Here is a 139,841-nt window from a genome sequence, read left to right as displayed (position 1 = left end):
AATGCTCTAAATCCAGGCTTGAAATCGATTCAGACCCTCTTCTGTTTCAGCTGTCAGACAGTGAAGCTGTCAAGTGCTCCAGCCTGCTCCATCAGGGCAGAATATTACCCACATACACACTCCAGGGAAGTACTTGTAAGAGTGATGCTGTGTTTGTTCAGTTAAGTGAAGTCCCTCAAACACCCAAAATAATTCATACAGGAAACAAAAAAAAGAAACTCGTTACTTGGGAGGTTGCAGAAGTTATTGCTAGCTGAAAAGGAAGCAACAGGAATGGCTAAAACCAGCTGGAGTGATTGAATTTAGTGAGGCTGGAGTGAAAATCCTAGCTGCAACCGTGCGGGGAGGAGGCAGGAGAAAAAGCTGAGTCTGCAAATAGAGTTTGTCCACTCAGGGTTTGGTTTCCACCTCTACTCAGCAAGGTCCCGTGGTGTCTCTTAAAGGTGCCCAGGGCTTTGGTAGTGCCTGGGCGATGCTGTGAGCAGGGCTGTTGTCCGGGACAGAGGTGGGGAGGGCAGCAGGAGCCCAGGAGCCCTGACAGCAGCTGGGCTCTGCTCAAGGGTTTCCCTGCACCAGGGAATTCCCCAGCCAGGCTGTGCACACACCCCCTGCAACCTACAGCAGGGTCTCGTCATTTACCTTCTCCTTCTCTTACCAACCAAGAGTCAACCCCGGATTTCTGCACATAAAGACCCAAGGATCAGTGTCTTTTTAGCACGTGTCACGACAGGGCTGTCTCTGGGTGTCAGGGAGCGTGGGTTTGCCATCAACCCCTTGCATACCCTTCTTCAAGTCTCATGCAAATACGTTTTCTGAGCTCTTCCTTTCAGCATGTCTCTGAGGTCTTGGCCCGTCACCTCGCGACATTTCAAAACCGGAGTGAGTTTCAAAGCACTTCCCAGCAGCACGGGCTTCACTGGAAACCTGAAGTGTCGCTCCGGGTTTCTGGGTTCTCACACTGCTGAGGGAAAAAAGTGCTGTTGGAGGCAGTGTGGGGTTGATGACAGTGTGATCCTTCCTGTCTCTCTCTGTGGCTCATCTCGTTTTCTTCCTTTTTCTCAAGGTTGCGCTGCAACCTCGTTGTGAAACCCCTGTGGTTTATTAGAGGAGTTCAATGGCCTCACCAGAGCTTTAGCACTGCATCAATATGAGTGAAGAGGTTCACAGTGTGCCTTTGGTATGTTGGGAGTAATGAAATACGTTACCCCAATCTTTTATCCTAAAAATGTGGCCAAAGAATGGGCATCAGAGAGGATACTCCTCTGCATAGTTATTGCAGGTTGATACAGGTTGAATAAATACATTTATCATATCAGTGCACAGCTACCTAGAGCTCTGGGGGTTCCTCACATAGTCACAGTGTCAGACACAGCAATGGTGACAGTGGCAAGAGCTCTTGTGAAAGGCGGTATTATGATCTGACAGCAAAACGCATCCTAAGGTATTCATTAAATTGTTCCAGGCGCCGGGAGCCTATGATTATGTCAAAGAGGGGAGCAAATTGTACGCTCTGCTTTCCTGCTATACATGAACTTAATCTGAAAGTCTGCCTAGGAATGTTAAACACAGACAGCTTTGCTCAAGAGAACTCCAAACTGGCAGAGCCCATTGCCCTGGAGGGTCGCTCGGGGGAAGACTGCCCGTGCCAACCGTCCGTGTCAGTGTGAGAATGATTTCCATGGCTGCAGGTTGCAGCTGGGCTTATCCGAGGGGTTCCCTCAGACATCAGAGCATTTGGATGTTCCCAGCAGATGCAATGTTCTCTGTAGCTCAGGCTCAGACCTGTACTTCTGGGAAGTGACGGTCCCCAAAACGGAAGCTGGAGTTCCCCAGGAAGCGGCTGTGTGGGGAACCCTGGGCAGCAGCTCCTGCTGTGGGAGAAACCATGCTCCAGGAAGTGTGTTTAGTGCTGGGTTTTGACACCGAGAAGCACACTTCTACCATGAAAAGCGAGTCTCGTGAAGGTTCTTCACCTAATACAGAAATTACCAGCCAGGGTATTCATTAACCCTGTCTAGAAGAGGTGCTGTTAAGACTCACGTTTGAGAACAACCTTTGTGGTCATATCAGGTAGAGCGGGATGTCTTCTACGAGCAAGTGCTCCTGATGGCTCAGGAACGAGCCAAGTACTGGGAGCAGGACAGAGCGCAGAGCCAAAGGAGCCGTGTTCAGGCTGCAGAGCTGAATGCCACGGCGCCTGGATTGCAGCTTCTGCAAGAGACGCTGTCGGTGTCCACTTTTGCTCTTGCTGCCAAGTTTTGTGACTTTACTGGCAGTCTTTTGATATTTTTTATGCAGTTTGTAAAAAGCATTGTCTGGGGCAAAAAAAAAGAGCTTTCATCTAAAAATAAGTCTGTAGTCCTTGCAGTTAAAACAAAACAAAACAAAAAAAACAGCTGATACAAAAACAAGACCTGGATGTATTATAATAGTTCAGAAATCAGATAAGAATGTCCAAAATTTAAGTATTTTGCAATCACTTCATGGGCAGGTCCACCTCCTGTTTTGGCCTGAGGCACAGGGATGAAGAGAGGCTGAGATGATTTTTCAGCAGTTGGGACTGACCATGCTGCTTGTCTCTGCTGCTGCTCTGATTTATCAGCTTTGTTTGAAGAACTGGGGGCATTTATTATAAATAAGTTCAAGTAGGAAACAGTCTGACTTCTTGCACGCTTATTTTCCCTGTTAATGAGAAGAATGACCTAACCTAAAATTATTGTCACTTGTTATAAAAATTCAAAGTGGAGAAATCATTTAGTCTCTTTGCAAGTAGAAAAACAGTTCACAAATGGATGTGGTGGCTGCAGAATCAAGGTCTGCCAATAAGAAATCCAACTTGGCTGATTTGGCAAAATTAATAGTCCACTTAGCTGAAAAAAAAAAAAAAAAAAAAAAAGCTATGCCAGCACAGCAGATTCAGAGAACCCTAGAAGATTCATGATCTCAGCTCAGAGAAGGAACCAGCAATGAGCAGCTGTTTGATGGCTATGAACCATGAATGAAGTGAACCTGGGTATTTGGCCAGCTCAGAGCATATGGACAGACATGATCAATGGTGGGGATTAGGGACCTGGGAAAACTGCCAGGAGAAGAAATTCCAAGGAGCAGTGGGTCCCAGCTTGAAAGACGGCTGCTTGGGTGAGAAATAAGAAGAACCTGAATGTATACATCACAGTTTATAGGTATCCAGTCTTGCAGAAAGTTCATGAGTTTTAAGAGAGAGAAAAAGCAGATTGTGGTGCCTGGGCTGGCGCAGGTGTTGGAGGGAATGCCTGGGAGCAGACCTGGATTACTGCACAGGTTTGCTGATGCTAAAGATGCTGCTGCCTTGCACAGCAGGACCATTGTGAGCAAAGATGACTGGCAAAATCCATGGCAATGGCACAATAACTTAGATAAAGGGATATTAAGAAAAGATCAAATTCCTGCTGGTGTCCAGGTTGTGTTAAGCAAACAGCGTCTTCCTTTCCTCTCTTCGCCTGCAATATGAGTTTGGTATTGCCTTTCAGGCCATGCAGGGAACTTTAGTTTTCATTTACATGAGAAGAGTGATCAAATGACCTTGCTGACAGGTGTCAAGTCATGTTTTTGAGACTACACACCGAGCGGCAAAGCTAGGATCTCCACCAGCACTATAATTTTCCACAGCTTATCGCAGAGGAAGTAAACACACGAGCAGCTCCGTGCTGGCCACAGCGGGACTCCCAAGCGCTGTAGCACAGCAGGCAAACTGCGTTTTAGAGAAAAATACCACAGATGCTTCAGCTGGTAGGCCTGGGAGCCAGCTGTCCTGTGCTGGGGGTAAAGAATAACTGGCCAACGTGACCCAACTAGGCAGAAGGGTGGTACCAGGTACCCTCTTCACAGCATCTGAAACACTTCACGCTCCCCGTGGGTCTCTGAAGAAAGCCGGGGGGAGGAGGCAGTGCAACCGGCGGCCAGCTCCCATCTATGAGGGCTAGCACCTGCGCTGTCCTTTCCTGGTTAGTTTTTCATTAAAAACAGGTCAAAATGAGTCAGTGGCCTGAGGCGGCAACACTTAGCTGCCGAGGTGTAATAACTGTTAGTTTTCTGGTCATAAGAGAAAACAGCACTGCTGCAGTTTGCTGCTTGCACTATAAAATGTATTTGCTGAGACTGTTGGGGGTTAACACAAAGAGCTGTGAATAAACAATATATGTAAGAGTATACAGTAGAAGTTTTGAAGTCATGACTCCTTGCTGATGCCTGGTGATTCTAGCTGGACCCTTACTTGGTACCGTGAATGGTATGAGCACCAAATCCCTTCCTTGTAGCCAAAGACAGATTCTCAGGTTTCTCTGTCATGTTGCCTTCCTACCACAGCAGCCCAGATTCCAATCCCAAATTCAATGTCCGGACATGCAGGAGAGGTTACTACAGCTAGGTCCACATCGGCAATGCAGCACCCTAGGAAGGGAGCTACAGAGGAAAACAGCCGGTGCAGAGGCTCCATGCAGCGCACGTCGCTGGGCTGTTATCACAGAGCAGCTCTAATCTCATCCTGTGGGCTGAGTGTGCATTGGTGGTCAAAGCGATCTTCTGGCTACATTTCCCCCGGCAGGAATGCAGCTTGCATGCTCCAAGACTATGCTGAAATGTGAGCCAAAGTAAGGGGAGCATCCACAAAATTAATTTTAAAAATGTGTTCTTGATCCAAATTAAACTACCAGTCTAGAGATCCTGGGTGCCTTACCCAGGAACTGAACCCCGACTCAGCATCCCCGTGCTCTCTAGCTGGAAGAACTGGAGGGCAAACTGGAGATAAAAAAAATAAAAAAAATCACTGCTAGCCATCTGTTCTTCTTATTTCTGTGTGTCTGTCTCTACAGACAGCAACTGAACGCTTCTACTTTGCATGTCAATAAAATTTCACTTTGCCTTCGCTTAAAATGCATTTCAGTTTGAGCTGAGTGATTTCAGGCTTGCTGGCAAACTACCAGTATCGCATTCTCTAGGGAGCAGCAGTCCCAGCTGGGACTGTGAAAGCAGTGCCCGCCAGCTGCAGGCAAGGTCCCTGTGAACGTGGGGCACACAGGGCTGCTCCTCCACCCAGCCGTGAGGGCTGGTTTGAAGCAGCGGAAGGCAGCGGGGAACTGGAGTGTCACTGGCATAGCACAGGACAGGGAACACTCAAATCCTGGTTGCCTCTCCAAAATTATCGTTCTTTCCCTTCCATGGCATTTTCTATGGTTTAAAGCTATATGTCACCTCATGTGAGAGCTGCAGACATGCACCACCCTTACAAGTGTTGGCTCAGAGATTAATTTAATCATGAATATTATTGTGTTAATTATATATCTACCGTGGGTTTTCCTAAAATATCAGATGCTGCTATGTAAACACCACAGTTATCTAGATAGGTTATCTCACACACTACCTCCACCTCTTTCCCATTTGTCTTGATCTCGTGAGGCACGGAGTGCACACGGATGCTGGCCATCCTTCCGTCCGTGGGTGCTCAGGACAGAGCAGCGCTGGAGCCGTGATGCTCCAGCCATGGAGCTCTTGGGTGCAACTCAGAAAAGATATGATGCAACTCGGTCTAAGAAATTAATGAAGTGGTAGCAAGTAGGGCAAGACTGTTTTGAAATAAGAATAAATTATTATTGTATACTAAGCTGATTATGCATCCAGGTTGAGATGTACAGAATGGGTGGGCTACGCTATAGCTGGGAGAAGCCAGGCACACAGCCAGCCCCATACAATGTGTGTGTTTGTGCGGCTGGTGGCAAGCAAATCCGTCACCCTCTTCAGAGAGTACTGTAAATGTGAGTGGGGTCTGCCAGATGGCAGACATCCGGAAAGACACAAGGAGAGAGCAAAAGCGTAACCGCATTGTGCATGGCAGTAAGCAGGCTGGGGCTGTCCACAGATGGAAACTTGCAAATCACAGCCCTGGTGCGAGCTCACAGGAAAACGCTGAAAAAGTCAGACCCCAATTCCCCAGCCTTCTCTGTGTAACCGAAAAATCAGAGCATGGGTCCGAATCGATCTCATCTTCTAAGGTTGCACAAATCTGGAGGAAATGGCCAGCCTGGATGTGGCTGAGCTGCTCTTGGTGGAGGGCACACAGAAGGGCTGTAGGAAGACAAACTGACTTATAGTGCTCTTGCAGCTCATTAGCTCTGGGGCTAATTAGAGACTGGATCATCATATCATGTAGATTATATCAAATGAAAATTCCAAAATCAGAAAGTACAAGGAATGCAAATATGTTCCCTCTTCCTTCTCCCGCTTCCTTTGCTTGTTGCTCTCCATGGGCAGCCACAGGATAAGGTATCCTAGAGCTGCCAATGTGGAATAGGGAACAGGAATTTTTATGTAGCTGTTTTCTCAGTTGCGTTATGCTATGACTTCCAAAAATTGAATTCCATGAAATGAAGACAAGAATGGCTGGAAGAAAAGAAAGCTTTTTTTTCTGCTTTTTTTCTTTTTTTTCCCTTTTTTTTTTTTTTCTCCTACTGCATCCAATCTGCATTTGACTAGGCTTCTTGCTTCTTTGCAAAACTTTTTGTCTTTTTTCTATTTCAAGGCAGCCTGAGGAAACAGAGAGCAACATGGGACTTGTGCTCATGTCCTCCTGCCTCTCCTCACCTGCCTCTGCTCAGGACACTGATGGGCAAGGATGACCTGCAGCTCCCTGAGGAGAGGGTGCTTACCTGAGATTTCTGACTCAAGCGATGAGTCTCTGTGCAGCACACTTTCTGAATTGCTCCTCTGTGTGATAAATAGGGCCAGTCTTTCAGCTTCTGGTGTCCTTAAGTTTTATTCTTATCCCATATGAGCCCAAATAAGAGAAATCTGAGATGCCCGTCTGGGTCCAAGTGAAAACAGGTAACTCAGAAAAGTTAATTTGATGTACACCAAGGGACAAACATGTTTGGACAAACCAGTATGTCTTTTTGAAGCCAGCTACTGATACACTTTTTTGAGTTCCACCTTACTCCAGTAACAAAAAGACCTGGCAGAAACACCACAATTTGGGTGTTGGGCTGTGACATATTCTAATGTCTTCTGTGCAGCAGCTCTTTAGACCACGTTGGGGGGTGTATATTTGTCAAGGATTGACAGAAGGGTGCTTTGTAAAGATACGAGGCTCTTTCACACTGCTGTGATATAATGGGTTGTTAGTGACTTGTCAGTTCATGTTTTCAATTACTGTTATTACTATTATTTTAAAACTGTGGGTGTTTCTAAAATTGCTTTATATCTGATAATAAGTATACTCATTCTTCAGTTACAGTAATTAGCATTCTGAGTTTGATTCTGCCACCTCGATGGCACCAAGAGCTGGGACTGGTTACCACATACACAAAGCTCGTAGCTCTTTTCCATAAATAGATTACAGCTTCCCAGTTTTAACTCTTGATGCCCCAAATACCATCCTTCCTGCCTCTGGCTTTTCCACGGCTCATTCCTGCCATTTCTTCAAGAGCTTCTCTCCTACCAAATGATGTATCTTGCAAAGGAGCGCCTCTTTTTCACCAAAATAAAAAAGCAGTCCCTAAGCAATTCCCGTCCCCTGGCATGTTGCTGTAGAACATTTACTCAAAGCGTCTCTAATGAACAGCTTCCGTATTAGCCTCTCCTGGGTCGCTCTTACATTTCCTACCAATTGTGCACGCATTCCCCAGCCCCGGGAAGGAACACTTCTGACCATTGCCAGGCTACAGCCTGGAGCAGCCTGGAAACACCGTGCCTGCCCATCTAGCTGGAAACAAAGCTGGTGAGCAGTGGGTAGGGCAGAGAAAAATCTTGCTTTTAAAAACTGCCTTAAAAAAAAAATCTGAGTCTGACCTAAAAAGAATCATAGAACCATACAATGGTTTGAGTTGGAAGGGACCTCAAAGATCATCTAGTTCCAACCCCCCTGCCATGGGCAGGGACACTCTCCACTAGACCAGGTTGCCCAAAGCCCCATCCAACCTGGCCTTGAACACTTCCAGGGATGGGGCATCCACAACCTCTCTGGGCAACCTGTTCCAGTGCCTCACCACCCTCACAGGGAAGAATTTCTTTCTAACATCTACTCTAAATCGACCCTCCTTCAGCTTAAAGCCATTACCCTTTGTCCTGTCACCACATGCCCTTGTAAACAGTCCCTCTCTCGAGCTTTCTTCTAGGCCCTCTTCAGGGACTGGAAGGCCACAATTAGATCTCCCCAGAGCCTTCTTTTCTCCAGGCTGAACAAGCCCAACTCTCTCAGCCTGTCCTCATAGGAGAGGTGCTCCAGCCCTCCCATCAGCTTCATGGCCCTCCTCTGGACTCATTCCAACAGCTCCATGTCTCTCCTGTACTGGGGCCCCCAGAGCTGGACGCAGTACTCCAGGTGGGGTCTCACAAGAGCGGAGCAGAGGGGCAGGATCACCTCCCTTGACCTGCTGGTCACACTTCTTTTGATGCAGCCCAGGACACAGTTGGCTTTCTGGGCTGCAAGCTCACACTGCCGGCTCGTGTTGAGCTTCTCATCAATCAATACACCCAAGTCCTTCTCCTCAGGGCTGCTTTCAATCCATTCTCCACCTAGCCTGTAGTTGTGCTTGGGATTGCAAGGAAGCAAAGTAGCAGAGCAAGTCAATAAAAGTAAAGAGAGGGGAGGATTCAATAGTTTGGCACTGCTGGATGTAACAACAACTTAAGGTATGCTATTAAACCAGAAAAATATTTTCCTGAAAAACTTACAGTATTTCACTGGACAAAGCTCTAAAGGGGCATTTCAAAGGAAGAACAAGCCAAAGAAAGAAAGAAAGAAAAAAATCTAGACCAGATGAAACCTTGGAAGATGGTCCACAAGGACTTGCGTTACACAAAGGAAAAGAGACTGGATTATCTAACTGAAGTGACTGAATTTTTTTAAAGCCTTGTTAGGAGGGTGCGTATGCATTTTATGGTCCACTCCCTGTCTGGGGAATATAATTTCCTCAGAGAGAATCAAAATCTGCCTTTTTAATGACTGAAAGATACCTAGAGCCCTGAAACTGTGGCACAGCCAGCTCTATTTAATCAGGTAAACTGTTGTCCTCCTCACTGGACTACACTTGCACATCATTCAGAAGCCCATTTACCTTGTTACCCAGAAGTTTGCTGCTGTCCTATTGCCAGATGCAGCATCTCAGCTGCTTTTCTTACAGAATGAAAGTAAAGGAGCTGCTGGCAAATATTCATTATGACAAGTCATCAGGTCTGAAACTCACTTGACACCCTGGGTTTGCCATCAACCAAGTCCCTTCACCTTCCAGGCCCACTACAAAGCCTGTGTTCTTTTTTTTTTTTTTCACAGCTGATATGAGGTTTTCTGTCTGTGCAATAGCTCAAAGTGCTTAAATAGGAAACGCATTCTCCATTTAACAGCCAACGCTGGGAGAGATGAAATGGCCATATTAGAGCTGAGGACAGAACCAGGTCTGTTGATCGCTGCCTGGGTGTGTTTGCACACAGGACATCTCACTCTGACTGCAAGATGAAGCTGTGAACTGGTACGTGGTTTTACTGAAGGTGCAGAAAGAGCCAAACTGACTTTTATTAAATGTTACAAGGTTAAAACATACTGGGTTTATTTTTAAGGAAAAAAAAAATACAAATGCCCCTATTCCTAGCACATTTATTTGATTTCTAGCAGGTCTATTTGTAGCTAGTGTTTCCACCAACACTAGGAGACAGGTCCCTAACCTAACTTACCAATGGTCCACTTACTGCGTACATCCAACACATCCTCCTTCCTGTGGGAATTGTGTGTATTAACAAAGCAAAGAACAACCAAATAATAAAGATGAGTTCAAAACCCTGCTCCTGGCTTGGCTGCTGCCAGGGGCCACATTGTACAGGTGCCAAATTCACTCGTTTTTATGTGCTGGGGACACCTGTCTTGGGGTGCCAGAAATGCCACGGAGCCATTTCACTCTTTCCTGAAGGCTTCATCCCAAAATAAACCCCCTATCTTCAGGACAACAGCGCCAACCTGATACACACTGCTGTTGAGGGAGATTGTAGCTCATTAAGATGCAATGAGTAATATGTTTGAAAATGTAATTAAAATGTTTGTCAATCATTCGGGAAAACTCTTTTAATGCAGTATAAAACTTGATAATGTCTGTGGTTGTACTTTGACCTGATGAAAGCTCTTAGTGGAAACTTAGTAGGTAATATTTACTCTGGCAGCGTGTCAGTAGGCACTGTCTACTGCTTTTATTGCTCTGTGTAATAAAAGTTTTGAATTTTGCTCTGTACTGAACCATTTATTGTCTTGAAATTGGCAGCAGTAGCACCCAGCTGGATGCCGGTATGTTTTCTGTTTGCGAACAGGCTGATCCATGGGAAACAATCTAGCAGACAAATCAACTTCTTTATGAATTAAACAAAATCTTTACTTGGGTATGAGGCATTTGAGCCTGAGGGAGCTATTATTTTGGAAAAGGCCCATAAAAGGACTTTTTAAGACATGGACTTTGTGCTTTTTAAGTATGATATTCTTAGACTGCCTTTAGTTATGCCTTGCTTTGCATAACCCAGTGGACTTTTATAAAGCAATATCTTCTGTGTAAATGGTGCTGAGGTCCAAAGCTCTGAGTTGAAAGTCAGAAAAGAGCTCAGTGTCTGGCCAAGCTGTTGAGCTGCTTAAATTCTTCTTCTTCTGCCTCCCACCTTTTTTTTCTGCCTTGTCCCTGGGACAGGAACTGCCATTTCCTATCTGTTTCTCTATTGCATAGCACTGAAAAATTCCTTCTTATAAGCAAAAGAAAGAGGTAGAAAGTTTACCCAGGAATAGATGACCGCTCAATACCAAAAATAAGCATAGCATGTAGAGATAATTCTGTGTGCTTAGAGCCAGTCCTATCAACTCTCAGAATCTCATGAATGTCATGGGATCTGATGTTTTCTTAATTCTCTGGCTGATAGTAACCGAGGAACCACATGATAATCTTGACTTCATTAACACAATGAAAAAAATCACATGTAAATTTCTTTCTTTGTAGTTGCTGAGCAAATATGAAGCAAGACAGTCTTAAATCCTGAAGGTAAATAAAATCATCTGATGGTCATTCTGACCCTTTATTTGCTCCTTCTGGATTAACACGCCTAATGTTTCTTGGCTGCTTCTTAAACATGACCACACAAAAAATTGGTTCCCAGTGAAATATCCTACAAAAGTCTTTGCTCTCATCCCAAACCAGCCACCTTTATGATTTTTTTTTCCCTTTACAGGTCCAAAAGTGTATGCCAATAGTCAGCCTACAGCAGTGTGTTGGATGTTCTCACAACTTACACACAGCTTGTTCTCTCTGCAGCTTTAATAAAGGGCTCATATGCTCTTCTTTAAACACTGCGTGCTCAGGCTGTTACAGCAGTACTCAATGGAAATGGGCTCCATTCTCACAGACTTCCCACATGACTTTGGGAAAGTCACCGTATCAGTTCCTCATTTTTTTTCTGTATGAAAAGAGGATAATTGTATTTCCTTTCCTGGTCTGTTTTGGACTGCAGACTCTTTTGGATAGATGGTTTCTTAGCACAGGTATGTACAGGGCCATGCACAACCAGGCTTCATAACCAATCTCTGTTTGCTTTATAGGGCCCTTGGAGCAGGGACTGGGATTCCCCCCTCCCAGGCTGGTCCAGAAGAGATGTGACAAAGGGAGGAAGCAGACATCAAGCATCCCCACAGCTGTGCACAGGCCATGAGCCAGCGATCTACAGCCTGGAACTCAAAGGTGAGTAATCTTGCACCAGCTTCCATAAAACACGAGCTGGGAACACTTTAAGGTTAATAATGGTGTGAATTGTGCTTGGCATGACTACCATTCATGGACATCTCTTTATTTAAAAAAAAAAAAATCAGAATAATAAACTCAGTACATAATCCATGTCAGAGAATATGTTCTGGGCAGGATTTTTTCCAGTGAGCCACTTGCTTTCTTGTAGCACAGCTCACAGAGATGTGTAGACAAATTTTTGTCACGTGATTTTTTTCTGGACTGTGATAAGCTTTCAAAGACAGGCTTAGTTTCCTTATTCTTTCCTTGAATTCATATAGCTTTAAGATGTCGCCGTTAACCATGTTTCAGAGTTTGCATGCTTGATATTTTCAGGAAGAAATGTGAGAAAGAAAGAAAAACATAATAGTTTCCGATCATCAAATATTTTGGGTGAGTCATTCGCCTGCATCGCTAGATAAATGCAACAGGACATCCTGTAACTGTTGTGCAGTTTCTTCTACTTTTTTTTTCCCTACAACATAAATAGTGAAGTAGGGAAGAAAGTGGCAGTGGAGTCCTGTCCAGGCACTCCTTTATGCTTGGATCCCCTCTCGCATCAGGGGAGGGAACCCAGTCATCTCTTGGGGTGACTACCCACCTCGGTACTGAGATATGTGGACAGATTGTGGTCTCCTGGACAGCAGCAGGGAATTCAAAGGCAAAGCCTCCTGAGGGAGGTCAGAGAAGCTGATGTTATTTTTCTGAGCCTTTTGCCTCATGGAGGAGTTTCAGGAGTTACTAACATCAGAGGGAGAGTGTAGCTATGAGTCTTCTATGATGGCATGACTGGCTGGGTAGATGAGGGGAGAGCAGCGGATGTTGTCTACCTCAACTTCGGTAAGGCTTTTGACACTGTCTCCCATAACATCCTCCTAAGCAAGCTTAGGAAATGTGGGTTAGATGAGTGGACAGTGAGGTGGACTGAGAACTGGCTGAATGGCAGAGCTCAGAGGATTGTGATAAGTGGCGCAGAGTCTAGTTGGAGGCCTGTAGCAAGAGGTGTGCCCCAGGGGTCAGCACTGGGTCCAGTCTTATTCAATGTATTCATCAATGATCTGGACGAGGGGACAGAGTGTACCCTCAGCAAGTTTGCTGATGATACAAAACCGGGAGGAGTGGCTGACACACCAGAAGGCTGCGCTGCCATTCAGCGAGATCTTGACAGGCTAGAGAATTGGGTGAAGAGGAACCAAATGAAATTAAAGAAGGGCAAGTGTAGGGTCCTGCACCTAGGGAGGAATAACCCCAAGCACCAGTACAGGTTAGGGGCTGACCTGCTGGGAAGCAGTGCTGTGGAGAAGAACCTGGGAGTCCTGGTCAACAAGAAGCTCTCCATGAGCCAGCAATGTGCTCTTGTGGCCCAGAAGGCCAATGGTATCCTGGGGTGCATTCAGAAGACCATGGACAGCAGGTTGAGGGAGGTTATCCTCCCCCTCTACTCTGCCCTGGTGAGGCCACATCTGGAGTTCTGTGTCCATTTCTGGGCTCCCCAGTTCAAGAAAAACAGGGAACTACTGGAGAGAGCGCAGTGGAGGGCTACGATGATGATGAGGGGACTGCAGCATCTCTCGTATGAGGAAAGGCTGAGAGAGCTGGGGCTGTTTAGCCTGGAGAAGAGAAGACTGAGAGGGGATCTGACCAAGGCTTTAAAATAGCTAAAGGGTGGATGTCTAGAAGATGGAGCCAGATTCTTTTCAGTGGTGCCCAGTGACAGGACAAGGGACAATGGGCACCAACTGGAACACAGAAAGTTCCTTCTCAATATGAGGAAAAACTTCTTTACTCTGAGGGTGACCGAGCACTGGCACAGGCTGCCCAGAGAGGTTGTGGAGTCTCCTTCTCTGGAGATATTTAGAACCCACCTGGACACGATCCTGTGCAACCTCCTCTAGGTGATCCTGCTTTAGTGGGGGAGTTGGACTAGATGATCTCCAGAGGTCCCTTCCAACCCCTACCGTTCAGTGATTCTGTGATTCACTGGAGTTTCCTGGGAAAGACCTGTATGGCACAGTGGTCTGTGCCAGCAGTCCTTTCTCTCACCCACAGTCTCAAGACTAATCTCCCCCCAACAACTTTTTTAGCTCTTGCAAGCCAGTAGAAGAATTTTGAGGCGATTTCTCTTATCTTTTTTTTTTTTTTGGATGCTGATAGAGGGATACAGCTGACCATAATACCAGTAAGAGTGGCATAACTGAAGTCCAACAAAAGAAAACAAAAAGTCAGGACATAATAATTCTGGTCATAGGGTTGGCATATTTAAAAGGTAACAGAGAAAGAAGGAAAAGTTGAAAAACTGGCAAAAAATTTATGCTTTCCTCTTTCTACTCTATCTGCAAGTACAAACAAAGTTTTGAGCCTTAGATGTATCAAAAGTCAATCTGGACTTGGAAAAAAAAAAATCTGATATGAGGTAGATAAAGATCAAGTCAGAAATCCTAGAGTAAGCCTGAAAGACAGCTTGTGTTTGTGTGTGTGTATACATATATAAACACCAAAAATTAAACAGACAGCTTTATAATGACAGACCAAGTGAAAGGGAACTAGTGGAGAGATAACAAAGGATTAAAGCCTAACTTTCAGTAATAATTCCTGACTGAATTTCGGAGGCATGACTTCACATGAAATAACCGGAATTTCCTGAAATTCATCTTCCTCCTCAATCCCTTTTCAAGACTTGCCCCTACCGTGAAGCTGATGAAACTAGAATGGTCATGTGTTACTGAGGTACAGAGGATTTTATTTCATTTTTCATTGCCACTTATTATATATTCCCTTTACTTAGTGTCAGGAAATGTCTTTCTGTGTTTACACAGCACGGTTGGGGTGGTGGTTTCAATAATCCGCATTAATAATTACCAGGAACCAAATCTGTCAATTAATATGTCTCATAAGTTCCTGATCTGACAGTGAAATGAGGAAAAGTCAGTGTCTAACTGCTATCATGCATGTTGAATTCTGGCACTGTTCTTCCTCTCTCTCCCATACAGAGCCTCGGGAGGCAGAACAATGAAAAGGAGGCTCCTTGGTTTCCTTTGCTATTTATATCAACATTTTCTCCAGTGTGAGAAGTTCCCTGTAGCTCTTTTGCACACCTCTCATACACACTTTTCCCACTCCCTCATTCTTTGAGTCTTTTCCAGATCTGGTCACAGGCATACTGTCAGCAGGAATTTTGTTCTTTATATTGGCAAACTTTTTTTTCCACTTTTCAATCACTGATTCTCCTGTCCTCTTCCAGTGCCATCTATTTCACAACTGTTTTTGTCAACAAAACATCTTCCACTCCCTATCTGCTTTCCACATCAGGATTCATGCCTTAAGTCTAGACTGGGAAGTCTCTGGGGCAGGGACTGTCTCTGGATTGACATGTATGTATGTTTACTTATCCTCAAAAAGCCCCAGCTCCAAACCTCAAAGTCCTATTACAGTAACTAATGCTGGTGTGGGTGGAAAAGCTTTAACCTATTAATTCCAGGACCCACTGTAAACACTACTTTCTAGCCTTGACCAAAAGGCAGAGGTTACTACCAATTTCTTCATGGCCCTCCTAACCATTGAGCTCTTCCTTCATCCAGCTTCAGGCTCTGCAGCCTCTGTTGAGGCTGTTTGGCACTAGTAGTATAGAGACTTTTCTTTTTCTCCCTTTTAATTGTGACAGCCTTCGTGAATAACTTGATTTTCCCCGCTTTTCTTCAAATATTACCTGAACCTTATCTTCCTCTCCTAATTGTCCTCACACAATTGTTTTCTAAAACCTTTGATTTAGTTGGCTTAGTAAAACATGCTATAAAAAATACCACAGGAAAGAAAGTGTTGCTTTGTCCCAGATGGTGTTTTTATTTCTGTAATAGCTGGGGACTCTTAAGTTTACCTACTAACCTGCTTTCAGTGTTTGTTGGTCGTGATTGGGGTATCAATTTTCTGTTACGTTCTCATCACCTAGTGTGATGTAATCACTGTAATCCTCTCCTTGTACATCAGAGCACACCTAATACACCAGTTTAGGACTGTACTTGTTTATCTTTGACAAAAAATAGTATTTGCTGAGTAATTAATTGAAAAGGTTTTTTTTATTTGTCATAGAAAATAAATAGTGAAGAGTTTGTGTTACGTTGCTGTTAGTTTTTACACTTACCGTGTTTATTTTTGTAAAGCCTGTTTCAACATACTGGATAGTGTCAAGAACTGTGATGATACTCACAAAGCCTACGCAGCAGCGTGTTCAGGAGCGGCATGCTGGTTTTCACATGGAAAAGTGCAAAATGCTCTGCCCACTGTCCATATCTAGCCTGCTTCAGTCTAGCCAAAGCGCGTCACCGGCAGAGAACTCGTGGATGGCTTACACGGAGGTCACCGCTGTCCCCTTCCTTGAATACAGAACAAACCATCCTCAGGGTTTACATTGTTGTTTACAGGCTAAGTAGGAGAATGATAAGGAAACGCGGCTCAGCTTCACCCCAGTCTCCTGGGGCTGCACAGCCCCGGTGAGGGAGCCTGGAGCTGCAGAGCGGCAGCATGTGGGGAGGTGATGCGGTGTTGCCTCCCAGCAGCCGTGGCCTGTGCCCGCGGTTGCATGAGGCTCTGGCAGATGCTGCACGACTCCTCTGCGGAGGAGTTTGATCCCAGCTGATGCGCTCAGCCTCAGAAGGCTGTAGGCAGCTGCTGGCAGAGGTAGGTGCACGCTGTGGCTGTCCTGTGCAGGTGCTTCCTGACCGCCTTGGAGCCGAGGCTGGGTTGAACAGCCCTCCTCTGCATAGCCTTCCCTCCACCCGTACAGCCGGCTGAACGATAATCATCAGACTGTCCTACAGACGTCTTTGTGCCTCATGAACATCTGCCTCTGCCTTTTTTGCCTTCACGTCCTGCCACGGTACAGTGTGGCAGACATACTCCTCCTCATGAGCGTGACACCCAGGAAAGCAGTCGTGGGAACCTGACTGAAGCTTCCCCCCATAGCTGGGGGCTCTGGCTTCTCCCCAGATCTCATCACATTCACGCACTCCGCATCTGAGGGTCCACAAAGTCTTGGGAGCTCCTTGTCAGCTGCCTCCTGGCACATGCCACCAAAGTGTGGCTGCTCAGTGGAGAAGTCTTCTACAGCACTGGCTCCCTCTTTCCTCTGGCTGTCTCATTCAACATAACAGGGGTTTTGAGCAGTGGGAGTCCCGTGGGATTCCTTCACAGAGATTTTTGGTGTTTCTCTTTTTAAAGAAGTACCCCACGCTGGTTCCTGTTTAACTTCATTTGTATTCCCCGCAGCATAGATGAGAGGGAAGCCACGAGGTCAAAAATAAACAGGCTACTTAGTCCTTGAAGACTTTATGTGCCATGTCCAAGGGATCTGTCTGGCCAAAGACATTTCTAAGTGCTATAATTTAATATTTTTGTCGTTCTAAGGTTAATCTGGGTTAATTATTTCAGGAAGCATCAGCTTTTTAGGTTTCTCTGTGTGCTTACAATCAGCAAGCAGCCTTAATTTTGCCCCGCATGCTGTAACAGCAAGTTAATATCATTGTTGGTAGCCAAAACAAGACTCTTGCCAAAACTGCTATTCATAACTCGCCTTTCAAGAAACAATGTGCTACTGACTACAGCTACCACGCAGTTGTCAGAAATCTACTACTTTGATCTTTAAATGCCATTCAGTCTTTAAGTGGAGCACAGAAGCTTTGCTTTGGCAGACAAGGTTAAACCTATAAAATTAATAGGCTGTTTTTTCGTACATTTTGCCTTAGTGATATACTTGGATGAGAACAAATGTGTCTTAATATCTTTGTTATGTTTTTATATTTTTTCATCATCATTCTGCTGTGCTTGTCATTATACTAAATTGGATGTTAAAAGCCATATTTCTAAATCTGGCTTTCAAATATCAAGCAGTGAAATAGCTGCACAGAGTGTAAGACAGTGCTGTCCTAAGCAAACACTGGATACAGCATCTGGATGCAATTGGGATGAGTGGGCTCAACCTCATACGCAACAAGCTGGGTGTGACTCTCAGATTTCCTATTGTTCACCAGCTGCTACCTGCAGAGCAGCTGAGAGCTGAAGTAACTTCTTCCAGTCCAAAGACAACTGGGTATGGGAGACCATGACGAAAAATTGCAGAGAGGAAACTGTGCACACGAATCAAAAGCATGGTCTCACTTTAGGGCCAGTGTGGCTGATGGCTGACCAGCTAGGGCAGGAGGCTTGAGTGGCATGCATTAAAGGGAAGCTTATTGGAGAAGAAAGCCTTAAGAAAATGGAGATTAGCAGACCAAAGAGATTTGAAGACAGTATCACAGAATAGTTTATGTTGGAGTTCAACTTCGATTTAAATCAGGGCTAGCTTCAAAGTTAGATCAGGTTGCTGAGGACCCTGTCTAGTAGTTTTGAGTATCTCCAAGCATGGAGATCCTACAGGCTCTCTGGACACCCGTTGCAGGTTTAACCACCATCATGGAGAAAATATGTTTCCTTAGATCCATCTGGAATTCTTATTGCTGTAACTTTGGCCATTGCCTCTTGTCATTTTACTCTGCACTTCCAAGAATCTGTCACCTTCTTCTCTATAACACATCTTTAAGTAGCTGAAGACTATGATTAGACCTTCACTGAGCCATCTCTTCTCCATCATGAACACAGGTTTCAGCTTCTCCTCATATGTCATGCAGTCTAGTTCTCTAATTTTCTTTGTGGCCCTTTGCTGAACCTGCTCCAATTTGCAAATTGATCACTGATGAGGAAGACGTAAAAGATAATAGGATAGGAGAAAACGTAGGGGACAAAAGAGAATGTGGAGTAAAACCTTCAAAAAACAAAGCCCAGAGTAATTTGGACACTGTATCCAAAAGAAAATGGAAGGTGGGAAGGCAGAAAAATAGCATGAGGAAAGTGGCCACATAGTCAGCTGTGCTCTATAGTAGCTGTTACTAGAACATCACAGGAATTCAGCCCAAAAAGCTTTTGTCTGACAGAGCTGTTGTTCCACTGATTCATTTTAAAGGTTAGTGTTGACATGGCTTCCTTTCAAAAATGTCTTACTAAAAATCTAATTAATTTTGCAGTAGTGTGCATAAATTATGGAGACTATGAGATGGGAGGTTATTCACATAAGACAGTTACCAAGAAAAGTGAGTGATACTAGGTTTTGCATTAGACTTATTCTTCCATGAACACAGATGTCTAAGACAACTCCGAGACAGAGATGCGGAGGGGGGGGGGGCAAATAGTGATGCCCAGGCTCTGATTCCTTGATTTTCTTTATTGCAGCAGGTGTGGCCAAGAACTTGCTGTGCAGCCACATTCCCATTTGTTTTGAAGCATCCTCATCTTCTTCAAGCCGCTCTCCAGCTTAGTGGTGTAAGAGTCACTTGGTAGTTTTTGCTCAAAATGGTTGTCAGGGCTATAGCTATCACTAATAGAAATTTCTTCTACTGCTTTGGGACTGCTGTGAACCATTCCTCTGATCATGAGCTTGACAGATCAACTGGCTGTTGCTCAGTGACCCCATCACCATAGTTGGCAGACATTGATTTGACACATCAGGGTGGGCAGCTACTTTGGGAGCCTGGTAATGTCAGTCCCTGACAACGCATTGCATTTGTGCAGAGGTGATGGCAAAGCAGAGCAGCATTTTGAGTAATGTCACCAAGCAATGGGACAACAGCTACCATGTTTTAAAATGTGTGCATATTATTCCTTCTAAAAAAGCATGTTTGCCTTTTTAGAGAAAACATTTGTGTAATTATCTACAAATCTAATCTGGTATGTGGTTTTAGGGATTGTCTGATAGTTTTTTCTCATTTAGTGTATTACTTGGTCAAGTAGATATTTTACATTTCCAGTAATACCTTCAAATTATGAAGCATATATCTATCTCTGTTGTGGGTGAGGTTTTTTCCACTTTTAAAATCTTTTTTATGACGAATCAATCCGCTTAATCATCTAAATAAATGTCAACACTTTTTCAAAACTGTGATTTATAGTGAAATAATAATGTTATCAATAAAAAGCATTACAAAATTTACAGAAAAAGCTAAAGTCTTCATAGCTTTATATACTCTTACTAAGTCTAAATGCCAAATTGAATAGGAAATCAGAAGTCAGAGAAGCAGGAGAACATGTGGAGTCAGATGTGGTCAGCTGTGTCCCGTTTGAGCCCATTTAAGAGCCTGAAAGAGATGGAATCCAGCTGAGCTCTTTTGGTGTCAATATCCAAGGTACTAGGAGTCCCTGAGAAGCTAAACTTCTTCTGGATAGTTCTGAGACCCTCCACTCCCCTTGTAGCTCCCTGTTTGGTGGCCTTCCTGGGAGGAGAAGGACTTGGAAAAGACGTATTGTCCTTTTGATTTCTCAGGCCCAAAATATTTTTTTTTTTTTAATCTACTTTCACCATCTTTATTTAGCACAAATAGTAAGGTTGGAAAAACTGTCTCTACAGTACTTTAGGTAGTAGATTAGAATTAGATTAGAATCTACAGTGTATCACATATTTTAGTTAAGAACATTAAAGATTGGGTTCATTCGGTTTATCTCTGAGCTTGCACATTTCACAAGCACCCTCACAGCTGCACCTGAAGAAATGCTGATATATGCACACAAATAGCAAACTAGCCGCACTTATCATTAGGCAATTTGCATGCCTAATGTAATGTATGCATTTCTGTGCATTGGGGGACTACACAGTGCACTTCTGTGTTTCTTTTTGTGAGCGAACTTGATTTAATTCTGAGTACCAGCTCACTTAAATTTAACCCTTTATGAGCAAGAGGGCTGCCTTAGTGACAGCAGTGTGTGCACATGTGTGGAATCTAGTTGCAGATTGTACTAATAACCTCGTGTTACTGGTGTGAACTGTTTGACTTGTTCATGGAAGCTGTTTAATAAAGTTTTCTGTTACAGTACAGACCACAGAAAAAATGTCCATATGCGTGTCACCTTACTTCATATGAATGAAAATTAACTTAGTTAATCAGACATCTCTTAACATGCATACCACCTACAAGATTAGCCTGATCGCCCCACAGCTCAGTCTTAAATTGCTTTTGGCATTTGAGTTGTATTTATACTGCCATATTTGTCTCTAAGGCTGTGGTCCAATACAGTAAATATAATTTTAAATACTACTGGACCCAAATTGCAGTGGCCATCTAATAGAAAGCACTGCCCTGATACACATAGTAGAAAGTTTTGATGGGTTAAATTCCTATCAACAGATTTTAAGCTGGCTTTGCTGTAGCATAAGTTCAACAGCTCTCTCACAGCCAGATCCATCCCAGAAGTCTGCCCCAATACCCTCTTGCCTCTCCTCTGCTCCTATTCAAAGATAACGATCCTTGGATGTCACCTGCAGGCTTAAAATCTTAGATGCGTTGGACATCACTAATGTGTCTGTGAACACTCACCATAGTCAGGCTTCTTTGTCACGAACCTTATCCTAGATTCCTGCCTTGCATCAGTTCTCTTCATCAGATCTTTTCCTTAACCCTTGCCTTTGCCTCAGCATTCACACCACCGGTCTGCCAATACTGCACTGTCACTGACTCACAGCAGAGATAAGGTCAAGCCATAAATCTATGCAAGCTACAAATATAGCTGATGTTCCTTAGAAACCACCCCTTCACCACGCTGCAGACCTTTGTGGGCAATACATATCAAGATACAATTCATTGTATCCCACAGATGCTTCAGTGGGAACATCAAAGGAACTTGGGAAAGTTAAGGGCAAAAGACATGTCTCTGAAAAGTTCTGCTGGGTGGTGAGGGGCAGCAGTGGAAAGGAACGGACGGGGCAGTCGGTGCTGACAGGTTTACTGTCATTGCATTGGTGGGCCATATCCTGAGTGGGGACATACACATACTTTCAGAGAACAAAGGGGACTCCATGGCAAAGAATCTAGGGTTTCCCTTTGTGATAGTTGAGGTCACTCCCTGTAAGGTGGAGCAGGAGTTTGAGCACAAAAAGCTGCCCATATGGAAAAGGCAGCCAAGGAGAAATGAAATATTCCTGGTAGCCAAAAGCAATGTCTATTACCAAATGCTCCAAGAATACTTTTTTTCTTTTCCTCAGTTACCTTAGCATCTTTTAGGCACTCATTCTGGCCCCAAGTGCTTTACTAACAAACTACCTACTATGTGAGAAATGCTGCTCCCTAATTCTTGCATGCTCCTAAGCCTGTGCCAGAGGCTTCTGCCTCAGTTTGTCCCAGGCTTGTGCCATATAGTAGCTCCCCGTTACTACCCAGAGTGTCCATCTGTCCCCTGTTCCGCCATACTGTGTGTCAGGTTGAATTGCATGTCATACTCCTGCAAGCCGTGCAGGTCTGTGATCCCAATATGTCCAAGTATTGCTCTCTTCTCCCCAGCAGTCCCCTTCCTTGGAAACAGCCACTCGCAACATTATCAAGAGTTACACTTGTCTGTAAAGTAGAAGAGGTTTCACCAGTGGAACAACCTGCCTTCGCTGCCCTCCACCTTGTTGCAAGTCCACTTATTTTTTCTCTCAAAGATCATGCCATGCATCCTTCAGAAATGTATATGCTTCCACTCATCCTAGGAGGTCTCTTTCCCCCCAAGTCTAACACCAACATACCTTTGCCATCCCTCACTGACTCCAGCCCACAGCCCTTCATGGCTTAGGTGCGACCTATCCAAAGAATATGCACATGGAAGCCGCCAACAGTTGAGCTGATCCAGGCAGGGCAGAAGCTGCTGGTGTAGACCTTCAAATAATCTTTGGAAAGGTTAACAACCTGTCTAGCTAAGGAAAGAACAAGGATTACTTTTATTCTCTTACTAAACCGATTCTGCTAACTGTGGCAGAAAACAGAACAGCACAGGGTGTGCATGGTAGCCAAGAGGCTGGGCAGTTCTGTGGCAGCAAATGCGTGGATGCAGGAAAGAGGGGCTTGTGATGATAAGAAAGAACAGACTCTGTCTGGATTCAATAAGTATCCTAGGACATCCAAAGAATGGAGCCAGGTGACAAATGAAGCTGCTGTTGAGATCCCAAGCGCTAGCATAGACTCAGAGGAAGTTGGTAGTGGCCATAATGAACATCAGTAGTTCCTACTCCCTCAGAAGTTCCTGCTGCCTCAGACTTAGCCTTCCTGACCCCTTCATATCCTATCCTAAACACCTCCACACCAGATAACTTACCCAAGGCTCAGCGGCTGCTAAGGAACAACTCCTAATAGAGCAGGCATTGCCTGCAGGAGACGCTGTATGAGATTCTTGCTACAACCTGATCCCAAACAAGAACTCAGGCAGTGCTCATCTTCCACATCTTCAATTCAAGTACGTCTGAAAATAACTGCCATATGCAGTTTCGTTCAAGATATTTTCTTTTTGCCTTTGTTTTTCAATTACTTCCTACTTTTTATTTTTTTCCAGCTGAGAGCATTATTTGGGAGCTTTCACAGCAGGGCTGGATGGCATCAGAGATATTAAGGGCTGAAATTTCAAACATTTCAAAGCCTGGGGCAAAGAGCTGCGGAGCTACAATGGATGGGTCAGCACAGCTGGGATTTCAAAGCCAGTAGGGCCTGGTTCCAAGAACGGGATACAAAGGGCTTCAGGGGGAAACAGCAGTTGGGAACAGGAAAGTCAGAGAAAAGCTGATTTACTGCTCATGTCCGACATATGCATGATTTCAAGTTACAGCAAACAGCTGTCAACCATTCAGGTTGTCCCTGACAATGTGACCCCACCAGTTTTCACAGGAAATGAGTGAGCTGCAGCTGGTGGAGAGACTGGATGTAGTTCCACTTGTTACACTCCTACCCTGCCACCATCTGCTTTTTTGGCTCTCCGAGTTTTTGCAAAGGACACAGCATGCAAACAGGGCAGTTTAGTGGCCCTCCAGCATCCTCTTAGACACATTGCATGGCCATTTTGAAGCCCTATCTGATGTGATAATGCAAGAGGTTCTAGCAACAGCTAGGTTGCTGGTAAACACAAGAAGAAATAAGAAGGTTCATCCAGTATTAGGGTGATTCAGAAACTCTGTTGCTCCAAATGGGCTCAGCAGCAGATTTGTACTTGGCATGGCTGCGCGGCATCAGACAGGCAGGAGATATGAACGATGTGAGTGCCATACGTCTCACTAGACCAGCCAGCCAGAGCTGACAGCAGTGAAGTACCTGTAATGATCCAAGATGGCTCCTCTTGGCATTCCTGTTGATGGAGAATTGTGCCAGGTCAGGAGACAGGGAATAAAGAGGTCACTGTACCATGTTGTCATTACAGGTAGAGCAGCCTTTCAACACATCCTCTGTGCCCACAGAAGGTCCCAGATGTCACCTCCTAACTCACACAGGTAGCTGTCACCTTCCCAAGCCCAGACTGATGGGTAATGCACCAGAAAAAGTTAGGTGTTCCCAGGTTTCATATAGCCAAGACAACCTTCTTCTTGGTGCTCAGTGGCACTCTGGTGATGACTATCTTCTGTCCCTGATAAGAGCTACTTCTCACAAACCCTCTGCAACAAGGGGAGGGTTTGATAACTTCAATTGGTACCAAATGTTTTCATCAATGCTACCAGCTCTGACTTCATTAACTCAATGTCCACATATGTTGCCTGATGCTCTGTGCTGTCCCAGAGGAAAATGAAAGCTACGCTTGGTGCATGGATGCCTCGTGCTGCTGTATGGCTGTGACCAGGAATGGGACTGCCCTCCTATTGCTACTGCAGCTGTTCAAGAGCAGCTTAAACACTGCGTTGCTTTTGCACAGCGGAGATGTCCAGTGCCTCTCTATGAGGAAATTTTCCGTAGCAACTGGCTGATCTTGGAAAGGCAAAGTTACGCTTTGACAGCAGCCCACTCTGGAAGTTGCCTCCAGAAACACTATGTTGCTTCTGAACTAAAAATTCACGTGGCGCTGGACAGGCAAGATGAGATGATCATACATCTGCTCCTGAATTAGCTCAAATAATTTCTTTCAGGTAATTAAATATTAGCGATCACAGAACTGTGTACTAAATTAAGCATAAATTAAACACACTTTTAGTAATGCAGGCAGCCTCTTCAGACCAATAAGAACATCTGCAAATGACCACAAATCTTTGAAAGTAAAGGGCTCCTGGAACCACTTGTTTGCCAGCTCACCCCTATTATTGCCTACCTGAATGAGCAGTGAAGAACCCATCGGTCCAGCTGCTTTTCTTGGCTCCGTGAGTAAGGTGATATTCATGAGAACCAAGACAACCCTTTATTCGAGCTGTCATTTCTACAGAAAGGCGATTGGGATGTTCAGTAGAGCGCACGTGGGCCATTTTTGGTCTCCATCAGGATACTCACCAGCGCCGTGCCACCAGCACGACCTAGCTCGTTGCAAGTGGTTCTCAAACTGGCTTCCACTGTTGGACACGTTTTGATTTGCTAACTAGTAATTTTTCTGCTCGCAGATGTGAAACAAGTGGAAACCAAATGGCAAGTATACCGCTGTATAAAAAAGGGTAATGGTACGTGAATAAAATATTTAAAATCAGCAAAGATACAGAAGAAGCAGCTTTTCTTAACTTTCAGAATTAGAATATCTCAAGGCTGTATTATTATGGCTCGTCCATGGGAATTAGAATTAACAAGATGAAATAAAAAAGGATGAATTTAGGATTTATGGTCAGAAAATATCAGTATAGTAAAATGTAAATGGCTGTGCATTAGGCAGACCACTGTCTACAGGAAAGATGACAGCTTTCCCTAACTTAGCCTACTGAGTATGTGTAGTGTTAGTCTAAATGACAGGTCAAACGCAGGGTAAGTCAAGATAGGCATCTGCATTATTCCCCAAAGCATTTTTAAATTATTTAAAAAATTTTAGCCATAAAATTAGTCAAGATCATAAATTAATGTGTGATACATTTCAAATAATCCCAATGGAACTACAAATAAAAAATAAGATTTTTGTTTGTTTATTTTCATTTCTCTTTAGTGTCACAAAACTTATTTTCCCAAGCTCCAAACTGGAAACCAGAACAGGAACTGATGAATATCCACACATATGGGTGCATTAACTTGTTACTTTGTACTTGAAAGTATGAAGCAAACCGTCTTTATCACATGAAAAGTGCATTTCTTAGAATAAAATTTGCAAATATCCTTCTTACATAAGTCAATATGGCTTTCTCTAAAATCATAGGTTACAATAAGAAATGCAAAATGAATGCCAAAACATACTGCTTCTATTTTCTGGAGTTTAAATTGTTGGGGTTTTTCTCCAACAACATTGTGTAAAGAACAAGCATGTGACTTGGATCTTATTTTTTATAATCCACTCTTCACTACTTGTTTAAAAATTGCTACATTATTACAAAGCAGGTTAACAATTTGGACTTTAACTACTTTATGATAATCCCTTGAGGAAGAAATAAAATACAGAAAAACAGTACAAGTGGTGACCATGTAAATGCTGGAATTTCTAGAGAAAAGTCATTTTACTGTGTCAACACGTTGAGAATGAGCTTCCAAAACTCTGGCTCATTCAGAAAGGCCAGATGTCTCCATGATTTAGTTTTACGTGTACCTTTGCTCTCTCTTTCCCTGTTCTTCAATGTAGAATTTAAATCCTTGTAACCCTATTTTTGAACAAAGTGATCTTTCCCCCTTTTTTTTTTATTTTATTGAATGAACCCAGGTGTTCCTTGGGATCTCTCTCAAATTACTGCTCTGGCTGTGCCACTTATCCTTTCATGACCAACAAGTATTCTTCTATTGCTGCTCTGCTTTTGGACTCAAGCAGACTGTAGAAAGTGCTCGGCAAGGATGAGATTAAGGAATATATAAAAACATGGAGTGAAGTCTGCTGTCTGTTTTCATTGTCTGGGACAAAGTTTGATTTACTGCTCAGAGCCACTGTCCCCTACAGTTTGTGCCACTTCACGCTCCCGGATGCAATCCAGACAATGATGAGCAGCTACCTACACGGGCACGTAGCTGGGTTGGTCTGGAGTCTATAGGGCTACGTATAGGCCAGTAATTAATGGTGCCCAAGGAAATATTGCTGGACATTCCTCTGAGTCTACTGACAAATTGTGGGATTGGTCCTAACCTGGGCCAGGGACTATTCAAACACCAGTATGGTGTAGTCCCCATGCTCTGGATGCCAAGAGGGTGGATGTAGGCCCTCCTAATGGCAGTTGGCCTCGATACTGGAGCGCTGTCTTGCAGCCAACGCTTAGTTCAGCAGTAGAGACGTGGTCTGGGAGTCAAATCTGCCCAAAGCGGAAAATCAATTGCTGAGCATGAACGCTAGCTGGCTAACGTGACTCACAGGCCTTCGTACAAGGACTTCCACTTCAGTGACAGGCTTGAAGTTTCCTTTTTGCCCCATTTTACACCACCCCCCAACTTTCTTGATCTATATACAAAGACATTTTAAAACATGTGACTAACAGCAGATCTACAGATGTAGAGAGACTCGAAACCAGCTTTTTTTTTCCTCTTGGTGAATATGTGATAAGAGAGAGTTCCTTTCTTGCTTACGCTTTCCAAGGTAGATTTTGTACATATTACTCTCACCAGTGGGAATGAGGATACATAAAACTGTGACCTTATTTCAAATGATACTAACATTTTTGTTTGTTTGGGGTTTTTTTGGTTTTGTTTTGGTTTTTTTTTTTTTTTTAATAAAGCACAGTATATTTATTCTACTCCAAGCCTTCTTCATAGTAGTTCTTTCAGGGCAGAACTGACGAGTTTGTGCTATGCATCCTAAATCTAATATTGCACAGCAGCCTATTAAGGGTAGTTCAGTGCTTTTTTATTTTTCCAAATTATTGACATTATAGGTAAGATTGTATTTTACTAGACTGCTAGACTCTATTATGCATTTATAAAACTAAATTTTGTTTTATTTACACTAATGCTTTGATAGGAGAAAGTGAATTTTAAACCCAGCAGAATACTTTATATGAAAAGAAGAAATAGTGAGGAGCAAGAGGCCAGACAGATGTGCGCTTTGTGCACCATTTCTCCTCCTCAAGAAAGATAAAAGATCAAAGTACTTACCCTATAGAGGAAAATGGAAACATGAGGCACTAACAGCACATTGAGACTCTGTGATAGCACTTCCAAACAAAAATGTGAAATATATTTTACATAAACTTTTGGAATCCAAATTTCCAACAACAACAAAAAAATCCCCAAACCCAAGACAATGTAAATTAAATCAGATCTTTCCTTTCTGTGTAAACTTTTCATAGGGAAAAGGGTTTTGTGGTGGCTTTTTGTTTGGGTTTTTTTTTTTTCCTTTCTTTTAAAAATAGCTTTAAGTAAGTTGGGGGAAGGGAGAAAACAGTTACCAACTTTTTAATAGAACTTGAAGGAATTCCTTACAGTCTCACTCTGCAATATTTTTAGAGGCTGGTCTTAATATGAGTATCTATATGATGTTATTTTAATCATTGACGATATAATTCAAAGAAGACAAGCAACTATTGACCTCCACATTTCAAAGCTCTACAGATGCCCAGGGACATCTGGGACTCATTTAGAAATGTGGCAGATTATGGGTCTAACTGCTTCTAAGGACTGAATCTTCTGCGGGATCAAGGTAGTGGCCTCTGTGCTGGAGTCACAGCCTTGAGACAGGACTGCAGCACACAGTACAGTGAAGTGATTGTGCCAGTTGCACATGACCGTGTGTGGCAGGCTTTTATATCAGTGCCGAAGATCTGTAAGTTCTGCTATCAGAGTTTGCTTTCCTGGACACAATTCAGGTTCTTAAACCCATGGGGTGTGAGCTGCGTTCAGCTATTTGGTTGCCCTGCTAGAAGTCCTCACCAGCTCCTCAGTCTGCTCCAACTCACAGTTAGGCTGTATTGGTGGACTTCAAGAAAACGTACAAAGATAACTTTGAGCATCTTGCATCTGGTACCTAGTACCGTTTTGAGTGTTCCCCAAACTTGTTCCATTCTCTTCAGCACTGTATATGGAAAGCTTAACTGCTTTTCTTTTGAAATTCTGCCTTTGAAATCTCTGTGACCCGAACTCGTCCAGGTGGTCTGGCAGTACACATACGACACCTTGACTCCAGTTCTTGTAGAGCTTTCAGCTGCATCCTCCGGGTGTTATGTCCACACATTCGTATTTCCTGTTTTGCTGACCTATGAGATTTTATTTCACTTTTGAACAGGCTAGTAAATAATTCTTTAAATTAATTAATTAATTAAAAGATAACCTTACTTGTTCTTTGTTTTCTTCCAACCCAGCTTCCAATGGACCTTGGAAGTTGCTATAGTTGAGTTTCAGAGAAGTTCATGATGGGTTTTTTTTAGGCTGCTGGTGGAATAAGACAGCCTTTCCTGGTTTGCCTCTCGGACTAACGCTGGTTTATTTAGTAATAACTTTTAACGGAGACTCGTCCATCGCACGAAGTTTACACAGGGGCACTCGGCAGAGGCATACCCCTACCCCCACCCTTTCACAGCTCCTGCACCACCTCGTCCCCGTCACAGCCTCCCTCCGCTCCGCGTTCCGTGGTTCAGCCGGAGCAGCTGCGCCTCCCCGCCGGGAGCCGCTGGGGCCGGTGGCAGGGGTCGCCCGCTCCCCTCGTTTCGCTCCGTTCTCCCCTCGCAGCCCCGCACGCATATCTAACCCGGCACCAGGAAGTGAGCCGAGAGGCTGCGAGCCAACCGCCGCCGGCCGCACCGGGTTCCTCTGCCGGCCGCCACGCTCTCCCGGCCGGCGGGGCAGCAGCGCCGCGCCCCGCCCCGCACCGCACGCACATCGAGTCCAGCCCTGCCGCCCCCGGGACACCCCTCTCGGCGCCCCGGCGGTAACCGTGGAGTTCACTCGCTGCCGCTCAACTTTCGCACCCGGGAAAGTAAGTGACTTCGCCCGTCACCCCGCCGGGCGGCGGCGGCCAGCGGCGCGGGGGGAGCCCAGCTCTCCCGGCTTCTCTCACGGGGGTGCACCGGGCGGAGGGAGGGGGGGTGCCCGAGCGGGCTGCCTCCGTGCCCCCGTCCCGGCACCGCACGGCCGGTACAAGGTGCTTTCCGGGGTGGCTTGTCCTCGCTTCCCTCTCCCGGAGGAGCTGCCGCTGCCGCCTGACCTTCCCGGTAGGACTGGATGGGATCTTAAAGGAAATACGGCATTTGGGGGGGAAAAAAAAAAATCTCAAAAGCGTGATTTACCTCTCGCCGCTTTGCCCGGCTTCTGCTATGATCTTGGGGGCTCGGGTGCCGTCTGGCTCTTTTATGCCGGAAAGCGTATAAAATTAGCTGATAAAAGTCTGCAGTCGGTGTTTCAAGCCAAGGCAATGGCCTTGATTTAGGAGAGATAATGTGGCCTCTGGGTATTCCTTCTTACACTGCTTTTTTCTACGACAGTAAATCTTGGAGCATCTTCCAAGTTAAAGCTGCTTCCTCTTAATTGTATGTTCAAATGTACGTTAGCTTAAAAGAAAGCTGAGAAAACAGTATTGTGATGTTTGGTGCATGGTGCTTCTTGCTGACTACTATTGTAATGGTACTGTATGCCTAAGGAGTAGGTCTTGAGGGATTTTCTCCTTTCAATTTTAATTTAGGATCTGAAAGTCAAGCTAGATCTCCCTAGCTGATGCTGTGCCTTCAGTAAAGCAGTTAGAGTTTCTGTTGAAATTGCTTCTTTTATGTGTCTGCAGCGAATGGGTTTGCAAAAAATCATCTCACTGCCTCGCTGACCTCTGTTGGCACTAAAGACCAGAGAGATTAACGCTTAAAACTTGTTTAGCCAGATCGTACTAATGTGGATATACATAGGGAGCACAAAGGCTGAGTTCTTATTCTGTTGTTTCATCTGAAACCCCAAATCAATATCCGATCTCTTGCCTTTCATTCCCACCTTTGAAAAAAACAGTCTGACCAACCTTAATGTATTTTAGCACATTGTAATACACGGTGGAAATTACATTTTTAGCTTGATCCCATAAAGCACCTGGAAGACTTTTGTAATTCAGGTATCTCAATGTTAGTTGCAAGTATCCATAAAGTATGAGTGCCAAGTAGATAACTCTGCACTCATAATAATATCACTAAAGGTTTATTTAAAAAAAAAAAAAGAGAGAAAAAAGAAAAAGGAATATTTTTGTTGGGAAATTGCAAAGCTATGTTGGCAAAAGGTAGCTCAGTTTTACCAAAGGGATAGTCAAATTGTGGTTGTGTGAAATGTTTCCAACCCAGTATCGAATGCAGAGTAGGTGTTACTTACTTTTCAGTGTTGGGACTTTGTATCTTTATAATAGTACCATCAACAACACTGAAAGCATGGATGAGAAAACATGAAATAGTTTTCTCTGAAAAAATAGCAAGAGGCTAGAAATCAGTTAGATGCTGTTAATAGGATGTTATGAAATCTTGGGCAAGGATTAAAATTAGTGAACTCTCAGATCAACAGATGTCTCGTTCTATGGATCTTTTCTGTGATTTATAGCTTTTTTCTTTCTCTATTTCAGCTTTGTGAGCTACAGACTAGTTAGAAAAGAATCCTTGATGTAATAACATAAAGGTCTATTTTAATTGTATGCTGTTGAGATTTTTTTTTTAACTGTAATGGTGTAGACTTTTTGTACAGTAGCTGGCTGACTTGAAGTTCTTCTGCTTTTCTCCTGTAGTTTTTTTGAATAAATAAGTGGGGGTTTTCCGATATAAATATACAGAGGATAAGGTAAGGCTTAGGCCTTTCCTTATAACTTGCTTCACCAGTGGAGTTGTGCAATCACTTTTTCTGACAATGCAATTAATTACGAAACTTTTGCATACGAAGTTAAACCCCATTGCCTTTCAAATGTTTAATATTATGCTTTTTAATGCTACCCTTTCAAGAGAGTTTCCATAAAAGTTAAATTATTTCCTGCATGTATTTATGAATGCATAAGCAACTCTTTCATAATACTTCCCCCCCCCATTTTATCTATGTAATTGAAGTGAGTATCTTCCTATGGCCTTGTTGGCTCTTGTAAGATAAATGACGTCACAGAACATCAGGTGTTGTGGGAAGCAATTCCTAAAATCAGCAATGGAAAAGGTCCAAAGTCCTCCTGGCTCAGTTTAGTGAGGTGGCTCAGAAGACCAGAGATGCTACATCTGACCCTTCCTGTGCTGCACATCAGAGAGCAGCATTTGACCTCTCTATAGCTGTTAAGGAAAGTTTAAGAACTGTGGTATTTAATCTCAGATGTGATTCCATTTCTGTCACAAAAAAGAGGCGTTTTCCTGTCTGTACTTTGCATGTTATTTGGAATCTTAATGGGCATCTTCAAGGTTTTTGGATGGAAATGTGTTGACCGTGAACCAATATTTATTTTTTTCTCAAAGGGCTGGGTGATCTGGGGAGGGAGCAAAGTCTTTCCTCCTTTCCATACGTGAATATTCTGAGTAACTGGGTGACTTTATTTATTGTGTCCAGGGAATTGTAGAGCCAGTTTTACTCTTGGGGTTCAGGGGGCCCTTTCCAAAACTGAATGACCACAGAAAATGAGCAGATAATGAATAAATAAACAAATATTTAATAAATAAATTTTAAAAAAGACATGGGGTGGGCATTAGGTGTAGGACTCTGCTCTGGTAGCATGGCTGTATGCAGAGGTGTGTTTCTGCAGCACCAGTAATCCCTGAAGGATGTGAGCTGTCACGTCCTAATGCAAGGAATGGGAAGAGAATCTGTTGGCCTGGGATCCTGAGGGCCGTGTGAGCTTTGCGAGCAGTAGGTGATACTTCCTTCTGAAGCTGCGGAGCTGGGTGTGTAAGTAACTACACCCAGACCACGTGACTCTGTTAAGTAGTATGTATTGTTATTTTACCCCTATAGGATTTCTATCTCTAAGAACAGCTTCATTCTGTGGAAGAACCAGTTGCCCAGCTGAGAATTAGGATTTTTATCCTGCAGATTGTATTCCTACTTCCCGTTTCTCCCATTTATTTGTGTCTCCTCTTTCAAGAGAGTGCAGCAATGCTAGAGATGGTATGGAGAGAAAAGCTTCCAGCCTTGCCGAGCCATGCCACAGGAAACTATGTAGATAAAAAATGTAAAATTACATTCGTATGAAAACAGTCTTTAATGAAGCATACAAGGAGAAGATGACTGCCATACTGTAAACAGTAATGGTACCTTCTCAAAGGAATCAGCTTCTACTAATAAAAGGCAAGGACAATGTAACTGTCCTTAGTGTGACTGTTCCTAGTTTAAACTTAATTGTCCTTCAGGGAAGGATGGGAAAGGTCTGTGCTTTCATATTTATTTTTGCCTGATTCAAATACATTTCCTGTTGACATTGTCATTAAATACTGTAATTTCCGAGGCTGAATCATTCACGGTCGTGTTTGACATCTTTCCTGAAAATGTGAGTTCATGGAACAAAATGTAAAGGCAGAATTCATCCTATGTTGGAAGCATTTCCTCCAAATACTTATTGGATACTTGTATTTGTTGTGTGCCCTAAAGAACTACTCACAGAGGTAAATAGATTAGTAATTTTTGTCAGCCAAACATCAGAAAAGAGATGGTATTTTGACAGTAGCACTTCGTTGGGGAGAGAAAGAGGAGGAGACCAGGGAAAGGTGAAGGGGCGAATGGGTAGAGCTCATTTCTCTGGGGGAAAAAGGGTAGGCTACCACCATTCAGGCCAGTTTTTGCCATCCCTTAGGTCAGCATTGTCTATCTTTTTCAAACTGCTGGCATCTTAAGTATCTACAATTGGTTCCTGTGTTTGCGCAGTGTACTATCTTGCTTCTTCAGTTCAAAAGACTCAAGCGATAAACAGTCTGAACAATGTGTCCTTTTTCCTCTATGGTCTTTGCTGCGTGCAGCATGAGGCTACTTCTTCCTGTCTAAATTGTGGTTGATATGCTGTAGAATTTGCTACTTTAGTTTGCAAAGGCCTGCTTTTTACTGCGCACATTCTTGTGATCAAGCCGTTTCTTGAAAGCGCCTGTGATAGCAAATTGTGCGATCTTAAACTGGAAAATGTGATAGCTCACCACAGGGGTTGAAGTATGGGATGCAGCTGCTCTTCTGGAAGCTTCTTTTCTGCAATTTTCTCCATTGTAGAGGGCTACTGAAAGACTCAAAGTGATAAAAGTTTAGAGGGCATGGACTCCCTCTGGGATGTGTTCTTAACTACTTCTTTGTTGGTCTAACAGAAAGCCGTTTCAGGAAGTTCGTCAATAAAAACGTAGTCGGTTAAGTGGGTTTTCTGATGTGGCATCTATAATATATTGCTTTGCTTTTCATGGTTCCTTCATTGGTTTGTACAGATAGGTGCCTACCAACCTGTTTGATCAATTTTTTGAGGAAATCTTATTCAAGCTTTTTCCGGGGCATAAACTGAAACAGTATGTTATTACAGTAGTTAGTGCAGAAGTACATTTGGCTGCTAAGGAGGTTTGTTCTTTCCATGTATGACTGTATTAGGGGCTTAGAACAAAATTAATATTAAAAGTTCAAGAGTATGTTTGAGTGAATTCCTGCATAATAACAGCAAAGTATTTATAAACCAGTAGGTCTGACCTGTGACTAAGTTTTTCTTTCTCCAGATAAAGAAAATATTTCCCTGTAGTATCAACTGAGTGGGAAAAGATATGAAAAGTAGCACATCTATTGCATTTATTGAAATTGCCTGCTTGAGTATCCCTTGCCAGCATCATGAGGCTTGCATTTGTTAGATCCAATGGACAGAAACTGGTTTTCTGCAGGGCAACCCGAGCCCTACAATGTGTCTTGATGGGATTTCTAAAACCCTTCAGTAAGTGCTGGATGCTCCAGGGTAGCTGTAACTCAAATGTGAGCAGACAAGAGCTGCAGAACAGGGTTAAGGGATTGCCGGAGCTGGTGTCAGCGCCACTGAGGAAGTGAAAGTTTTTGGTAAACACACAGGAAGGGGATGGGCAGGAGAAAGAGGAAATCTTCTGTTGGATGTTCTGGGTTCAACTTGTTCAAAATACATTGCAAGAGTCATTTGAATGAGCCGTTAGGACGTAGCAGAACATGCAAATGGGATTTGAAGTACATTTTTGTAACTACAGGCCTACCATTGCAAAAGATCTGCTAAACTATGCAAAGGCTAGAGACAAGTATTGCAGCCCATAAGAGCTGGAGAAAACTTGCCTTTTAAGCAACTCTCCTGCTGTATTGCTGGCGTGGCACTTTGTCTTCCTTTTTCTGTCTTGCGAGGTCTTTGCTCTGTCACTGATTTCCAGCTGTTCTTGCACTGGCTGTGAGAGGGATTGCAGCAGCTGTCGTGGCACCAGTGGAGAAGCTCCGGACCATATTGAGGTGAATGCTAAGCCCATTTCTCTTGGGATGTAGATGGCCTGATTGATGGTTTCCGTTCGGCAGGCAGTGGTCAGCAGTACTCCCACAAGGCCGGACTAGGAGAGCTTGCCTCTTCTGAAAATCTCCCACTGAATTTCCTTGGTAGTGGTTCCGTCTCTCTGCCATGACACTTAACCAGTGTGTCTGAAAAGTCTTAGAGCCACACTGATTTGAATGTCTTCATTAGTAATAATGTGTTGTTTGTTTGGGGGGCATTTCTCCCCAGTTTCCTGGAAAAAGCCATATTTCAGTGTTTATCTAGCTGTAGCAGTACTCCCTTCTTACTGCTGTTTCCTTTTTTCTTCTCCCATCGTTCTTTTATTTCCCTAACATCATTGTGCTGTTTCTTTTTCTCCACCTTTGTCTTCAGGACTGTTGGTGGTATAAGCTGTTTATTTCATCTCTTGATCTGGATCTCTGTGCAGCAATTTTTCTTCTTCCCCTTCCAGAAAAATAAGCCTCAGCACCTTTAATAATTTAATTATCATTTGTAATCTACTTGTGCTACCTTATCAGGGAATATGTGCCCTACAATATCTACCCCCAGCCTCTTGAAAGTGTGAAAACCAATGGAGTACTGATATGGTCTTCACAGTGTTTTAAGAAGCTTATGCCTCCTTAAAGGGCAGCTTTGTACTTTCAGGGATGGCCAGCAAGACTCTTCTGTCTAGAGTATGTATTATGTGTACGTGCAATCTATCTTTAGAGACAACTATCACTGTTTACCACGTCCGATTTAAAATGGTGACCTCAACCTGACTCGAAAGAGGTTAGTTTCTGTCTTGAAAATGGTCAGCGTGGATTGTCTGCTACCCCTTTGTCTGTCATCCTGTGATGTTGCTTCAACCTTCTCTGCTCAAGTTTCATTTCTGTTGTAGGCAGGAGGTTTTTCTGTGCTGTGTAGTGGCACATGCAAAAGGTTTTGGAGCCAACGTTGACCCTCCTTGTAAATACACCTGGTTCAGTGATGTGGAGTGTGGATTTACTGGCATGTGCGCTGGCCTGTGAAGAAGAATCCAAGGCTCGGTATCGTGGGAGTGTGGTGCTGAGGCAACAGCTCTTATTCCATGATTTCCATGCTGTGCTCCTCAGCGTCGACATGCCCCGTATGCTCTGTTCCCACAGAAAGTGAAACTTCAGAAAGTTAGCTTTAAGAAGGCAGTACATGTTTTGAAGAACCAACTTCAGTGGAGCTGGCACCAGCAGAAAAGAGATTTGGCTGGTGGAGTGAACAAGTGGGAGAAAGGTGTTTCAGGTGAGATGTTTCTGCTCTCAGTGGAGTACTTAAGCAAGGCTGAAGGCATTGGATACAAGTGCCAGAAAGTGCAAAATTCAGCATTTGAATAGCTTATTTGAACCGGAGATCAGAACAGTATTCTCTTCTGTAATGTATTTGACTATGTACAATGACAGTCTTTTCCTGCTAGGTTTAGATGGGTGAAGAGTCCTTTTCCTTTCTCCTGCAATAAAAGGAAAAAGTATCAAGATGCTTGGCATGGTATGACACAGAAAAGTAATTTCTCCTTTGAGCACAGAATACAGTTTCAGTAATGTGACTGTATTATGTTTATTACATGTTCTGTATCTTGTCATACTGATTGAAAACATATGCTTTCCTAGGGACTGTAATTGTCTCTACCCCAGTAGTTATCATCCTTTGCTTTCTTATTTGATTGTTTTTTCTCCTTTTATCTCTCTGCTTCTGCAGTCTTTGCTCTTCATTTATTTCTCAGCATCAACCCCAGTTCTGACTTCTCAGGTATTTCAGCCTCCTCTCCTACACCTTTTCTCACACGGTTTCTGTTGTCCTTAGAACTTCCTGTGCACGCCCAACCATGAAGCAGTCTTACTGGTTTTTGCACAGTGCTTAATTCTATGGAATTCAAATGTCAGTTCATTGTAGACTCATGACAGTTCTCCTGCAACAAACTATATATTGGATATTTGAAGCTGCAAAGGTTATAAACTTTAATGAGTAGCCAGTATGGTTGCAATAATAGCGCTGTGAAATTCTTGCAGTCTGCCACATGAATGTGAATGTAAGTCTTGTTATGGACTTCCAGTTTACCATGAATCTAAGTCTGCCAAAATTATCATGCGTACTGTCCTACTCTTTAAGGTCTGCGTCCTGCACTTTGTGCAGAAAGTCCTGGTGTGAGTGACTTGAAGTTTGTAGAGCTCCTGCAAGTCGTGCACAGTCATTTACAGGATCAGAGCCTGGTTCAGAGGAACCGGCTGTGGTTGTAACTGTTAGGTCTTCATCTGCTATCAATTGCAAGGCTCTTGACCATTAAGCAAGACTAGAAACTACAGAAAATACTAAATGCTGTGCAATCCAATAATGATACATTGTGAATACAGCCATGTTGGTTGTTTTTAGAGAGAGAAAACAAGAAATGTTGAAGCAAAGTCAAAATAGTAGCAGCGGTCAAAGTATTAATCAGTTTCTGAAAATGAAATAATTTAATATGCTGAGCAAATGCAACATGCTTCTTCAAGTCAGTCCTCTACTCAAAACTTTTATTTAGTGTAGAATAACTTATCTCAAATATAAAAGAACTTTAATCAAGTTAACATTCTTGCATAGCTGCTGTCCCATTGATTTGGGGAACTATGTGTTCTTTCTTGCCTGTGAGAAAGATCATCTGCAAAGACATACATGTGTTTAAAATCCAAGGTCTCCAGTCCTTCCTTAGAATGTTTGAAGTAGGAACAATCAAGTGAACCATCATACCAGCAATTCACAGCCCTCTCTTGAGACTCCAGATTCCCACTCTCACTCCTCTCTGAAAATGGAAAGAATGTCAAATATTTTAAATTTTGGTTAACTTTCAATAAAATTCTAATTCATGCTCATGTGTGCAAGAAACATCAAAAGCATGCTTAGAAACTTGGATTTGAATTCTTATTCCATGTTCACGCAGTGACGTATTTCCTTTTACACTCTTACTGTCACCCCAGCTTGAGCACATAGTTTCACAAGACTTTAATAAAAGTGTGCTTTGGGCTTTATGTGCCAGGCTTTCAGACCTGAACCACTAGCAATCTGCAGTCCTTCAGGATACATTTGGTAGACTCACTAGATTTTGATTAATGTTTTAAAAGAAGCCAACACTCATTAAATACAGAGTAGCTGTTATCAACAGCTACTATAAATGAACCCTAATGGGGGTTATTGAATTTCATTTTACATATCAGCAACAGCTGGTCTGTTCAGAGAGTTCCCATTCAGCTTCTTACAGTCCCAGGAACTTGAATTTTTTTAATACGGCTGAGGGGTCCAATCTCAAATTGTTGATGGGAGTAGGGGCCTCCCGGTGCCACTGGGGAAACTGGCGTGCAAAATCAACATACTCGTATCTATTCACAAAACCCTGATCTCGAGGATTTAATCTAAACAAACTCCCCAAATTTCTCATGCTGTAACTCTTTTAGCTCTATTTATCATATTTGCAGCAAACCATTGGTTCAGACGGTATCTCTTGGTGCCCGCACGTGTATCCCGAATTGCAACAGTTGCTTAGAACAGTTTACTAAGCTGGGCGAGAAATCAACTGGAAAGTGCATGCTTTACATTCATGCCCTCGAAGGAATATAATTAACACAGAGTTTAAAATTAAGTAACACAGAGTTTAAAATTAAGTAAAATAAACAAGTTATAAATAGACCTCTGTGAAGTGCCAGAACCTGGAGTACAATCTTGCACCCTTGAAGTTAAGGGATGTTCTGCTACTTACATGAGTGAGAACAAGATGAGGTAGCTCCTAACAGGAATACTTACACAGTTAGTGCTGAAAGTTCTCCTGGTATCCCTGTGAAGGTTAAATAGCACAAAACTTCATTTCTGCTGGTGTAATTTACTGGCACTGGATTTGTCACTGTCTGATTTTTTTTTTTTTTCTTTTTGAGAACTCTTGCAACTTCCTCTTGTGACTTAAGAAAATTTGTCCAAGGTTTGCAAAGCACCAGGAGGAACTGGGCTCTGAGTAAGAGTGTTAGCCCACATCAGCCTGAATGCTTTAACCCCAAATTTTCTTTTAGGCTTAGAGTTCATTCTAAAATCCAAATTACAAACACCAGTACGGTGGCCTGTGTTTCAGGAGGGTTTCTCTGTGTATATCTAATGCTGTACAGCTAATGAAACACAAAACAGTCTGCTGGAGAAGTAACTTTTTTTTTTTTTCAATTGAACTATGTGCTGGTGTTTGAAGAGGGTGAAAAAAAAAATCTGTTTTTCTTTTGTGAGTTATTTTGTGAAATTCAGTGCTTTAGACAGGTGCCCAAGACATAATATGATGCTATTAAAACAAGAATGCTATGTTTAAATTGCAAGTTTGGCCATGAGTATGTGTCAGCATTTAAACGTGGAGGTGACAGCAAATGAAGAAGCCCTCTGACCAATGGAGCAGGATGGTAAATGCAATGTGGGGCAAAGTAATATGAGTTACAAAATGACCAGGCTAGTACAGAGTTAAGATCCGTTGACACAGAACTTATTCTGCACTGAGTCATAACCATCTTAATCCATGCTGAAAGTGGATTGTAGAATGTATAAAACCAAGTCATGTTTATAATAATTGATTTATTCCATGGGGATATGGTTACCTGAATTTGAGAGAACAAAGCTAATATGCGCTAATGATCTGCTCCCCGTTTCCCCCTTTTATTAAACACACTGAAAAGAGAAGATAAACCCAAAAGAGAAGTGGTATACTTTTTATTAGGTCATCCTCAAAACCTTCATCAGGGCTTGTTGGCTGTGAATTTGCTGTCCTTCATCATGTTTCATTGACATGTTGTGATAACTTCATGATCTTTGAGTTCTGTGTACAGTATAGCAATGGGTTTGAATTACAGGCACATCTCAAAGAAAGAGATCACATCTGCAAAAGAGTCTTTATTGCCAACAACATCTTTAACTAGTTGAAGGCCACGTTCATAGATAACCATCTTCTCTTAGGCATAGTAGCCATTAATGATTCTCCCTAACAAATGTCCTGTTAATACATTTGTCCGAACATGTGGAAGCTGAGTATTTGGCTGCTTTAGTAGAATGAGATGAAAGTTTCAAGTGTTGGATGCTACCTGCAACTATACTTTCCTATGTGCCTTATGGATGGGACAGACAGAGCAACAAATTTCACTTGAAGAGCTAGCTGGGGTACAGCCATGTGATGATATCAGAGTCACATCAATTTCCCCCAAACTCTCTAAACATTAGCAAGCTGCTCACTTTGTCCCATGTCTTCCTCTGAGGCTCATTGATACGGGGAGAAGCTAACTCTCATTTCTCTTTCACGTATCAGGTAGTAACGCCGACACTGTGCACTGCACAGTAGCTCGTGCAGGGCCGCTTGACTCAGTGTCATTTGTTTGTGTGGCTGTGCCTTTGGTTTCAAGTACATTGATGGGTATGTTGAAGTCAACACCTGAGTAAAACCACCGAGTATATGAATTAGGCCTTTTGGACTGACGTAGAAACCCTTTTTGCGTGCCTCTCAATTACACCTTGTTTTGTGAGGCAAAGTGTGTGTGTGGAGGAGAAGGGGAGAGCGAGGAGCTAGGTAAGTACTGGTGGGAGTGAAGAAGGATAGGTCCCAGATCTGTGTTCTTCAAAGAGACTATGTGAAGCTTGTCCTTCTGCCCTTCTGTCGCATCACTTGTTATGATGATGACGTCATTTAGGCTACTCCTAGACCTCACTCCAAAATCTTGTTATTTTTATGGGTAGTTTCTTATTTTCCTATGCCACAGTGATTGTGCTAGTCATTGAAAAGGGAGAGGAGAAGGATCCTTATACTGCTGGTAGACACGGACATCTATAAAGCTCAGGGGAAATGTTAGACTACTGAAACTTTAGCACCCTGCTGTTGTTGGCCAAAGTGGTCAATTTAAAGCTGAAAAAATTGTATGTGAGTCATAGATAGACTCAGCTTGGAATGTAGATGTAGTCCTTGGGGTTTGCAAACCAGAGTGGGACACTTCTAATACTTAGGAAAAATGTCAGTCCTCTTCAATGTAGTGGTTTGGCCAAATTTTCATTTGGAAATGGAGATTTCGTTATATAGAGCTGCTGTTTGTCATTACTGAGGTTTTTTACCAGTAAAGAAAATGACATTTTTACTTATAGTTTGCATGACACTTTTAAGTCTGTAAAGTATTTTGGGAACCTTCCTTTAAGTTGGTTAACGTGTTGGTACAGTTTTGCTCTGTTCCATTTGGTATGATCCTTTTGAAGAATTTGGTAGAACTATTTATCCTGTTATGACAAATTAAGATGTTATTTGACCTTTCCCCCTATCTTCAAAAGATATAGTACAGTGGAAAAAAGTTGAGGAAATGGAAGATGTGGTTGCCTGAGGGTTGGCAAAGTGAATTAATTCATTGTTGATATTGATTCAAAATTCTGGAGGATGCAGTTGAGGCAAATGATTGTAATAAAATGAAGTGAGTGTTATAAGTTCAGAAAACAGATGTTGGCTTAATGTAAGACTCGGTTTAAAATCAGTGCCAAAAATACTGACTACATGAATCTGGAACATTTTCATAATATATAAAGTCTATTATGCAATGTTAACAAAATTACAATCTTTTGTAGATTAACTTTCTTGTGTTTTGGTATTTTTCTTCAATTGAATAAACAAGGAAAAGGATCAGTAGTTTGTATAAATTATATTCCACTTCATTTCAATGTAATGGTTTGTTTCAGAGTTTTATTTTTATCCCTTTACAAGCATTATAACATTATTATGCTACCACAATTACATTAGTTATTTTTCAGTGTTTCTTGATATTTTTTGTTTGTTTTAATTTTTGTTTGTATCACTGCCAAAATTATTGCATGAAACCAAGCTTTTAACAAATATAGGCAAAAACTGTGGCAAATTTATAGAAAAATAGAAGATGCTTCTTTCTTGGTAAAGGTCACCCACCCCTATTAGAGCTACCTTTCATGTTATCAACTATGATGATATTTATTATATATGTTATGCTGTCATTTATGAGTTCCAACAAAGATCGTGTATCATTTAGCTGAGCACTGAATAAACTTACCCTCTCCCCAGACACTTAAAGGCTAGACAGGCAAAGGTTAGACAGTGGATTACTATCATTTGAATGTAGAAAACTGTTTGCCTGAACTGATACGGTTAGTTTTACCAAAGCACTCCTATTTCAAAGGCTGCAGAGGGAAGTACATGAGCCTCAAATCTTGCCTGATCACACCTGATATCTATATAACTGTATTGGATCACTTCATACTTGGAAGTTTGAGGTGTGATAACTTAAGTCATATATTTTCCATTTAATGTAGCAATGCATTAATTACTGTTGGTTAGTATATAGCTAAAATGCCTGGACTAGTAAGTAAAAAAAAAAAAAGGGGGGGGGAGGGTATAGGAGAAAAGGTTTCTCCCGTGTGTACAATGAAACATCAATACAATATCAATACAGGAACACCAGGTATTTTATCTCATCAGAAGTTTCCTGATCTTATGTCAGCAGTTGGGGGATTTTTGCTATATGTTGTAATACACAGGGTACTTCCACAGCAGTCGGATGGCAGCACACCTTTTTTGCTCTGTTCAAACTCAATTTTTGATTTAAAAAGTCTTTAAATTAGGAAATGGAGTTGAATTATGAATGTTGCATAGTCCTACCCCTGGTTTCAATATGCAGGCCAGTGTGGGAGAGGAAAATGGGACACCAAAGGGTGGAAGAATGATTATTAATGACAACAGTAGTCAGCTTGGTAATAAGTTCAACAAAGGTTTCTGCCAACCCAGGTTCGTTTGGTCAGACTGAGACATTTGTGCGCTAATGTCGGGAATCTGGGCTCTGAAGAGGAAGAGCAGAAATACTGGTGCAGGGCTTAAAACTGAATGTTGTGGAGGAAGTAGAAACGTGACAGATTTATAACTGTAGCAGGAACGTTAGAGAGCATGAAGGTGATAGCATCATAATTTCTGTAACTGATATAGGAAGACCCTAAAACACGATTTGAGATAGCATGGACGAAATAGAATTTGTCTTGGTTGCAATTGCTAAGGAAAGAGTTGTGAAAGAAGCTGAATGGGGTAGTGGTGCCTGTCTGCTGCACTTCCCCAAAGTCTTGCTAATACCACTCTCTGTTGCCTAATGTCACATTAGCATTACATTGAGACTTATTTTAAATACTTTCATTTGCAATGAAAAAATAGGAGTCCCCTTGTGATATTAGGAGGTATTAGAAACACACAAGCAGCTGAAAACATTGTGCAGAAAGAACAGTCTGGCAAAATACCGGGGAGAAATTTAATATCAGGGTACAAGGTCATGCCACCGGAGATATGAGAGGAAAATCTGCTGTGACAACAGTTTGTCATTATGAAAAATGAAACAAACTTGAGTGCCTTAACTCATCACAAGAGGATAGAAAGGCTAGCGTGATTGATGAAAGTGCGAAAATAATAAATTAATTGCTGGAATTTATTGGGTGATGTGTTTCTGTAGATGGAAGGAATAGAAATACTATTTCTTGCAAGGGATTGCTGCAAGTCATCTTGGAACACCTGACCAACTCCAGCCTCCTGCCCTTTAGTGGGATGAGTTCAAACTGAAACAGATGTGGAGGAGGACTCCTGGGATAACTAGCAAAAATGGAAAAGACTGAAAGAGTTTGGTCTTTAAAGCCTAGAAAAGAGGCTGAAAGAGATGTGACTTCTTGCTAATCGCCCAAGAGGATGAAGGGCTAAATGACATTTGTCCCCAAAACGTGCTGAAGACTGGGAATTATGAGACAGCTTCTAAGCCAAGTAGAGCGAGGTTCTGAAACCTTTCAGCAATAACATTTTATTCTTGCTCACCGCCACCCATTAACCTCTCTAAAACTGGAGCATGGCAAACTCCCTTCTGAGCTTGTACGATGTGATTGTGCTGCTCAGAACAGGTCTGCCTTTCCCAGAAGGTAATTTTTAGTCCTGTGCTCTAATCATGGGTGATAAACTAGATAGCTCTGTTATCTTGCTCTCATTTGAGAGTTTGACTTAAATGAGAGTAAGTTTGAGGAAATCTCACAGTAACGTGCTTGTTGCATACTTTTCCACTGCAACAATATTTGGGGTTTGATGGTTACACTGGGGATTAGCTTGTTTCTCTTCTTTGCCTGTTTATGTAGATATGCATGTCAAAATATTATTTTAGCTTTGCCTTACCTTTTGCCAAAAAAAAATTTGAAGCAGCTAAAGAATTCCCCAAAATTTTTCCTTTTTAAAAAATGCTGTCAGCCGGACTACTGCTTCTCACATCACAGGAACAGAGGGAGTCTACACTGGCCAAGTCTATCATAGGTAAATACTGAGGAGATTTAGGCTATCCGTGCTCCTTTTTCTTATGTATTGCAGGGAGCGCATGATTTGTGCCCGTGCATGCGTGTGTGTATATATATATGCCCATATATATGTTTATCACATAAGGGAAATATTCAGTTTGGGAGGCATAAAGATGACATAATCCAGACCTATATAAATAAGCTAATTTAAAAAAGACATTGAAATACATGAGGTGAGGAGTGACTGAGACATACATAACCGTTTCAGCAAAAAGGCAAGGGAAGAACAAACTGCTTCAGTTCCCCTAGCTGGTCTCCAGTGCAAAAACAAGATGTAGGAAGTGAAACAAGCCCAAGATGAAAGCTGACCCAGGATTTCTGTGTTTGCAAGCATCTAGTTTGATGCAAGTTACCAGGCAGTTGGGACTTACAGTAAAATTTAAATGTGTGTATATGTATATAATATAAAATATATTGTGGATGCCCCCTCCCCGCAAGTGTTCAAGGCCAGATTGGATGGGGCTTTGGGCAACGTGGTCTAGTGGAGGGTGTCCCTGCCCATGGCAGGGGGGTTAGAACTAGATGATCTTTGAGGTCCCTTCCAACCCAAACCATTCTATGATTCTATGATATTATGTATATTATTAAATATATATATTTATATTATGCATATGTTATATTTATACGTATATATATGTGATGAATTGCAGGTATAAGAACAAGGCCGAATAAAATCAAAACTAATAATTTTTGAGACAAGCAAGGAATAGGAATCAACTTCTGTTCAGTTGCTCTCCAGTTTAATACTTTCCCATTATTCCCAACCACAGATAATTTATTTTTGTCACTCTTATTCTCACTCCAGTGTAGTAGCACACGTTCATTGGCACTATGGAAATATGTATAGAGCAGTACAGATGAGGCTTTGCTGAGGCCTACACCTCAGCTGAAACTCCTCTTCTGTGTTCCTTGGAGGTTCTGCACCATGTGGCGATGGGTCAGAAAGGAACCCCGGTTTCCCAGGCCCCTCAGAGATGTTCCTCCTTATAATCCTACTAACAAAGGTATAAAAGAAGGTCGTTGCAACACTCAGGTACCATAGATGATGTGGAACATAGAGAGGAAGTCAGCAATAAAGGTTAAGATAAATGAATTCCTTAAACTTCAGTTTTTTCCCATTTTCTTTTTCATGGAATGTGAAACCTGAGCGGTTGATAGAGGTGATGCAGAAAGTTGGGTGAAGGTAGTGAGAAGCAGGTGTTGGTGTCCTTGGGCAGAGTGGGCTTACGATTCTTCTTCCCCAGCAGTTTTAGATCTAAGTCCATCACTCTGAGTTTGTTTCTCAAGACACTTCCACCTTGACCTTGAGGGTAATGCAAATAAGTCTCACATTCTTGATTATTCAGGAGATCTGATGAAGGCATCACTGTGTTACCTCTGGCCGTATAGCTTGTGAAGTAGCAGCAAACCAGGTGGCATTAAAGGCCAGAATGAAACATCTGAATCAGAGGAGGGAAAAGATGTCCTTTTCAATTTTTGAAAGACATGTTAAAAAATAAAATTATTTACACCTCTGCTCTCTAAGCTGCTTTAAATCTCCAGGTTTAAAAACAGATTTTTTTTTAATATATAGGTGTGAACAATTGCTTCCTGTTCTTTGATTCAAAAGATTAAATATAGAGCAACATTCAAGACTCAGAATAATTTGGGGGGTCTTGATTTTTTTTTTCATTTTTTTTTCTTTATACTTCTTAATGCACTGTCTCACTTACTTGTACTGCTAAAGAACATCTTTTATATATACATATATATGCATAAGAAATTTTGTGGCTTAAATGAAGAGTTTACTGCTTATAAACCCTATAATTGAATAGAAATTTATTTATGTATCTGTTAAAATGCATATATATATATATCTGTTAAAAGCCTAAGCCACCCACAGCATTGGTGTTTGTATACATGATTACTGACCATTTGAACAACAGATATTTATTTGATAAAATAGAATTGCTTGTTCTACAACTCACTGTTGTAGTTCCAATTCTTTTTAAAGTTATTTTATTATTGGAAAAGTGAAAGTATGATCTATTTTAGTTGTTTTTTGAAAGTGTGCATTTTCTGCAAAGATTAAAATGAAGGCACTCTAAACTGTTGAAAAATCTGTGAGGATTTGAGAATCATTTTCATGGAGACATGACTTTGATCAAGAAAAGCCCAGATATGTCAGGTGGATTTTTAGGAAATGGTTTCTACTGTGCACCATAAATATTGTATGCAAGAGAATCACAAGGAGGACAATAGTTGTGACCATGAGCAAAATGAAAAATGAGATCGGCTTTGTAGACGATGCGAAGGGTAAGCGCTGGGAGGAAATGAAACCTCAAATGCTGCTGATGGTGGATGGACGGGCGAGGGTCACACAAACCTTGACTGCTTCGGTAAGAAGTATTGTGGCTTTAGACACATTACGCTGCTGGCAATATAGCAAAGGCAGATAAAGTAACAGGGTTTTGGGGACAGACAGCAGCTTTTATCCCTGGAAAGATGTTGCACTAACCCTCCTGTAATCTGTTTTGAAATTAAGACCCAAATGCTGCTGTAGCAAGACTAAATAGGGAATTTGTGGGGAGAAATTCAAGACAAATGTCTCTGTAGATGTCAAAATCAGTGTCTGTGGAAGAACCTGCTGCAGAGGCTCTGTCTGATGGTTCTTACGGATTCTCCTGTGGCTTTTCGAAGGGTGCCTGAACTTAGATTCTTGTCGCCATGCTGCAGATGTTAACTCAAGTACCTGTCTGTACCTTTTAGCCTTGAAATACAACATGCTTTTTGTTAAAAGAGAAGCTGTTGCTTTTTTTTAGATATCTGTTTATATGTTAGCTGCTATGTTATATAGAGTTTCTTTTAATTAAAATGTTTATCTTTCACATCTGGAGGTGTGAACAGGACAATAGATGAAAAACATGGATGAAAAGTAATGTCTCCTGTATTGCAAAACTGTTGGAATGGGAAATGTCTGAGTAGGGACTAACAGCATTTCTTCTGATGTCTAAATTATTTTTCTCTCGGACAAACAATAAGAGAGTTTCATTTGTAATGATGCTCCGCTGCCTGGATTGCTCTTTGCTTACCAGATTCTCTTTCTCTTTTTATCTGTATAAAATGCTTCCTGGATGCTCATTGTGATACAGCAACAGAGAGCTATGCAAATAAACATTTTACAACAAGTGAAATATTTTTTTATGCATGAATGAACTTCCCCCCTTCAGATTTTCCTTATGACTGCTGTATACACTAAGAAAGATGTACACTGCATACACATTTTGTATTTCAAAGCTTTTTGCGGGGGTAATTTGCTAGGGTCGAACCTCTGTGAAGTTAACTTTGGTAACAATATAGCATTTTGTATTTTGAAAGCCATTACAATGTGTGTTGACTGAAACTCTCCCTTCAACGCCTGCTGTTTATACTGGCTCTTTGATTCTTTGCTCTGATACCGCTCTCGAAACCCTGGGAAAGACCTGGATTGGATTTCAGTAAAAATGTATAATACCGTGCTGGAAACAAATACGTCTGGCGCTGCAGATGAACTGAGCAGTCACTGAGCAGAAGCTTTTGAACCCAAGACAGTTACGTTTGCTTTGGGCATAGGACTGATCTTATGGAATTTTAAATGTGCAGTCTGGAACCCAGTGCACACAGCTTTACAGAGGGTTGGCAGGTACGGAAATATAAGATCTTGTGGCCTTTGAAGAGTTCAAATATCTTTCGTTTCACAGTATCAAAAGAACGTGAGCTCATTGATCCGGTTTCTACTGCTTAAAAACTATTTTACAACTTTGTTTATGTTTTGTCTCCATTGTCCGTCTATACTTGTTTAGAAATAGCATAAGGTCAGAAATTTAAATATTAAATTATATACCATATACTTAACTATATTGATCTATATTAAGTGCTAAACATACATTTTATGTTATTGCTTATTTTTCATATGCTTCTTTTGCAAGATTTAAGAGGTTTGTTTTATAAAGAAGCTAAAAGTCTCCGGATGTGTCTACATGAGCATTTTAGTGAGATGGGGATCCCACTGCGGAAGCAGTCGCCCCCACTTGCTGGGCTGTAGTTCAGGTTGAGGAGCAAACTCAGAGTGCAAGAACGGGACTGCTTTAGGAAAAGGCATTGCGGGGCTTACCTTTAAATAAACCGTTGCTATGGTCCCGCTCCTGCTGAATGTTCACTCCTTGGGGCTATACTGGAGCAAACGGGGCAATAACACCCCTTGAAGCAGGTATGGGCTTCAGCACCGGCTGTTGGGGCTATTTGCTAATGCAGACCTAGCGAGGTCCCGTGAGGACTGCGGGTTTCCATCTCCATGCGGAAAAACCCCCCAGTGCTTCACGACGAGGCTGAGGATCTTCTCTGGTGCCATCACATGTGTTATCTCACATACTGTTATTTGTGCGATTGCACACGACATCGAGTTGACTGCTGTGGGATTACGGAGCACCTGCACATTGGCAGGTTGTTACTGTCATGAACAAATGCTAACCTTGAACTTACCGGCACAACCTCACAGCAGGCTTAAGTTACAGCTAGCTGTTCACGTGCTTTAAGCCGCAGAAAAAAAATCTGAGTAAAAATCCTTTTCTCTGAGTTTACACCGGCACTTGGTAAGCTGCAGTCTCTAGAGATATCTTCAGCTTTCTCACAGCAATAGGGAAAGGGATTTTTGGCTGACAATTTAGATCAAATTACCTTATGTCCTCCACTTTAGCTGTTTGTTCTCTAGAAGCAGAATTATTCAAGAGCAAAAAGGTTAGTACTTAGGTGGCTAAATACCTGATCTTGCAGATACAGCAGGTAATTAAACACTGGGCTTCCTGTTGTCTAGGGTGAGCAGGCAAACACCAGCCTGCCTGTTGGTGTACAGAAATTTCCTATGAACCATTAACTACGGAACAAGAGTCATCCATATATCCACAATTATAAATAAATATTTTTTAAAAAGTAATAATCCTTCTCAATATTTCAAAACAACTAGTATATAACCCATGTAGAGCTGAGAATTTGGAAAAATCTCCCAATGGGTGTTCTCACAAACTAAAATTAAGCATTAAATATACTTGCTTCTCAGGGGAGATCCTGGCTAAAGGTGCGCCCCGTGCCTTCAAACAGGTACGGGAACACTGAAATGTTGATACACCAGAAGACGAAACTGTACTCTCTGCCTCTGTGGGATGGTGATGCCTGCTCAATGCCTATTGATTTTCTGTATGATTCCTTTTATTTTTAATTCAAGAGAAGACGAGAAGGGGAGCAATGAGTTCTCATGCTGCTTTGAAGCCACTATCACAGTTTTCACTGCATCACTACTGGGATTTTTTTGGACATCCCAGATTTGTTGGCACTAGATGACAGATAATTTGCAGAAATTGTAGGAGAGGAGATACCCTCCTGTCATGTTTAGAAGAAAACATACAGCCTGTGGATAGGACAGTGCATCTGTCACGGGGTGCTTCCCAACAGAGGGATGGGAGATTAAATGAGGGTGATGTGGGAAGTTGAGACCTGCCACGTAGGAGTGCCTGTGGCCTTGGTTTATTGTTATAGTCAGTTAGGATTATGATTACTATCAGTATTGTTACAAAAGTACAAATCTTAGCATGGACCTAGACCAATCTGGCTAATTGCCCTCCCCACAGGGGTAGGGTGTGTAGGCTACCATCCCACTGAAACAGTTGTGTCTGCAAGGGGGCACCTCTACTACTTTAACTGTTTACTTTGATGACTTTTTCCATCCTAGAGATGAGGAAAAAGCGAGGTGTAGTGTAGGCTGTAACAATCTGCTTTATCTTCTCCAGCTGTGTGTTACTCAGTGCTGGTTTACTTGAGCCTGTATATGCACTGAGCTCTTCTTTTAGGTTTTCATTGTTCTTCAAAGAACTGGCTTTAAAGATTAATCAGGGCAGGGGGGGAGTGAGAGTGTGTGCCTGCAAGGGAAAATGTGACTGTGAACCTAGCATTAGAGCACTGACCTGAAAGGAGGGAGAGAGGAAGGAAGGAGAGGTTTGAAAAGCATTCATAGTGGATTCTTTGAAGAGTAAGTATAAATACTCTCCCCCGAGGAATACAGAGATAATGTTGTATATGTGTTTGCTGAAGTACTGTGTAATTACATCATGGGTTTAGCAGTCAGGTTCCAGTCACGTAGATGCTAACAGCTGTATCTCCTCGGATTTAGCATGGATGCATGTCCTGAGAGAAGGATTAGCCTTCTAAATTGTATCGATGAAGAAATACTTGTGTGCTGATTTGCCGTCACTGATACACACACCGACTATTTTAACAGGCCTGTTTGAACAAGGCGATTCATTACCGAAGGTCACAGTAGCAGCATATCTGCCATGGAGCTGGGACTGCACAAGTCATCAGCCTCATGCGAGACGGGGATTTGAATGAAGCTGAGCTCCCTGTTAGACTGGCATATGCAATACGAAGTGGGGAGATACAGGCGTTGCTAACTCCAGCTGCAGTTCTCATCATTTGGACTGGAATTCTTTCCTACATCTTCCAAAACAGGCTTTTCTCTAAAACATACAGAAATAAGTTGTCACTACAGTAATTATATTTTTCTTATATCTATTCTGAAGCTCACAGTAGTATCAGAAAGATGTAAGGGGTTTTGGGGCAAGGGGGGGGATTGGTGAGAAAATATAATAAATCTGAAAATGTTGAAATGGTAAATAACTATTTTGAAATATTTACTTCATCTGTGGATTGAGACAAGAAGTCATTTCTTTCCTTTGCAGCAGAAAAGAGCTTTCAGCGTGTGTTCCTAGCCTTCACTAAACTATTGTGTATGAAAAGGAAGCATGTTTTTGCTGCATAGTCCAGATGATTGCAAGGGAGATGGCTTGGTTTATGGCATAATGTTTTTTGTTTAATACCTTTTTTATTCCAACAGGAAATATGGGATGTATAAAATCAAAAAGGAAAGAGAATCTGCATGGAGATGGGCTAGATTTGAAGAATCAACCAGTACGTAAAACTGAACGAACTATTTATGTGAGGGATCCAACGTCCAATAAACAGCAAAGGCCAGTAAGTAGATAGTCTCAGGGGAGAATTCCAGTAGTGAGATCAAAACATGACTGGCATAATTTAAATTTCAATCCAAAGTATGTGCATGAAAAAATTCAAATCGATCATTAGTCCACAATTGGGCTCTTATTGTTGTGCAGTTCACCCTCAATGAATAAGTACTTAAAGAAATAAAAAATAGAAATTGGTGGTTTGTTGCTTAATTACTTTATGTTTGTCATAGTTTTCTGCATGAAAACAGTAATCCTTGGCAAGGCTTGATCTGGGTATAGCTATGGTTGTAGAAGAACGCTAGATGACTTCAGAAAACCTGAGGTAGTTTAGAACCGTTTTTAAAAGCATCGGTGTTGGGTTTTTAATAGCCGTGAGATCCAGATGTTGCTTATTCTATTTAAAAAGGCTGAGGTAATCCCAGGCGATTCTTTACCAGCGCTAGTCAACTTTTCTTTTACTCACTGAAGGCCGCTACTCGACCTTGCACGAGGTGCATAGGTAAGGGTGAGCGGGGAGCGGAGGGTGCCGTGGTGAAGGGAGCCGCGCCGTGCTGCGGGAGGAACCAGCTAACGGCATTGTGTGTGTGCTGCCTGCCATTAGAAAGGAAGGGCGCAGGGAAGGGCAGTCCCGTCGGGTACCGTGTGGGTTTGCTATTTTGCGGATTGACGGGTACCTTTTTTCCCCACCCTCTCTACTGCACTGAGGAAACCCTGTGTCTGCCCTTATTCAGGGTCCGTGCTGTCCGTGGGCGTGAAGGACACCCTTCTCTCCCGTCTCAACAGCTGACGCAGTGGACATACACGCACCACAAATGGTTTTTTAATTACTTTTTTGGTCTTGCAGAATCTTAGCAACCTAATTGTTCTTGTAGTGCTTTAGCACGACAGCTATGTGTTAATAACTGTCCTGTTGAAGTGCCCTGCCTAAAGCCGCTTCGGCAGAAGTCACGAAACTGTGACCTTCTTCCCCACAGCTTGTGTCACACCTTCCCGAGGTCTGAGTTGCTCAACTCAAAACCCAGTGGGGACTTCTTATATTTTTATGTTGTAATTCACTTTTGAAGAATGGTGGGAAAAGACTGGAGCATTTCCTTTTAATTTAAGACATATAAGATGATACCAAAGCAACTGAATAATATGTAATTGTAATGTAAAATTGTCACCAAGATCTAAAACTGCTTAATGAAAGACATATTTTATTGTAGGCAAATCAAGAAGCACAGCTCTTACCAGGACAGAGGTTTGTCAGTGAAGGTATGTTTCCATAGGAATCTTACTGTTGTGTGCTATGCCCACGTCAGCCTGCGAAATAATTCGAACGTGCCTTTGGCTTTCTGCCTTTGTAGAACCAGAGGAGCATGGAGTCATTGTGGTAGCTTTGTATCCCTATGATGGAATTCACGAAGATGACTTGTCCTTCAAAAAAGGAGAAAAATTGAAAGTTATTGAGGAGTAAGTATGGCAGTACTGATTGTATTGCAGTTTTTCTTTGGACTCATCTAATCCCCTCTATAATTTTTTTTATATCCTACTCATAACATGAGTGTATTAATGGTAAAAGAGCTCCCTTTTACATGAAAAGATAAACACACATGGAGCTGTTGGTAGGACTTGGCAGCTGCCCTTGGTAACAGCAACCAGACGTTGATCTGGTGGAGCCAATGGCTTCTCGGGGGGGGGAAGATGCTGCTGCTCTCTCCAGCACTGGAAAACCTCTCAGCACAGTAGAACCCAAACAACGCTTTATCATTTTCCTTTCCTGTGAATACTACTGTTGTTTCTGTTCTTCAGGCTGGGAGAATGGTGGCGAGCAAAATCTCTCACGACGAGGAAGGAAGGCTTCATTCCCAGCAACTACGTAGCAAAAGTAAACACCTTGGAAACAGAAGAGTAAGTTCTTCCATGCTCTAAATACTGGCAAACTTCTTCTTCACCCCGGTGGTGTATCCTTTGTGGGTGGTGGAAAAAAAAAAGGGTTCTAACTCCTTGAAATACTTTTCAGATGGTTCTTCAAAGACATCACCCGAAAAGACGCGGAAAGACAACTCCTGGCTCCGGGTAATAGTCCTGGAGCTTTCCTTATCAGGGAAAGTGAAACATTAAAAGGTAGGCTTTGGGATGGGTTACTTTGGAATTGATGGTGGAGTTACAAACATACAGTCTGTCTTCACAAAAATTGGCATCAAGTGGACTGGGGTGTCCTATTGTGTGAATTTTCTGCAGTTATGTCGGAGTGAGAAGGATGACAAAATCACCAGGAAAAGAGAGAAGAGTGTTACAGGTTAACACCCACAGTTGAGATAGGAAAAAAAAGTGTATGTACGTGTGTGTGATTACACTGACAAGAAGCAGGAATGAATGAAGTGAGAGATCTTTTCCCTTCCTAACATTTGTGATTCCTTTACTGAAAGACACTTTTCACTGTCAACAGTAGATGCTGCATTTTATAGTCTTCCATTACTGGGTCTGCATCCGTCGCTACAAGTTTTAAAATGTAGCTACTGCAGAATGAGGGGTTGCACTTCTGCACTGTGGTGTGATTTTTTATTTTTTTTATTTTTTTTATTTTTTCAAAAAGCTTTTTGATAAAGATTTCTGCTGTAGACAGAGCTCTTTGTACTGAAAAGCTTAGTGAAGTCTCCAGACTCTTTGGCTGGGACTCTCAGAAGAGCGTAGGAGGTTCTGCCCCAGCGTCTGGACTCTGACGGCAGCCTGACTGGATTCTCCGGTGGAATACTCTTCCTGAGGAAGATGCATGAATCCCTGCAGTGGATCGTATGGCTATCCTCTCCAGAGGGGTGGTTTTTCTGGCCCTAAAGCTGCAGATTCTTGAATAGGTACCTCTCTGTAATGGGCCCATATCGCTGTTTCTGTGCTCTCAAATGAAGACGGAGATCTAAATTCAACATAGGCTTGCTGGCAGTAAGGCAAAGTACGCCCAAAATCTTTCTGTCACTACATCTGTGTGTGGAGAGAGAGACGGGGCTGAGGTGGTTTCTTAGCCTTGAAAATGGACAAGAGCTGTATGAGTGGAAGAATTGAAGAGCTCTGTAGCTTAGGGCAGGTGCTCTGCTGCCCCATCTTAAATCCCAGCTGAGGCTCCCTAGGACTACCAGGTCTGCCCTCCCTCCTGTGTGCCCCAAGCCATCTCCAAGCTATCCTTCTGCTGGCTGGCCCATGACATCCAGTGTGTTCCTTATCCAAAACACTTATCTCCAAATTCCAGCTTCTGCTTGTGTAGTGGGACAGCCCTGGCCTTGCTTTCTCAGCCAGGTCCGCTCGAGCCGGGGGACTTTCTGCAGAAGTGGGCGTTGGACATGGAGCTGTCTGGCTCCTGGAACTCCTAACTTTGTTGAATAAGATTGAAAAAGAAAGTGTGACTGTAAGCATTTTGGTGACCAGTTCAGGACCAGCTATTGGCTAACTTCCTCGTGTTGATTGCAAAATGCATTTTGAGAAAATAAGGGCGTAAAAAGAAAAACAGACAAAAAGGTGATTTTGTTAGGCTTAACTGTGTATGTGTGGACCCTGTAGACTTGCTATCTGTTGATGATCATTCTTTCTTTATCCACAGGCAGCTATTCTCTCTCCATAAGAGACTATGATCCACAGCATGGCGATGTCATTAAGCACTACAAAATTAGGAGTCTAGACAATGGAGGATTTTACATCTCTCCAAGAATAACTTTTCCCAGCATCAATGATATGATCAAACATTATCAAAGTAAGTTAAATCGGTTAGTGAATTACTTAATAGAATACAGCTGTTATTTCCTGTGAAGGAAAAGAAAAGCTTTCTTGTTTTGTTTCAAACCTTTTCATCTTTTTTTTCTTTTTTCTTTTTTCTTTTTTTTTTCCCCCTAAATAACCCAGGCATGCATATTATCAAAGATAAAATAAAACTGGTCGGAACCCAAGTAACATTGTTATCATAATCAGACCTAATGCTGCTTGCTCTGTGGCATGCTATTGTGAAATAAAGAATAGCTTTATAAAACACCTCATCAAAGTTATGATGATGTGAAGCTATAGTAAGAATTGCCTGCATTGTAAATAAATTAACTCTGTATTTGAGAGTAAATTTGTATTCACAACTAGCAGAAATACTTACAGACTTGACAATGTCTTCTGGTATCTGGTGTTGAGTGTGGAATTGTTTTTATTTTTCCTATAAATTTATTTATGTATTGTTAATGGTGTTTTGAAGGAAGCAAAATTCCATTGACTTCAAAGAAAGAAAATTGCACCCACATAGAATGTATACATATATTATTAAAAAAAAAAGAAAAAAAAAAGAAAAAAAAAGAAGAAAGAAAAAAAAGAAAAAAAAAGAGGAGGGGAGGAACAAGTTTCTACCTATGTTTTAGCTACAAAAGTGACTTTTCATTCTGTATAACCTCCTGGTGGATGGCTCCAAAATGTGGAGTTTTTTAGTCTTGTAACTGGGAAGACAGAGAAGATGGAAAATGTAGGACAGAAAATCACATAGTGATTTTTCAAATCCATGCTGAGGCCTTGGCCATGACATTTCTCTGAGTTGTTAGACATGTGTGGTAGTTCTTTGGCACAGCTGAAAAACCTGAGAATTATTCAACATTTGTATTAAAGTTATAGCTGGTCAGTGTCTGGAGAAAAAATAATGGTGACCTACTTATGCTTGCATGCACATGTCTCTGAACCACGCTGCAAGAAAATATAATGACAAATTCAGAATACAGTTCCCAAGCCTGACTACAGTGTGTATCTTCATCAACATACTGTCAGTAATTAGGTCTTATATTATATTTATTTGGTACAAATTGTACTAAAACCCCTTAACAATCTGATGGTAACCAGATGCATGTGACACTTCTTTATTAGATTTGTTTCTGAATACAAAATTTCTGTTCAGAGGTGCTTAAAGTTACGTGAAAGCACCAGAAAGGTTACATTTTCATCAATGCATCTGATTATTTTGAACATTATTTTGAGCTGCTTAGTGCACACCTGCAATGAAGTAATGTTTGTCTCGAGTCATGAAGCACAGAAGTGTAACGGATTTTGTATTTTGTTTTTCCTTTGCAAACCAGAGCAATCGGATGGCTTATGCAGAAAGCTGGAAAAAGCTTGTATTAGTCCCAAGCCTCAAAAACCATGGGATAAAGATGCATGGGAAATTCCACGGGAATCAATTAAATTAGTGAAGAAACTTGGAGCCGGTCAGTTTGGAGAAGTCTGGATGGGTAAGTTTATTCCTTTGAAACGAGTATTTAAGTCTGCTGAAAGTAGTGTCATTTCAGAGTCATTCAGAAAAATAGTGGGCATGAACCTGGTCCGATATACTTGTAAAACAGCTCAATCAGGCCCAGAATATACCTTCTCGTGAGGAGAGAGTGTTTGTGAGGGGGAAGATACCCGACAGAGATTTGGAACAAATCCTTTCGTGTCTTTTAAAGGAAAAAAATAGTAGAGTAAGCACTGCAGTTTAGAAGGTCAAAGGCAACAGGGGGTTTTTTGGTTGTGTTTGGGGGAGGGAAGTAGAAGGTTATAGTAAGATGTCACTCTCAATTCTCAAAATCGATGAGCCTCTCAGAAGTTTATTTCAAATCAGGAAGTAGTAAAGAACATGAAATAAAAAGAAATCGGGTCTTTTAGTGAATTATGCATAGAGTTTTCATTGTCTCTTGGTAAAGATGACGCTGTGATGTAATGCGTGGGAATGCCGTACTGGGTGAAAAAAGGGGACACTTAATCCAAGATTACTGTCTGCCAGCTTGTTGCTCAGAAAGTAGGTAACTTATGTAGTAAGAAGATTAGAAATTGATCACCTCCTACCTTGAATTATCATGCAAGTCCCCAATAATGAAAGCATCATAAGACTTACAAGTTGTAAATGTTAATACATACCCATCAAAAAGTTATAATGTTAATTATTATAACCATCATTAGATTTGATTGCTTATAAATTATATTTTCTCAACCTCAGTGACTTCCTCTGGCAAGGGCCTATGACCAGTATTTGATCACATTCTGTAAAAATGATGTAATCCTCCTGCTTTTTAAATGCTGCTTATTCAGGCATCTGAGTATTCTTTTGGGTTCCGTAGTGCATGTTCTGTGTACTGCTATTCATACTTACACACTTGTTACCAGTTACCGTCTTATTTTGAGGCAAGCTATACCTTCTTCCCAAAGTCTCCATTAGGATGTTTCTTCAGGCCAAATCATTCTCTTAGCCCATCCCTGAATCTCCTTTTTGGACATTATATTTAAATAGTACTAAAATTGTTACAGTTATCATAATAATTGATGATGATGATGATGATGATTATTATTATTATTATTAAGCAAGATTCTATAGGCAGGGCATTTCTGAGCAACATAAATGTGTATCTCAAAACTTCCTAGAAGACACAAAGCTATGAAGGGGTCTCTGATGGCCCACAGGAGTGCAGCAGTCTGACGGGAATGTCGTTGCTTTGAAGAGATGCTCTCATTTAGAAAAGTAAAGCACAGAGTGGTGCTGTTTGAGTGGCAAATTCCACGCACAACTACAGTGTCAATCAGAAAGCTCTAATTCAATCTGTTGATATAAATCATGTAAAAAATGCAAGCAACACCTCCATAATATAATGTGGCCAAATTCAGCCTTTTATCTGCCTTCATGAGAAAAGGCTTAAGAAACCCTCTAGCTATGATATACGTGAGTGACAATTTACATACTAGTTAAGACAAGCGTCTGCCATTGTGCAGGGTTTTTTTTCTGTCTAACAAACCAGGGCAAGAAATGTTTAACTGACACCAAAATGCTGTGAAAGACTTTGTCGCAGAAGGTAATCACCTGCTTGAAATTGTAGATCGTTTTGGGAAGTGACTACTTCTGCACACACACACACAAAGGCATAAAACTTTAAAAGGGTGTTTCTGGTTCAAGATGTTTCCTCTTGTTTGTGTCATTATTTTAACATCTAAATTGGGCCTAACCCCTGCATCTGAATTGCTGCACTGTGAGAAAAATTAATGTACTGTGAAAGCGATTGCTGTGTTTCCTCTTCTCTGCTTTCTTTCTGAAGCGAGAGAGGCTGATTTGCATGGCGCAGCTCCTCTCACATCAGGAGCGCGGTTAATCTTAGAACCAGGGAAGTTCAAGCTGGAAAAGATGTATGAGGTCAGCTGTGCAGTGCAGGGTATCAACAAATACTGTGTATCGTAACAATGACCAACCAGGGGCATCAGGAGTTATGTAGAGGTACTGAGAAATAACCTACTCGTTACGCTCTCCTGATTAGAGAGCTAGTTGTTACATGTCTCCTCATACAGAACAACATTATTTTTAAGCCATGGTGTGAATTAAAGAGAAATATTATTCCGTGGTTTAATTACTAAATAATAATAAAGGGTACCTAGATATAAAGGGTACCTAGAATTGTGACAAAGATAAAGGGTACCTTGATAAGGTACCTAGAATTGTGGTTCCAGAGGGAACAGTGACCTGTTCAGAGCAGCTGGGCTCCCAAGTAAAGAGAGATCCAGAGCTACTGGAGAGAGACCAGCGAAGGGCCACAAAGATGATTCAGGGACTGGAGCATCTCTCCTGTGAGGACAGGCTGAGAGAGCTGGGACTGTTCTGCCTGGAGGAGAGAAGGCTCCGGGGGAGCCCATCACTATGTACAAATATTGAAGTGAAGGTGCAAATAAGACAGAGCCAGGCTCTTTCCAGTGGTGCCCAGTGCCAGGACCAGAGGCAATGGGCATAAACTGAAACACAGGAGGTTCCCTCTGAACATCAGGAAACGCTTTTTCACCATGAAAGTGACCGAGCACTGGCACAGGTTGCCCAGGGAGGTTGTGGAGTCTCCATCCTTGGAGATATTAAAAAGCCAACTGGACACAGTGCTGGACAACCGGCTCTAGGTGATGGCCCTGCTTGATCAGGAGGGTTGGACCAGATGCCCTCCAGAGGTCTCTTCCAACCTTCTGTGATTCTGTGATATATGGGAAGATAGAGATAATACTGTTAACTGCAATGTGAAGATTTGCCAATGTTCTTTTATAGTCTTCTTTTTAGTTCATCCATAAGTACTCTTTTGGCTGCCAGGTTGACTTCTTCCTCTTGCACAATCTGGAGGAAGTTAGCTTATATTATGGGAGGACTAAGAAAATCCTAGGAGCAAAAAGCAGACCCCCATATGCCCCGAGCACTTGGCCGTGCTACTTCTGAATGCGCCTGTGAACCTGTGCAGAGAATCTTTGTCACTAATAAAGTGGGCAGGTGAATCTCCAAAACTCTGAAGAGTTTCTTTTACACAGAGAAAACTTGCTGTAAAGGACCATCGATTTCCCAGTTTTGTCTATTACTGCAAGTGCATTTAATTTCTTGCTTCATTACAGCTATGTGTAATTTAATACATTTTATTAAGACTTTCTGTTTTTAGGCTACCAGGTTAGTGTTTATGTGTGCGTTTGGGCCATTAGCTGTGCTGACATGATAGATGAAAAGAGCATGGCAGAGTTGTGTTCACAGTTTATGCACTGCACGACGGAAGCAGTTAGAAAGCTGCAGCCTGTGCTTTCTGCCCTCACGCCTAATGGGCTGTATGGAGATGAGCTAGAGATGGACCCACTGTTGCATTCCTCTGCACTTCAGCTGAACAATGCCTGTAGTTGAAGGAGGAGTGATGTGCTGACATGCACTAGGATGCGGAGAAGCTGCTGCTGTTCCTCAGTCTCTTCCTCAGCGAGCTTCTCAGAAATACTGTACCTCCTGCAATCGTAACAGCCTGAGACATTATCTGACTTCTAACAGTGTCATACCTCCGCAGCTCAAACACGTTGTTGGCAGTATACCCTTACAGGGAATTACTGTGAAGGCAGAGGAAGGAGAAAGCTACATCTTGTAGGCTTGTTCACAAAGTTGTTCATCTTTAGTCCTGGACATCTGGTAGGCTTGACCTCATTACTGTCTGTTATAAGTTCATATCATAGCTTGGCTTGATTAAGCTCATGCAAGAATTTGGTGGCAACCTGGCTGTCCAAGATACTACTCTGTCAAAATAGTCATAATCAACTCCAAAATAAAGACATGAAACATTAAAATTTTTGGAGGATTCTACTCTAACAGGTAGAGAAGAACATGGCCTTCCCTCATGGCATTCCTCAGACTTGCGTACTATTGCTTGCATCACATTTAATTTTTACAAAAGCCTAAACTGCAGAGAGACTTGCTTCCTGCCATTGTATGAAAGGTTTTTTTGACCATGGAGTTCAGTGCATCTGGGCACCTTCTTTAGTGATGTGATGAACCAGAGTAGCACTGCAAGAGCAGGGTCTATGTTTTATGCATCTTTGTTCCTAGTGTGCCCTGATATGATGTGAACCATAATGTTCTGTGGTATTAATAATCCATGAAGAGAATTCTCAAGCAAGGCAAAGAGACAACTTTACAAGCCAAATGGAGCCATTATGGTGTATTTTATTGATGAGGCACATTTTGCTTGCATCTCGGGTGTAAAAGAGTCTCTCATTCGGTAACCCCCAAATTCGAATGTAAGTAATACGCATTCTGGAGGCGTATTTTCTTATGCAGCTGTTAGAAAAATCAGTGTGAATTATACTGCAGAAATACTGTTATTGAAATAAAAGACATTTAAAATGAACCAAAAAAACTTGCCGGTACATCTCATCAGTATCAGAAATGGATTTTTACAGTACATACATAAGCTGAATGTTAGTTGCAAACAATCTGAATTGTATGTCAGGTATTCTAGATGTAAGTAAGAATTTCATTGCTTATCTATCTTTTTGAATTCATGTTTAGGTAGCCAACTGACCATATGGTCATTCATATCATACGGCAAGGAATACCATGACACAGCGAGCGCTGGGTTTACACCCGGAGCCAGGTTCAGTGCAGCCAAGGCAGCCGTTAGCGAAGGGTTCAGAGCCCCAGGTACTGTACGAAGCAGGGGCGATGCAGTGCTGTAGCCACCCCTTCCCACAGCTCCCTGTGCGTCACTGGAACCCTTCTGTGATGCAGACTGAACGTTAAATTTGGTATCATTCGCTGAAACACTTTGAGGTCACCAGTTTTCCCTCTGCCTGCACAAAGGCTGCAGTTTCTTACCTGTACAGCGAGAGTGCACCTGCAAAGCAGAAAATCTGTATGGAAACTACCACAGAGGTTCTCACGGTAATGAGACCTGACCTGACATGAGGACTAGGACTTTGTTAAGACAGGGTGGTACAGATGCATACTAAAAGGATGCTGCCTGCTGCAGGCCCGTCTAGCCTCATATCCTAATATAATCCTCCCCTTCAGGGGTACCATGCTCTTACTCTGCTACTTCTGACTCAGAGATGATGGGAGCTTTCTCCCAGATGGCGAGGTGGCATCTGCTTAGCTGAGCGGTACGGACTCATGTTCTCTGAGGGTTCAGTTCTGCTGTGGACCCCAGCCCAAATCAAGCTGACAGTGGTTTTGCCACTGGGAAAGAGGTGAGAATTCCAGTTTGGCAAAACTGTCAAGGGTCTATTTTTTACAGATGCCATTGTGTGGGCTCATAGAATTCACAACACTTCCTCAGTGTTTTGGTGTCCTATCCCTCCCAATACCTAATGGAATAAATGAACTTGAGAGAGGTCAGGATCAAATACCCCTACTGATCTCATCAACTAATTTGTTTTGTGTGTTACTACCAGAGGTTTTTCCGGCAGAAAACCTCAGCACCGCTCAGGTGTTGTCGCAACGTAGACTTGCTGTAACTAGAACCCGAGGCTGATGGATCTCTTTAGTGAATGTAAAATACTGTTATATAGTTAATGTTAAGTGTGTTGGTCACAATTGCTTCACAGAAATAGTGATATTAATTAACATGTTCATTATTAATTAGTATGTTCGTTAGAATATTCAACAAATTGTGAGTGGTACTAGTGCTCTGCTTTATGTTATGTGATGGAATAGTAGAAATGATACAAATAAGCTTTCTTCCTCTTAAGCAGAAAGAGATGTATTTAACATCTGTTTTTCTGATGGATATACGTTGTATACCTAAGCCTTAACAGCAGAATTTGACCTCTAGTTGTAATTTCTTATTATTTGATCATCCAGAGGCATATCATTGTTATGCTTTAACCTAACTGTGGTTGGAAAAATCTATTTAATAATCATGGAGGTGAATAATTTGAGATAGTGGCTTTTCTACGGTGATGATCCTTCTTTAAGAAAGGTGATGGAAGATGCAATAGTTAGAGTAATCACTTAAGACCTGGAAATTAGTTCCTTGCTTTGCCACTGATTTCTTATGTTAAGATGATAAATAGTATAAGGAAATTGTGGGCTCGGTGTATCCATTGTGGTAATACTGTCTGGATTGTTGCTGAATAAGGAAATGAGGCTATTTCTTTGAGTCATGAAAGTTTTACGTCTTCTGAGAAATATTTTTGCAATGTTGAAATGGATATGGTGGGGAACAAAAGGCTGGGATTTGAAATTACTGAAGCATTCTGTAAAGCTGAAATGTTAGGAAGAAGTTGTATTTATATCACCCCCTTCACCACCCCCACCCCACCCCACCCCATGCCTTCTTTTCTTTGTCAAATGAAATGACTTCAGAAGATAAACTTTAGGATCAGTGCTTGCTACTCGTTTGGGTTTTTAATGGCATTTTAACATTTATTTAATGTTTGGAAAACATTAAAGCAGAAAATAATTCACTGCTTTTCTTTTTATTGATAGTTGCTTTTTATATAATTAGAGTATTACAGTAGAAGTTTTGATAAACAGAAATGAAACAGCCACAGTCTATTCCACTCTTGGCATGGGTTACATGATAAGAAGTTATCACGTTGTGAATCTTGCTCTGAACACTGCAGCACTGCTATCCTGGCAGCGTATCTTTGCTGGTCCTGAGAACACTCATCCGATTGCACTTACCCGTAATGCTCCGTTTTGAGTACTGAGGGTAACAGAAAGGATTACAAGCATGAGACTGGCATGCATAAAATGGTTATAATCACGGTATTTAAAGATGCTCCAGAATCTTGCAAGCAATCTGTGGATATTAGATTCTGAGACAATTCATGCGGACATTCAGTAAAACATCTCTTGACTGAATATTTTATGGGCTACTTGTAAATGAAAACGTGGTATGAAGCAAGATAATTTGCTTTCTTTATCTGTTTTTTTTCAGATAACCGATTTCAAAACATAGGGAATGGATTATTTTTCACTGCAATGTTGTATCAGTTGCAAAATAAAAAGGAATTCTAGCGCAAATATTTGTGCTACATCTGGCACTTGCTCTCAGGGTCTTAGCTATTACTGGAATCCAACCTCACGTGCTTTACAAATTCCTACTAGTCAGGGCGCTGTGCGGCACAGAGTGACTTCAAGTGCAGTGATTGTATTCCCTCCTTTTAGGTTACTATCATAATAGTACGAAAGTGGCTGTGAAGACTCTGAAGCCTGGAACGATGTCTGTGCAAGCTTTCCTGGAGGAAGCCAACCTCATGAAAACACTTCAGCATGATAAGCTCGTTAGGCTTTATGCTGTAGTGACCAAAGAAGAACCCATATATATTATAACGGAATTCATGGCTAAAGGTGAGAACGACATTGGATCTGCAAGCGATGTTTTAGTAAACTCTTCTACTGCTCCTAAATCAGTCACCTTTATTTAAAAAGGAAGGAATAAAAAGTGAAAACTTGGGATTTTTGTGTTATTCATTTGAATGCTCTGATATAAAGTGAAGGAGCATCTATCTTAGAGGAGGACTGAGGATTTAATTTTATGATTTGTTGGTGCTTTTGTGGACTAAACTATTTTTACACGTTTCTTAAATGTAGCATTTTTAATTGTTTCCAATGCAGAGCATGACCCCCAAAATAGCTCTGGTTCCCTTGGGTTCCCTACCTAACTTTTGTGTCTGGTGTCATAGCAAGGTAATTAAAACAAACCTTAGAAATTGTCTTATGTGGCCCTTGAATTGATAAGTACTTGTGTAACAGGGTGAGTCATGAGTGGTCCTGCAAGAATGGCTGCACTACTGGAAAAAGACAATCTTTATTAGAGCATCACTACACAAAATAAGTGAGGTTTCCTTCTCAGATTGTCTTGGCTGGTAGTTTTTCTTAGTTTGTTCTGTTTTCAAGCAATTCTGCTGGTAACTTCATAAAAAAGTGTTGAGCCACTTATCTTTATGACTTGGAAAGGATTAATATGTGTGATTCTCCTAGACAGCTTTCCTGATAGTCCGTAGAGTAAGGTACTTATCAAACTCAACCCCACTGAACTAAGGTATGGTCTGATGGGAGTTTTCTACACCCAGGAAAAATGCAAAGCTTGGATACCCGACATATTGATCATGTAAAGAGACCAGCTTACAGTTAGTCAACTTGAAAATACATCAAAACACTTCACTGCAAAAATTTTGTGATCCAGAAAATTGAGGACCTGGTGTGACCTTTATTTTGGTAATAAGTTCCACTGACTTAATCTTTCTCTGTTGTCGCAGGAAGCTTGCTCGATTTTCTGAAGAGTGATGAGGGAAGTAAATTGTTGCTTCCAAAGCTAATTGACTTCTCTGCTCAGGTAAATGTTAAGAAATATGCTCAAAATTATTTCTCTCTGAGTCTGAAACTCATAGCTTTATCCTAAATATTTTTTTTGCATTAAAAAGTAATTCAATTTTCAAATATGTTTTGGTCTGAGTAAATAAGGTTACTTGAAAGGAGGGAGTACATAAAAGATGTTTCAAAGGGAATATGTGAAGTTAGGCTTAGCTCTTAGATACTGCTGGTGATCTCTTAGATGGCAGTGGTACCCTGCTTTTAGATGGCAGTGGGATGCAGCCACTTTCCTTCATGGAAAGGCTGTTTTCACTTCAAGGAGCTGTGCGTTAAAAGTGTAAGTAAAAGTGTGTGAGTTTGTGCTTATGAGATTCCTTCAATGTTAATAAATGCCTCATTTTTACTTCTTAAGTTAGGTCCATTTGTCAAACTTCTCCATTAACCTCTACAGACTGTTAGAAATTCTTATGTAAATTACAGTGAAATAAATGAAATCCAATCAAACGATGTGTCAGGTACTAGTATCTGATTGATGAACTGTGATGATTGTTTCAAAAGTATTGTACAAAGTTATCCTATGTCATAAACGAAAGCTGTAGAGAGAGACCCCAGGGTGATTTGTGTGTTAAAGCCTGGATCAAAGGTGCCTGGAGCCCAGTGTTCCACCTCAGATAGTTTCCAGCATTAGACATCCAGGGAGGCGTATAAGAAAATAGGGTAAGAATTGTGCTTTTGCAAGTTGCAGTTCATGATACTGATAGGTAATGAAGGCATTTCTGGTAGGTTATTGTTTCATTGACCTGTTGGGGGTTTTATTATGCATTAGAGTTTACGACTGTCGTACCCTATTACAATAACTCGTTACAACTCATGAGGAAAGATGAGAAAACTTCAAAAAGACATAATAAAACATTAGGGATTTGTACCAAAAATTCACTATAAGAATATTATATAACTGTTTTATATAACAATTGCTATATAAATAAATATAAAATTAGATATTAGGAAGCATTTCTTTACCAAGAGGGTGGTCAAACGCTGGAACAGGCTTCCCAGGGAGGCGGGCGATGCCCCAAGCCTGTCAGTGTTTAAGAGGCATTTGAACAACGCCCTTCATAACATGCTTTAATTCTTGGTTAAAGTGGCCTGAAGTGGTCAAGCAGTTGGACTAGATGATTGTTGGAGGTCATTTCCAATTAGAACTCTTCTATTCTATGTTATATTAGATATCACATATTTTTATACAGATGTTCAACATATCAAACATAGATTTTTATTTAACATAGATTCAATGCAGGAGCTGGTTTTGCTATAATTGGTGGCCCAGTGTACCTATAGGCTTTCTAACTTTGCTGAACTCATTGGATAACTTGTCCTTGAGAATTTAGTGGGGCAAAAGCTTTGTAGATGTGAAAAACCTGCTGGATCCCAGGTCACGGTCTGGAGAGATGAATAACAGTGGGCAGAAAAGAAAATGTAGCTTTGAAAATAGTGTGTAAAGTTCAGGGGAGAGGAGAACATTTGTGAGCAGTGATGTGAAAGGAGACCCAGGATGTGGAGAGGAAAGCACATGTGGTTTTATAGCAGACCTTTTTATTGGAGCTAGGGAAGTTGCGTTCATTTTAAGTGAATACTGTGTTTTCAGAAATTTAAGGCTTAAGAAGCTTTATGAACTAGAAAGCACCTCTGTGTATAACTTGGGTAAATCACTTCCAAGATGGCAGGGGTCAGCAATTATCATTTACGAAGCTTTGAAGGTCGAGTCACTTGAAATGGACTTCACTTGTCACCCCGATCTGATAGCAATCTCTCAGAGCCAGTTCCTGCACTTGGCCGCGGAGGCCGGGACCCTGTGCAGCACAGGTGTTAGGAGAAGGTCCTCTCTTCACCCAAGGTGTAGGCTATCGACAGAAATTCCTGACACCGAGCCACACATTGGGTTGCAGAGTGATCGTAAAGGGATGTTCAGGAGGCCTCTCTTAGGATTCCCAGCTGCAGCCCGAACAAAACTTTGGAACAGAGATACCAGGATTTTTCACATGGAAAGAATTTCTAGGTGTTTTGAGCACATTTGTAAAGAGCCCTTGCTGCCACAGGACTGCGCGGCATAGACTTGCAGGCTGCGTGTGGTTCTCAGACCAGAGATTTCCCTCTGACCAACACAGATGTTCCACTGGTCTTCTCTAACTCTGACAGTCTGAATGTTAATTGATGGGTCTTTAGGACAAAAGATAGACAAAAATATTTTCAAACTCTGTTGGCCTACTGTTAAGGCAATGGTAATTTTATTGCAGACCTGTGGATCATACTTTTCCAGAATGTAGGCTGTATATAAAGGAGAACATGAAATGGTTCTAGTATTTTTGGTATGAGTCTGGTTTGTATAAATGGAACACTAATTTATTCTTGCAGTAGTGATGTTAACCTTTCTGTACAGCCTAAGGGGAAAGAAATTTGGAGAGCTATGTTTCAGAAGAGGTTAAAAAAAAAAAAGTGAGGAAGGAAGCTCATGGTGAACTACTTAAATAAGATCAGGCATTTTTTTTTTGCTTTGATGGACATACATTTGAGCTCTTCATGACTGTCTAATCACACCATTCTAGCAAGGCAGTTTACCAGACTATCCCAGCTTCTCAGAAGGACTGAAAATGCAACAAATGGTAGCTGAGGGTTGGCACATTTTTTTCCTTCGTGCATCTACGATGTTGCACGGGGCTGGCCTGCTTCCAGCTGTGCTACACAGCTGGCCGGCTCGCATCCACACGTGTGCACATAAGGCATCTTTTGCAACAAAAATTGCTGGAAGAACCCAAGTCATTGCAGGAGGGTACGTTAGCAATGGACTTGTGATACAGCAGGAAGAAAACGGGCAAGAAGAGATTTCACTTAGTATGTTGCCTTCTTATCCAGAGGAATTGCCTTTGCCCCCTTACAATGAGCTTGTCAGATAAGGAGGGACTGGGAATTGGAGAATGGGAGGGGAGGATGTAGTCTGTGACTATCAGATAGCTGAAGAATGTAGTGCAGGTAGTTGAACGTGAACCACCAGCAGAAACCAATTTTCCAAGCGGTGCTGAGGAGCGCTGTGGGTTGGTGTTTGCATTGCCAGACTGCTGTTAGCACTCCACGCGCTGACTTCGTAACGCCTTTGCTTTGAACAGTCTTGAAAGAAATGTACATTTACAAGGGCTGAGACTGCTCCCCCAGGTGAAATAAACACCTTTTAAAAAGATAGCATTTTTCAAGCAAGTAATCAAATATAGTCCTACTCTGCTATACTGATATTGCTGGTTTGTTAGCTTAACATCCACACTCACTGATTGCCATTTTTGACAGCGACAGCTGAGTGCTGGGGACAGATGTTTTAATAGGGCCTGTAGTGACAGGACAAGGGGTAATGGTTTTAAACTTTTTACTTTAAAAAAGGTAGACTCAAACTAGATATAAGGAAAAAATGTTTTATGATGAGGGTGGTGAGGCACTGGAACAGGTTGCCCAGAGAAGTTGTGGATGCCCCATCCCTGGAAACATTCAAGGCCAGGTTGGATGGGGCTTTGGGCAACCTGATGTGGTTCAAGATATTCCTGCTCGTTGCAGGGGGGTTGGACTAGATGACCTTTAAAGGTCCCTTCCAACCCAAACTATTCTATGATTCTGTGATTCTACTTAGTTACACTTACATCTAGTGACTACTTTAGCATACAGCTGTGGATTCAGAATTTTATGGGCTTTTTTGCTGTGCTAACAATCACAATATATGAAATCAGGCTTCTGGAAAACGTGGCAAGAAAATGCTTGCTAGGAAGGTGGTTCAGCTCAGTTTCTAAAGCAATCTGCCCTCTGAAAAAGCTGAAGTTTCTCTTTTGTGATGCAATTAGTGTATAGTACGGGCTGGGGAAATCTAGTAATGCCCTGGTAAAGATGATTTTGGCCACTAGAGATGAATGCTAGAAGTGTCTGAAAGGAGTGTGTTTTAAAGGAAGCTGAGTTTTGCAAACGTATCTTCAAGCACATACTACCTGCTTTAGTACAGAGCAGAGCTGTGGCATCTCCCGTAGAAGTCAGCAGAATTGCCAGTACGTCGGACACGCCGGAAACAGCCAGGAAAGCAAAAGATGAGCCTGCTCCTCTGCCTGCGTGACCACTGCTGGTGCGTTCAGCTGGTCTCGCAGCTGCCACACGTCTGGCAGGCATTAGCTGACATGCTTGACAAGCGGTTCCCCTTCCTGGGCCCTCTGCCCGTCAGCTCAGCCAGCAGGCTCGGGGAACCCAAAGGTGCTGGTGGTTCCCAGTTAGGAGTTGGAGGGTGGGCAAATTTCATCGCTTTGTCCATGAGCTGCACTGCCAAGTCTTGCTAATGCAGCAGGCCAAGACAGTCCACGTGGACATTGCCCATATTCCCCTCCGTCATCTACAGGCGACAGCCTCGCTCCTTCAGCGCTAAAGCGACTGCAAACTCTGGATTTTACCAGTTGTTTTTTGTCTTGCCCCAGAGGCACTTTACCCAAAGAGCTCCCGATTCTTTGTTTCACAATTCTTGAAATCATACCTGCTTCTGTTTGATGGGAGCTGCTGAAAACGTACGACGCAAATTCAGTGAACCTTTTGCATGTGTAAACTCTTCCTGCTTCTTATGCAAATCCTTATCTACCATGTAGCACACATACGCATGGTGGCTGTGGTTAGGAAAATGATATCAGTTGTTACCAAACATACTCACGTCATACCTTTTCAAACTGGTCAAAGCTTTGTCACAAAACCAGTCTGTCCTCTTTCCTGTGCAGCGCCGATATTTTCATTAATTCTTCTATGTTCTACAACTTCATTGGCAACTCTTATCCTCTTCTTTCTGCCTTCTAAGGCGACAAATTAAAATTATAATAGACTTAGAATAAAATTAATAGAGATTTTTGATGCAGTGCTTTAACCCTTCCCTCTTCCCTCTGTTTTAAGGGAAAGTCCTAAATCAGAATTAATGTTAACTTTTATTTGGCATTGGGAGATTTCCACTGCGGTCTCACCATATTCCTTTTCAGGTTTCTTTCATTTTTAATGATACTCTCTAATGTTCCAGTGCATAATTATATATGTTACTTTAATAATCTTTTTTTTTTCTCTGTGGGTCTGCTTTGACTACATAGCTGTTTGACTGGAGCAAGAGGAATACATTTTTGCAGCCTTTCCTGACTTCACCTTTAGGATAAGTACTGCTGCAAACTGAAAATTGGTATTACACTGATATATCACTTGAAGATTAAAATGTGACTATTTCACCACAGTTTTCAATTGCCAGATACAAAGGGTCTACATCATCCTCAGAGAGAGTGAGTCACGTGAAGATGAACTCTCTTTTTGAGAACTGTGATGAAGAAGTATATTTTATTTTATTATGCATCTGGACATTGTTGAAAGGAACCTGGGTCTAGTTAATTCGAGACCAAAGACAGTCTTGTCCAGATCAGTAACATGTGTTTGCTTCAAACCTTTCAAAACTTCAGACTGTTTTTAGTGAGGCTTTTCCCTAGGAACCGAGAATTACCAAACTGAAGGCAGTGTGAAACTCAGGATATGCTCCATTACTTCCTCTGCTTAAACTTCACCAGTGGGATGCTCCCTCCCACCCCAAGCGCTTTGCACTCATTTCCAGTCTGGTTTTCAGGCTGCTTTACCTGCTTTTGGCAAGAGCATCCCACCGAGCCCTGGGCAGCCGAGAGCAGCTCTGAGGTCACTGTCCCCTACTCACCCAGCAAAGGATGAAGGATGTGGCCAGGATGTCCTCTTCACAGCTGGACCCTCAGGGGCAGCATCCCAGCCCCGGGGAGCGAGCGCAGCAGTTCAGCCCCGCTTGTCTCGCAGGCAGCAGCAATACAGAGGGAATTTCGAAGCTGCCTTTATGCACGAGTCCCTGCCTGCCACTGCCTGCGGTTTCACGTCTAGTTTTGTAGTACGGATCCTGAAATGAGTAAGAAGCCACATCTGTCAATACAAAGGGAAATCTTTTAACAGTATACCTAAACCATCTCTAAGTAATCATTTCTATGTGATTTTGGTTTAAAATCATAGATAAAATAGGAATCGAGAGGATTAGGGAGGTTCTTAGCCTAGTAGTTTCTCATTATTTTGGAAATTGTAGGTCACCCCCTTTTGTTTTTTTCCCCAGAGTTGACTTCATTTATAATCAAATAAAAACTAAGCTCAACTTTGAATAGATTCATTACTTATGTTTTTTCCCCATTTTGCTTGCCCTGCTTTGCAGGCAAGTGAGGATGCGTGAGTTTGGATTTATCGATAGTTTTAAGGTGTCTCATAAGCCACCTATATCCACAAAAACTGTCCTAACCCAGTTCTTTCCCTTTTCCACCCTGTGTTCTTACCCCTTTGTCATTCACGTTAACCACATGTGCATCCTTGGCCCTTTCAGTGGAGACTGAAGCAAAGGCGGGCATTTAAAAACTTCTCTGTAGCATTTGCATGTAATCTTCTCCATCATTTAATTTAATCATTCATTTAATGTGAACATTTTCCTTGGTGTTATGCTACTACTAATGCACCTCTAGTTTCCCTGTTTATACTTACTATTTGTAGCACTTTTTGTGGGTGAGCTCTGCTGATTTTTGTTTTTTTCTTGTTTTGTAATTTGACTTTATAATTTTCAGGTGTTTCTGACCATGTAAGATTTGGCCAAATCAATCATCTACCAAAGGTCTTGGGAGTCTGGGGAGGTCCCTGCTGACTGGAAGCTACCCAATGTTATATTCCAATCTACAAAAAGGGTGTGAGGGAAGACCCAGGGAACTACAGACCTGTTGGTCTAACCTCAGTTCCTGGAAAAATTACAAAGATTATACTGAGTGCTGTTGAAAGGCATTTACAGAATAATGCAGTCATCAGGCACAGTCAACATGAGTTCACAAAGGGAAAGCCCTGTTTAACTCATTTGATGTCCTTCTGTGCTAAGGTCACCTGGCAGGTGGATGGAGGGAAGGTGGTGGATGTAGTTTTTCTGGATTTTAGTAAGGCTTTTGATACCGTCCTTCACAGCATCCTTCTGGACAAGTTGTCCCACTGTGGGACAAGCAGGTTCACAGTGCGCTGGGTGAAGAACTGGCTGAAGGGCAGAGCTCAAAGGCTTGTAGTGAATGGGGCTGCATCTGGCTGGCGACCGGTCACCAGCAGTGTTCCTCAGGGTTCAGTCCGAGGGCCAGTCCTGTTCAATATATTTATCAATGGTCTGGATGCAGGAGTCGAATGCACCGTTAGCAAGTTTGTGGATGACACCAGACTGGGAGGTACTATAGACTGTCTTGAGGGACAAGATGCCTTGCAGAGGGATCCAGATAGATTGGAACATTGGGCCATGATTAATGGGAGGAAATTTAACCAGTCAAAATGCCAGATCCTGCACTAAGGAAGGAGTAATACCGGGCACAAGTATAAACTGGGAGAGGAGTGGCTGGAGAGCAGCCCCACAGAAAGGGACCTGGGGGTGCTGGTCGACAGCAGCTCAACATGAGCCAGCAGCGTGCCCTGGCAGCCAAGAGGGCAAACCCCACCCTGGGGTGCATCAAACACAGCATCACCAGTCACCCAAAAGAGGGGATTATCCCGCTGTATTCAGCCTTGGTGTGGCCTCACCTTGAGTACTGTGTGCAGCTCTGGGCCCCACGATTTAAGAAGGATGTGAAGGTCCTTGAATGTGTCCAGAGGAGGGCAACAAAGCTGGTGCAAGGGCTGGAAGTAATGTCCTCTGAGGAGTGGCTAAGGACTTTGGGCTTGTCTAGTTTGGAGAGAAGGAGGCTGAGGGGCGACCTCATTGCTCTCTACAGCTTCCTGAGGAGGGGAAGTGGGGAGGGAGGTGCTGAGCTCTTCTCCCTGGGATCCAGTGACAGGACACGGGGGAATGGTTCAAAGCTGCACCAGGGGAGATTCAGACTGGACATTAGGAAGCATTTCTTTACCGAGAGGGTGGTCAAACACTGGAACAGGCTTCCTAGGGAGGTGGTCGGTGCCCCAAGCCTGCCAGTGTTTAAGAGGCATTTGGACCATGCCCTTCATGACATGCTTTAACTTTTGGTCGGCCCTGAAGTGGTCAGGCAGTTGGACTAGATGGTCACTGCAGATCCTTTCCAACTGAAATATTCTATTCTGTTGTAAATTTTTCTTGTCAGGCACTGTCTTTACAATAAGTGTGATTTGCCCTTGCACTTGTAATTGCTGGGGTTTTTTTGATGATGCGGTTGTTCCTGAGACTCTTTTTCCCATGAGGTTGTACGTGTCAGTTCTCTTGTTTTCCTAATAAAAAAGAACTTCATATTTTGCTATTCTTTCATTCCCTTCCATATTCATTCCACTTCGTTTCATGATCCCTGTCAATTTTCCTTCTCAACAGTACATAATGCATTCTCAGCATGATGTAAAAACATCCTGTCAGGCTGACCCTAAGTAAACCTATCTGGCCTCTTTATTATTCCACATTTTTACATATAGCCTAGAAACGCACAAGCAGAATCCATTACACATGTTGCCGTAACTCCCTCTCTGCATGAAGAAACAGCCTTGAAACTATGTGTAAAGCATGCCTTGTTTGAAATAACTCTTGCAAAAGAGGATCACAGACCTTTGGGATGGAAGATGAAATCAAGCATGTCATTGAGTTGAAAAATGGAGCTATGAACAAATCCAGAAGTTCTCTGGTTTTGCAGAAAAAAAGAAAAAAAAAGTTAAAATAGCTGAGTCTTACCTTTTGAAAAAAAAGCACAGAACTGTCCATCCCTCTACGTGCTATTTAATGTCTGCTGTGACGTTTCACCAATCATAGAACCATAGAATGGTTTGGGTTGGAAGGGACCTCAAAGATCACCTAGTTCCAACCCCCCCTGCCGTGGGCAGGGACACCCTCCACTACACCACATTGCCCAAAGCCTCATCCAACTGGGTCTTAAACACTTCCAGGGATGGGGCATCCACAGCCTCTCTGGGCAACCTGTTCCAGTGCCTCACCACTCTCACAGTAAAGAATTTCTTTCTAACATCTGATCTAAATAGACCCTCCTTCAGCTTAAACCCATTACCCCTTGTCCTGTCACTGGGAAGTCTTTGAGTTGTGACCAAGTGCTTTTGCTTTTCAGAAGGTGTAGCTCTTCTGTGACAGTAGGTTCTCCTCTCCCTACTTAAAAGTCTTCTGCTGCTTTTACCTCTTTCCCCCGAACACCTTCAGAAGCTAAAAGAATGGGTCAGAAAGTAGGGAATGCATCTTTTCAAAGCAATATTCTATATGTGCCACGCTTTTGCTACCATTTTCTTTCAGGATTTTGAAAGAGTTTTATACCTATTTGTGAAATGACCCACACGTTTTCCGGAAAGTTAAGCAATTACCCCATTTTACAGGTAGAAAGAGCAGAAACAGAAAGAGCAACGGCAGCTGAAATCACACCCAAAAGGGTGACAGCTGTCTGCAGAACTGTGGCTCTGAGTCATTAATTTATTGCATGACTTTTACCTAAAGCTTTACAGTACGGAGGCTGTCTTGTGGGGTGATTTATTTCTTCCAGAAGTCTTTTCTTCCATTCTTACCCTGGGTGCGTAGTTCCTAGTATTTAGAGATTTGTTGGTTGGTTGTTTTTCAAAGGATTTAACTTGGGTATTTCTAGAAGCGTGTCAGTAGTTCATTAAAGGTGAAGGGGAAATTGCTCCCTTGTTGGTAGCAGCACTTGTGCAGTGTAGGCAGAATCCTCTCCTAAAGGCCACAAAACATATTCCAGAAGCCCAAATTAGCTTTCCCATCCTGCTCCTGAGTAATAGTTACACGTAGCTGAACAGTCTTGACAGGTACTAATGATCATTAAAAGAGGGGGGAAAAGGCTTTAATTTTCTTTTGTTCCCATGAATTTCTCTAGATTTAACATATCATTTGGCAATGAAAACCCAACAATTATCATAAAGAGTTAACACATGGGCTCTGGCACCCATTTCCTTGATCAAAAAAATCCTCTTTTTTTTTTTTTTTTTTCTTTTCCCACAAGCAAGGGTTCAATGTGACCAGACGTGTGAATTCAGTTGTCCAGTCACTGTGTTTCCCCTCCTTCTCCCATTCAAAATTCCTTGCCCATTATTCTTTTCCTACTCGGGAATTTTTTGCATGCCCAAATGCTTACACATACGTGGCTTCTCTGAATTTCTCTGACTCAATGCAGTCAAAACCATTGTCCTGGAATTTCACAGAAATGTAGTTTGTATATGCTGAAAATATAATGGATTTTTTGATGTCACATTCTTCATTTGTGACTGACCAGATGATAACTTCAGTGAGTCTGGCACAAATGAGAGGAAATAAAATAGTCTTTCCAATGGTTTTGCTTGGTTGGGCTTGGAAACTAAATATCGCTGTCACAAATGTCTCTTTCATGAGGTGTTTCTTCATTCCCCATCCAGCAGTTGGCCCAAACATTAAATCTGTGCAGGGAAGTAGTAGGAAAGTTGATTCCTTTGTGACAGTTGATGTATTTTTGGTGACATTAGTGGACCTGTCTGCATTTTGGTCATATCTGCCAAGCTGGCCAGTCCAACCTCGGCACTGGTCTGACAGCAAAACCTTCCCTTTCATCTTTCTTTCCTCCCCATACTCGAGTAATCGCACGGGGAGGAGAGACAGGCGGATCAGGCCCTAATCAAATACTACTCTTCTGTTTTGTCTGTAAGTCTCTAGTAAGACTCTATGGCAATTATTCACTAGTAGCTGCTTCCTTCATATAAATCATCTTACTTATTTCTAGAAAATGTGAAATGCAAGTGTTCTTCATTCCCTTCATCATCGGAGTTTCTTTCTGGTTCAGTGTGAGAACCCCCCTGCTTTCTACAAGGGCGATGTAACACTCTGCTCTGAAGAACACACTGGTTTGTAAGAGGAGGTTTGCAGTGGAAGGAGGTGGGAGGGCAAGTGGCTCTGTTTTTCCATTGCCTAAACCGAAAAAGAGGAACGAAGACCGTGTGGTTTTGTGTTGTAAGTGGAGGCAGCCTGTGCCTTCGCAGTACCCCCTGGGGACTTTTTTTAAAAAAGGATAAGCAGAAGTGATGTTAACGTTTTTCTTACAATTTGGTCGGGTGCTCCTGACTGCTTTACTGCAGGGCTGAATGAGCACCTCTGGCACTGAGAAGGGACCCGTGCACTTGTCTTCTCCTGAGGTGGAGAGGAAAGAGCCCGTGTGTGAGTGTCTGGGAAGGACCCTGACTGATTTATTGCTGCTTCATTAGCAAATCTGAGAGCTTCTGCATTCCCCAAACCGTGTGGCCGAGAGCGAGCTGTCTGTCACCCGCCCATAGACATCCTGAAGAGGTACCTGCGGCGCAGGTTGGACCGTGGGCCTTGCCTGGGAACGACCCATCACCAGAGTCTTACAGGGGAGAGAAAAACTGACAGCTCACAAGCACTGGGTTTATTTTTCTTTTTTCCTAGCTCCTCTGAAACTTTTGGACAGAATACAACAGACACATCAGTTTTATTGCTCTGAGTTTAGAAACTACTGTTTCAGTTTCTTTTTTTCTGAAAAGTAAAATGCTTTTCTTCAGGGGGAAAAAAAAAAAAAGTTAGTCTGGGCATATACTGAAAAAATCATCCCCAGTGCATATTTTGAGGACATTAATCATCTTTAATATGGTTTGGAAATTAATTTGGGCTGCTGAAATACAAATTAAATTTACTTATGATAGTATCTGAGAGCTGGCTGTTGCCAAACACTCCTCGTGTATGAACAGGTACATGTTGCTGTAGAAGAAAATAAAGTTGTTTGCTCTTAGTCATTGTTTCCTGATCGTCCAGGCCTATACTGGGTAAACAGAAAGTTGTTGGGGGTTTTTTAACTCTATCTGCACTGGTCCTTCATCAGTCCTTAAAAGAATGTCTGTTTAACTTGTTTAATTCCATCCATTTTCTTAGTATTTGGAAAATAAACTGGTTAATAATTTGGGGAAGAGAATATTTTAGTAGAAATCTTAGGAACATTTTAATTAAGATTTTTTTTCAGGAAATGTCTCTAATATCTCTAATCCTGCAGCTGTTAATTACCCAAACAATTCTTGTGAAGCTGCTCCTGTAAGTATAGTTTTGCAGGATTGGATCTACACATCAGTTTTCCATGGCAATCACCCTTTCTTTGCTTACTTCTAAAAATTGCTCCAAAGATATTGGCAATGATTAAATGAATGTGGCTTTGCTGATACATTGAAAGAACAGAGAGCTCAGACCTGCTGATGGTGGTGCATGGTGTTGAAATATCAAAATAGTTGTTTCTTTCGTTACAGATTGCAGAAGGAATGGCATACATAGAAAGAAAAAATTATATCCATCGAGATTTGAGAGCAGCAAATGTTCTGGTTTCAGACTTACTGATGTGCAAAATTGCTGATTTTGGACTAGCAAGAGTCATTGAAGACAACGAATATACAGCAAGGGAAGGTATGTATTTTTATTTTTGTTTTTAAAACTTCAGCCTCTGGGAGGCAGTGAGGCTGTATCTAACAATAATGTGGTCACCAAGGACAGAAAATGCCATAACAACTTCCTAGAGGCAGCTTTCTAATGCCAACAACTTTTAAAAAGAATAAGGAAACAAATAACCTTTCTGTGCTCCCCAGGCTTTTTGAAAAGTTTATTTTATGTAAATTTGAAAACTAAAGAAAATTGAGAGTACTTAACTGCACACAAATTTTTCTAAATTGAACAAATTAATTGCACACTCACAGCTTCCATCCCACTGAATGAAATGCCAAGAAAATGTGATCTTATTTTCTCTTCACATCCTTAAGTGCCACATTGACCTCCTTTCACTTAGGGAAAGGAAGGAGCCCTAGCAGGTGTAGTTGCCGGTAACAAGAAAACCTTTAGCAGAACTGTTTGTCTTTTGAAGCTGCTTTAGGAGCCGCAGCGTTGATTTGCATGTTGGGCAGCATTGCTGCTATGTGTAGGGACGCTGGAAGGCTGGGACATGTCCCTGCTCAGCACACGGGTGGGAGTTAACATCGCAGCAGGGTCAGGACTGGCAAGAGGGGAAATCATGCTATTAAAGATATTTGTCTGGGTTTTGCCATGTGTGTTTTGTTAAGGATCTTTTCGAGAAGTGCGTAGACAATTTGTTGTAGTGAAAAGTTTTTATTTGTGCTTCTGTGCACAGATTGCATTAGGGTAACTTTTCGGAGCAGGTTTGTCGGCTGGCTTTCCCCCTCTCGCTTTAAAGACGCTACCTCATGTTTTCACACAGTCTGGATGGAAACGGTGGTAATGTAGGACAGGAGGGGAAGAACTGCGGTATGAGGAAGAAAGAGAACAATGCAGTACAGTTGAGATTAAAGGAAGATGAGCTATTCAGCACTCACTGGGTAACAGTAATTCAATAGATCAGAGGAATGGGTCTGATTAAACGGTTTTCAGAGGTACAGAACCCATATCTGTGATTTTAGCTATCTCTGGACATTGTATATTGATTAAATGAACCTTTCAGGTTATAAATTCTTCATGCAAAGTTTCTTTGATGTGTTTTCTGCCATTCAGAAAAGTTTCCTAGCTTACCTGGTATTTTGTAGCGGAATGATAGAGCAGGCTATAAAGGACATATAGAGAAAATCTGCTTGTATTACTCTCTGTTGTCTGAAGAGTTAATGTAATGTTCCCCAAGAAAGGCAGCTTGAACTTCCCTTGTTTCACTGGAAGGAGTTTGCTTTTATATGTGATTTTCTGCAATCAGTTTAATTAGACATGAAAGACCATATTATAAGATATGACTTTTTAAGATATGACTTGCTACTGCTTTTGCATCTATGGCTGAATATGAAATGCATTAAAACGTATGTTGAAGGGAGACTGACTTTCTTTAAAATAGGAAAAGTTAGTTAAAGTCTTGCAAAGTTCCAGGTGATGGGAATTGTAAGATTTTTGCCTAACCACTGAGCAGAAGGGACAATGGTGACTGCAATTTTAGCAAAAATTCACCATGCCTAAAAGTCAAAAGGTGCTGTGTAACTTTTGGCATCTTATTTGCACCTCTGGCAGAGGACGTGCAGTGTGGCAACACGCATCCTGCAGGACAGCTTTGCTGATAACTCTTGGACAGAAGGAGTTGCTGGTAACTTTGCTAATTTAGGAGTATCATAGGCAAGTTGTTTAAGACCTTTTAGTGGCTTGATATTGACTGTACTATTTTTTAGGTGCAAAATTCCCTATTAAATGGACAGCACCGGAGGCAATTAACTATGGATCTTTCACTATTAAATCTGATGTGTGGTCATTTGGGATTCTCCTGTATGAAATCGTTACATATGGAAAGATTCCTTATCCAGGTATGGGCCTGTGTTTATACCATTACTCTGTATTTATACTTTGTTGTTAAAAAGCAAAGAAAATATGCAGGGAAAGAGCTGGCATCTGACAGCAGCGATTTGGAAAATGTCTTGCAGGCAATGTTATTGCTTTGAAAACTTATAATCACTGTATGTGTAAACCACGTGCCTCTCTGGTGTAAATTTTAGCAGACAGACCAATGGCACCACGAACACGTAGTCATTTTTATATATTCAAAAGGTTTTACAATGGCAGCAAGTGCCGCGTTGTCACAGATCCCAGCTTTACGGTCAGCAGCACAGTCCCACAGCGAGGATGCAGCACTACAGGTTCTAATGGTGCTGTGTAAGCTTCAGGGGGGGTTAATATCGTAATATGTGAAAGTACTAAGAAAGCATGTTTTCATAAGCAAATAGGCTGTAATAATTTGTCAATGTTAGCTAATCTAAACAAATATGAAAGCAGATCCTAAAGCAGTGTTGGTGTACTGCTAGGAATATTTACTCTTCATTGTTCCATATAGTTCAGGTACAAGACCACAGAGGAGTAAATCAATCGTGGCTGCATTAGGTAGCTGTGAAATGGTTACGTGCTTCATGTTTCTTTTTTCTTTCTGTTAAACAAAATACGTATTAATGTTTCCAGCACACAGAGACAGCTTGTATGAAGGATATGTTTACGCACACAAAATTGTCACATCTCGGGCATAGCTGATTAACTCCGGGCAGCAGACTGCATTCATTTAAGCTTACTGAGGTTATGGAAAATTGCCCTAAATTCTCTTATCTTGTGGGCAAATGGGGAAAGTACAGCCATGTTCACCTATACTGCACATCTCATAGATGGAGTAACTTCTGAGGGGAACCCTTAGGATCCTGCCGTTCACAGGCAGCAAAGGGAGAGCAGACATTTCATCCAAGCGAAGCTTTCCCAGCACTTCCAGTGCCGCAGCTCTTGCTGTTTAAACAGTGAAAACATTTTCATCACCACTTTGTGTGCAGCTGGAATTCTCCATCCTGAGCTGCCAGAAACAGCAAAGGGGTAGACCCGAGTCCCTGCAATGACAGCAGGCTCCACACCGCTGAGTACAGGGAGACCGGACCTCCCGGGAGACTTGGGCAGCGGGGAAGGGGTGATGGCGGCCAACTTTACACTACGTTATGGAAGTACATATCAACTTTCCATACAAGAGGTAGAGCCAAACCAGACGTTCTCATTGCTCGGTAAGGCTCCAGTCCAGGAAAGCACTTAAGCCCTAGAGTAGCCCCCTTAAACTTCAAGAGGTGATAGGGGTGCTTGCACAGCTAAGTGTTTAAACATATGCTCCAGGTTGGTTTTTAGGTAAGGGCTATAAAATATGTGACTGAGTAGCAAGTCCTCCCAAAGCTATTCTAAACACTGCTCGTGTCCCCAAGAAATATCAGGTGGGAGTTGTATGCAGCCAAGTAATGCATGGTTCTTCCCATAGTCAGGATACTTTTTTTTTCCTGTTACCACATGCCTCTGTATCCAGACAGTTGCCTACGCTGAGATGGCCTCACAAGGTTATTCCTGGATGCCTTGAAAATTGTGCTTCCCTGAGCAAACCTACAAGCTCACCTGGAAACCAGCACTACAAAAATACAAAACCCAAACCAATACTTAATTCTGCAGCTAAGTCTGCTCACTGTAGTGAATTGTACTAGTATGAGAAAACATCTCTTCTAGGGGAAGTCTGGGCAATTTTTTTTTTTTTTTTAAATATGAGAGCATTTTTATGAGCACCATAAATTGGCCATACACCATGGATTTGTTTGTCAACCAGCAGTTAGAAGCAGGAGCCTCTTGACTGCATACTAGAGGATTTTAGTAGTTTGTAGGCATTACTTGCATTACACTGGAAGAGGATGTATGTCTATTTTAAATAGAAGTATAAATTGAAATAGCCTATTAGACTGAAAGTTGATACTGAAGAACCAGAAGGATAGCAAAATAAATGGGTGACCAATTTACATGAAGGGCTGTGACAGATTTGAGCATTACCGCAGCATGGCAAGAGTAACCTGGTGAGAGGTTGTAACCAGCAGCCACTGCAGAGAAACAGTAAATTGATTTTTCAGTTCTAGCAGGAATGCTTCAAAATATTCTTTTCAATTATTAACCAGCTCCAGCAGCTAAAGAGCAGTCAGCATAAAGCTGCATGTGAAACAGTTTGAGTTGAAACTGGCAAGTACTTAATACCTGTGAAGAAAATCTAGGCAGACAATCTGGTAGGAAGCATTTCCAGCCAAGAAACTTGGAGCTTTTGTGATCTTTGTTCTTAAATTCCAACAGCTGTTTCTCTTCCTGAGAAAATCAAAGCAATTAGTGGGACTATAGTTTCAGGAACTACCTCTGAAATATGAAACAAGTATTTGAATCCCTGGGCAAGTAAGTTGAATTGGTTGTTAAAACTAATTTCCAGGTGATTATATAGTATGTCAAATACTGGCAACATCCATACTTGCATTCCAATTATGTCAGCTGCTCTTCACAAGATATGCAACTTTCTATACGGTGGATTCTTCCTCCATACCACTGTGTTCACATCATTTCCCAGGCTCTGATGTAAGGAAATAGGTCTTTGTCTGTGAAGCTTAACAGGTACCACAGTGTGAATTACCAGACCTTTAGAGCTAATGTCCTTTGCTAGCATTTAAGAGCGTGTAAGTGTAACAAATATGCATATGGGATATATTTCTGTGACTGATCAGGATGTAGATTTGATGAGACAGGTAATTCTCTAGCCACAAAATCCTAAAAAAAGAAAGAAAAAGTTTAACAAATAGGTATTTTGAGAATACTACTTGGACTGTGGGGAAGACAGGTAAGCTTTTTTGTTTTAAATAAAACCCCAAACATATGCAAAAATGCTCATGACATATTTACTATGAAATACTGAGAAAAGTCTTTTCATTTTTTGTCTTGTGAACTTAGATGGTTATTTAACAGCTGGTTTGCCTGCAGGTTAGCTGAACCCCAGGCTTCGTCCTTGGCATTCAGAATCTAACAGTCAGTCCTGCAGACATTAGATCTAAGCGCAATCTAGAGTACTTACACCCACAGAATCAGCCCTGTTCTGCACAGAAGCCCAGTAGCAGCAGTCGTCATGTGGCAGCCCACAGTTAACTAAGACTTTGCACATTATGAATAACTATTTTACCGTGTACATTATATATAATCTATTTCTTTAAGCTCAAGCAGTCAGATTGCTGTTGTCTATAAAATGCTTTATTGGCTTTCTTCCTATGTTTATTTTGTCTTTATATAGCAGTGATTCCTTAGTCTGTGACAACGTGCCATTCCACTGCTACCTTCAAAATACTGTCTTTCTACACACACGTGCAGTATTAGCTCAGGAAAACTTCACTCCTCCTTCCAAAGCGGAACTGGAAATACAAAAAAAAAATATGCTCACAGTAAGCGCTGTGAGCCAGGTTTCATGGCTGACAGTATTTTTATAATAGGCTAAAGCCAAAAGGCTTGAACTGAAGTTGGCTATATGAACTATGGTCATCTGGAATAGTCAAAGTAGTTATACCAGATAAAGCTGTCATTTGGTTGTAATTCAAATGTGTCCTTACCTGCCAAGTGGCTTAAATAAAGCATAGCTTTAATTGTCCGATAGCATGTACAAAGATCTGCACAGTCTGCAGTGACAGAGCTGCACGGCCACCAAGCACTCGAGGGAGCACCACATCTGCACCTCCGCTGTCACCCTTGCTCAGAGCGGGACCCATCCCGCCTCATCTCAGCAGAGCGCAGCTGCTCTCCCCACACCTCTGGGGACCTGGCATAAGCAGGAGCAGTGAGTGTCACACATGCACCTGACTGAAGGCCGAGCTGCCTGAGAAAAACCATGAGAACCCACAGTCAGGCAGAACTGTGCCACATGGAGGAGTGACCAGCGGCTGTGGGGTCTGGAATACCCTTCTCAATAGAGGGAAGTTCTTCACTGGTGGTGGCAAACGTCTAGGCTGACACACAGTGTCTTCCTGCATGCCCAGTCATCAGAAGAAATGGCGTACAGTAAGTTTAGAGTGTGTGTCCTGGAGAAGGCACAGTACTTGGCTGGATTGCATAAGATTTGCAGAGGAAGGGACAAGCTGAAAGGCAGGTTTCTGGGCAGGAAGTGGTGAGCCTTTTTGTCAGCCCTGCCATAGCTGACCTTCTGAGAGCAGATGTCGAAATTGTTCTGTGAACCATTCTCTCAAGGATTTAAAAAAGGAGGAAGTCAGGGCAGGGTGGCGAAAAAGAGAGGAGGAGGAGGATGGAATCCAGGGCAGGCTTCTCATGTGACATCAGTTGGTGTGAGAGGCTCAGGATGCACTTCTGGTAGTTAGAGTTCTTATCCCCCGTAACATGGAACCAAGGCAAAGCTCAGCACACCTGGCAAGATGGTTTTGCACAAAAGGCATAGGATGAGGAAGAAGGGAAGGGAAATTGCCTGTTACAAATAATGGTATGATGAGTGACCACGTCCAGCATCTTGCAGTCGGCAGCACTTACACAAGAGCTGACGTAGAAGAAAAACTGAAAGTGTGTTATTACATTGGGCTGGGTGACTGGCAGCATGGTCAAACACATAGGCAGCTCTCTGCCTCAGTACGGAGGGGGTCTACAGCAAGCAGGTAAGAAGCTCTGCAGCTGTAGACAAAGGCTGATGCCAGGTGGGCTTTTGCTGTGAACCTTACTACCTCTGGAAGAAGAACAAAGGGTGGCAGGACTGGTCAGAGGAGAACAGATCTGGTCCTGGAGATGAGCATTCTGATTTCTCCCACAGTCTTTAATAAGTAGTAATAGCTTTGTGTTATTGGGTGAAGAGCTTTAGAGTGAAGTAAATCAAAAAGAAAAAAACAATTTCTTTAGGAATTGAGATCATTTGATCAAACTTTCTTTTTCTCTTTGAAGGTATGAGCAATTCAGATGTGATGGTGGCTCTTCAGCGCGGGTACCGAATGCCACGTATGGAAACCTGTCCAGCTGAGCTTTACGATATTATGAAAACATGCTGGAAAGACAAAGCAGAAGAGAGGCCAACATTTGATTATCTACAGAGTGTGCTTGATGACTTCTACACAGCAACAGAGGGGCAGTATCAACAACAGCCATAGAACAGGTTTTTTTCTATTGACATGGATCATTGGCACAGACAATTATTTGGACAGACTGCTCAAACCAATTACTCCATGAGTTTGGACGTCTTAACTGAGTGGCAAAGTTGAAATGCCGAAGGAAAGAGTACTACTGCAGAGAAATAATCATGTTTTTCTTTTGTTAAAACAGTTCCTCTAAAGATTGAAGTCCTCCTTAAATGCTATGTTTTGCATCTGCAGAAACATCCCAAACCAAGCAGGCTTTTTGGGGTGGGGAGGGAGAAGGAAGGAAAGCAATCGTGCACCAGTACTGTTTGACAACACTTTCTTAAAATTTAAGTCATGGAATACATTACAAGACCTTTATAAAAGGGGCAAGAAGATGCATGAACAGCTGCTTTCAAAAGAAAAAGTCATGAAGGAAAACTTATGGATTTAAGACATAGTGATGGTCTTATATCATCTTTTTGATATAAAGCATATTGTGAAAAGTATTTTTATATCCATGTTATTTCACATTAGTAGTTGGAGTACTGTCACCTCTTGTAAGACTCTCTAAACAGTGTCATGGTTTCCTTTAAGGAAGGGTTATGTATGTAATTCTTTACACTGAAGATGATTCTGTTTTACTGCTGTATTACTCAAATGTGAAATAATTTTCAAAGCATCACCCAGCCATCACAGATGCAGAAGTGCAATAGGACCACACACAACAGCAGAAGCGGCAGTACACCTAGCTCTGTATTTCAACCTTCACTTTCCCACAAGGCCAAAGTCATCATCTGAAGTCCCTGGGAAAGCACAGGATTTTGAAGGAAGTTAATGCTTTCATTGCAGTCACCGAGACTGTTAGCAGTGAAAATATTTTAATCTCAATTTTTAATCCTCTGTGATTATTCAAGAATATTCCTTATATTTTTGCTGCTTTAATCAACTAACCTCAAATCTGTTTTAAAGCTGAAACTAGCTCTAGCACTATCAAAAACAATTTGTGGAAATATACAATAGGATATCAAGTTACATTGCAGTGACACTAGAGGTTTGTTGCTCAGTATATAAATCTAATTCATAAAAGTCTTGCATTTTGCTAAGATCTACATATTGAATTGTTCTATCAAGTTACTTACCAAAACAGCTGAGCTAGTACAATTGCAATGTAACTACAGCATAGATTACTTTTTTTCTCCTTCAAAGTGACACCGGTTCTTACAACTGAAACCCAGTACATCTTTGCCACCCCTCAACCCAATTATTTAGGCAAATGGTACTTTGCAGAAGCTTAAAACCCTTTTGATAAAGCTTCAGTGTGCCTGCAGTTGAAGTTCAGCAGCATAAATATTAATTGCTTTTCCTTTCCATTGGCTTCCTTCAGTCAAACTGTGCAGTTTAAGCAGACTATCAGTTAAATATGTAAATAGTTTCTATTGTATGGTGATTTTTAATTTTAATAAACACTTAATCTGAAGCAAGTTGTACAGTAGTAACTTGAGATAAAACAAATGGCTGATATGCTATCCAGAGTGGTAGCTTCATGTAGAACAGAGGAACATCTGTTCACCATCACTAACAAGATTATTTTGCAACAGTAAATATTTATGGATTCTGCTTTCCTTATACCCATTGAGCTTTGAGAAGCTGAAAAGGACTGAACTAGCCATCTCTGCATCCTTGTTAGAGCTTATTTTTGGTCTGGAGGGCAGGGAGGTAAGTCAGTTCTCAGCAGTCCTTTAAAATAGCTTCTCAGAAGTCTTTAATGTGATAGCAATGCAGTCCATTGCAACTCTTTGGAAAACATTACAGTTAATAATTGGTCAGTACTTCACTACAGGCTTCATCTTATTTTAAGGAAAAAAATAGCTTCAGATAACGTAAACTTGTCTTTTAAACCATTTCCTGCGGCCGACCAAAGAGCTCTGGGAAGTAGGTGGAAACATGGAAACTGCATTTGCTCAGGGAATAAGAGGTTATAGTTGGTGTTACACAAACTTGCTAACATACGCTCTCAGACAAGTGACAGACTGTCAAGGTGCAGCACTAGATCATTTGAAATGCTCTTATAGAAAGTTTCCAGTATTGCCCTGTATTGAGGATTTTTTTTTTAACTTCTGTTTCAATATTGGTGTTCTTAGAGAAATTTGTACACAACAGCTTTCTGGTTCACGGAATCAACACTCAGTCTATTGTATCACTACATCAAAATATTTTTTAATAGCTGGAATAGTTTGTGTGGGAGTAGAATAATATTTTAGAAATTTGACCCTGGAGGGCTTATAGGCCTTTAGAATTACAAGAGCCAGATAATCTATATTTAGCAGAAACAGTTCAAAACATGAGAACAGCATGAGCTCAAGTGCTACAACTCCAGCCTGGTTGAAGACACAGAGTGATTATTTATCACTGCATTGCACAGACCAACCCAAAACTCAAAAGACTTGGCAAGAACAGGTCACACCAGAGAAGGGCTGTTCTGTGTCACACAGGAAGGCTGCACCACCTAGTGTCTCCACAGCAAGGGAGAGGTTCTTGCTCTGAACTGGGTCCCCTCCCACTATGAAAAACACCATTACAGGGACAGATCAATCATCCAATTTACTTATGGATTCTGCCTTGTTCTAAAACAATCCTCCAGCACTTACACGCATGGTATTTTCACAGTAGTTAGGAAAAATTCTCACCCTTACTAACTGAAATGGCTCTACGAAAGCTATTTCAAATTTTATCATGCTCCAATCTTCCTTCCTTGAGTTACTAGATAAAGGTAAGTAATATAATCAGGGCTATAATTCTTTCAACTCAAGATCATCATATGTCAATCACTATGATAATTTGGCCTCTAAATTTAGGATCTTTCCTTATCTTGATTTCACTGCTTTTCTCACCTGTATAAAATGAACAGTCAGAGCTTAATTTAGCAATGGAAAATTTTATTATAAATAGATTTTTTAAAGTTTAATGCATATTCCTAGTGGAAATTCAAACAACATTAAAACAAATGCCTTTACAAAGCCAAAATAACTGATAAAGAGCAAGGAACCAGATAAGACCTTATTTTGTTGCCTCTATGAGTCTTTATGTTTAGTAATTTGCTCAGTTTGGTCCCAAGATGGTACTTTCCACATCAAAACCAGAATGTTCAACTGAAGAACCAAGCTATTTTAACTACTTGAGATTAAGCTTACAAGCCATCTGGTTTCTAGGAATCAACAATGAAAATTAAATACTCTAATTTAAAAAGGTAACAAGAGCAGCAGATGAGGAACATCCTACTTTGCATGAATCACACATTTATCAGTATAGAAGACCATGATAGCAGTTACTCAAGAATTAAAAATATAAATATATCTATCTCAAATCCCATCCCCCATATCAACAGTAAAAGCACAAGTTTAGGTCTATACTTACATGGTTCTAAATTCAACCCTGATTCAATTTAAAGAGTTCTGTATTAAACATTTTTCTGTCAGTTAATGTGACAGTGAAGATGGCACCTAAGAGTGAGAAAAAGCTATCAACACTTTAAGATCAATAAAGAAGCCCAGTAATTGCACACTTTGATTAATCAAATATTATTCTTTTGCTTTGAGTCAACAGTACTTGTTTTCTTGAAGAGGATGGAGCATCTTCATACTTGCCCCAGCCTTTACCAAGAGGTGTACTAGCAGTGGCTGCTACCGTGGATTTCAGGTTAGCCAATAAACCTCTCCTGGGTTTTTGTTGTTTTGGCTCCTCTATAGAGAAATGCTTTTTCCGTTCGTCAAGTTCTTTTTGCAGGGAAGACACTGTTTCTTCAAGCTCAAGAACACGTTTAGCCCAGTTCTGAAGACTATTCATTTCTTGATCCTATGAGGATAAAGCTGTGTTAGGTATGTGAACACTCCAAAGTCTTTTTCACATAGCTAATTTTCTGTTTCAGATTTCATTATACCAGTAAACACCCCTAGAATTACTATGCCAAATGGTTATTCAGTATGCATTTCTTCTGAATTACTTCTATGTAATTTTAGAGAACAGCAAACTACAGGGCCATCAGATCTAGGTAGAGACTAAGTTTGACTGAAGAAGCTCATGCTAAAATGCTTAGCCACATTATGCAAAGAATTGCTGTTGTTCTAGGAAACAAATAAAGAAGGCTTTCCTGTTTTAAGCTGCAATTACTGAAAGCAAAACTGGTCAAATCAAAACTCTAATCATAGTCTTAAGTCTGCTAACCAGGACTGAATAAATGCTTTGAGTGGGCAGAATAGAGTTTTAAAGATGCTCTCTAATCCTTGTGGTTAACAAAAAGTCACCTTCCCATGTCTTTTAGAACTACTTAAGAAACAAAGTTCAAGATTAATAATTTTCAGTTGCAGACTTAGACTAAAAAGCATACAGAAGGTAATTTAATATTCAAAGGAAAACATTCCTAAGCAGTCTTATACCTGCCTTGCTTCATTTGCAGATTACAAATGAGGCATAGATGCAAAGGATCAAGAGTTCAAAACTTTCATTTTTTTATTTAGGAATCTAGTTGATGTCTGAGATGCTCTCAACTCTATGAAGTCCCTGCTTTTGAAGGAAAGATTTCTTCTACTTCAGTATTAAGTAGTTTACCTGCCCATATCTCTTATCCAGCATGGCCACCTCTGCAGGAGTGTCAGTATAGCTTTAAAGCCATAGATCCTTAGGTCTTGCTGCACTAACATGAGGGCTTGCCTGCCCTCAGCAAAATACTTCATGACTAGAGTTTGAGTAGTATTTTCTTTGCTTGACAATAATTTGTGGCATCTTTAGACTAAGAAGAGTTGTCAGACAAGACTTCGTCAATAAGGTAACTTTGTGCTGACGAGATACAAAATCAAGGAGTGAAGCACAAAGGCTCTGAGCTCATAACTCAGGAAGTTAGGGATGGAAAAAATGAAAGCACAAAACCAACTTAAGTGAAAACATTATGCTAACAAAAAAATTAGTAAGACTGAACGGTGTTTTTACACGTACAAAGATACAGAAACATCCAGTACCACCTATAGATACAAGCCATATTAAAGTTGCTTTTAAATTGTTGACAAACCTTGAGCATGATTGTATGCTTCAGTCGACTGTTCTCTTCTGCCATTTTTCTGTAGCCTTCATTAGCTTCTAGCAGGGTTTCATTTAATTTCTGTATTTTAAGCTTCAGAGATTTTATAAGCTGAAAATAAAACCCATACACAGTGATGTTCAAGACAGCATGTTTTACATGAATTCTGTTTATAACTAGAACTCATACAGACACTGTAAGAATTTCTGATTGGTATTGAACATTGTGAACTGCAAGATCAAAGCAATGAAGACAAAGCCTGCTTCTCAACTTCTTGTGTCCCAACCCATCCCTTCTGGTGATAAAATACAGCTGAGGTATTCAAGGGCTATTGTGCTGAAGCTACTAGATTTACAATCAAAGAACAGCAGCACAGACTAAGCTACTTCTGGAACAGTCTGCTCCTTTTCAGTAAGGGTAGTTAAAAGAATGCTCTCGTCTCATTAACACCATTCATATAATGAATTGGAGCACAGTTACAACAGAAGACCTCACCTTTCTGATGGACACATTGATGGATTAAGTCCTGAGAGGGAAAAGAAACTCTGAACCAGAAAAATTAATGTTATATCATTAAGTTACTTCTACAAGGTTGGAGGGAAAAATACCTAGACTGCCAATAAAACCTTTGCCCATGTTTAATGGCTGAATGGGAGGAAAGAAAAAAAAAGTAGTGAATTACTCATCACACATGCACAGATATGTCAGGCAAAGCAGCAGAAGGGCACTGATGGAATCATCTGCTTTAAACTGCTCTCACTTCAGTTATTACCAGACAGCAGTCCCATCATTCTAACACTTTCTAGCCACACAAAACAATCGATGCCATATCCCAATATCAAACATAAAAGCCAAACTTTCTTTCTAGCATCAAAATTCATAACTGACATAGGAAATGGAAAATGATATAGAGCTCTTAAGAACAGGAGTGGAAAACAAATGCCAGGGCCATAACATGAGACATTAAACTTGGTAAGGAAAAAGTTATTTTTGGAGTACACTTTCTCAATAGAAAGGGATTTAAATTCACTTTCCATTTACATGGCTTATTAGAACCAGCAGGAACTATTTCTCCAACCCCTACTCTGATTTGTTATTAGTGAAAGGAGCAAGGCTTGTCTCTTCCCTTCTTCCCATCCTCTTTAAATATGTGAGACTAACCGGAGCCTTACAAGAGGGTCATTCAAAGTATAGACTAAAAATGTATACCTAAAAATAATTAATAATTGTTTTCCATAGCACAGCCTGAAGCTTATAATTTCCACCTCTATATGCTATTCAGAACACAGGGATCTTTTTTGTTTGAAGAACAGAAACATTACCCTTTATGTTAAGGGGAATAGTGGAGTTCAGTAGTTATGGAAAGGACTGGTTTAAGGCATTGTTTTGGCTCTTCTAGATCTGAACTGTTACCAGATTCTGTAACTGTTCTCCTATGCATGAGCAGGCAGCATTCCAGGAAGGAAAGCACTGAGGCAGCAATGTTTACAATAAATTCTAATACAAGGTTATATACTTCCCTACTTCCAACTTGCATCATGGTCACTATGTGACTTGTTATAGTAGTAGATGCCTTTACAAACTAAAGCCAAGCCAGAATACAGCCAGTCTCTGGCAAAAGTAATCCACAATTGGGCAAGGGTTTTTTTGTAAACTTGATGCCAATTTGCAGGAATCTCCATGCTTTTTTCTACAGTGCAGATTTTTAAGCATTGAACCATGCCAGGACTGTTACCCCCAGATTTGTTAAATACTAAGGAAGAGTACCTCTTCTTTCTCTTTGCATTGCTTCTGCAGTCCTTCGTTGGCTCTCTTCATCGTCTTGTTCATAAGATCTGTAGGCAAAAGAGAAGTTTGCTTGTTTATACCCAATGCCAAAAGTAAATTGAACTTTGAATATCCAGATTAGATTTCTACCTAGTTCCATGTTATTTTCAGTAGTCAGTATATCTGAATTCGGACTTCCCAGAGCCAACAGCCTCCCTGACTGTTCATCAAGTTGCCTTTCCAATTGCAGTATTTTCCTCTCTCTATCCTGAAAAAAGAAGGGCACATGGTAGAATTGATATAAATATCTGCTTAACCTGATGCACTACTGCATGTCCTTCAATTATACTACATATGTATATGCAGTTTTAAAATAACTTCAGGTGGAAGTTGTGATGGTTATGGTTGAGAAATCACAGTAAGGAGTAACACTCAGATCAAGATCTTCTTCCTAAAAGTTATTTTACACAGGAGTCCACTCTCCAAGTCTGAAGATTTCCAAACTGTATTAAAACTAACCATACAGCAGAAAGGAAACTTTAGTGCATCTGTGTTAAACACTGTTGCCAGTTTGCTTGCTAAATAAGCAAGAACATATTTCATACAACTAAATTTTAATTTCAATCTCTTTTTCAGTACATGTCAGATTGCTAAGGCATTATTTCAGAGGGAGAAATCAAACAAGTGTCACCATTAAGTTATTCATCTAATTCTGGTTCTGCCCACTCAGATTTCATATTATGCTCTCCTTTGTCAATTAAGAATTTTACATCTAAGGGATTTCATCAGTTTCTTATCTAACTTGCTACCAAGACCATCTTGTTTTTTGAATCTTCCCTTATGCAGCCTTGTGGCCAGTGTAAGAGGCAGCTATAAATATGGAGAGCACTATTAAAACTCTTTTCCTCCATCCCAATGCAGCATATAGCTAGGGCTTAAGTGAACATAAACCCAGAGTTTTAAGTGGGGAAAAATACAAGTGTGAAGGATCTGGAAAACAGACCATTACACAATACAGTGTTGCTTGCCAGCACCTGAATGGAGAGCTGTAAAAGCAGTAATGTTTATATATCACAATCTACAACAGAAACCCACTTCCATCATGTCTTGAAAGGAATTCACCTACCAGTGGAGTGCAATGTTTTATTGGTTCCTGACAGAAGAGTGCAGCAAGAAAGCCCCTGTGGTGTACACAGCAGTTGTTCTAATCTTCCACTGCAGACCTTCTGAAAAGGCTGAGACCTGCAGGTCTCATCTGTTGCCAGGACACACTTAGCTACCTTAGCTATGCAGAGGCTAGAGGTAAAGACTGACAGTTGCACATGGCTAATGTGGCCGAGTTGCAAAAGGAATAGAAACTTAGAGATGCCAACTCTAAGCAGTTCTAGGTATAAGTACATTCAGGAGATTAAGTTCTCTCCTGCATAAAGTTCGCTTTCTCATCAGTTTCTTATCCCACAATCCCTCCCTCTAGACCTTTAGAGCAGCAATCTATTATAATCAAAACAGCTACCCTGTACTGAATTCCCCACCAGGCCTTTCAGACAAGCTTTTTACCCTACATCCTACAATCCCAAGGATCTCCACAAAGCCAGACTGCTGTCTACACCATCCCTCTAGGTGTTGCAATCATCGCGCTACAGAGATAAAGATGACTTGGATTTAATTGAACTGTGCCCTCAGAGATCAGGAAGGTTAGGTATACGCTACAGGCAGCGTTAGAAGACATCTCTTTCCTTATGGTTAGCATTGGACACCAGAACAGCTAGGCTGAACTGCTAATTATTTTGATTGTTCAGTGCTACATATAGGATTCCTGAATGATTCTGTTAAGGAAAAGCAAAATTTACCATCAAAAGGTTAGCAAACATGTTTTAACAGCAGTCAAGTCGTACCTCAACTTTCTCTTGTTCAGCTAGAAATTCTTCTATGGGAACATAATGGTCTTCGATTTGTTCCATTGCACACATGTATGCATGTTTCTTGATGGCCTCTTTATACATTTCAAATTTGCTCTCCAGTTTTTCTTCATAACTGTCTTTCATATCTTCCAAGCGGTTGCTGAATAGAACGTTAGTTTTATTTAATATATTAGCATTCCAGCTATTACAATTTGACTACCTGTGTTCAACTAGCAATATCAAAGTTATTCATCTAATCATAAATTGTGAAGTTAAGAGACCAAGTACTTTTCTCCCCTTACTCCTTTTTATTCTCAGTGACCCTACAGACTTGCACCAAGCCATAACTTCTGCTTTGCATATACTGTATAGAAGAACACATACTTAAGATCTGTCAGAAAAAAGTTTTATTAAAAAATCCGCCAACATGTAGTAATAGATATTACTACACCCAATTAGACCTGATATTTGAAGCATATTTCCAGGGGGTGTCTTTCATAGTGTTGGTTTGGGGTTTTTGTTTATCTTTTCCCCATTAAATATATATGCCAAATTCACTTTGTCTTATTATTTCAATACATTACGCATTATTCTTGTCACAGTTTAAAAAAATGCCCCAGTGACACAGAACATCACCTCAAAAGAGAAAAAGCATCACTGCTGTTTCATATGTTTGGTCAAAGGTACCCAAGCAATTTTAAAATCAGTGCAGGTATTAAACCATAGTGTGTTCAGCTAGCAGCTTAACTTAGGGTTAGTCTCTTAGTAATTCAAATAGCAGGAAACTGGTTTCAAGAAGGGAAGAGCTAAGAGGAAGTGAATTCAGCTTGAGCAATCTGGACAGACTTGAAAAAATCCCCAAATTAGTAACATCAGTGCAGGCAACCACAGTAATTTATAAGATAGTACACCGACAAAGGTCATAAGTCATTCAGGAGCAAGAATCCATAAGGAGAGCTCAAAAGGATACAATTCAAACTACCTTAAGCACATGCATGCAAATGCAAACTTTGGAATAATTACAAGCCTCAGTGGGGTACCTCTAACAGTCTTCCACATCTGCTAAATACTAATAACGAGTCAAGACAATCTCTAGTAATTACAAATTAAACAGAGAAAAGTTCAACAGAAAGCAGCATTACTTTTTTCTTCTACACAGGAAGAGGCTGATTTGTACAAGTTTATTTTAATGTTTCTTCTTCCCTTTTCATCAAAAGCTTTGAAACTGTCCAGCCCTAACTTCTCTAAATAACGCAAGTATACATGTCTTGCATAGACATCCATATGTATGTATATAGATAAATGTATGCATTTATACATGTGGAATCCTTTCAGTCTTGAAAAGGACTGCAATATGACTTGCCTCCAGGCTTCCTCTGTTTCCAACAGCTGTCGGAACATTGCTTCTGCCATCTCTCTACGTATCTTCACCTCCAGGAGGAGTTTACTTTGCCTTTCTGCAACTAGTTTCTCCTTTAGGTTCTCTGTAGTTTTCAAGAGATCCTAAATTTAACATATTTCAGTTCAGAAAACAAGGTAGAAACACATATTGATACGCATGTCAAATGAAATATTGATACAGACAGCCATCCACAGAGGGCATTTCTACAAGCCTGTATTTTCAGGGGGGCTGCACCAAGGGTCAAATATTTTGAAACATGAATTTCTACTGCAAAGACAACCTTTTTTCCATCGTGATGATTTCTGCTATCAAAAAGTCTACTACTGTTTTGGCATTTAAATATTAATTTGTACAAACATTTAGCATAAAGCCTACTTGATTTTTACAGTTTACTGCTATTAGATTGTATAGCTTTGTTTTTAAAATGCTGCATCTTAACTTGTTCCTGCTTTTCCCAAAAAAGCACAAATGACTAAATGTTGTTTTAATCCTACATATTGCTTCCTTACTCTTCTCATTGAGCAATCAGTTGAATTCCAAATTTAGCACTTGATCTAACTAGAAAGCCACAGGCGGCTTTCCACAACTACACTTGTTCCCTCAGAACTAGACCACTTTAAATTTAGGTCTGTCTGACACTGAGCAGAAGTTTACAGTTCTCATTTGATACAGCTTACAGCACATCTTTTATGGTAAAAAATTCTAATATTAGAAATAATAGCAATGGCTTTATTGGGTACACTTTGAGATTTTCATCTACCTCATGACTCAGAATGGTGATGTCCACTTCGTCTTCTGCAGAGGTTTCAGTACTGTCAGGAAAGTCATCTACGGATGTGTTAGCATCAAAATGCGTGATAGGTTTGCCATTGCCTCCAACTAGCTTGGGTTGAAAATAACCAAAACTTTTGGGTAGAATTGTCTGGATTACCTGGAAAATCCAGAGTTGAACACACCGATTTATCAATGTTGTCAATATTGCAGGTATCAGAATACTAGGAAGAAGTGGCATGAATGCATTGTTGTAATTACACTATATTTAATGATTACCAGAACCTTAAAATTTTACATGCCTTTTAGCACACAAAAACATCTATCAATACAAATATAAGACTTCACTACTTCAACTAAGGGAAAGTGGGAAAGATTATCTACTGGCAAACTTTGTAAGCTTGTCTAGAAAGGGTTTTTCTCTCCCCCTAAAATATAAGGTTTTGGTGTAGTTTCCTGGACAGTTAACGAAAAGCAGCAAATCTCTAAAACATTTGCTCCTTCCTGAAATACTGTGACCAGGATTCAGCAATCCATGCTAGTTATGTAAAGATTTTAAGTATGTATGTCATAGGACAACGTATCAGAGAAGCTTGTCTCCTCAGTGCACGCTCTTATCTTATGAAACTTGCAGCCAAACAATTAGAAAAATCTGTCTCTCTGAGATCATATTACACATGCCATTACAGATTTGGAACATGTCAGAACTAACCCATGGTTCCAGACTCGAAATAGACTTTATTTCCGCCATGAAACATGGTACAGCCCACCCTCCCTGTCCCTGCAAGAAGCAGCTTCAAGGGAAGCTGAACAAACATAAGACAAAACATCAACCCCAAGTCCTGAATTTAATGGGAGGCTGACAAGCAGAGCTAGCAGAAAGCATGAGAACATGTAGATTTACCAGAGGACTTTTTGCCTTCAAAGGAGAGGAGCACACTACCTTCAAGCCTTAACTTACAAAAAAGTCTTTCCTTTTTGTTTGTTATCAATTGCTTGCACTTAGCCAAATAGGAGCAATGCAGGTACAAGAGATCTCATTCAGACTATAAAATAAGAGGCTAGGTTTTTTACTACCACCACTAGCTGTCTAAGAAGTTTTAAACAATTGTCATCTTGTGCAACAGATGTTTAACTTGTGTGCAGTTAAGTAATTCATCAAAAGCTTGAATCTAAATCTTGCATTTGCTCACATATATGGTATAACCAGTCATATCTGAAAGTGCCCTGGCTACTTTTTTTTTTTTTCTTCACAGAATGTCTGTGGTACAGAACTGAACAAGCCAGAGGCAGCTGCAGCTGTCTTAACTTCTTACCACAAATAGGTTTGAGGATGGGCAAGACTATCGGAAGCCTTTCAGAGGGAAACCACATGCAGAAGAATTAATATGATGCATCAAAAGTCTTAATCACACTCAAGTCCATACAACCTGATCATTTCACAAACCAATAGTAACAAAGAATAAAGAACAGCAGAGAAAGTAGATGCACTCTTACCTGTTTGGCTATAGCTGAAAATTTCATTACATGTAGTGTTTCATCATATGTGGAAGCACGCTGATTAATGTTTACAATCATACAAGCTTTGCCTTTTCCACAAAAGAATGGCTGAAACAGACGAGTCAATTTGCTCTCTCTGAATGGAATATAGCTTGGCTTCATCCTCATGGAGAAAAGAATAATAAAATTGTGAAACAAAAAAATAATTGTAAAATTGTGTGATACTGTAGCTTAGCTTAATTCTTTTTCTCTCTTTCAGGAAAGAGATCCAGCAGGATGCTCATATTTAAGCCTAAGCTATTTCACATCAACGAGCAGGGTCTTTCCTGGATCTCAAGCTCTCCAAACTGAAGTATTTAAAAGTAAAATTAGTATAGCGTCTGCACCATGGCTCCCCAGTATTACAAAGCAGACACTGGAACAGGCCAAAAGCTAAGTACAGGGCATCTGTCAGCTGTCTGATTAATCTACCTGTACAATTTGGAGGTAGAAGGGAAGAGGATGAAACAGGAGCTCTGAACACAAAGTGTATTGCTCACACACACACTGAAGGCAGCTGCTAATTGCCCTTTTTTAATCTCCACAAACAACAGTTCTAGAGAAAGAATGTTCATTTCAGGTATTCCAGTGACATGTGTAATAAAGAAGGCTTACAAAATTATTAAATTTCCATTTTCCTCTGGCCATGCAAAACCCTTGCAGAAACAAAGGGATGCTTAGGTTTTCAACCCAAAACTTGGCAAGTTGTTTACAACTTGTCACTTACTTTGGATTTTGATTTTGCTTCAATGCTGCAATGCATTTTCCAAGGATATGGAGAGAATTATTAATATTTCCTGCTTCTTTTAGTCTGTCTCCAAAGGCTTGTGTTTTATTACACCTCTCTGATCCAGCCAAGTCACAGAAAGACAACCTGCATGAAAGAATTATCCTGAACACACAAATTTGTTTCTAAACAGTATGAAAACAGAACTGCATGTCTTTTTATTTCTTTATGTGTCTAAAGTGTAAATGAGTGACTCATTTCAGCCTACCTAGATCACAGAATAAGTTGTACTTTAATATTGATGTTTTGTCCAGAAAGCACTATGCAAGGTATTTAGGATAACAGCACTAACCTATCTATCTTCCTATTGTATATATATTTGAACAAGATTGCTGCTCTTAAGACAGTCTATTCAGCATATTTGAAGAAGTCTGCTTGTAGCATTCATTTAAAACTTTGTAGGCATTCTTACGTAAAGAATTCAGTTTGGGAACCCAAATTTTGTTGCAATTAAAGTACTTCCAGAGAAGATAAGAGGAATCTCTGAACAGTTTAGCATAGCAGGGCTATACTACAGAAGTACTTTGACCATCACCTTCAGCAGTTGCACTGAGAGGATTGCAGGATAGTAGTATGCTTCAATACACTGCAGTCTGCCTCTTTTGTATGCAGAACCATGTGTTTATTATTGCAAATAAGAGGCCAGAAATCCTTCCCAGATCACCTTAAAGCTCTTTATTTGGCTATAGCAATTATGTGCTACTAAACTCAGACCACTCAGTTGTCCCCTCATGGTACAGAGACAGCTATCTGGATAATCAGGGAATTTCACCACTTTTACTTTATATTAAGAAAGCCCTTGAAATACAGGAAGCTCTGGAAGTTAGATCATTTATGCAACCCAACTATTACTCACTTATACATACATTTATTTACATAAAATAACACCTTTGTAAGATCATAGCCTTTCACACAGCTGAAATAAATACATATTAACACTATACACATTAATAAGGCACATATTTCAACTGTGTGAAAGGCTATGATCTCATGATCTTTATCCTTTTTAATACAAGTTGAAGGGCTTTCTTCTTCCTTAAGCAGCATACAAACTCTGTCATTCATTTAAGAGCTGCTACAAGCTTTGCCGGGGAACACACCAAGACAGGGAACAGCAAGGAATACAGATGCAGTCATTTCCTCAAGTTATCTTTCCTTAGAGTATTTATCACCATAACATCTGACATTGAAAGGTGTTATCTCAGTGAGGTATATTTATTACTATCTCTGCTCAGCAGAGACACGAGAGAAATCAGTAGGATCTAGGACTGAATCAGAACACTATTGCAGGACTGTCCTCATTTTTCCATACCAAGCCAAATGGACAATTTATCAAGAAAAAAATGAAAAAGCTATTTAAGTGGCCTAAAACCAAAACATTAGGCCACTTCCTCTAAGTCATGAAAGAACAGAGATGTGTAAGGATTTCCCACTGCTCTCACTGGGTGCACCCACGTTAACATTTTAGATCAGGAGAACAGTTTTCAAGCAAATCACCTGATGATCCACTCTTACTGTAGATTGTACCATGGAGCAGTCCCAGAGCATGTCACTTGCATTCTTTTTGGATGACAGACTCAAGTTTAGGTTCCAGGACCACAAACATTAAACTCAAACTCTAGTCTGGTCCCAAAGTAGAAAGATACACTGGCATAGCTTGCACCTTGGGTCTTCAGCACTAACTGCTGCAGTCCAGTTTTAGAGACTGGCTTCTATTTAGCCAGTCTGCTTACCAGAATATATAGTGTGGTATTACACAGCACAACTCTGCCCCCACCTCATCATCATGGAAGACAATATACATATATTTCCCTCAATTTATGTACCACTGACAGTGCTTTAACAGGCTCCTTCAGCCAAACCTTAACAGAATAAGAGACAAGGAAACACTCCTATGCCTGTCCCTATCAGTGGAGTGCAGCCAGTGGAGTTGATTTCCTTCTCAGTTCTCAGAGGATTTGTTTATTAAAAGAAAGTTCACCAGGTTAGCATGCTTACACCTTATCAACTTTACTAAAATATTTACATTCCAGTAATCAGCTGAAGCATTCACTTACTCTGAAACTCCAAGAACACATGGCTGATGCTCATCAGTTAGCCTTAGTAGCCTGATTGAAAATATACTGTGACTGGAATGGAAAGAAGTCCTTTTTAATAACCACAATTATGAAAATTAAGCAGTCACTGAAGCAAAATAAAATTTGTATGCTACAGAAAGTGCAGTGCTGAAGAAAGAACAAGAATTCATTCACTAATTTACATTAGTTACCTTCGTAATGCATTCATTCAGCAATAAGAGTTGCATTTTGTGACTTTCCATTTCTTTCAATACAGGAAAGGGAAAAATATCACATGAAGCCTACAAGATACCTTGGAGAATGAACAAGCCAGTTCACTTAAGTCTGCTGATCAGAAGATGAGTACTCAGGTACTCATAGTATACAAATTTTAGACAGTATCTGAACTCAGTGAATCTAAAGAATTAACTTCTTCAGAATAAATAGGTAGGGGGAGAGGAGAATAAGTTAAGTTTTGGCAGGCCTGTAATATTGCCTACTTCAACATACACAGTTATTTGTTCAGTTTTGAAATTACTGTTTTCTAGAAAGGGTGAATTTGTAACACTGGAAAATCCAGTTATTGCATTTTGGACATCAAGCTACAAGGGCAGTGGACATATATTATCTGAAACCAAAGAGAAAAATCCCAGAACCAGAAGTGCCCTGTCCCCAATTTATCCAGTAAATCAGGAAGCACAGAATACAAACTGCTCTAGTATAGATTTAAAGCAGTGCTTTACTCCTCAGCACCAACCCACAATTTAAGAACGCAGTTTCTAAAAAAAAAAAAAAAAAAAAAAAAAACACAAACCACCAACCAAAGCCATACAAAAACACAATTTAGAAACAAGCTAAGTGGAAGTCAGCATATTCTGTGGAGCAAAAAGAGGACATTCTAGGCACAAAAGTCTGTCAGAAAAAACACAGTTCTTTTCTGCGCTACTTTTGGTTTGAGTGAAATTCAGGTGGAATCATAGCATGAAATACAATGGCAGCTGTCTTTAGCTAATATAGAACAGCACAGCTCTTGCTTTATACAGAAAAAGCAGGCTTAGTAACACTATGATTAGTTAAATATACAACATGGCCCTTCCACACTTAAAGGACAAATTAATAAGAGGGCATTAAAATCAAAAAGGCATTCTCAACAGAAAGTATATGACCTTATCTATTTATTTCCTCCCACTCCATCAAACCAGATTCTCCTTGATCCATCTCCCAGAGCTGGGTAAGAGCTAGGGGCTTAATTCTGAAGATACCAAGTAAGCTCAGCTAGAACACAGCAATCTAAAAGCATCTAGATAATCTATCAGCACTGAAAGGTACTGCATGACTCGCTCCTTCCTACATCTCCTACCGACAGACTTCAGGTTTCCAAGAATTGTACTGCCAGTGATGAAGAATTATCCAGCTTTCTTTTTTTTCCAACATCCTCGTACAGCCATTCCCACTCAGCACCATTAGCATTTTCCAAGATGTATAGCCCTGTTGGCACTCAAAAATGAATGTGATTTGATCTTTTTGCTTGTCCAAAGTCATGAATAGCAACCAAAGTCCAGCTACGATTAAAGTCATAGGGCGTCTCCTAGCTTTCTTCCAGAAAGAGTTTCATAATAAAACCAGAATAACCAAGGAAAGTCTTAAGCTATTATTGAAGAGTGGCTCATTTCAAACATATTCTAAAGTCTTCTCCTCCCTTCCCCTCCTCCCTCCCCTTAAAAGAAAAGAAAGAGTATGCTTATAATTAGAGGAACAAACCTCCTACTTGATTGCTCATTCATTCTAGTACAAGCAAAGCTTCGGTTCTTGTTTCCTATTTTCAGTATTTTGCAGGCTTCTTCAGTGCTCTGAATGTTAATCCACTTTAAGTCTGTGAAAAGAGACCTTTTACATACACTTTTGATCAAAGAAATTCTGTGAAACTGCCAAGATCAAAAAACAGTATTATTACCTTTAATATAAGAATTTCCTCCTTGATCCTCACAAATTCTTAAGACTCTGCGCTTCTGAGTTTTTGATGTAGATAATACATTTAATAGGTCATACACATATTCATTATAAATTTCACAAAAGGAAATCCACACAGATGCTTGTGTTCTTTGGTGTATGTTAATCCTATATATGTCAAGTGGAACAAAGTTGTTCTCTGCTAACTCAAAACAGAGAAAGAGTTCAATGATCAAACAATTAATTGATAAATTTTAATTGCAGTATATAGAACCTTCTAAAAGGAGAAGGCTTGTATATATCTGTGTTGTACAATAAGATACACAGTACTGTATAGCTTTGAGTTTACTAAAGAATGTTCAAACTTCACAGCAGTCACTTGTAACCAGAACATGCCCAAATTCCAAGCTCTTGCCCACCTCTACCACAAGCTTCCAGCAGCTTCCGTGTTAGCTTTGCAGAACTAAGCCTCCCTCTTCCCCCAAAAGGGGTAAAGCTATCAAAATGTTGAAAGTTTTCACCATTTAACCATTAAAATTTGGTTAAAAACTATATATATTTACTTCGTAGTATAGTACAGAGATTTTTGTTTAATCCACCAATAATTACCTACTTATATTCCTAAATTTCTATTCTTTCTTCCCCGCAAATTTTTTCCACTTTATTTTACCTAGTGAATCAGAAGGAAGACCTTTTGAAGCACAGTTGGAAGAAGCCGACTCCACATTAGACATATTTGTAATAGCATCTGAGATGCTCTCTGTCTCCTTGAGAAAATAAGAGACCATTACATCCACATGAACAGACTATGAGAATAGTAGAAGTAAAAAAATGACAGTAATTCCAGCATTTAATATTTAAATATTGCAGTAATATTAAGCGTTAAGGCCCCTTTACTCTAGCTGCAAATGAAATGTTTTTAACAATACTGAACTAAAAAAAAAAAATGAATAAATGCTCTTTCCCTCACAAGAATTATTGCTCTACTACTACCAGCAGCCTGTTTTGGAGGCCACTTGCTGCTAACATAAGAGACTTACTTTACAGTTTTGGGAGAATCAAGATCCTGTCAGACCACAACAGCTCAGAATGCCTTTATGAACTACTGGACAAATCTGAACAGTATTTCAGTCACCCAAAAGAAGTGAAAAAGTAAGAGTTTCTTTCAGGGGCAGATGGCAGGGTGGTGGACAGAGACTAAAGGAGCAGAGATTCCTAATTTGCTTGCTTGTTGCTAGTCACAGGCTTGTGCCAGGTCTGTGAGAGTTTGAGGCAAACTTACTTTAGACCTCAGAGTGAAACGAGAGCTTCATAAAGGAGTTAAAGACCTGATAAACCAACAGTTTATGTTGGTTTAATTCAGACTGAAATAAAAGGCCATTAAAAATCGTGTATAGATAACACCACAGTTTCTTTAAACACACATTTGCTGAATTTCTTTACATCAATAAAATTATTTAAAGCCTGCCAAGACTTGTCAAAGCATAGGCTTCAAATTACCACTAGGAAAACTGGTGTAATTAAGTAGCAACTCCCACTATTTAGAGATTCCAACATCTCCACGTACTACCTCCCTCCCGATATTTTATACACTAAGATAACTTTTCATTAGGACATTTCACCCTGATTTCCCAAAACCCAATCCTGATAGAGGGTCATCCTACAGTAGAAGGGGGGGAACAAAATCAAAGAGGTAAACCTTAATGTTCTAGCTATTAGAATGCAGTGCTAAGTTCATTATGGATTGTCTACTGATGCCTATATATATATCCCAAACAGAATTTTTACAAACAGAAGAGTATGAAGCCATACTTTCAGGTCTTCCATTTTAAAGATAAATAGCATATTATTTTGTTGTCATTTATTTTATAAATGACCATTTTTCAAAGACTGTACTGTCTATATATTTATGTTGCTTGAGTAGTTACAAGTATAAGCACAAGCATGGATTCTATTCATTCTGTTTGTAAAATACAAAGCAGAATTCTAAAGCAGGGTAAGGAACTGATATGTATGGCACATCTATGCATGTCAAAAATATAATGGAATGTGAAAAACCACATACTTGTGCATGTGTTAAGTTTTTGTAAAGGTATTTCAACAAAACTGAGTGAATTAGCTATGTTGCTATACTGTTCTTCAAATCTTAAGACCAAATACAGAAGAGAACATGAAGATGACTGCCTGAAAACAAGTGGAAACAGGAATTGACATTGTTTGCCAGCGACAGAAGCTGACATTCAGTAGCAAATACAAGGACAGGTGGGAATAGGAATGCAAGTAAAGCAGCTTTTAATCCAGTAAAAACCAGTATTTAATCCAGTGAATACAACAAGTAAAGAGAAGAGAGGGTGTGAACCATGTCAAGCAAGAGTTTTTGCAGTAGTACTGTATAGAGAACATAAACAGTAGAACATTAAATACAAGGGTATTGCAGTAACTCAGAGCAGTTCAAACTGAGAGAATGAAAGGAACAGCAGGCTCTTCTGCAAGACATGTAAAGCAAGCCTGTGAAAAGGGCCTACAGAAATCCATGTAAACCAAAACCAAGCCCACCAAACCGTATCTGCTCTCAGATTACAAGCTTGAGTGAACATCTGAACAGTGATGCTATTCACAAGCTATCAAGCAGCACAGCTTCAGTACTGGGAATTGCTTCCATAGTAACTGCTGAGCTTTGTAACACATAAGCAAGGTCTTGTCATGCATTATTTTCTAGATGCATTTTTACCTTTCCGTCCTGATGGTGGAGTCTTGCTTGCTTGCTTTTCACTGTAATGCAGCAGCATCTAGATCACCTACTGCAACATTCAGTAACTAAACTATTAATAAAGTCAGACTGTGGTTTAACAGAAAGGAATATTTGTAAACTGTAGAGTTATCTTCAAAATAAGATAGTTGACCTCTTCTAGACCCTCAGCTCCTGCTTGTTCCTTCTTGCAAGCTTATAGGTTCCATAAAGTTTTTTAAAATATTTACCTACTGTCCTCCTGACCATCTCAATTTTTCTTTAAGACCTTCAACCCCTGCACATACACATAGTGTGAGTGAGCTTTTAAGATACTCTCAAAATAAATATGCAAACTTTAGCATCTTTTAGATTTTTCGTCTGAGGTCTTTCCTCAAAAGTTAACCGGACTCAGACTAAACTAAAAGTTCTGTTTGCAGAGTTTAAATTAAACAATAGAATTCAGAGTGGAAATTTACATATGCATTTGATTCATAGAAGGATATTCTTTCAGAGCTAACTGGAGTACTTTAATAACATTGGTATTAAACACCACAGAAAAGAAAACCCAGCCGATCATTACTTCTATACTTCCCAGAATTCATTCAGAGTCCCTTTGAATGATAATCTCAAAATGCAGTAGGCTCACAGTTCAGGTTAAAAATGTTCTGAACATAAGGAAACAAAGCCAGACATCCTGTGACAATTTGCAACTGGGCTTAGAAGTATAGAACAGTCATACACATGAGGGTGCTCATTTTCTGGTCAGACGCATTTCTTACAGTGGAAACAAATGACTAGATAATGAGAACAGGAGGCTGCCACAGTAAAGACTCCTCTATTCTGCCTATAATCAGAGACCAGAGTTAAAGATACATATAATCCTTTAAAGCAGGCTGTAATCCCTTTTTGGGAAATTCATCTTGTGGCATCTCACTCCACTTGCTGTATCAGAAAAGTTTCTTTATGAAGTTACATAAATCACAGGTTTACCAACTTTTTATACTTAATACTATCTTCCACCAAAAGGGATTCTGCCTTCTTTGTTGCCCCTGCTAAGACATTGCCATCATCTCTCCTAAGCTAGTACTGGAATTTGAGCAACTGCCCAGAGATCCATCCTGGGAAACTGACCCAAAGGAAGATTCACTTAACAAGAAGCAGGTTCTAGATAGGTCAGCTCTCAGACACTTTTCAAGGGCTAGTGTCACCACAGTGTCAGAACTGCTCCTCTATGGAAATCCAAAACCAGCCAGTTGGTGCCTTATTCCAAGGTTCACCAAGTAACCATACTGTAGATTTAGATAAGTCTAAAGAATCAATAGTGACAGAGATTTTATTAAAGACAGTCTGTTAGACAGGAAGTTTTTAAGAAGCTTCATTCGATAACAAGGAGGTATTTGGTCACTGACCTCTTTCAGTGATGCAAGAATAGCAGTTTTTATGGCTTCTTCTTGCTTAACTTGTGCATCTTCTAGTTTTTTAACACTGTTGCTCAAATAGGGTTTGAAGTTCATCTTCAGGTAATGTCTTCCCTTTATGTGGTTAAAAATCACATCAAGTGAGCGAGGTAAAATACCAAAATCTTTTGAAGTCCCTTAAAAATAACAAAAGATAAGGTGTAGACATCCATACAAACTTCTCATTGGATTTTGACTTGGTTGTTAAATATGCTTTTTGGCAAACATTTTATACCTTGGATAGTGAATGTCTTGCCTGCATTTGTAACCCCATAAGTAAACACCAGTCCATTCACTCCATTAACATATGCTCTTACTATCTCTTTCATTGAGCCTTCAAAAAATTCACTCTGAGTAGTTTCTGGTCCGAAGACCTTGGAGAAAGGGGAAAAAAAAAAAAAAGGAAAAAAGGAGTTACAAATGGCACAACACAGTTTACTATATCAAAATATTAGACACTGATTAATAGTGACTAGTTTTTCAGAGCAAGTTGAATAGAAGATGCCAGCTTAGTTTTCTGTCTTGCCTGAACCCCTTCTGATTCAATGTTTTCTGTTAGGTTTTCATAGGATGCCTGCTTAATTCTGAGCGGCACTCAGGCTTGCACTTATTTTTGAATATTTTCCTACTCGTAAGATAAACTACTTCGAATGCTACTGACCACATACTGCTTAGTGGATACTTTCAAGAGCTCTGCTGGTGATGCACAGCTCCATCCTCACTCTGTACCAGTCACCCACAACTGATGAGAATATCAGCATTATAATGGTCTAAATGACTCAATGCCTGAAGTGGTTTCTGTTTTGATACTGTAAGAACAGAAGTTCTTGCAGTAGGTAACAGAGTTAAGAAACTTTCAGTATAGAAAGTTTAAGCAGTTCGGCTGCTATTCTTTCAAAAGAAAGTTCCTAAGCCCATGCTTACATAGGTCCCTTTAAACAGGTGATTTCCTGTAACACTTCCCAGATGAGGGCATCTGCAGGAACAGCAGAACCACTCTAAGTTTGTACCTACAAGAAGCTTCTGTGGCATCTAATAAAAAAAATAAAAACCCCAAAACACCAAAACAGAGCTACCAAAGAAGCTTCCTTGTTTCACCTAACAGGCACCTCCATTGTAATAGAGCTTTCTTGACAGCCTAACAGTAAACAATAAGCAGTCTGGATTTTTTCAGGCAAGTACCACCACATGTAATTCAAAGAAGAAAAATCACATTGCATGATATAGTAGAAAAATAAATTTTATCATTACAGTGGAAAAAACTCACAAACTATAACTAAAAATTAGAAAAAAGTTTGCCTACCTGAGAAAAGGTGAACCTGTGCACAGAATGACCAATCCCTCTTTCACTGTTTTTCATTGCAGAAGACTCTTTGGGTGCATTAAGAATTACTGTCTGGGGATCTTCAATAGTTACACAACCCTTAAAAAACAAGACAAGGTAAACCAAAACACTACACAAGTATTCAGGAAAAAAGCTATCTAAAAAACCTCAACAACCTAAACCCTGGTGTTTTCATCTATTTACCAGAGCTACAAAGAGTTGCAAAATTTACATATAGTCTCTCTTGAGGCTTGTAACAACTACAGCAATAGCCACTTCACATGAAAGAGCATAGACAAAGTTAAGGCAATCATCTGGAGCTTTCTAAGAGGTTTAAAATTTTTCTAGGATTCCTTCCAGCATTTTTTTTTTTTTAACACTTTCTAACCCCTGGTATTTTGTGATTGTGGCTTGCACAATCCTAGCCTTGAAAACAAAGCTATATAGAAATCTAATGGGTTTCCACATCAATTGTTTTCAACGTGAAACAAGCTATGATCAACATAAATAAAGTAAAATAAGTTTGAAGTATTTTCCTTTAATTGATAGATGGTGTTATCAGTCATGAAGGAAACAATTAGTTTCAAGTAATTTGATTGCTATTTCTCAATTAAGTAAAGGTGAGATACAATTACCTAGCACTCACTAACTAGATAAACGTGGAATGCAGTATCACAGGAAAATTTATTTTACACCAGACAGGCTACCAAAAATACAGACTGAACTACTAGTTCAGTTCAGTGTCTTGAAGCATCAGCCCCAAGGATTGATTGTAACTAAATCTGACATTTATGTTAAGAGGCTGGCCAGAGCTGGTAAGACTAATAATCCATATATAGAACATACATAGGAAATACTGTTCTTCCTAGGAGTCTCAATTAATGAGTCTGTTTATCATCTAGTATAGAAACTCTAAGAAACTGGGTACTGAATTTACTTGCTCACTGTGCCAGCCTCTAAACCCATATACTCTTTAATATTCCTCCCACATTGTGAGGAACAGGAATGCTGGTCAGATCTGCTAAATCCTAGAGAGCTAGAGAAGAATCCAACATCTGCAGCATGCACCATCAGCTGTTACCAGCCTCATAGAAGCTCATGAGTTGAGGTCTTGAAGCCATCAGATCTGCAGAGCTGGAAACCAGTCAGTAACAGGTCACTCTCATTGCCTCCCCCGGCTAACTTCGCAGTTAAATTGGCTAGAGTTGGGGCATTTCTGGCTGTGTACACATCGCTTCTATCTGAAGAACACAACCGCCTGCTCTCCAGCAGGTGTCTCCAGAGAATCACTGGCAGTTGTACCAAGAGTACAGAATTTCATCCAGAGCTCTTAAGCTTTACTTACATAAATCATTATCTCTATTAGCAACAACAGATCAGTTAACCTGTTGACTGTCTCTGTTTAAAGCATCAGTCTACAGCTGTAAGAAATAGGGCTTGGGTTCTACTTTTTTGTTTTCTTGTTGCATATTTGCAACAAAGATGCTTTCCTGAAAATTATGCATGCCAGGGAAGAAAAAAGGACCTAAAAATAAGTTGATCTCTCATTGATTATAGAGATGGGAAGGGGAGTTTGTTTGTTGGTTTGTGGGGGGTTTTTTATTGTTATTGTTATTGTTATTGTATTTGTTACCAAGCATTTTCCTTGTGAATTCAGGCGATAGTTAAGAGTATCAGTAGTAGAAAATATTGAAGATATTGAAGGTCTTTCAAGCATTCATAATTTTCGGAGGCTGAGGAAAAAGCCTCTGTACCATGCAAAACAGATAATACAGCTAACATGTTGGAAGATCAACTACAGCACCATGAACTACGAGACCTTAAAAAAATCTAGTACAAACTTCAACACTTTTCTTCCCTCCCTGCTTTTAAGATCAAGTAGTCTCACTAATGGTCAGGTCATCAGAAATTTCCCATTCCAAAGAGGAATAAGAGATAAACAACTCTTAAAACAATTGGATTTTGTAAATCAATTTACCCTTACAGACAACTCAGATTGCTGAATAATACCGAACTGGAAACACTGTGGCAGTGCTTACTACTCAACAAGAACTGCCTAAGGAAATTTGAACCGAAGCTGAGTGAAAAAAAAAAAAAAAATCCAAGTGAAAAAATACAAAGGTTCCAACTCTGACAGAACAAATGCAAGAATACATTTTTTAAAAAAGCAAATTGCAAGAAGCAAATCAGAACTAATATTAAATCCTTCTCTGAATAGATCATGAACAAGAGGTCTATCAGAGAGCCTGTGAGACCCTGCACACGAGGGTTGAGAGAGACACTGCAGAGACTGTGTCCTCCAAGGACAGCTACATTAATTCTTTGCATCAGTGTTCGCAATAGGGGTGGGGAAAGAAGAGCAATTCTGTGTGTTTGCATGTGCACATGTACATGTGTAAAACACTGAAGCATCTGAATCTGACAGTATAAACTGTAGAGGTTACAGAAAATTTTGACAGGAAGAGCAGCAAGTCACCAAGACCAGGTGGTAGATTATTCAGGCATTCCAAAGAAACTCAAGGGTCAGATACCTGAATTACTCATTGAAGTGCACAATTTCTTACATGGAACTCCTTTGTTTCTTGAGCACTGTACAGAGTCAAGAGGGACATCACCTTTTAAATAATATACCCAGCAGAATTTTGCAGAGCTATGGGTGTGCATGTCTGTACCAGGCAAATTAGTAAAAGTTATGATTAAAAAAAATAAAAGTCACATTTATCCACATTTGCCCACTAATTCTGTTTGGAAGCAGTACACAGCTTTTATAGAAGAAAGTCTTGGTTTATAGTACTAGGCATTCTTTACAGGAGAATAAAAACTTAATTCTACAACTAACCTGAGATTCACGGTTTTCAAGCTCTGCTACAGAAAAGGGTCTCACTCTCAAGAATACTTTCAAAGGTTGATATACCTATTCATTAAAAAAAAATACAATTATAATGGCCACTTTCTAAAAAGAACACCCCCAAATCATATCAGCGTACATCTCTGATGCAGTATTTGCTATTTTATCTTACTGTCTCACTTTCTCCTTCCTTGTAAAGTTCAGACCTTAAGCTTTCATTCACTTCTTTACCTCTTAATGTCCTCAAGTAACCCCTTTTTTGTTCTCCCCTCTTAGTGTTCTTTTATGATAAAGCCGAGATTTTGATTTTAAAAGAGCACACTATTGGATGCATAAACTGCACTGCTTCCACCTTCTGGTCTCCATCTGTACTGAATTCAAGCTGTATTTTCTAACAGCTGCTCTGCAGTTCTGCACTTCCATTTTGTATGGAGCATGTTCAGTTAAAAGACTGATGCATTCTTAACCTCGAGACCGCTTCATGACCACCATCCAGGCACTAGCCTCTCATCTTCCTCACAGTAACAACCATGAAGCAGTTCTCAGTTGCTAAGGTGGGCTTTTCCATCCTGTACCATTATACAAAGGTCTCCCCATCCAGGTGAAGCAGTAACAGCAGGGAGATTTTTAGAGAGATCCCAGCATTCCTTCCTTTCTCACAAAGCTTCAAAGTCCCTACTTCAGCAACTTGTTCATTCAGCAGATGCATTTACCAGAGCTCTCCACAGCCCTCTCATGACTAGCACTCCATTAATCACAAAAAATTAAGTCACCTGAGGGAAGCCAATCAGGAAACCTACCATTCTAAAAAAGCAGAGGGCTGTACTATCTTCAAAAGTGTACTGCAGCACAGCATTACAGGTTTTTTATTTCCAAGCACCTAGCAAGCTTCCAAAAAGGATCTATATCCTTTTTTAGCTTACTAAGAAGAACAGTACAGGCTCATTATATTTGAGGTGTAATTACTGAAGTCCTTCCTTTTCAAAAGCTTAACACAACACATCATGTAGTATTGACTATCTGCATTTGCTACTGGCTATGATCTATTTGTAAGCAATAAGAAGTAAGCAATAAGAAATAAGCAGAAGAATCAAACATATCTTGGGGGCAGGGGAATACAGCAGTATTTGCCAGAGTTAAAGCTTAAAAAAACCCTAAACATAATCAGAAGACATATTACAAAACCAATCCACACCTCCTGTTCCTCTGTATTAGGCAATACTGTTGACTCCATAGGTGAGGGTTTACCCGCTATGTTCAGAAAAGAAACTGTTTCCAACATATCAGATACTTCTGCAGAAACATAGTTTTTCCCCTCATCATCCATTGTTCTGTGCAAAGGAACTTGTAAAGGACAAAAAAAAAAAATCCATCATCTTCTCACAGAACAGGCAAAAATACACAGAGAGCAAAATAGTCATCAGGGTAGCTTGTATATAAACAAACACTTCTGAAGAAAATAAGGTCTTCTAAAGAAGTTTGGGGAGCATGAAGGAACCTTAAAAAACCAACTTGACAGTTATGGTAAGAAACATGCAAGTGGAAGCGTACTGACTGCCTCTGCTGGGCATTACTCCATGCGCTGGGCCACAGCCTGTACCCCTCACCCCTGGAAGGCTCAACACCCCCCACGCCTCAGGGACTCGGCCGTCAGGCCTAGGCCCGCACTCCCAGCGTTCAGCCCCGAGGCCACCGTGCCCTGCCTCAACGAGCCGACGAGCCGCCGGTTCAGGCAAGGCCCCGTTCACACAGAGGAAAGGGACGGCCTCGGGGGACCGGGCAGGCATCGCCAGGCAGGCGCACCCTCCTCAGCACAAGGGCGGCCGCCCACCGTTGAAGAGGAGGCGGCAGTCCCGCCGGGGCTCGGGGGTGAGCCCCACAGCGGCCGGCAGCCCCGCCAGTGAGCGGCCGGGGCACGGTGCAAGGCTGCAAACCGCACCCTGCTGGGCCGGGCGAGCGCTCACGCGGCACCAACCGCTGCTACCTTGCCGCGCGCGGGAATCCGCAAAACACCCATACGCGTGTGGTGGAGGGAGCATTTGGGCACGGGAAGGCGGGCGCTGATTGGCCGAAAGGAAGGGAGAGGGCGGGGCGGAGCGGCGGTGACGGACGGGTCCGTGCGGGCAGAGGCGCGGCTCCCTCCGCCCGGCAGGGGGCGCCGCCGCACAGCGCAAGGCAGCCGCGGCGCCGCCAGCCCCAGAGCCGCTGCCGGCGGGGGGGGGGAGCGGGGGGGGAGACGGGGGGAGCGTCTGCGGCGTGTACTCGTGACGCAGGATTTATTTATCGTTTTTAATAAGGCACAGGGGAAATAAGAGGTTTGAACGGTGAAGTAAGGGGGCACCGGCAACTTAGCGGCCAGAGCAGGGGTGTCTTGTTTGACTGAGAGCGTGCTGCGGGGGGCGGGGGGGAGAAGAAGGGGAGACGCGGATACCTAAATATTTCCATCAAAACAGTTATATAAAGTTATTATGCCTGTTATGTAACCGTTTCGACACTACGCGGTCTTGTCGTAAACTAAGTAGAAAACAAATCACAAAACGCGGAGGTTACACAAAGGCAGAACTGGGACAGGTCAAGCGAACCGCGTCCCCCGGGGCGGGGGGGACGGGGACACACACACGACGAGCCGTGCCGGGGGCAGGCGGGACCGGGCTCCACGCTGAGGGAACTCAGGGGAGCCCACGGGCCGTCACCTTCAACAAGCGAACGATCTGCTGTTCTGGTAAAGAGTGGAAAATCTTCATGTATGAGCCCATCTCTTCAGAGAGTAGGGAGAGTTTTATTTCTGTGAAGTACAACAGCCAGGCGGAAAGGCAAAGTTGTATTTGCCCTTGGTTTTAAAAGTTGGAGGCAGGTGAAAAGACAGAAACACACAAAAGGGCAGAAAGCTTGTTTTTAAAGAGCTGCTCAAAGAACATGGATGGGACTTCAGGTCATTTACCTACGTTTGAGGGGCACCATGTAAATCAGAGGCACAGCCAGCTGTAAGCCAATAAAAAGCCATTATGTTTTGTCCAACAGCAAAGACCAAAGATAGAAATGATGTTAAAGCTAGCCAGCCCCCTCCAGATCCCTGCAAGGGCTTTCAGTGAGAAGGCTGTTTAGCAGAGGGAAGACTACATAGGTGAAAGTTAATAGCTAATCATACACAAAGGTCAGGCCACCTCAGCTGGTAACACTTCCAGTCTGTTACTTGTCTGTCCCAGTTTATCCCCTTTTAATCTGACTGGTGTCACAAAGTCAAGTTCTTACCATGCTTTTCTTTTACCATACAATACAAATAATTTTAAAACAGGCTAGAAGTATTTGCCAGGCAGTTCATATTTATAATGTATTACCAGAAACTGACCTTTAGGAAGACACAGGGGTTTTTTTCCTCGGCTCATAGTTCTTTTAAGATGTTTCCCAAGGAAGCAGGCTTGTCAAGATGTGTGTGTAAATGCAACTTTCACACCTCTCCCTTCCACCAAAGCTCTTGAGTCTGCTAACTAAAGGGATAAAATCCTAAGGCTTTACATTTCATGAAATTAAGTGGGCAAATGAGGAACTCTTGAATCCCTTGAGTAAGAAAGCTCAAGCTTTGGCCACTGTTTTAGGTCTCAGCAAATGTAAATGGGACCTCAAGGCCCACACAACCATGTTTCATCACTTCTATTTGTGTAATTAGAATTCAAGTTCTCTCCTATGCTTGAAGCAGAAGCAGTAACCTGATCTTGAATGGATGAAATGAAACAGTATTCTTTCATTTAACTCAGGGCTTTGTGTCTTGCAGGTTTAAGAATTTATCATGGTTCCTCTGAGGATTGGTTTGCAGAAGAAAAAAAAAACCCACCACCAAACTTGAGGGGCCTAAGTAGCCACAATGAAAATGACTGGTTTATTGCTTTACATATGAAGCTTATCTTTAATATTCAAATCTATGGAAATCTAAACCTAGAGACAACTAGACAGTTCCACGGCTTAGTTTTGTGACTCTACATGCAAATCTAAAGAAATAGTTTGCTAAATTCAATATATTCACCACAAATTATGAAATTTTGTAACTAAAATCCTCAGGATTCATTGGCTGTGAAAAGCATGGGGAAAAAAACCAGCAAAGCAAGCTAAGTGTTAGCTCAGCCTTGCATAGCAAAAACTAAGAATTCGAAACTCTGTAATTTACCTAAACATCCATTTAATGCTACTGCCTGGGTATAGACTAAGATTTCAGCCAAAGTTAAATTATTAAAAATATATTTTCCATAAAGGATTTAAGTGCTGCATGTCCATATAGTCACCAACCTCCAATGAAACTCTGATGCTGAAGTTCCATCTTCCTTGTGTTTACAACTGGCAATATTTCTCCTTAAGTATCAGAACCACACAATCCTCTCACACATCATTTTCATTATGATTTTTGTTGTCATTCATGAAAATCTTCATAGGGCCACCAAGACTCTTGGCACACATATAAAAACAAACAGCGATGAAAATTTGTATATCAACTTTATTCAGTGATGACCGTCATTTAGGCATCAGCAATAGTAACTTCAACTTCTACACCTGGTTCAATGCTGATGGAAGTGATCTGCTTCACGATCTCAGAAGGGCTGTGTAAGTCAATGAGCCGCTTATGGATACGCATTTGGAAACGATCCCAGGTCTTGGAACCTTCACCACAAGGCGTCTTCCTGGTAGTGATTCGCAGAGTCTGAAGAAAAAGCATAAACATAGGGTATTTAATTGATGCATACAGAAGACCAATCTACAAGCAAATCAATCCACCTAAAAATACTGTATGGTAGCTACGTCATTGGAAAATTACTTCTTAAGTTATATTCTACTGATGGTAACACTCCTTCCCTACGCTCAATGAAATTAAAAAAAAATGCATAATTAAAATAAATTGAAGGACAAAAAAAGCCCCTTCCATGTTCAACATATTTTGCACTGAACAGCTACCCCAAGTGTCAAAGCAACTTGAAGTCATTATCTGTTTACACCAGGTCACCCTCAATTTAGTAGTACTGCTTTTCGTCTCACTTTTTTTTTTTTTAAAGATGTTTTAAGTGCACATTTGCAGAAAAAAAACAAACTTTTAAGACAGGAAAACAGCATTAAGTACCTTGGTGGGCATGCGAACGGGTCCTTTCACCTTTAGGTTTTTTTCTTTAGCACCTCTGATCAAGTCAGCACAGACTGAAAAAAAGTACAAAACAGCTCAGGTTTGAGAGTATTTTTTCACTTGTTTCCTTAAGTGAAGATTTTAAACAAGATGTTGGCTCAGAATAGCGTATGAAGTGATCATTGCCATTCATTTTAAGGGTTATCCTCATAGCCAACCACATACAAGTGGAAGCATTACACCATGGTTAGCAAAATCGTGTTACACCAGAAGGCAAAAGCCATTACTACAAGTTTAAGCTGTATTTAAGCTGTTATCAGCCTGAAGATCCTGCACCAAACAGTGGTTCTATAACATTTACATTACATGATTAAAACACTAAACAAGATTAAATATTTTATTAAAGAATGTTAAGCTTCTAAACTAAACTCTTCATAACAAGAGTGACAAAATATCAATCAGGAAACTGGTGCCTTTCAGTTCTTATACATTCAAATAGCGACAAGTAAAACCCTCACAAGAACTAAAGGGAAGAAGCTGCACTCTCAAGTTAGTCATTATGACATCAAGTTTTCAGCATGATGAGAAACCCCAAACACTAGCTTCCATTAAAAATTAAATTAGAATCTACTTGTCAGTGTATGAAGCACTTTGAGTTGCAAGTTACGCAAGTCACATAGAAACAGGCAAATGTTAACATCTTTAATTACAACTGGTTTTAATATTCTATTTTGCAATAGAGCATATCATATGTATCATTCATTACTTAACAAGCTACCTCAGTTTAAAAAAGTATCACTCACCCTTCTCAAGCGATTTTACATTGCGACTTGTCAAAGTAATTCTAATGCGATGAATTGCTACCTCTTGTTCCACAGGTGCTTTGCCAGTATCTTTAAATGCCTAAAATGTTGAAGTTACAAATATCAGACACTACAGTCAACACCAACTAACACTATCCGCAGCCTCTTAAAAACAGACTTCTACAGTGTAAAGAACAACTTAGCTGTGGGACTATTTTATTCTACTGACTATGAGAACAGGTTGAGAGAGTTGGGGTTGTTCAGCCTGGAGAAGAGAAGGCCCCGGGGAGACCTTATAGCAGCCTTCCAGTACCTGAAGGGGCCTACAGGAAAGCTGGAGAGGGACTGTTTACAAGGGCATGGAGTGATAGGACAAGGGGTAATGGCTTTAAGCTGAAGGAGAGTAGATTTAGATTAAATATTAGGAAGAAATTCTTCACTGTGAGGGTGGTGAGGCACTGGAACAGGTTGCCCAGAGAGGCTGTAGATACCCCCTCCCTGGAAGAGTTTAAGGCCAGGCTGGATGCGGCTTTGGGCAAGCTGGTCTAGTGGAGGGTGTCCCTGCCCGTGGCAGGGGGGTTGCAACTAGATGATCTTTGAGGTCCCTTCCAACCCAAACCATTCTGTGATTCTATACCCAAAGGGTACAGTAGCATGGAAGAAATGGTGGGAATGGAAAAGAAGGGCAAAGTCCTAACGGCTCTGAGAAGAAGCGTGTTTTTTTTTTTAGTGTCTAACTGCACCTCACAGTGGGAAACTGCAACAACATCCCTCCTTGGTTTGCCTATATACAGCAGGCTGTCCAGTCACATATACTGCTTGTCAAAAATAAATACGTTTCAGATTTCATGTATCTTACAACTTTATCTCACCATGAATTAAGTATCAAAAATATTAACATTAACAGCAACAATTTGAACAGTAAGAACAAAAAGGGACATCTGGTCAGAAGACTAATTCGGCCACTCAGGAAACTGATTTGAAGAACTTATGCAATTAAATGCTTGCAAGTAATAGGGCATTAATGTGGACCAAGTGAACTGATGAAAGAAAATAGAAGTGAAAATACGGAAAAGGAAAGGTCTTAAAGAAACGTGGATGAAATATGGTATTTCTCACATTGATGAGGTACTACCTCTTATATTAACTGATGCACATTCCTCTAATAAAAGCCGATTTTAAGGGCAAGCACACGAGGGTTTTTCACCCCCACTCACACCGGGCTGAGGTCGTCTCCTCTCCACCCGCGCTTCCCCGCCGCCACAGGAGCGGCTCCCGGAGGGGAGCTCTGCGGCGAGGAAGCGCTACGGCCGCCACGGCCTGGTGCGCCCCGGCCTCCCGCCCCGCCCTCCCTGCAGGCCCCGGCCCGAGGAGCCTCTCTCCCGCGCCCCCGATGGGTAGGGGCTCAGGGAGGGCTCTCCAGAAGCCGCCCCAGCTGCAGGGGATCCACCCCGCACCCCCGCCCTGCCCCGAGCCGAGGCCCCAGCGGCGGCCGAGGGCCGGCACCAGTGGGGCGCACGCGGCCGCCCAGGCCTGGCGGCCACGCGGCGCTGCCAGCGGCATGAGGCGGCGGCCCCTCTTTCCCCCCTCCCCGCTCCTCCCCAGCGCCCCCCGCCTCACCATAGCGGCAGCGGGACCTTCCTGACCGACTTATTCCCGGGCGAGGGGCGGCGCGGGGCCCAGCGAACAGCGGTGAGCCAGGAGGAGGCTGCAGGCGGCACGGGCAGAGGAGGGCGCGGCGGCCGCGGAGTGCTTATATAGGCGAGCGGCACCGCCTCCATCCGGGCGCTGTGGGACCTTTCACCTCCGAGCCGGGGCCCGGAAGCGCTGGGGAGGGGAAGTTGGGATGGTTTGGCCTTTTGCGCGGCGGATGATAGTTGCCCCGTAGGCACTAGTTGCGGCGAGTAAAGAGGGGAGAGGGGACCGGGAGCGGCTCCGCCCGCCCAGCCGTGCTCGGCAGCCGTGAGGGGCAGGGGCGGCCGCCGCCGCGCACCCGGCAGGGCTGAGCCCCGGGGCCCGCCGCAGGAGGTGCCGAGCGGGCCGGTCTCTGTGGCGAGGGAGGGCGGTTCGTGGGGCTGCCGTGTTCCCCGCCCTGGGCCCGGCCGGCGCCCTGCGGGGCACGGCGCCGTTCCCCTCGGGCCCGTGGGTATCCTGCCCTCTTGGCTGCATTTACCGGTAGACTTGGGGTTTCTCTTCGGGGGTTTGGTATACAAGCAGGTCTTCATGGCTTCCAGTGACAGAGAGTTTGTTCCCCTCTAAGCCTTTATTTTTATTTTCTTTTTATTTAGTCACTACTGAAAGTGTAGGTGTGAGAACAGAAGTTTTAAGCACCTGTAAATAAAATTGCTGGTTTCATTCATTCTTGAACATAGGAGCTGAACTGCATTTTATTTATTGAAGTGCCTTTATTTATTTGGATTTGGCATTGGAGGCTTATTTTTTTAATGAGAACAGTCATTGATTTGGTGTGGGTATTGGTACCTGCCAATCCCAAAACAAGCATTTTGCTTAGAGCATGCCTGTTTCTAGTTGTATCACAACTTGAGAGATTTATCTGACTGGAGTAACGTGTTATATGTTATGAAATGATGGCCTATAGTAAGGTCATTGTGATTATCTTTTAAAAATAATATTTTAAATCTAGTTTGGGGGGTTGTCCAGTAATCATAGACATGTATGCTGTTAGCAAAACTACTGCCACCTTTGGAAACTTAGTAATTACTACAGTTGTTCAAAAAAGACTCCTTGGTATTTTAATCTGAACTTACTTTCAGCTGTCACACTGTACTTAATATAATTTCCCCCCCCAATATTTGAATAGGTCTTTGTATGGTCCTTAAAACTCATGTGATGGACATAATGTTTCTATTCCAATTATTCCATTGTGGTGCTCAATTTTAGACTTGTTTTGCACTTGGATCACTTGTACTTGCTCTTTGAAATCTCTGGTTTACTAATAACTTATTTGGATTAGATGCTGTATTCTGATAAAGCAGTTCCAATAAACACAGATTCAGAACTAGTCATCCTATCACTGCTTCCTGAAATGCAGCAATGTCTTTTGCCAATGGATATCAGTACTTGGAAAAAATCTGGTTTGGTGATAGTCCTGTTTCTCTGGCTTCTTCCTCCCTGCAATGAAAGCAGCATTTGGTTCTGGTAGTTTATTTTCTGAGCTGTTTAACAATTATATTAACAGTTTTGAACTCACTTATGCATAAGGAAGCTCTGTTATCAGCAATTCCAACTACTTCCTGAGGAAGTTTTCCATCTATAAGTGTTTTATATTCATCCCTCTTAAATACATGACCTCACACTGATCATGCTGAAACCCTTAATTTTCCATTAATCCAGATTGTCCTCAATCAGCAAGCTTGCTGTGTTATTTACTTAAAGCTTTTATGATTGTTCTTACTAAACTTTATTTCCAGATAAAACATTGAATAGCTTCGTGCCAAGAACTAATTCCTGTGGGATTCGATTAGAAATATGTCTGACTCCTCACTGATGACACGGACCTCTCACTTTAGTTTTCATTTACTTACTATGACCTGTATGTGCACACCTATGCCAGTTTCTCAGTGCCCTACTGAACAAGTCAATGTACAAATATGTTATATCAACACTGCTCCTATTGTCTACCAAACCTATGCTCTAATTGCATGAGGGAAAAAAAGTCAATCTGAAAAGTTACATTTTTCCATATATTTAAGCTGTGCAATTTAAATAAAATTTCCTCATTTATTTCTTGTTCCTACATCAAGAAGTCAGTATTTTTTCTTTCCCTGAGATTAATGCAAGGTTGACAGTAAGTTCCTGAATTTGTTCCTTACTTACTTACCCCCCCGCCCCCCAGTATTGGCACCACCTCAGCTTTCTTTGAGATTTTTTTTTCCTGAGCTTCCCCAGATTTTTCAAAGCTTATGGAAAATCCACATTAACAGCACACAAGTCTCCTTTGCCAGTTCTTAAAATTCTTGGATGCAAGCTATCTGGAGCTGCTGATTTAAAAACCACCTTCTGTTCCTATGTTTAAGGCTTTCCTTAGCTATTGTTAGAATTTAGTGATATTAGTATGTTGTTTGTTTTCCACAAATGTAGAACAGAAATCTGTCTGAACTTCCTGCTTTCTCTGAAATATATTACTAAAAAAAACCCCAAAACTCCTTCATGCTATTCACATGGGTAAATACGCGTTGTGAATAAAACTTTTTGCCTACCTTCTGAATACTTTGTCATTCTTAGCTTCTGATTCATATTTTGCATTATGCCTGTTTTTCCTTTGGTTACATATTGGTTTTAATGTAGGCTTTTCTCCCCAGCTAATGCTAACATCAGTTTAGTTATGAGGTTGTGACTTTGGACATACAAATACACTGTTGGCTTAATGCTTTTTAGATAAATCTTCCAAGAGTGTTTTCCTCATGTCAGGTAATTAAGCAGGTAAATGATTAAGAAGCAAGATAGGCTTTTACCATGACTTAGTGGTCTGTAGCAGAAAAAATTTAATACTTAATTTCATGATTTAATCACTCAGAATATTGTTCCATGTGCATTCATGACACTTTCTGACTTTATTTTGGTTTTTATAGATTGCTGGGGGGGTGTTCTCCCTGCCTTTGACCATTTTGTCCTTCAGAAACAGTCTTGAGTAATGATCTGAGTATTTTGTTATCCATATATTTTCTATTAGCTTATAGTAAAACCAATTAGATTCAATTTATGCTTCCAAATTAGTAATTCAGTTCCTATTAATTAAATATGTATGTATAGGGAGTTAGGTTCTTGTCAGGTTTTTGGTCCTTTGCTTAATTTTAGCCTGAATGTCTTTACTTTGTGCTAAATGAATGGTCGCCTGATTCTTTAGCTACTTAACGCCATTGCATTTAATCTTGCTAAGTTTTGCCTGGAAAGATTTTTTTTTTTTTTTCCTCTGTGACAGGCTAAATTATACATTTTTTTATTCAGAAAAGATGTCCCAATCTTCAAATCTAAATCCTTTTAGTCTCGATGTCAGTTAACCTTCTGTTTTCCTTTGTGTGACAAAAAGGATCTTCGAGGAGATCTAGATGTTCTTGCAGTGCTAGGGTGGTCATAAGTCCTGGTATGAGTCTACCTGTGTGACTGAAGAGTTAACTGAACAAGCATGTGCCTGCTGTCACTCAGCATCTTCTAAAGTATTGTAATAACTTCTCAAAATTACGGCTTCTGCTGTCTCCTGCTGAATGCTGAACTCTGATGCACCGTTGGGTGGTTCAAAGGACGAACATATTCCCCAGGCTTTGCAAATTGGCTTGTGAACACCATTTATTTTTTTGAGTAGATTTATTCTGCTGGATGGTTTTGGCAGGGCTCAAAGTAGCTTCCTTAAATCTGCTTTGTCATTTTTCATCGTGATTATTTGATGCAGACAGCTCCCTGGAAGTAGGGTATGGCTTATGCCAGCCTAATGCCTCTAGTCTTTGCTTTCAGTGGTGATTACCATATTGCCAAAATATATTCCTATTTACTTGGAAAATTATTTGCTTCTCCAAGGTGTTTGAACGCACTTTTAAAGATTTTGTTTGAACTTCTGGTCATAAAATAGCTGTGAAGCAGGATCATACTCGAGGCTTCTTGGGAAATCATCAGTAGGTGGTAGAGTATCTAAACCAGTGAGCAGCAATCCAATGAAAGCTATTTTTAAGCCTTTTAATAAAGGCTTCAGCATCTGCTAGGTCTTAATTGTAGGTATCTGCTGATTCTCTTGTGTTAACTTGAAGTTACTCTGTTGTGTCATGTCTCAACTCTCCTTCAAGTTCTTTGCTCAGCAGTTAGGTATTACCTGTTAATATCCCTTTGTCCTCTCTGGGTTTTGAACATCTGTATTTATTGTGTCTACAAGAGCCTCAGCTCTTGAAGCTTCCAGAAAACCCACTGGAACTGAAAATATCCCCTTTTTAAAGATTGATTTGTGTGGCTGGGTAGTTGCTAACTGGTAATTAATGTTCTCTGCAGGTAGCAGATGGACAGAGCACACGGGCACCGGTCTGCAGGTGGAGTTCTAATATTGCACCTGCCCTGTCCATTTTAAATTTTCTAAATTTTCATGCCAATTCTGGCATAAAGCTCACCATATAAAAATGCAACCCCCCTCTCAAAATACTAGACTCTCTTTACCTTAATTTCTCATGTAACCATGGAAAACATGAGCTAGATGCATGACTCAGAAAAAGAACAATTGTGCTTTGATGGAGTTCTTTACTGTTGACAAATGTTGTTGCAAATACTGATCGTTAAGAGACTTTTTTCTGGTGGGCAGCATGAACTTCATAGTTATCACCACAAGCTCTTTCCTTCTAAACATGTACTTTACACCTGACAGATAATACACTTGGGTTCTGGTATCATTGACCTGCTTAGAGCAAAACTTTTCCTTTGTCAGCCTGTTTTGCCTTGTTCTTCTGACACAAATCACAGTGACAAAAAAACCCATAGCTGCTCATATACTAGTACGTTTCTAGTGATGCCAAATCTGAGGTACACCACTGCAATATTTCTTTGAACACTCAGGATTGAAACAGGATTGTACATCTGGGCTGCTTTCAGGAGGGTATTATTTGAATTTGTCCTGCTCTAGTTCAGTCTTAAGATTTTTTTTTTAAATTGCTGAATTATGTTTTCTGTGCTTTGCTTGAAGAGCATTGCCTCTCTACTCCCTGCTCTGTCAGAGTTGTAATAATGAAACAACAACTTATTTGCAGAGAAGGACTGTGCAACTCACATACTCTTGACAGCATCAAAGCAGTTGATTGATTAGCAATATGTAATTTGCCAGTAATTAGTGAATTACATGCTGTGGATCAGTATTGTCAATACAACAGAAATCACAATACATAAACACCTACAAATTTCTTAGATACCCTTCTACAACTAATCCCCCAAATTCTATTCGCACTCACATATTCACACAGCTTTACATGCACATCCCCTCTCTTGCAAGAAACATGAGTTACAAGTGCACGCTCCCGCTTTTGGGAGCACAAATTCTTTGATTTTTAAATCCTTGTTGGAGATGTGGGCACGTGTACCTCTGCAGCTAATCCATGTGCCAGTGAAAGTGTACCCCATGAGTTCCCGTATGCAGTCCCTACTGCTATGCCTCATCCTGTCAGCCCCCCAGCCCGTACTGGGAGTGGGGTGGCAGCTACTTGCCGTGTCCCATCGGGAGGATGCTGTCCCGCCTTAGAAGCAGTAACACCTGCTGCTCTGGTACTGCTTTCCTACCCCAAGGTTTCTTCCAACAATCACAAATTCTCATGCTGCTTTTCAAGCTAACTTCTTTTCTCAAAAGGCTCTTGGTAATCTAATCCCCTGGTTACTGTTTAATCTGGGTGATCATTGTCTTATGCAAACTTTGTTATTTTTAATTTCCTCTTAGCGTTACCAGGTTTTGGGCAAACATCATCTCAGAACATGCCAATTTGGATAGTTTGTTCGCACTCACTATTTACTCACATTCCTACCGTATCATCTGTTGTTATCCAGGCCACATTACCAAGGGGGGGGGCATGCGATTCCTGTACAAAAAATCCCCAGCATCAGTCCAGTGAAAGCAGAATCAGTGGACACACAAACAAAACTGGTATTTTGGCATCTAGTTTTCATTTTGGAAATCACCTTGGAAAGATTAATCAAGTATAAAAAATAGATTCCAAACTACACAAATCTCTCCGATCCAGATTTGGCCACTTGAAGCAGCACCGCTTGGCACAGTTTCTTGTGATCTGTTTTACTTTGAAAAAATAGGTGGTTCAGGAAGAATGCAATAGCTTCTAGCATATCTTGAAAAGCTGCATCTACTCAAATAATATTCAGGTGACTCTTTGAACATGGCAAGCTGTTTTACCAACCGAGTTGGAAATGGCTTCTAGGGTGTGGGTTGGTTTGCGACACTTACCTCACTGGCTTCTCTGCGGACGCTTGGTACTGGGAGCATTCGGGAACTAGCAGTACATGCTGGTGCATTGGCAGTACTCTGGTAATAATGACTTTGCAGTTGTCTTTCCTCCTCATGTCTGCCTCCTGCAAAGACTTTGTGGGAAGTTACCAGCAGCAGGGTGTTTGCATGGTTGGATGTCTGTCCTTAAGGAAGAAAAAGTTGATTATTTTTACAGCAGTTATGTTTACCAGTATATGTAGCCCACATATATTTTTGCCCATGACCCTCTGTCTACTGTTTTAGAGCCCAGTTATGAAGTCACCGATCACATTTTTTTCTTCCAAAGACCAGTTTAATCTAATCTAATTCTATGGCGAGACAGAGTAGGAGGGAATTGTTTCACGGTGCTTGTGCTGCCTCTCTATCATGGAGCAGGGATAATTTAAGGAATGATCCTGACCTCACACTGCCTTACAACTAGAGGAAAAACTTCTCTTGATATAGAATGCATCACTGCATTGTGGTTGGGGTTTTTTCCTGATAAGCTTTTCCTCTTCCCTTTAAGATTAGTTTCCTCCTTGTGATATTCTTGATCCAACTGGTTTTCAGATGATGAACATTTGCAAGCACAAAATTTAGCAAATGCTCACCATAGATGATGAGGAGATGTAAAGCAAGGGAGAATCACTATCTTGATGGTACAGGACTATTAGAGCAGGGTATTAGTTGCATCTCACAATTTTATCTAGATTGCATCCAGGTGTCAGATATTGACTTCTGCGGGACTTGTGGAGAGATGCCCTTCCCAACCCTGGCATCTGTAAAGAAAGACTGAAGCCAATTCAGTAATGCTTCTACTGTTGTGACCTGACCCCCTGTGAACTAGCCAAGTTAAATTACTCAAAACCTGACAGAAACAGGAATAGTAACATAAAACTTAGGACCTGGAACTAAAGGAGATACTGTGGTGTTAAAGATGTGCTTTAGAAACAGAAATTATTAGCCACTGAGGAAATCATTACACTGTGATTGTTCAGAACAGCTGGTCAGATCCACAACGTAACATGAAAGTGATCCAAGAGGCATCAAATATTAAAAAGTTTTGGTTTCAAAGGGCTTGCTAACTTCTCTAAAAAGCTAATGTGGCAAAGCAGCAGCTGCAGCCTACTATGTAGAAATTATGAGGTTGCGGCGGGGGGGCAGGAACAACAAGCGTGGAGCCTGTAATGTCATTGCATAGAAGACCCAGCAGTTCTGTTTAAGAGAACAACTTACAGGAGAGTACAGCAAGTCCATTAAACTTGTCTTTCACCTAAACATACGGCAGAAGTTCCTACCTGTAATGAAAACAGGGCTTGTATGTTTCCTTTCACACCAGTCTATAAACCATCATTGTTAGAAATATGGAATATGGTTTGGTTAGTCTCCCAGGAAATAATAGAAAATAGAAAAGTCCTTTTCCCCTGCAACAATCACTTAAATGTTGTAGGAGCAACTGTATGTAGATGCACACGATCGCACTTCCAACATTCCTACCTCCATGCACAGTGCAAACTCTAGCAAAAGGTTTTCCAGACGCAGATCAAGGGGAGCAGTATTGTCTACTGGTTTAAAACTGAGGAAAAGATAATATTAGCGATTAAGAGGGTTGTGGTGAAGCATTCAATTTTTAGGCAAATAAAATTTATTGTGGTATAGGTAGAAGGTGGTTTTGAGTATGGTAGCCATGTTCCCTGAAAAAATTTTGAGAAATATTAATACTTGTAATTTTTTCAGCATTATGATCTCATGTATTTAAGTACAAAATACGTATATTAAAAAATAATTTTTTAGTACTTTTTGTTCTATTAATGGCCTTTTTCCCATACCCTTGCAGCAGGTATATTTCCTTTTTGAGAGTCCTGCATGCGTTCAGAGGAAGAACTGCTTCTCATACATCTGGTGAAATGTTCCTGATGTGAGGTAGCGCCAATCACTTTGTTCTAGAAGGCACAAATGCTTATGCTAATACCTAGGGATTGATTCTCCTCTTTCCTGGAAAAAAAAAAAAAAAACAACACACCTTTGATATAGAAAACTGAGCTTTTCACTCTTAAAATCTTCTGTATATAAAAGAAATTTCTTTTCCAATGAAGAATCCGTCAGTACTTGTGTACTAGTATACATTCCTGAATCATTTGTGCTATTAAAGAATAGCACTAACTAATCATCATAATTAGCACATAGTGAAATCATCAAAAAAGAAAAAACCTCACAGACAGTTTGGGAGCCAGTAACGGTTGGCAGAGCATTTAAAATTAGCCAATTTTTCATTTTGATGGGCCAGAACAGTGGGGTTTTTGGTGGGCTGGGAGTGAGAGGAAGGCTATGCTTCTTTTAACTAAACGAGAGACTAGTATGACCTGGTGGTGATGAATCAGTGGCTTCATCTGATTTTAAGCACTAGTTCAAGACCTTAGTTTAAGTCACGCAGGGTCCTGACAGTCCAGTGGGCCGGTAGCTCTAGCATACAACACAGAAATTCATGTGCCAGCATAAACTTGTTTTTTAATGAGAGCTTCACTGATTGAATGGCATGTAGCAAAGAGGTTTGGTTTTGGGGGTGTCTCCCCTCTCCCTGTTTCTGGCTTGTCTCATTGCCTCCGCCAGCCGCCTCCCGTGTCTCCCTGTGCAAATGGCTTTTTCGTACCAGCCTTGCTATGATTTGTCAGGTAGTGCTAATTTTTATGATTAGGATACGTTTTCAAATGCTGTTTGTAATTCAATACACAGCTTTTTAAATGACGCATGCAAGCATGAAAGCGTTTTAAAAATAATAAATTTATTTCCTCTGAAAGTCAGCTGTTGACAGGAGTGATTAATTATATTTTAAGAATATCCTCTTTCTCCCCTTTAAATTAGAAAACATCTAATAGCAATCATTTCACTCCCAAAAGCTATACAAGGATTGACAACTTAAGGGAGGTCTGGAGAAGTTCTGTCACTTCCTATACAAAGAGAAATTCGGGTGACATTCATCTACTGGCATGTTGGTGCAATGATACATGCCTTCAAAAGCTTTGTGTGTGGCTTTTGTGTTATCTCCAAACCATTTAATGGAACTGTTAGATAAGAGAGAAACAAGGATGTGGCCAAAGTAATCTCTCTCTAAACTTACTGTATTATTTAATATCTACTATTAGTTACTGCTAATAAAAAACATCCAGCCTCCCCAGCCTATCAGTTCCCATATTTACAGTCAGCCTTTTTACTGTCTCTGTTCAGGTGCAACTTTCTGTACTTGTCTCTGGGGCAAGCTTCACTTGTGCCGTATCTGAATCAAAACCCTGTCACCATTTTTAAGATAAGTGGTTGAGAAAAATACATGGCTTGAAAATAAAACTGGTTTTCCTTCCGCTCTTCTCGGGGGGGGGGAGAAACTTAAAAAGAGCTGGACATTTACGTTTCCAATTTGCAGCCTACTTTGCTCTTTGTAGCCTGGCACATGTGCAGTAGAATATTTATTAAGTTATGAATTACCCTATTATCCCAGGTGCCCTGCAAAAGCAAATGCAATCACCTCCCTGCTCTGCTGAACACTCAGGCTATTGAACTTCAGGCTGGGTAGAGAGCGAAACTCAGCCTCGTGCTTGAGAAGTCCTGGGGCAGGTGGTGTCTCTACTATCAAATTGTCCCATGGCATCCTTAGCTGATGGCAGACTGGGACAGACGCCAGTAGACTTTTTTTTGTTCCATTTTCCTTCTTTAACTGGTTTTAAGGCTTTTCATTTGACAGGCAGACAAATATTTGGCAGCTGGGTTAACTGAAGCATAGAAAGAGGCTCTTTGAGCACTGCATTAAGGTATTTGCAGCAGATAAATGGCTAAAATAAAGTATAAGTAAAATGTTCAAAGTAGAGTTAATTTAAAAAATAACCATTCATTTCCTACCCCTATTTTCACCTTTGTTCTAGTGGATGAATTTCTAAACACACATGCTAATGCTGCAAAAATTAATACACAAGTCAAATACTAAGCATCCACTTAAGTCCCATTGAATTTTAAATTATTTTTGGTATACCCTGTAAAACATTTTTTTTTGTTGTTTTCTTTGCTGCAGAGAATGAAGCTAGATGCCTATGTTTAGATTATATCAAAAGATATGAAGGTAAAAATAGGGAGTTTGGACTGTGTGATTGCCAAAATTGTTTGCATTTGAGTTTTGTGGTAAATTATATGAAATGCAGTCTACCTCATATAGGTCCAGAATTTCTGAAAGAATTCTGTCTTACCACAGAATACAGAAGAAACCCATACATCTTCATGCTTCCCATCCTGCCTTCTGTATTAAGGATGCGCCCACCTCCAAATTATATAGTAATTTCATCATCTGAAGATAGTGTTGCTACCTCTTTATTTCTGGGTTAAGATAAAGCATGACATCAGGAAAAAAAAAAAGAATATGAAGCAAGCGACCACAGAAGCAGCCTCCAAGGAAAGGGAAGCAAACAAGAGAACAAGCCAGGAGCAGAGTTACGGAGGCTCCTTGTTGATGGGGAGCCTGAAGCTGTGTCAAAGAGAAACAAATAACTGTTCCCTGCTTCATCAATAAGTATGTTTAACTGCCATACTCCCACCCACCCCACCCCCAAATAAAAAGAATAGCATCAGAATTGTAGCTTATGCTTACTTTTAAAAAAAACAAACAAACAAACAAAAAACCTGATTATGAAATGTCTATTGATATTTCTATTTGGGAACCAAAGACACGAAACCTTCAGTAATAGTTATAGCAAATGAAGAGTAACACAGAATGATAAAATTACACTTCCATGCTTTCTCTTTTCCTTTTCTCATTCTTCCTAGAAACTGTTTATTACAATTGCATACTTCCCATGTTTCTAGTAATATTTTCTTGCCTTTCTTATAATCACTTGACCGCTAAAGTGATTGTTGGACTTCACAGAACTCAAGAAAGCATATGGAAGTTGTTTTTCATCATGAAAAAATCAAATTTTGATCTAAAACCATTTCAGCACTAACTAATATTGGCTCTTATTTGGGGATTCAGTTTGAATTAGATACAATTAGATAAAACTATATAAAACTATATAAAATCTCTTAAGTGCATCCTGTCAAGTTTTACACGTGCCCAAATGAGGGAACACATGGGGAGGGTGGTGGATGCCGTTATTAAAAAAGAAAAAAAGGCTAGAATTAGAACTTTTAATTCATGTTTTCCCTTAGTAGACAATGCTATCTGTATAACCAACAAAGCACAAATTATAACACACTAATATGGTTAATGTGTCTAGTTCTACTGCTGTTGATGACTAGACATGAGAATGCAAGCATTTTACAGTATCTTCTGTATATATGCTTTCTGAAATTAGTAAAAGCAGCCAGATTCAGTAGTTAGGTACTGGGAGATTGATGAGAACTAGCTGAAGTTTCCATGCAGGCTGTGGTTACCCCAGACTGCTACGAGGCAGGAGCTAACCCACCCATTTTTGAATAGTTAGCTCTCAGTCCTGCAGAGCTGGAAGTTTGAAAGGCAGCTTGTGCTACTCATGAACAGAGAACATAAAACAAAACACAAAAAAAACCCAGCTCACCTTGAGAAAAAGGCCACTGTGACATGGCATCCCTGAGTCCCAGAAATGGTACTTAAGTTGCTGCTATAAAAAAACCCCAAAACTAAATACAAGAATAGTTTAGTTTCCAAGGAAAATAACTCTATCAAGCTGTGGAACTTGGTTAATGGTAAGGCACGAGAGATCTGACATTTACCAGTTGGGACAAATGAGGCTTTGTTCCTTCCAAAGAGCACAGTCAAGATGCATGGTCACTCTTATTTGAGGAGGTCCACCCTGTTCTTAGCATCAGATAACTCGTGCCCTGAATAGAGCATACCTGGCTGGCAGAGGGCTGGAGGGCACAGCCCACAGACACACTACAATACCACTGTGCTCAGACTTACACTGATGCTGCACCATCTGAATCTGTGCAATACTGGATCCCCTACTTCCAAATTTGCTGGACCCTACAGAGCTGGCCAGGACATGAATGCTAGTTCAGCCTTTCAAACTCATTATGCTTTTATATATATCCTGCCAAGATATTTAGACCACAGAAAGAAAAAATTATGTCCTGGATAATTGGGGCAGCCATACAAAGGATCCTCAGCACTGGCTTCACAAGTGTTTCGTGCTCAGAAAGCATAGCAGGATGTTGATAAACTACAATTACCTGGCTGTAGCACTTTCTCCAAGCCTTCAATAAATCTTCTGTTTAGGCTGATCAAGCTGCTGGTGATCAGTTCCAGGAACGAAGAGAATAAATAAACTAGATACGAGTAGCCTTTAAGGTTTATCCTGACTTATAACCATGTCTTGCTAACCATCTGGAACTGTGCTGCATACATACATATGGGGAAGGAGAGATAAAGAACAAAACCAGCTTCTGGAAAGATTTAGGGAAAAATTGGGATAAACAAAATCCCATTAAGAGTGGTAACATAATTGTCTGCAACTGCTCTGCTAGCATCATGTGCCTTCCGCTAGCATCTTATATGGAGGTACGCAAGTGTGACGAAGTTAAAGAGCAATGTGCAGCCACGCTAATGAGCTTTTATGCCAGCTTCAGAAGCAAGAAGGCAACTTTTAAAAGCCTGAAGCTGTGTCCAGATGAAGAAAATGGAAAGGATGAAACTCTGGTGGATTAGATATAAAAATAATGGAAAAAATAAAACTTCAAGGAACTAACATAAACCCCATAATTTATAATTTTCAGAATACCAAGAACAAGAAATCTGTCAAGCATCTCTAGTAGACCTACTGATGGCAGGTTTTTAAAAGAAAAAAACAAAAACCTCAAACCCAAATAATTGAAACCTGATCCCCTCCAAGACAACAAAGCCATTGCAAAGAATCAAAGTGTATTCCTTGCATGTGTGTTGTCACTGGAAGAAACACAGAATAGGCTCATGCTAGAAACATTTTTGTAGGAAAACTCACAAACTGTCTGAAATTCAAGCATCTATAAATGTTATTATAATTGCACAACTTTTGTGGTTGGAGACTGTCTAATCCAAGCCCCTGTTCAGACCAGGCTCCACTAGAGCAGCTTGCTTAGTACTATGTCCAGTTGGGTTCTGAATATCCCCAAGAGTGAAGACTCCTCAACCTCTCTGGGCAACCTGTGCCAGCATTTGACCATTCTCACAGTAAAAATGTTTTCTCTTGCATTTAAAAGGAGTTTCCTGTCCTTCAATTTGTGTCCATTGCATCTTGTCCTGTCATTTGGCACCACTGAGAAGAGACTGGCTCCATCTTTACTGCCTCCCATCAGTATTTATACAATCTGATAAGATCCCCCTGAGCCTTCTCTTTCTCAGCTGAACAGTCCCACCTCTCAGCCTCTCCTCTCATGCAGAGGTTCCAATCTCCTAATCAGCTTAATGGCCCTTCGCTGTACTCCTGGTCCAGTATGTTCACGACTTTCTTGTTCCAGCAGAGTCCCGAGCTGGCCACAGCACTCCAGATGTGTCTCACCAGGGCTGAGTGAGAAAAGGGGAATAATCTCTTCTGGCAGTGCTCTACAAGAGTTGGCAACACCCTTTCCAGCTCACCCACGGATGCTGTTGGCCGCCTTTGCCACAAGGGCGCATTGCTGGCTCATGTTCAACTTGGTGTCTGACAGCAGCTCCAGCCCTTTTCTTGCAAAGCTGCTTTCCAGCAGCTCGGACCCCAGCCTGTACTGGTGCATGGGGTTATCCTCCACCAGGGGCCGGACTTTGCAGTTGCCTGCATTGATTCTCATCGGCAGATTTCTCCAGCTTGGTAAAGTCCCTCTGAATACCAGCACAACCATCTGAGGTATTGACCGACCACTCCATCCAATTCTGTATTATCTGCAAACTTGCTGAGGGTGCACTCTGTCACATAACCCAGGCCATTAATGGAGATGTTAACCTATACTGGACCCATTATCAACCTCTGGGGTACATCACTCGTGACTGGTCTCACCCTTTGAGCCCAGCAGCTCAGCCAGTTTTCAGTTTTCACTATCTAGCCTGTACTTCATCAGTTTCTCAATAAGGATATAATGGGAAACAGTGCCAAAAGCCTCACTAAGGTCAAGATAAGCAACAGCCACTTCTCTCCCCTTATCCAGCAGCCAGTAATATCACAGAAGGCTACCGGGTTGGTCAAGCATGATTTCCTCTTCATAAATCCATACTGGCTACTCTCAATCACCTTTTTATCCTTCATAAGTTTGGCAGTGGTTTCCAGAATTATTCCATCACTTTCCCAGGGATTTAGGTGAGGTCGACTGGCTTGTAGTTTTCCAGATTCTCCTTTTTGGTCATCTTGCAGACAGAAGTTAGATTTGCTTTCTTCCAGTCCTCACGGAATCTCTCCTGACCACCATGACCTTCCAAAGATAATCAAGAGTGGCCTCACAGTGACATCAGTGAGCTCTGTCAGCATTTGTAAGTGCATCCCATCAGGTCTCACAAACTTGTGTGTCTTGTTTGTTTGAACATTCCCTAACCTGATCCTTCTCTACCAACAGTAAGTCTTCCTTGCTCTAGACTCCCCATTGGTGTCTCAACTTTTGTGTCTTTATTATTGATGACACTCAAACATAGTTTTGGATTATGTTTATCCTTGGAGGCATCCCACCATCTTTGCTTGATTTCCTGCTCATTGGGATGGACCAATCTTTAGCCTGGAGAAGGCAATCCTTGAAAATCAACCAGGTGTCCTGGACCTCTCTTCTCTTCAGGACCATATCCCATGGAAGTCTTTAAGAAATAACTTTCCTAATTACATGATTGACCACTATACAAGATACATTAGCAGATAGTATATTAAAGGAATTAACAGACACATAGATATGATTTGTTTAGAAGGAACCAATATTGCTTTGGTTGGAAGTTGTGCTTCACAGTTGTGTTGAATTGTATTGGAATTCTTTAGGATTGCCCACAGCATGCAGATAAGGAACTGGTTGATATGTTCCCTTTGGGTTTCCAAAAGTATTTTAAAAATGTTTCCAGTGAAGGATTTTTCAAGGTGCCAAGCAGCCATGTTTAGGAGAGAAAGTCCTGGGCTGGATAAGTCAAAAGATAGGAGCAGAGGGTAGAAGCAAAGTGTCAGTTCTCTCAACTAGAGAAAGTGCCCACTGGTGTTTCACAGGGTCTTGCTGCTCAGCACATCCAGAAATGAAGTACAAGAGGGTGAGCCATAAGGTGAACAAATTTGATGATGGTGGAGTTTAGGACATTGAGTGCAAGGGCCAGCTACAAACTGGCAGGAGGAAATTCAAGGTAGATTGATGTAAAGTGAGGCAAACAGGCAAAACAATCCTCATAATACAGAACCATGGATTCTGCACTATCAGGCCTGAGATGTTTCTTGATTAATATTAACTCCAAGCTCATTAGCAATCAAAAAGAAGCAAATCAAATCTTAGAAGTTACTGAAAAAATAGAGAACATCATTATGACAGCAGATTATGATGTGCCTACATCTTGAGTGCTGTACAGAGTTCTCACTCCCTCTCAAAAGAGAATCCAGTAAAGTTGACAGACATCTGCAGAGCTGCTTATGCTTCAAGAGTAGGTCTTGGCCATCCACTATTCTTCTGTCAAGTATAACAGAGAATTTGAAGGGTGCTTGATTTTTCAGAGACTCAAGTAGCACTTACTGATGCTAAAGTATCATTAAGCACAAAATATCAAGTTTCTAGCAGTTTAAGCAACAAGCTACCTAGATTGACAAAATAAATACAACACAAGCATCTAGGAACTACTAAAAAAAACTTTAATTCAATTTTTTATTATATTCTTCTGAAGACTGGAGAAACATTTTCATGTAAGGCTTGACGTTAAGGTGAGGCTTGACAATGGCTTTATGTGACATTTTATCTTACATGTCCTCAGCTAATCATTTTAAAAGGTAACTGGCTTATTATGATAGCTTTTAATATATTTATGATTTATTAAAAGAAGCTATGCAACACAAATCATAAGTTCTGGTTCTATAGCACAATTATTTTGACAGAGAAAACACAGGAAATCTATTCCAGAATTTACCTTAAGTTTTTTGATTCCAGCCAGCATTTTACAGTTCCACTTAAAGGGGACAGAAGAACAAGAAATAGTTAAGCTTAGATATGCTTTATAAACCATTAATTTCAATGACCAACCCAAATACCATAAAGACCTACAGAATCATCTCAAATTCACATAGTTGCTCATTTCCAGGATTTCACGGGGCTAAGAACAGATGTGTGTCAGAAATCAGGAAACTGGCTCAATTCCTTTGGGATTTTTTTCCAGAATGGAAGCAAGGGGGAGGAAGGGAAAAGAAAAACAATTTTACTGAAGCATCACTTTTTCTCCTGTCTTAAAAAGAAGCGGAGTCTTTGAGCAGAATGACAATATCAGCTACAGCAGTCAGATCTTTGTAGCTCCAAATAGGGGCTGAGATCGACAGATCTATAATTATCAGTTCTGATAAATCAGGAGTCAGAGCTCTTTTGTCTTCAGCATTGCCTACAGCACTTCCTTTCCCAGACACGTTACAACCAGATTAGGAAAGATAGTAGATAAGACATAAGCAGCACAGAGGATAGTTCAGTAGTGTACGCTTTGAGCACCTGCAGAGTATCATTATTACAGCTTTAAGCAAACTTCCTTTTCAGTACTTCCAGTATCTTGTCTAATACTGACCCATGCATTATGAAGGGTGAGTAATCCCCCCTTGCCCTGAATTATGAGGGTTTTGTATCTATACATCTCCCTCCATCGTTTCCTGATTATTTTTAAACTCCCCTTGTACCTCCAAAACCTGGGAACTTTCTATTCCACACAAGATGCTCCTATAATACTTCAGATACTGAAGTTTACAATATACCAACTAGCAAGTTGTAACTAACACACCTGGTAGCATAAAGGTCTTATGAAAGCACAGGTTGTTAACGCATCTTCTTACTCTTAATAGCCTTAGACTGACAAAAAGGTTCCTTATTTCAGTGGGGAGATTGGGTACTTCACATTTTCCATTTCAGAAACAGCACACATACTTAATTTCAAGTACATCTAAGAACAAGAAAAACCGCCACTGACACTCATTTTTCTACATTCATTGATTTGTGATGCACACTCATTCCTTAGTAAATGAAGAGGAAAAGCTCAAATGCACACAAGCCTAGCTAGCGTAAAAAACTACTCATATCTGACATTTTGGAAATACCAAAAGGTATTATGTACAAAGAGCCTTCCAAAACCAGCCTTTTTTTGTATTTCACTTATTCGAAAACAACTATTTTTCTGTACTTCGCATTCCTCAGTTTCTCCCTGAGCAAGGCAGCAGATCAACCAGAAAAAGTCATATTTGCCAGTGTCTTGATTCTCACCTCTATCCCCTCCCACAGGAAAACCCCACAGTTTTGTTAAATCTCTTCATTTATCATCTTCTTATAACAAAGCAGCTTTTTTTTAGTATAAAAACCATCAACAAAGCCTTTAAATCACACAGGGGCTAAATTCATTATGTTGGGAGGAAAGGCGGAGGAAAAGAAGAGTTGACAATAAAAGAATCAGTAAGAGTCCTGATTTTTCCTAGAGCCAGCCCTTGAGGGCCCTGAGGCTGGGCAGCAGCTGGGCTGCGCTCAGGCGCTCCTCTGCATTAGCCTTCCAGCAGCAGCTGATAATGCTCTGCAGTCTCTGGCCCACCAGTGACTCGTGGAAAACGGCAGCAGCCAGCGAAGGGCGTAAGTTATAGGCTACCACAGCATAGAGCACGTGCTGCCGCTCACCCACGTAGGGCTGCTCTCGCATGACGATTTGCCAGAGGGTGATAGCAAAGGAGTAGATGTCTGCTTTGGCAGTCACCCTCTCGCCCTTGAGGAGCTCAGGGGCACGGTGCGTGTACGTGCCCCCTTGCTGGCAAATGTGGGGGCTCTGGGACAAGCCCTCCTCCAGTTTCTGGGAGCACCCAAAGTCTCCGATCTTGCACACCCCCTGCTCTGTGATAAAGATGTTTGCAGGCTTCAGGTCCAAGTGCACAATGCCCTGTGAATGAAGAAAGGCTAAGCCAGTCATGATGTCACAAGAATAGCACACAGTCTCTTCCGTGCTGAGGGCCTTCTTTCCACATCCTCCTTCATCATCCTCACCCTGCCTCCACACATCCCCAGTGCCATAAATCACATGGTGCAGGGTGATGTTGCCCACATACTCCATAATGATGGTGCCCAGGCTGTTCTGGCTGGCCGGGGCACATGTGCTGGCAGCAACCACACGTACCACATTATCATGCTGTAGCCGGGCTACATTCAGCTCAGCCCAGAAACTCTGTCGTGACGCCAGCCGGTTTTTGCTGCTCTTCTTCACCTGCTTCACAGCCACAGTTGCACCATGGTAGGTGGCTTTGTAGACAGCACCGAAGCCCCCAGAGCCTAGGGGCTGCAGGAGGCAGAGCTGATCCCAGTTAATGGAGCACCAGGCCAGGCGCGGAGGCAAGCGGCGAGTCCTGACTGAAGGAGTTCCGCCCAAGAAGTTTTTGCTGTCTTCGCCAGGGATAACTAAGGGGCTGCTGCAGGGTCGCAAATCCACAGATGGGGAAAACTCCAAAGGAAGAAAACAATTAAGAGGAATGGGTGATGGCATAATAAGATGGAGAAAACAACAGGCGGTTACTAAGGCAGAAGACTGGAAAGTTTCCCTGACAGAAAGGGCTCTACACTGGCTTCCAAAGCTTTTTATCTGCTCCACCATTCTCCCTCCTGCCCCCAAATGAACTGCATCTGTCACGACTAGCTGAACTCAATCAGGTTCACCTGGAAACATTCTGCTCCAATCCTGAAGTAAATCTCTAGAAAGTCAAGGCAAATGGATTTAAAACTAAAAAGATGTTAACTCATATGTATTTCATATCATTTCTAATGTCAAGAGAAAAGAAAGTTGTTCTGCCCATTGAATGCCTCTACCAAAATGCCCCGGGAGTAACTAAAGCAGTGATTGGTGAATGCATTCCACCATGGCTCCAGGCAGGAATGATCATCATCAGATGCATTAAACAGCTCAAAGTAATTGTCAGAGGAAGCAGCTGAACTGGCCAGTGCTAGCATTTGATGAGGCGATGGCAGGCCTAACTAAATCTAGGTGTTCGTAGAAACCTGCCCCTTCAACGTGACAGTGAGATTGGTTTGGCTGCTCAACTCTGCCCATACAGGACAACCTTAATAGCAGTGTAAAGACAAAGGATTGCTCTGTATCGTCCAGTGGATATGGTAACTAGAATTGTACATAAATATTTGGGCATCTTCCCATCACACCCCACACAGTTACTACAGGTGTGTATTTTATTTCCAGATCCTCCTTAGTAAACTTCTTGCTAAATTTACAGAGCTGTTCTGGCAGAAGGCAAACATAGATCATTTTGCCTTGCTGATCCCAGTGTTTTTTTCAGAGGGGCTTTTGCTCTTTTGACCCTGCTTTCATGTATTCACCATTCTCATGGTAACTGCTGTAGTGTTTGGTACCTGCTGCACTGCCCTTCCATCAGAGTGCCCTCATGGGACCTAAACAGCTGAGTGCTTTTGAGTATTCCAGTAAGTATCTTTCTGTACATGTTGACAAATACCTTGGAAAGCTTGATCCCCGTTTCCCACCTCCTTGCCCTTCAGAACATTCCTCTGGGTGTCAGATCCTGCCATGGGACTTCAAAGATTGGCAGTGCCTGTGTCTCCAGAGTGTACCTCTGGGCAGCACTGGCACCGCAGGTAGTTCCTGCAGAGTTTTCCTGGTGTTTTCTGTTCTTTTTGCGTTGCTTCTCTGGATGAGTCAGACGCAGCACAGATGCGCTGATGGAGGTTTCAGGGGTGCTCAGAACATGTGCAAGCAGAACTAGAGTGTTCTCCACCTTGAGATGGGTTTGGTTGTTCACCTCAACAGACAAACCTAATGTCCCAAAGACACCTTCTGGCCCTGCTTGAAGTCTGGATCAGCTCAGTCAGAGTGTTTCAAAGGCATCACTCAGTAACAAATCAGCGAGGGAGATCTTCCCTGTACTGAGACTTAGGACTATCAGGAGAAATGTGTCACCCGAATTCACAGGGAAGCAAATTTGGACCAGTGATGAATGAGAATGGAGAATTTGGGTTATCACCTGCCAGTGTGAAACAGATAGGCTGGGGAAGAACTAGATAAATGGGTGCTAATATGCACTTTGGGAGTGCAAAGTGAGAGTGCAAAAAGTTAGAGATGCCAGAGGGCCTCCCAATGGCCCTGGGGGGCCAGTCCCTGCAGCTGGGGTCCTGACAGCACAAGGGTCCTCTTTCCTCGCCCCTCCCGGAAAGGACTCCAACAGTACAAGAGGCCCCTGGATTCCTCTGGTGCCATCACACCCCACGAGCTCTCTGTTGTAAAGCAGAAGCCAGCCAGGTCGTACCCTGCTGCTGCCCCCTTCTAGGGGCAGCTGTCTGGCCTGAGGCACTGCTCAAAGTGACTTATGCAGGGGTGCTTTGCGGTGGGGGGGAAGACTAAAGGAGTCTTAGTGTCACTTAAAATATTTAGTGAGGTAAGCCATGGAGACAACAGGTATTTTATAGAATCACAGACCCATAGAATGGTTTGGGTTGGAAGGGACCATACAGATCATCTAGTTCCAACCCCCTGCTGTGGGCAGGGACACCCTCCACTACACCACATTGCCCAAAGCCCCATCCAGCCTGGCCTTGAACACTTCCAGGGAGGGGGCATCTACAACCTCTCTGGGCAACCTGTTCCAGTGCCTCACCACCCTCACAGTGAAGAATTTCTTCCTAATATTTAATCTAAATCGACCCTCCTTCAGCTTAAACCCATTACCCCTTGTCCTGTCACTCCATGCCCTTGTAAACAGTCCCTCTCCATCTTTCCTGTAGGCCCCTTCAGGTACTGGAAGGCTGCTATAAGGTCTCCCCGGAGCCTTCTCTTCTCCAGGCTGAACAATCCCAACTCTCTCAACCTGTCCTCATAGGAGAGGTGCTCCATTTTACACTCCTTTTCGGACCAGCACCGTGATTTTATGCTTGCATGCAAAAGTCTTCACTTCCGATCTTTGCAGAGAATGTTTTCTAGGCAGGTGAGCTGTGATGGAGAAGAAAAGCTGCGGTAAGCAGATAAAGCTATGCTGGAGAGAAAAATGATTTTTATGCCTATTTTCTGAGTGCTATTAGGGCTCTAATTCTGGCATGGACTTCTGTGCCATATAGTTTATAAAAGCAGCAGAGAGACACCTCTGCTATGAATTCTCCAAGAACTTCAGCCTTCTCATGGGAGAAATGCGCTTGTTACAACCTGTTTTCACCAGGTTAAGGTGGCAGAGAAGGTTCAAAGGGAAAATTGGTTGAGGGAGAGGAGTAGAAGGATGTGTGGATGAAGGGCCTGAGAGGGGACCTGTTAAGCTGATAACTGTAGGAGCATATCTGGAGGCCGAGAATGCTACAGAACACAGCAGTAAAATCTATGTTCATAAAACAGAGGGTTAAGATTAGGGCTGCTCCCAAATTTCCTTGATTGAAGTCTCATTTGGAAGGATATAGTAGACCTTCCATACTATTTTTTTCAAACTCTGTGTCCTCCCCACTCCTTCCAGTTGTCCCTTTTTTGGTAATTTTTCTGTTACTCTTTTCTGTTAGAAACCTTTCTGGTTTGCCCCTGGCATGGCAGGCATGTTGTAGTGTTTTTGGGGAACACACTGAATTTTGAACAGGAAGAGGAACGTATTTTGGGATCTAAACAGCCTTAACATAACTTACTGTCCTGTCTGGAACTGCTTGCTGAGGACCAGAGCAGGGGGACATCCAGTGTCTTTCAATGTGAATGCAATTAAAGCAGATTTAAAAGCAAGTAGGCTTTTATTCTTCATAAACATTATTTTCCAGTAATCCATTGATGATGGTCCAGCGACTCCCCACGAGTCACAACCGCTGTAGGACGTCCTCGC

At 41.3% G+C, this 139,841-nt stretch overlaps 4 protein-coding genes and 1 non-coding gene across 11 annotated transcripts; 1 reads left to right on the top strand and 4 right to left on the bottom strand.

Annotated features, from left to right (window-relative positions):
• The first annotated feature begins 29,379 nt into the window (after positions 1-29,379).
• LYN (LYN proto-oncogene, Src family tyrosine kinase) lies at positions 29,380-85,902 on the top strand. Of its 7 annotated transcripts, none has more exons than XM_054814900.1 (13): positions 29,380-29,582; positions 51,319-51,455; positions 52,654-52,702; positions 52,795-52,900; positions 53,240-53,338; positions 53,451-53,554; positions 55,023-55,172; positions 56,518-56,670; positions 63,846-64,028; positions 64,940-65,016; positions 77,292-77,445; positions 79,191-79,322; positions 84,253-85,902. In XM_054814900.1, exons 2-13 carry the CDS (start codon positions 51,324-51,326, stop codon positions 84,453-84,455), a joined length of 1,542 nt encoding a protein of 513 aa, XP_054670875.1. In that variant the 5' UTR covers positions 29,380-29,582; positions 51,319-51,323; the 3' UTR covers positions 84,456-85,902. The 7 variants fall into 7 exon arrangements, with proteins under 7 accessions (XP_054670875.1, XP_054670878.1, XP_054670881.1 ...); XM_054814903.1 differs by having other exon boundaries at positions 29,420-29,582; positions 51,319-51,392; XM_054814906.1 differs by lacking the exon at positions 29,380-29,582 and adding an exon at positions 29,680-29,817.
• A 1,598-nt stretch (positions 85,903-87,500) lies between these two features.
• On the bottom strand, positions 87,501-114,367 carry LOC129203344 (kinesin-like protein KIF20A). The gene is made up of 19 exons (XM_054817709.1): positions 114,312-114,367; positions 111,226-111,374; positions 110,022-110,096; positions 107,162-107,281; positions 106,094-106,232; positions 105,811-105,995; positions 102,341-102,437; positions 101,675-101,872; positions 101,482-101,593; positions 99,721-99,792; positions 97,604-97,750; positions 96,835-97,000; positions 95,327-95,497; positions 94,528-94,667; positions 93,159-93,324; positions 91,414-91,531; positions 91,264-91,331; positions 89,488-89,607; positions 87,501-88,277 (listed from the first exon to the last, which is right to left on the bottom strand). Exons 1-19 carry the CDS (start codon positions 114,340-114,342, stop codon positions 87,993-87,995), a joined length of 2,559 nt encoding a protein of 852 aa, XP_054673684.1. The 5' UTR covers positions 114,343-114,367; the 3' UTR covers positions 87,501-87,992.
• A 129-nt stretch (positions 114,368-114,496) lies between these two features.
• RPS20 (ribosomal protein S20) lies at positions 114,497-117,714 on the bottom strand. The gene is made up of 4 exons (XM_054817708.1): positions 117,558-117,714; positions 115,938-116,037; positions 115,135-115,208; positions 114,497-114,720 (listed from the first exon to the last, which is right to left on the bottom strand). The coding sequence occupies exons 1-4, from the start codon at positions 117,558-117,560 to the stop codon at positions 114,538-114,540; spliced, it is 360 nt and encodes a 119-aa protein (XP_054673683.1). The 5' UTR covers positions 117,561-117,714; the 3' UTR covers positions 114,497-114,537.
• On the bottom strand, positions 115,286-115,350 carry LOC129203824 (small nucleolar RNA U54). Its single transcript, XR_008576178.1, has one exon. It is a non-coding gene; the product is annotated as a small nucleolar RNA U54 (small nucleolar RNA).
• Positions 117,715-135,330: 17,616 nt separating the features above from the next.
• On the bottom strand, positions 135,331-136,519 carry MOS (MOS proto-oncogene, serine/threonine kinase). Its single transcript, XM_054817340.1, has one exon. It carries the CDS (start codon positions 136,517-136,519, stop codon positions 135,470-135,472), a length of 1,050 nt encoding a protein of 349 aa, XP_054673315.1. The 3' UTR covers positions 135,331-135,469.
• Positions 136,520-139,841: the final 3,322 nt, after the last annotated feature.

Source organism: Grus americana, chromosome 2 (genome assembly GCF_028858705.1).
Source record: "Grus americana isolate bGruAme1 chromosome 2, bGruAme1.mat, whole genome shotgun sequence".
Taxonomy (NCBI): Eukaryota; Metazoa; Chordata; class Aves; order Gruiformes; family Gruidae; genus Grus; species Grus americana.
This window is presented reverse-complemented; position numbering and strand designations above follow the sequence as displayed.

Bases quoted from the DNA above. Each gene is read 5' to 3' on its own strand.
- LYN (XM_054814900.1), top strand. From the start codon at position 51,324: ATGGGATGTATAAAATCAAAAAGGAAAGAGAATCTGCATGGAGATGGG. The intron at 51,456-52,653 runs GTAAGTAGATAG...ATTTTATTGTAG, and splicing joins CCAATAAACAGCAAAGGCCA to GCAAATCAAGAAGCACAGCT. The intron at 79,323-84,252 runs GTATGGGCCTGT...TTCTCTTTGAAG, and splicing joins TGGAAAGATTCCTTATCCAG to GTATGAGCAATTCAGATGTG.
- LOC129203344 (XM_054817709.1), bottom strand. From the start codon at position 114,342: ATGGAACTTCAGCATCAGAGTTTCATTGGAG. The intron at 111,375-114,311 runs GTTGGTGACTAT...GTCCTTTACAAG, and splicing joins GCATCAGAGTTTCATTGGAG to TTCCTTTGCACAGAACAATG. The intron at 97,001-97,603 runs GTAAGTGACAAG...TTTCTCCATGAG, and splicing joins AAGCAAAATCAAAATCCAAA to GATGAAGCCAAGCTATATTC.
- RPS20 (XM_054817708.1), bottom strand. The intron at 115,209-115,937 runs GTGAGTGATACT...ACTTTTTTTCAG, and splicing joins TGTAAAATCGCTTGAGAAGG to TCTGTGCTGACTTGATCAGA. The intron at 114,721-115,134 runs GTACTTAATGCT...CTTTTTCTTCAG, and splicing joins CCGTTCGCATGCCCACCAAG to ACTCTGCGAATCACTACCAG.
- MOS (XM_054817340.1), bottom strand. From the start codon at position 136,519: ATGCCATCACCCATTCCTCTTAATTGTTTTCTTCCTTTGGAGTTTTCC.